The 143,243-nt window shown below is 47.4% G+C and overlaps 2 protein-coding genes across 5 annotated transcripts in view; one reads left to right on the top strand and one right to left on the bottom strand.

The window, feature by feature from the left end:
- Positions 1-25,047, top strand: part of INO80D (INO80 complex subunit D) — a 58,502-nt gene extending 33,455 nt beyond the window's left edge. Inside the window, exons 12-16 of the mRNA XM_041473438.1 lie at positions 1-9,998; positions 10,770-12,213; positions 21,389-21,475; positions 22,992-23,276; positions 24,448-25,047. The exon at positions 1-9,998 is cut by the window's left edge and continues 877 nt beyond it. Of these exons, the coding sequence (XP_041329372.1) occupies positions 1-292 (292 nt within the window). The 3' untranslated portion in view covers positions 293-9,998; positions 10,770-12,213; positions 21,389-21,475; positions 22,992-23,276; positions 24,448-25,047. The remainder of the gene's footprint in view (positions 9,999-10,769; positions 12,214-21,388; positions 21,476-22,991; positions 23,277-24,447) is intronic.
- A 21,931-nt stretch (positions 25,048-46,978) lies between these two features.
- Positions 46,979-136,103, bottom strand: NRP2 (neuropilin 2). Of its 4 annotated transcripts, none has more exons than XM_041472814.1 (17): positions 135,671-136,103; positions 123,896-124,073; positions 107,290-107,471; positions 102,866-103,096; positions 102,176-102,331; positions 100,132-100,301; positions 98,940-99,095; positions 90,394-90,538; positions 89,747-90,096; positions 88,462-88,606; positions 84,579-84,695; positions 81,872-82,024; positions 72,103-72,365; positions 69,863-69,959; positions 67,416-67,436; positions 51,082-51,150; positions 46,979-50,436 (listed from the first exon to the last, which is right to left on the bottom strand). In XM_041472814.1, the coding sequence occupies exons 1-17, from the start codon at positions 135,741-135,743 to the stop codon at positions 50,132-50,134; spliced, it is 2,811 nt and encodes a 936-aa protein (XP_041328748.1). In that variant the 5' UTR covers positions 135,744-136,103; the 3' UTR covers positions 46,979-50,131. The 4 variants fall into 4 exon arrangements, with proteins under 4 accessions (XP_041328748.1, XP_041328749.1, XP_041328750.1 ...); XM_041472815.1 differs by having other exon boundaries at positions 46,979-50,385; XM_041472816.1 differs by lacking the exons at positions 46,979-50,436; positions 51,082-51,150 and adding an exon at positions 59,962-60,616 and having other exon boundaries at positions 67,395-67,436.
- Between the last annotated feature and the right edge of the window lie 7,140 nt (positions 136,104-143,243).

Raw genomic sequence — 143,243 nt, 5'->3', positions numbered from 1 at the left:
TGCCTTCGCCACTGTGACCCCCAACAGCTCCAGTGTGCTTCCGGGGTTACCGCAGACCAGTTTCAGTGGCATGGGTCCTGCCTCCGCTGAACTCATGGGCTCCACCTCCCCCAAACAACAGCTCCCTCAGTTCAGCGCAGCCTTTGGCCACCAGCTGAGCTCCCACAGTGGCATTCCCAAGGACCTGCAGCCCAGCCACAGCTCCATAGCTCCTCCCACGGGCTTCGCAGTGACCGGTGCCACCGCTACCAGTACCAATAACGCATCCGCGCCCTTCACCACCTCCAACTGAGCTTTGTCTGCCTGGCTCCCTGCAGGTAGATGGGGGACCTGTGTTTTCTATCTTTCCTTTTTTCCTTTCTCTTTATTTCGTCTGTCTTCTCTTCCCTTTTTTTAAGAGGGGGTTGAGAAGAAAACCCCTGCTTCAGTACTGACCAGGGTTAGCCCTCTGTGAACCTTGCTGTAGCATTCACATGTGCTCGTTAGGCACCGGTGCTCATTTATTGCAGGCAGGTTCACTGTTCCCCAATAATTCCTTAAGGATACAGCACAGTTACTGGATGTAAATGATCTTAGCAGTAAGACCTAGAAATGGGAAGATACCTCAGATCAGTGATGCATGTTACTGTTCCCTAGGGTTCGGATCAGTGCTTGCCATCCTATTAGCATCTGGTAGAAGGTTTTCCAGTGGGCAGAAATCTCTTGATTTTTTTTTTTTTTTAATTTACTCTTTTTCCAAAGGTAGCATTTGGCACGGAAAACTTGGCTGCACACATTGATTTGAGAGTGGTGCACTGAAGTCCTAAATCAAGATCACAATTCAAGGATGAGTTTGGCAGTTTCTTGAAATAGTCTCTTGACCTCCTCTCTGTGTGTGTGTGTTTGGGGTGCAGGGAGCAGCGATTCCTTTTCTTCTTTTGGTGAAGAAGTAGTTGTCCCCTTCCAGAACTGGTCACTGTTCTTAATGCATGCTGATTTTTGGGTTTTTTTATATCACTATTTGTAATTCATTGAGTAGCTAAGAGATCAGTTGACTGGTTGCCCATAAATTTGAAAGCTGTTATGAAGTTAGCCCAGGAAAACAAGAAGAAACAGAAGGATTGAAATATAGATCATGGATTAGAGAAGATTTCTGTGAGAAATTTCCTTCCTTGCTGAATTACTGTGGCCTTGTAGCATTGATGATTTGCCTTTTCAAGTGTGTGTTTGTCCAGAACTTTTCACCTGACAGGCTGACAGGAATTTCCCAGTTGAAACAGGAAGAATTAGGTTGGTTTTCTGCCCATCCACACAAGTCTAGGTCAGACCCATTGTAAGTTTCAAATGGTTGCATTTCTCACAATATGTCTGACTAGTGAGACTTTCTTGGACAGTTTTTAATCCCCTGATAGCCATATAGTTTTTCCAACACTTGTAGGGTGATGCTCTGTTTGGGAAGCTGAATGTAGGTAAGGAACTAGCAGGTACCTATCAGCAGTCATGGCTAACCAAAAGAGAAATCACTAATGCAACATAGGTAACAATTCCTTCTGCCTGCAGGATGGTTTTGTTTGTGCTGATCACCTGCTAATGACACTATTCACTCTTTGGTAGTAATTGCAAATCCTAAAGAAAGGAGTCAGCTAGCTTTTAGATTCCTTAAAATAATTATTATTTTTTAATTTTGTTCTTTAAACCAGGAGGTAATAGCAGCAGAAATTCTGAGGTGTTTACTTGCATCTCCTTATCAAGAAGGAATTTGCTTATGACTCTCTAGGGCTCAAACTTGCTGCTGTACCCTGACTTTGTAAAAGTAACTCCTGTTTAAGTCTCTACTCTTCTTGTTTATTTCAGAGATGCAGATGAGACAAAATAGAAAATTCTACATTTCAGTCTTGTACTGTAGACGTGAATTCTAGTCTATTTCTGGAAATTAAAAGAACCAAGCACATGTAATAGGAAGGCCTAATAAACTTTCTGAGCAAAGGATCACTGAATGACATTTAGTTGCTATAGAAATTAATTTCATCAACAGTCAGGCACACACCAAAATATCTGACCCAAACCTCTCCTTCCATCTTCCTAAGGAACAGAGTTTAAATGGGATAGGTCTTGTGTCTTCTTACTATTGTAGCAATTGTATTATCCCTCTTTTCTTGAATGATCTGTCCTCTTTAAATATAAAAGAGTATGGATGATGCATATGTCTTTTTCTGAAATTGCAGGTGTATGTGGGTGGAAGAAACAAAAGTTATTTTCATGCTTCTGTTGTTATGAAGTCATTATTTCATACTTGGTAAAATAGATCTTAATAATATAAGCCGAATATTTTAAGTGGTGATTTAAATATGTTTGTAACACTTAAATGTTTTTAAATCACATAAAAAGTTTAATTGAAGCCTATGAAATCCTGCTTGTGCTTGTCCTGCTGATTGAGGAATGCCCAGTGATATTGTGAATGAGGCAAATCTGACAAGGCTTTTATTTATTTTTATATTATGTTACCCATACTTTGTTGAGGAGACAACTGTTTGATTTGCAGATGATTTTTGTTGTGTTCATATACCTTCTTCAATGTACTGGGATGTTTGACTGAAAAAAGTGGAGAACTAGTATACCAAATGGTTAATTCCTTCATCTACTTGTGTATTAATGTAATTTTAGAGGGTGTTAATTTCTATGTATTGGTTTCAGGACTTTGGTCTTTAAATGGTTTTTGTGCCCATCAGACTTCTAATGAAGCTGCAGCTAGTGCAGAGTATATTTGCCCCACACCATATTTCTCTTTCTTAGCAAATGCTGGGGGGAAGAGAGGATAATAGGAACTGAGAGCCGAGTTGTGCTTGGTTGCGTTGGTATAAATTACAGAGGAGCTTTCCAGTCGAAGGTCACGGTGAGTTTGTACTGGTCTAACTCAGAACAGAACCCAGCTCCTAATCTGTGCATTGATTTAGACAGGCAATTTCAGAAGCTTGTCAGAGCTATGGAGGTCCATGATTACCATTTGAAATCAATGGCCTTTACGTACCTGCGTTTCTTTAAAGTAGCTTGGGACATCCAGTCTCTTCCCCCACTTAGATTTCAATTTTTGTATATTGCTTGACGACTCTTCCCTGAAAACTGACTGCGTTACATTTTTCAATGAGCAAACTAAGTTTGCAATAAAGCTGCACTTTCAAAAATAAACTTCAGTTTGTATACAATTGAAATAGGAATCTCCCTGTCCTGTCTGCCACAGTGTTCTGAAACGGGCCACCATTCTTGCCTTTTCCTGGTTCACCTCTCATTTTTTCACTACCACCGATTTCACGGTTACATGGCTGCCAAGCAGTTACGGGTCTGGATCTTAGCTTTACAAGGTGGATCATTCCAGCTGGGTTTCTACACCCACACAACATGTTGACTTCAGTGCATCAGTGTCTTACTGTTGGATGCGAGAGATCTAATTGAGAGGTATGTGTAGTCAGAGATAATTCACACCTCTTCCTCTGGAAATCCTGCTGCTCTGGTTAAGGTTGTCCTCGAGGCTGTTATTTATGTGGTTCCCGAGTGGATTCCATGCTCCCTCACAAAGGTTTTTCAGTATGAGCTCTTAGAGCAATTAGCATTCTTGTCACCCCTTCACCAAAGAGCCAGTGTAGCAATTTCAGATGCTCAATACCTGTCGTGCCCTTTATGTGTTGACAAGTGGAATAAGACTAGTTGAACCTAAAAGTTAATTCCTTCCCATAAGATTGGAGTTTTAAAGAATGAAAAAAATTAGACATAGAATATCATTTACATAATTTTGGCAATAATGGCACCTCAGTTAGTCTCTGTACAAAAGTTCTTAACACAAGATGAATTTTGACAATGTATGGAGGCTTATCAGGAACAGCTTCATGCCCTCCTGGTGCATAAGGCATTCTCTAAGACATGCTTTGACATTTCCTTTCACCTAGGAAGACCTTACACCAGCTTTGAGGGGAACCATATGCACTTAGATACCTCAAAGTTGATTTGTTCTTTGGCTTCAAAATTATAATACAAGAACTTTGTCTCCTCCTGCCTTCCAGTTCCTCTGGGTTCTTGCTTAGATCCCTTCTCATTAGTAGCATGCTTCTATGTATGGCTGAGCATAAAGGCATGAAACTGATAATGCTGAGAGGTAGCACAGTTGCAGGTCTGCCTCAGGCACTGTGGGGAAAATGGCAGCAGCTAGATTTCCAACTGAAAATGGGGACTTGCAGTTCTTGTTTGGAAAGCACTGAAAGCCCTGAGAAGCTTATTGCCTGCTAGGCAAAAATCAAAGAAAAGAAATTGTCAAAGAGGAATTGTACCTAATAGCAAAGAGAAGCCAAGGGAAGTGGCCTTTTATTTATTTTTTAAATTTTTTTATATATGAAAGGAAGATGAGTATTGAAAAATTAGGATATTCTGTTGTGAGCTGTCACTGGCTTTAGGGGCATGGCCAAGGAAAAAGGTCTAGGACTGAACCTGCAAACCAGTAGCCAAATTCAGTTTGAAGCTTCGTCTTGCTGTAACCACATATAAATGCATTCTGGGTTTGAATCTGCTTGCCAAGAGAATCCTGCAAAGGTGTACAATAAAGAGTGGGCAGTTTTCTTCCCTGAGAAGCTGGCCCTGGTGGTTCTGAGCTCCAGCTGCTCCCTGAGCTCCTGCAGCCTCCTTACTGCTGCGTATCCCTGTAGGCATTGTCAGGCCTCCACAGGTATTTCTCCCTGTCTTTGTGCTGCAGCGAGCTAAAGCTGCTCATGAATTCTCCAGCAGTATGAGCCTTTGGGCAGAGAAGAGGGAAACATTTTTAGAAGAACAACTAGCTGCAGTTAACCTTTCAAGAGTTGCAGGACAGTGGCAGGAAGTGCTTTCAGCCAACAAACAATAGAGAAGTTACCTGCAGTGACCTTCGGCAGTGAGACATTTGTGTAGCTGTCCAGGCAGCTTCCCTGGTGGAACTGGGGTATTTTTCCTGTTGTATTTTTATGTGTGGAGGAGTCTCCTGTGCAGACCCCTTGCGAGGCCCAGTGATGGCAGAAATAGTAACTGAAGGAATAGTTTGGGATTAGTGTGCTGGCCAGATCTTTAGGTCTTTCTCACCTTCTGATCACAAGGTCTTTCTGATCTTCTGGGTCACATTTAATGATGGGGATTTGTGGGCTACTTCTCATACCTCCTTTATTTCCTTCCACTCCACATTCTTCATCATTCTTGCTTCTATTTTCCCATTCTCAGACACTTCTCCAATGTAAGTTGTTCCAGCTGGTAAGTTTTCTGTGGTTCTGAGCGAATCTGACTGTAAAATGAAAAGGAGGAGAGATTTCTGCAATTCATATATTTGGATGCTAGAACGACAGTGCAATAGATCAAAGTATTTTTCAGATCAGTGAGTAGGGAGATGTTTCACAGCATGCTAATATGTCATGAACTAGATGCTGAGGGTACAACATTGATCATGGGAGTGCACATGCTAGCAGTGAATATAGAGGCATTTTTTAGCAAGACTTTACCTGCTGAGAAGTTCCTCTTCATTTGAGATGTGTATCAGTAGAAAGTCACGAATTAAAATTTTAATTACTCTTTATTAATATGCTCAAGCCCAATAAAAGTAAGGAGGGTTGGTGACAAAAATCTATATTTGTGTTCACTAAACTTCAGCTTGGACTTCAGGAGAGGTCTGGTCATAAGAGACCTTAGTTCTGATCAGTTAAAATTTCAGTCTTGTCTTTAAAACTAGACAAAAGCACTGTTGTTGGGAAAAAAATTTGGGGAAGGAGAAGGAGTTAGAAAAGATGCATCTTAAAAACAATTTTCTCGCTTGTGTCTTTGGCCTCTTTTTAAAAAACCCAAACAGTAGTGACTATTTTCCCTTTGCTGTCTGATACTTCTTACGGTTGTTGAGTTCTTTGCTTTCCCCTGTTTTACTCTGCTCCTTCTGTAGCTACTCTGGAATTAAGTAATGTAGTGGAAGCATGAAAGGACAAAGTAAGCATGGCTGTAAGTTGACAGCAAGAGTTGGAAAAGGCTTTCTTTATCCGTCTCCTTGAAATAAGTGTTGACACCTTTTCAGTCTACTCTAGGTCGTAGAATTCGGTCTGAAAGTGAATAGGATGAAACTTGGGCTTTTGACCACAAAACTGTACTTGCTGTAGAAAAGTGCATTCTTCCTGCTCTTCCTCTTGCTAGTCCCCCAAACACACACACAGTGAGATGTCCAGAGTTACCCATGTGTCGACCACATAGGCATGTTGAACTTGGTCCAGTGATGCTAATGTTTAACCTGCTTTCTCGTTGTCAGCTGGTGCCCACGGACATGAACTCTGGATAGGTAACGTTCCCAGATATCCTCTGGAAAACTTTAACTTTGGTGCAGATTGCTCTGATGTAGCTAACTGCGGTGGCATTGGCTTCTACCTTGGAGTGAACTGATTTACCCTGAAATTACTCTCTAACCTGCGTCTTAAACAGCGTAGTTGGTTCTGGTGCAAATAGATTCATTCTGAAGTGATGGACATTTTGATTCTCATGCAAAATAGCTACATCCTACCAGAAGGGGTTGAACCAGTTTCTCTGAACAGTGATGACCTTCACTGTACAGTTTTGGGTATGTCTCAGGGATTCCTTGTGGAAATAAGGGCAGTTAAGAAAAAAAGAAAAAAAAAGAAAAAAAAAGAAAAAAAAAGAAAAAAAGAAAAAAGTTAATAGTTTTAAAAGTAAAAAATAATTTAAGTAGAGCGTCACCTAAGTGAGAGCGCAAGAAGGAGAAATCTTTGTTCAGTTTTATAGTCAACAAAGTCTGGCTCACGGACTCTTTTCTCTTCTCGGGGCTCTCATCTCAAGTTCAACATACAGAATCTTTTTCATCACGCTCAGCTTTAAACTTTTTATTTAAAGATACCCTTCCCCAATGAGCTTTCAGAATACTTATTGTAGATTTTAAGAGAAATGGTATATTAATTTATGCTATTAACATCACCTCATAAATTATAAGTTTTATACTAAAGCTGTATTGAGTGTAATGAATTATGTTGCATATGTGTTTTTAATAGCTATAAAATTATATACAAGCTTTTTTGGAAAAACAAACTAGTGAAGCACCTTTTTACACTGGATCTTTGCCGTGTCAAGGTGTACAGCTATTCTTTGCTACCTTGCAGATATCTATATCTATATATAGATATATATATAAATAAAATAAAATGGTATCCTGTATCAACAAGTATAGAACTCTTTTTAACCCTTATATTACTGTTCCTATAACTCTTTTTAAATTTTGAGTGTTACATTCTGCAATAATTTATCCGTGGTTTGTACCTATGATTAGAAATTTAGTTACAGGGTAAATAGATCAAATTTAAAAATCCAACTACTGTAGCTGGGAGTTGTGAACCAAGTTTGTAAGACCTTTTCTTTTTTTTTTTAATGTATTTATTTCCAGTTAGCTCTGTGAGTTGGAATTTGAAAAGTTGGAACATTAGGAATCTACAGTGTCTTATTCAGGAATTTTCCCCTCCTTTCCTCACAAAGGAATTCCCACTGTGACTTATAAATAGAATTAGACTGCTTGTGTGCATGTATGTATTATATATACACACAAAAAATATGCATTGGGGGGGACGTATGTGTGATACGAATGTGTATATTGTATGTAGGTCATAGTTTTGTAAAGAGAAAAGTAGTCAAGAGGTGATGGAATGTATTGTAGAAATGTGATTATTTAGTAGGGGGTTGTTATGTCCTCACTGTTATATAAATAACTGAAACTCTCTACTATATAATCTTCTGTTATAAGGCTAACTCTGATATCATGTCAATTCTACTGTTTTTCAAATGAGTTGCTTTGAGCCCTGTTTAAAATGCCATGAAAATACCAAGCTCCCAAAGACAGCCTTTAAATAAAACGAATGGGGAGGAGAAGTGGTGGAAGAAAGGAGTTTTTGAGGACAAACTGAATGGGAAGGTTTGCATTTAGTGGGATGGAGAGGCATGAGAATTGTTGTGTCTTTGCAAACTAATACCTGAATCTCCTATGGTCTGACTTGGAAAATATTGTCAATCAGTGTTCTTGTGTTTTCCAATTAGATTGTAAGGGGTACTGTTTGTGCAGGTCTCCATTCCATAAAAGGATCTTGTCTTCAAAATGGATTTTTTTTCTCTTCTGAGGATATTTGTGTGTATCAGTTTCGCCCCAAAATTGCTGTTGTGGGATTGCAGAACAAAATACACATTCAATCAAGGGAGTTTCATTTAGGCTGTGAAATTCTGAATTTGATTGTGACCACTTACCTTTTTTTAATAATTGGAGAAGAAAGATTTCTTTATGGGAGCTCTCACTTGAAATTGTGAGTAGTCAGAAATGTTCTTCATATTGGCTTACTCTTCATATTGTTCTATTTAGGCTGGAGAACATAACCTATTTGTTATTTATTCGTACAGTATGACTTTTATGATGATCCTGGTGATTTCAAAAACCTTTTTAGAAAAGCAGAGCTTCTAGTATTGAACAGAAATTTGAAATTTTTTGCAATTTTTTTTTATTCCCCTCCATATCATGATGTTGATGCTCCCCCAGGCATCCCTCTCCCTTTCCTTCTCCCCACAATTTGTTTCTGGCACATATGCATAAAGGCAAAAGGGTAGGGAGGTGGAAGTTGTCAGAGGCCTTTTCTTCTGATTATTTGGTGGTAAAGGGAATTAGGAGCATAAATCTTTATGCCTTTATGGAGAAGAATAGACCCATTTTTGTGTACAGAGAGGTATATCTGTATATGAGATAATGGTAGCATTTTGCTGAATGTGGACTTGCCCTCATGATGTACAATAAATGTGTATGAATGCAATCAATCTAAATCTATATATACATGTATACAGATTGATAGGTGGAATATACCTTGTATCACACACCTGTGCATTAGCTGTAACATGAGTGAGTGTGTGAGCTAGAGAGAGGGACTATCCACATAACATATGTGTAACAGGTAAGCACTTGTGCCAGACAAGTTGTTTTAAATTCTTCTGAGGGGTCTGGATGACTCAGAGACTGATCTGAGCTTGGCCACCATTGGTTTGTGTTATCTCAGCCCTCACAGTGGAGTTTCCTTGCTCTGTCTCTGCTTTTGTTTTACATTTAGTCTTGTTGAGGCCTCTTGCAAAATGCCAACTTCTTCTGCTTCTCTGCTCCATTGCCTCCATTCCAGCTCCTCCTTGTCCCTGCATCTCTGCAGTTTCTCTTGCTAGCAGCAATCAGCTTTAATGGCCCAATCCAGCTCTGCTTATGCATGAGGGAAATTCTCTTGGTGACTGGAGTAGTAGCTGAATTGGGCCCTGACATCTGCTTGAACTTATGCAAACTTCCCCAGCTTCAATTGTGATTCAGTAGGACTGTGATTGGTTTGGAGATGAATACAGACTTTTCATGGAACCTGATGCAGAGCTTCCTAGCATGTTAAAAGGTTAACCCAGCATTATATTTAAATGGTCAAAATGAGAAAACTGCACCCACCAAATACTACCTTCCAATTTTCAATGCTAGGGAGAAAAAAGAAGTTTGATTTGTGTTTCCCATAACACAGGCAGTAAGCGGAAGGCAGCCCTGTGCTCTGTTCTGAGCAATGGGGTTGTCACCAAACATATCAGAAGAAACACAGTTTGTTACATTTTACCATAAAACAGATTTTAAAATGGAGTGCAGAGTTGACCATTAACATGCTAGTACTTTGCATCTAATTGTGTATTGGGTAATATTGTTTATGAAAGTAAATTATGGGCTTAAGTGTTTTATTTTCTGTTTTCTGGCTAAATGGAGCTTCTATATCCTTTTAGCAGAAAGCAGCTGTCAGCAACCTGCTCAGTCACACTGAAGTGCTGTGTAGCTTAGGCTTCAGTTTCAGAGGAGAACGCTGCTCCGGTTCTGTCATCGAGCCATACTGGATTCCATGTTTTCAATATGGCTATGACACAATTTTTCTTGGCCACAATTCAGCTATGGAATTTTGTCTTCCTTGCATTTCTGTTAGAAAAAGGTAACTGGTGTACTGTTCCATCTGAGCTTTCATGCAGTCACACATGACTTCTATGATACATATGTTGGGGCGTGTGTATGGGTACGTGTGTGTACTGCGTGTGGATAATGCAGATCGATACGCACACGCCTATTATGCTATTTCAGTTTATCTGTGTGGAGAATGTACCTGTTGGTTATCTCCTGATATATACTCATGCATACCTATATTAAATATGTATATAGAGTGTAGATGTCCTGCATATACATGTGTATATGTTACGAAACTTGGTTGGCAATTTTTTCCCACAGTTTTTTGGTTTTTTTTTTTTTTCTTGCAAATTGCTGTCCCTTATTACTTATTTTCACTGAAGCTGCATTATATAGAAGAAATGGAGAAATGTGTTATCAAAGTTTTATTTTGAAAAGGAGACTTTTAATTATCTAAAGCCATTTGTAATTGTCTTTTGAATTTTTACTAGAAGGGTTGTTATTTTAAAAAGGAAAAGAAAAAAGAAAGGAAACAAAAAAACAAAAGCAAGCAGACATGCCCTTATTCCCACCCTCATTTAGGTGAAAGAAATGGAAACACAAGTTTCTAAGTATTTATTTCCTTCAGGTGTTTCTGAGGCATACAGTAATTACATTCTTCCCCATCCCCCTTTTGTCCAATTATAATAAATGATTCATGATTTTCTTTTCCCCTCATTACTTTCGTAAATCATTGTTCACCTCCTACATTCAATAGTACTGATATCACTAAGGAGATTTCATGTCCTTCTGTCCTTTTTAGGAGAAATACCAGTGCATCACTATTGTGTTTCATTTTAACATACTTTGTGGAGGATGGATGTTTTTATTGAAGATGTCTGTAACCCGTCTAACTTATTTAATGTGAGAAGCCTTCATTGGAATCTATCGTCTGTTTGTTTCCAACAAGTTCAAGTTTCTGCAACTGTTTTTTCACCAACATGTTAAATAATTCCCTTCTTACTTTTATGCCTGAGGTTTTAAAATTTGGGTTTGTTTTTTGGGATTTTTTCCCTCCAATTCCCAAAAATATTTATCTGCAAGTGGAGCAAAACAGATGTCAGAAGCTTAACCAATATCCTTTTTGCAGTTCAGGGTAAATATATTTATCCTAGACTTAATGAAAGAAGGTGGCAAATGGACAATCTGAAGTGCTTAGAGGGAATGTTCTCTCTTTCTAAGGCTGTCTCCGAGAAGTTTGTGTTTGGTGTCATTTTAAAGGTAGCTTGATCATGCTTTGATATCAGAAACAGCCTTGTAACAAAGAGCCTCATACAGTTGTTCGGTCACTAGAGTTTAAAATGTAAACAAGTTGCAGTGGGAAAGCAAAGGTGAGGCAGTGTATTTTGAACCAGTGAATTGTAGCTTGCAAATGTACCTGATTTTGAAGTAACTGCATGGTAGCAAGGATTAGCAGTCTCTTACACCCCTTCCTTCTTCCCTCTCATATCTGACACATGTGTTCAGCATACCATACATTGGGAAAAATAAGCAACTTCCTCCAGCAACGCTAATCCACTTAATGACTGCTTAAAGGGAACATACAAACGGGCACTGCCGCGTCCCGTCTCATGGTATTAGCTGGAAGCCTGGCTAATACGCACAAACAGCCCAGCCCAGCTTGCTTCTGTGGATGTGTCACTTTGGGGGACAGTGGTGCATGGAGGTGCCCCAGAAGAAGGGTTCCTTCCTTCAGGGTCCCCGGCAGCAATGGCAACTCGCACCACCTCTAGTGCTGGAGGCTCACGGACAGCATTCCAGGGGCGGGGAGGAAAGCTTGTGTTTGTACTTTCCCTTTAAATAGGAAAGGTTGGCTCACATGTTCCTCATACTTCTCAATGAATGTACTGTATTACCATTTAAAAAAAAAATCAATTAAATGATAATAGATTGGTCTCCTTTTGTTATCTGGTCCTTGTTTAATTTGTTTAAGGGTTTTTGTATACAAAAGTTTACATTTTTATGTATATTTTTCTTGTGTAAAAACTGATGTAATATGTGTATAAAACACTGTATGTATTATCTGTATATAGTGTGACAAAATGATTTTCTTTCTTTCTTTTGGATGTATTAATAAATCTTGCTGTGAAGTAGCTGTGTTTACTATGATGAAACCCTCTTCTCCAAGCCATTTTGCCAAGTCCAAGATGTATGGATATTGCCCAGGATGAAATCTACTCCATAAAGTGATTTTCTTTTAAAACATCGTAAGTACAGTTATTAAACTGTCCTTTGCTTAGATTACTGTAGAGTCTGAGTCGGCTCTTGCTTATTCTCTGTTGCTTTCTAATGACATTAGCTAATTAGTTTTGCTAACAACCTGGGGTCTTCAGTCTCAGTCCTGGTTCTAATTATAGTGCTTTCTAGCTCTGGATCTCTGGTCTGGAGACCAGATCCTCTTCATCCTGTTTTCCAGTTTGAGGAAGTATAATTTAAGGGATATAGAATAGAATTTTCTCATGTATGTTGTTGTGTTTTCTGAGACTTAAAAAATATATACTTGCTTCATCAACAAAACTGGTTAAGTTGGAGTTTGGCGTTATTTGGTGATTAGCATGTGGATGAGAAATGAGGTTGCTGTGGGGCTCTGCTCAGCTCTCAGGCAGGCTTGCCAGGCCAAGGCATGGATATGACCTACACACGGAATTGCCACCACCTTGTTCGGACACAGCTGCAGTTTGTGCCACCCTGCTGCAGCTGGTGCCAGCAGGGCTGCCTTGGCTGGCACTGCCCTTCCAGTGCCAGGGTTGGCTTTTCCACAGTAGCTTGAAGGATGTCCTCTCTTTAGACAGAACTACCCCTTCGACACTTCACAGTAAGTAGATGGCTGCTGCATCTCCCTCTCACCACTTGTTTTGTGAAGTCTTTTGCCTCTGCTTTCTGACATGAGGGTTTGTGCTGCCAGTGGTGTTTGCTTTGCTTGTCTCCATCTCCGGTGTGTTTGAGGTTGTGACTTGTGGGGGAGCAGCTGTGTCCTTGGTGAGGCCATCTCCCAGGTTCTGTTTTTCATTAGCAGTCTCAATGCTGACCTGGTCATCAGAATAACAACCAACAGAGATTGATGAGAGAGAGATTCACTAATTTGACTTCTCTTTTAATGAACAGTGGCCCAGCTATTCTAGACTGTAATTAGGGCAGCATTTCACAGTAGCTGGTTGTAATTCAGGCCGAGGGGTAAGTAGTGTCAGTGAATGGTGTAGTCTTTCATGCCAACATGTGCTGCCAAGGTTTCATGGCAAAGATGAAACTGCTCTAATATCTCATGTTCCTGGGAGATGGGAGGACACTGGAAGTGTTGCATCCAGACCTTTATCAAGACAAAGCGATGACAGAAAAGAACAGATGCTTAAAGCCAACTAAAGGAGAGTACAGCAGTGTAAGTTTAACGCAATATGGCTCGAGAAAATCTACCCCAACCTTGTCCTTTCTAGGGAATTCTCAAGGTTCTGGGCCTGAGGCAACTGGACACTCTAGGAGTAAGAGAGATGAGGCTGTTCTGGTCTGTTACTGATGCAATTCTGGCTGTACATGTGGATATACAAAGCTAATCCTTCAAAGTGCTCCATCTCAAGTAGCACTCAGAATGGCAAGAGGAGGAATTGACTCTTATGGAGAAAATACTTGTTTAAAATCTGCTTTTAAGAAAACAGCAACAGTAAGTTGCTGTTTGGTGTATGATTTGAGCCTGTAATGAGGACAATGGGGACTCTTCCCTGGGGATGACTCCCTGGCAGAAGCAGATGTGTCCACTGTGGTGCTGAGCGGGACATTCCCCAGCATGATGAGAGACTTGATGAGAGATGGATTGAGACTCCTCTGCTGACTAAGGCAGAGACTGACTGACCTGTGGCTTTTCCCCCCCACTATTTTCATGAACAACACAGAAATTTTGCTCTTGGAAAATGATTGCATGGCTCTCAGTCTGAAACTTTACAAAAGCAACTGGTCATTGTTCTAGTGCCACATTTCAAAACAAAAAATAGGTTTTGTTTGAAGTATCAATTCAGGAAGAATGTGGTACATTTCTCTTTGTATTTTAATAGTCCTCTCAAGCTCCAACAGTAGCTTTTTAATAGCTGGCAATTATTTTCTCAGGAAAGCTCATTTAGTTTGTACTTGAAAAGCAAGTGACATTTTGTTACGAGAGTAAGTGTTGCTCTGGTATTCGGTGAAGCAATTGGAAGGAGAAACCTTCATTAAATTTGGGAGCTGGCTTCCTGTAGAGGTGAAGACAACCTCTCCCCCACCACAGTTACAGGCAGTTGTCCCATCTGCAGGAAAGAATGGGGGCCATCTTCCAGAGTGTCCCCTGCACCCTGTACCCCAAGCACAGGGCTGGTACTCTGCAGCTTTCAGGTCTGAACTAGAGATACAGGATGCTTGTTTTAAGGGGCTAAGAGATGAGTATCATATTTCCTGGCATGAGGTTCAGCCCAGGAATGTCTGCCTTGTTTTATTGCTAATTTATAAATTGTGGAAGGTGCCAGTGAAGAGTCTTGGTACCACTGCGTTTAGGGGGAAAAAAGTGTTGTGCTAGAAATGTCCCTGAAGGCAAAGTATCTTTGATATTCAGGTGAATTCTTGTATTTCCGTGGGGGAACAGTGGCACAGAAGTTCTGTGTCTACATCCCATACCTCCCTTGACAGAAGTCGTTAGGACCAAGAGACTCAGGTCTTCTGCACTGCCCACATCTCATTTGTGATGGCAAACATCTCCTCCATGGTGTGGAGGAAAGTCCTGCAATGTAAACTCAGTCTGGCTCTGTTTCTGCTCAGCTTGTGCACCAGTTTCATTTTCCTGCCTGTTCAAAGTGTTTTCTTTCATACAGTGCAACTCTGGTGGAAAAACCCCCCTGTAATCAGCCAGCCCCAGGGCACTCCTGCAAATCTGATTTGTGGGGCCCTACTGTGGTGCCTGCCAGGCAGCTGGCGCTGGCTCGGCAGCTGATGCAGCCCTAAATGCTGGCACATTCAGCAGTGCTTTCCTCAGCTCCCGTGTGTTCAGCAAGCCCATGTTTCCTGGGAGGGTGTCGTGGCCTTCAAACACTTGCAGCTTCCCCATTGCAGCTGTGCAGGATGTAGTGATGGCCCTTTGCAGCAGAAGAGAAAGTGCTCTGGTGGCAGGGAATGGAAGGGTCTTCCCAGCTGCAGACCAGTGCCATGAGCCTGTGTTGTGACCCAGGGAGGGCAGAGGCTTGTGTCAGGAGCACAGCTGGCATCTGATAGGGCACCCTCCTGTCTGTCTAGTCCTGTGTCAGAGCATCTACAACATAACAGCATACAGCTCATGCTAAAAAGATCTTCACAGATGAAAAAAGTCCTGTTTTTTTCTAGGGTTTTAAGTGTCTTGAAACCTTTCTTCTCAAGCTGCAGCTTTCTTGCACCAAGACTTTGCACGTGCTGAGAGTGGCAGCACTCAGGAAGGAATGCATTGGGTCCAAACCCAGCTGAAGGGGTAGCAACAACTCTTCCTGAGCCACCTTGTGCCAAAGCATCAGCAAGAACAGGGAGGCTGATTTATGTCAGATCTGGGCCAGTACTCTGCCAAGGTTTGATTTCAAGCTGTGAGTCTCAGTTATAATACTGCCACATTGGCAGAGCTGGCCCACATTTGTGCCAGTGGAATTTGTGCAGAACCAGACCCTGGAATTGTTCACAGAATTTCCCAAAGTGACTGTTGTTGCCATTTCCACATGGGACATGTGGTGCATGGTTACAGCTTCCCTGTATCTCTCCGTGGTGGTGCCAATCCCTTTCAGGGACAGGAGAGCTGCCTGAGTTCCAGGGGCATTAACAGTTCTTTCAACCAGTTTTGGGCAGGACTTAAAGATAACCTTTGCTGGATTTTATTTTCCATTTGCTAGGGGAAAATGTTGTTTGCCATCACCCCATTAGGAAGAACCCAGCTGGATGGCTAGAGAAGTTTAAGGGGTGATTCTTTAAGTGCCCACAAGGATATGGATCTTGGAAATCCAAGACACATGGGGCTCTTCTCTGCAAGTTCCTATTGCCTGTGGCTGCAGACATTTAAACTTTCTGCCTGAATCAAGAGACAAGTACTAGCAGAGGATACCTCCTTCAATGTGCATTCTTCTGTAATGTGTGCTCTCAGCAATTTGCATACATTTGCTATGGTTGCTTTAGTAAAAGAGCTTTTTTAGTCCAGTTGAGTGTTTAAGTCAGTAAAACCACTTGACTTATTTCTGAGAGCATGTGATTATTGGGTTTTTGTTGGGTTTGTGTTTTTTTTTTTTTTTTTTTTTTTTTTTCCCCAACCGGTTTAATGCCTTGTTTAATCCTGCAGAATTTAATTTTTCTGTTTACCAACATTTTCTCAGTGGAGCCAGCCAGTTTCCTCTGTTAATAATCTCATTTTTTTTCTGTTCTCCCTTGGGTCCTACTGTTTAATATAGCTTTTAGGTTGTTTTTTTCTCCTCCTTTTTCTTTTCCCCAGTGTTTTGCTCATTCTGTACAATGTTTCTGTCTTGTACTCTCCATCTCCTTTCCCCTCAGACTGCAACTAAAATTGTTGCTGAAGAGATTCTGGTAAGCAAAATTAGATTCTTAGAACTCAGAATTGTTCCCTGTCAAACCTTATCCTCTTCACTCGTCTCTTTTATCTCTACCAGCTCTGCCCAGGTATGAGACCTTGCTTGGCAGAGCTATTCCTAATATCCCTAATTATGAAGTTAGAATCAGGCAAGGTCTCAGCTGGCCCTTTCAAAGGTGATGGGGATGAAGAGGTTGACAAACAATCTTAGAAAAATTCAGTAAAGCTTCTGTGATATTTTGCTTGTCCTGGGAAGCTGGCTGCCGGTAGCAAATTTTCTGTGATGACATGCCAAAAAGATGATGTCTTTATCAGACACTGTTTCCCATTAAAAATGTTTTAGAGGCTACCAGTCCTGCTCATCCTGGTTTGCTGTGATGTTGGCTACTTTCACACAGCCCTGTGCTATGGGGAGCAAAGTGTTTCACTGAGGTCATGCTGTGTATCTTTGAGTATGTCCCTGGCTTTGGGCACACTTTGCCCACAGGCAGCACTGATGCCATCTGCCTTTGCCAGGTGACAGAGAACAGGGCTACTGGGTGGCATCTTAAATCTCATTTAATTGAACACTTGCAGGCACTCTTTTCCTTTATTTCACCCAGAAACAGATATTTATCCACAAGTTTTCTATCCGTCTCTTCCTGCTTCTTGCTGGATTTTATGCTCTTAACCAATGCCAAAATCCTCATCAGGCTGCTCTGAGTATGAATGAGACAAACAATGCACAGATATTCTAGTGACTCTAAATATAATCTAAAAATGAAAATGATGGTATATAAGCAGAAAAGAGACAGTGACTCAATGTAAGTCAATCTGTTCAGAACCAGTGAGTGACACAAAAAGCCTCTCTTTCAGCTATCTTTCCATTCTGGTGTCTGCATACACTTTGGAAGTCCATCTCAGAGGCTGCCTTTGTCCCATGCACCTCAGCATCCCTGTGACACCTGGCAGCACAACTGGCTTCACCATCACCTTGTGTACTCTCTGTTCCACATCTGCCTCCTTGTCTTTGTTCTGTCTTTGTGCTGCTCAGTGTCTGTCTCTGATGGACACACTGCAGATTTTGCTTAGATCCCAACTTATCCCAGTGGATCCAACTCTTGCTCGCAGATCTCTCTTGTCCAAAGCTCCAGTTTGCAGTCCATGCAGCTGGGACAGACAGTTATTTTTAATTCTCTTCCTGACTTATGAAGCCCCCAGCCCACATTACTTGCCCTGTCCTATATGGACTGGTGTGGGACTTCCTGTCTGGTGGGTTTTAAGCATCATGTCCCATCTGTTGTTACACTCTGGTCCTGTAATTGAAATGTAGCCTGTGGTGCAAAATTCTTAAAATACATCAGAACTGTAAAAGAAACTCCTCTTTTTACTTTGGTCATCTCTAATGCCATGAGAAAAATCATCCATATGCTTCACAATTCAGCCTTGGTTTCCTTTTGCCTCTTGTTTTTCCACCAGTTGTTTGGGACTTGATTTGCAGTGGAAGATGGTGTTCAATAGAAGGGATACACAAATAACAGCAAACAGCTTCAACCTCTTCTACTTGGAATATTAAGTTTTATGGCTTTCCCAAAGCTGTAAAACCAACATAGGCCATTTTACTTTTCATTTTGGACATAATTCTGTTTATTTTTCTTGCAAGGTTTTATACTAAGATAAGCATTCTCAGAGGTTTTTGTTTACTCTGGGAAAATGGCTTGGCAAAGGAAAATATTACTGTGCAAGGCCCACAATGTGAAATTGCTTATTGGCTGCAATTTTAATGTGAAAGATGCCAGACTGTTAACAATCAAGAATTAAGTTTTCTCCATTTGTTTTCAATCAGGTAATTTGCTAATTATTTACCTAGGGATTGTTCCTTGCTAATGGCCTATCCGAGTGCATGGCATCCTTCTAATAATCCTACTGTCACGATCTGTGCAGGAGAGAAATGCTGTTCTTCAGGGTGGAGGTGCAGAATGAAGGCAGTGGCACTCTCCTCTGCAGTCACCCCAACAGCGTGTGATGGAGCAGAGCCCTGGTGTCTCAAAGGATGTAATCTGATGTTAGCAGTGTTATCTGCAGAGGTGTGTTTGCCCAGCTGCAGGGCAGGGCCCAGGGGATCAGTGCCTGCTGAGTTGCTCTCCAGGTGGGAGCAGCCTGCTTGTGCCCACAAAAAACATGCAGTGGTGGAAGAGTGCAGAGTGCTGTGAGCACAGACTCAGTACAGCTAAGGCAGGACTGCAGGATACTCTTGCTTGAGATTCAGGCTCAACGAGCCTTGCTGGCAGGGGCTCTCCTGCTGAGTCCTTCCATGCCCTGAACTACACCCAAATGGAGCTCTGTCCTCCAGACCAGACCTGTGCCAGCCTGACAGGGCTGTTTGAAGGGGGCTTGGAAGCGTGGTCCCAGCACATGTGTGGGTAGTGCTGCACATGGCGCTGAGCCCTGGAAGAAGCAAATAATGAGAAACCAGGTGGATAGCCATGGACTGCAGTCTGCCACAGAGGGGGACTAGACATGCTTGGTCCATCATCTTTAGTTTTGTATTCCTGATTTCATTTAATTGCTTAAACTCTGTAAGGAGCATTGTAAGAAGTTTTTATAAATAAAAATGTGGCCTGAGTTTTTAATACTCAACGCAAGGTAGTTCCTGTCCTTTGCTGAGTTTATTCCAGAGTGGCCACAACAAAGCTGTCAGGGAGCACCTGCTGGCAACGACAGTGACAGTGTGTGTGTGACCTGTAGAGCTGGGGATGCTGACAAGCACGACAGGGCTCTCAGCTCCAATCGTTCTTTTCAAACCAAGAAATTACATCCTGCAGTGTGTGGCATAGTGTGTGCAGAAGCTCACATGTGAGCAGAATCAGTGCTCTCCAAGTGATGTGAAATAAGGGAGAGCATGAAGAAGTGGAATGTCTTTATTACTTTTTTCAGGGGAGATTCTTTTTCACTTTTCATTTCCTCTTGCATTTCCTTTTTGTATTTGAGCTTTAACATTAAATTTGATTCTGTCTTTATAGCATTCAGGTGAAGACTTACATATTTTGTCAGGATTGTCTCTCTTTTTTTCAGGACTGAAAGTCCCAAACAATATGAAGCAGTCACAGCCGTGTACACATCTGGAGTCTTTTCATCTGCTCCAAAGAGGCACTTTCCTTTATTCTTATTCACTCTCATTACTTAATTTCCTAAAGAGGCTGCAGCTCTTCAATGTCTGAGTATGTATGTCAAAATGTCTCACTAGGCTCTTCCACTATGTGAAACAGTATACCCCGTTGCCAGAGCTGAGGAAATACCTTTCCGTCATTTTAGCTCATTACTCTTTAAGAAATTGTTTTTTCTTCAATTATCCTGACAACCTGGATTTTGACAGCTCCAGACTCACAGAGTGAAGCTCCTGCATCTCTGCAAACACCGTTTTTCCTTGAGACTTCTCTATCATCTGTCATGTCCTTCCTAGGGAGGACCTTTTGGGACTTTTCTTATGTCTGCCACTGGAGCTGGGTGTCAGCACACAATTTACAACACTGATTGTGAGGTTTTAAAATACACCTGGTTTACAGGCCCCTTTCTGAAAGGTAATGTGTGGCTTTGCAGGCTCATGACAATCTCCACAGGTGAGCTTGTACTACCTGTCCTAATGTAACTTCTATGGCCAAGTTTTATAAAAGGAGTCATCACTTGCATTGTCTGGAGGAAGATCTTAAAGGAAGCATTAGCAAAGATAAACTACCAAGAGCATTGCTCAGCACATTCTAATCTGAGAGTCACTTTACCTATCCACAGGAAAACCCACAGATTATCTTGCTGTTAGAGCTTTCACTTATGACCAAATACAGGTGAGACCAAACTTCAGTGTCTGAACACTGTTCTCCTTCCTGCTCTGCACTATTATTGAGCAGAGGAGGAAGATGGGCTTCCCCTTTCCCACCCTTCATCCTCCCTGAGCCTCCTCCATGTTAGCAGCTGGAGGAGCCAGTAGAGCCCTTGCTATGCTGGTTTGCTCAGAAACTTTTCCCCAGTGCTTTGTGGTGTCTTATGAGGCTCAGGTCTGGGGGAGAGTGGCCCCATGCTGAGACACTTGGTCATCCCATGGCTAATCCAGAAATGTCCCATGCTCCTGCACATGCTTCTTGATGCTGTAGGCTGCTAATTGCACCTTCCTACCTCTTGGGAATATCTTGAAGAGGAAGCATGTGACTGTGAGGTGTTGCCATGCCATATGCAATTCAAGACCAACACACTTGGTCTTATAAAAACCCTTAATAAAAACCCTGCATTTGAATCCTAGACCTTACTAAACCCATTTTTTTTCCCAAAACTGCTTTACTTCACCTGCACAAAAATCATGACTGCCATCTACCACCTCTCCTAGGGGCTGTCCTGGTGCAGCCAGTCATCTGTCTGCTGCAGAAATCCCACTTGCAAGCTGAGTGATCCTCCTTGTTTTCAGTTTCCATTGGCTCTTAGTGAATGCCAGCACATGACTACCCCCAGGCTCCCTTGGGAAGTAAGAGGATCCTGTCTCTTTCTTTTCACCATATCCCACCAAGAATTGCATGTTTTATGGTAAAGTTTCCACTTCCTTAACCAGCCCTTTGCTGGTGACACTGGGTAAGATGCATTAATTTGCTGGAAACTTGCAGACAATGTTGATGCTACTCCTTTCCCAACCACTGCTCTGAAGAGATATCTCATTTTCAGGTGTAATGAACCTCTCTAAGCTTTTCCTTGTCTCATCTTCCAGTCTGAACATTGGCAGTTACCCATGACAGTCTGATGGGAAAGAAGCTTTACTAGAAGAGTGTATCACTTGCTGATTAATTTTTTCCTCTTTTGTGATGAAAAAGCACCTGTTGGGTGTTTATCACCTCGGCTCTTCCTCAGGAAAGAGAACAGACTGGCTGGCAGCAGCTTCAGCACTAACAGGCTGTCAGGTAAGTGGGTCTCATGGTACTTCTAGGGACACAGCAACTGTGCCTGCCTGGCTCCACAGGTGACAACAGCTGCCCTGTCCTGCTGGGATGGCTCTTCTGCAGGCTTCATCAGCTTGCCTGAGTTTGATTCTGGGTTTTGTAGTTGTTTTGTCACTGATTTTAAAGCAGCTTCAAAACTGCAGGTGTGCTCTCCCGTTGACAACTCTCTTGCCTCCAGTTAACACCAGACACCAAACTGTGGGGAAAATTAATGGCACCTGCAAATTCTGTGCACTTAAATACTGAGACGCTTCATTTGCAAGTACAATGAGGTATTTTGGAGTCTGAGGCCTGTGCCTCATGTATCTGCATATCTTAAGCATGTAAACAGCTGGAATGTGCTCTGCAGACCTGCCAGGCTGGCAGGCAGGCAGGCTGGTGTGGCTGTTCACAGCGTGGTGGGGACGGCTCCTCAGCATGTCCAGTGGCGTGCGTGTGATTTTGGTGATCCCTGCCAAAGCAGCAGCCTCTGCTCTCCCCCTGTCCTCCAGTGGCTTTGGGAACAGCTCTCTATGGTTCTCTTCAGCACACCTGATTATAGCTGAGGACTCAAGATCACCTTGAACCTCGCTCTAGGGTACCCGAGCCCAGTTGAGATGCTGTACCAGAGCCAGAAGGGGAGATTTAGGCCCAGGGGACCTGCCTGGCCCTTGCTGAGCCCAGAACAGCCTTGGTCCCTTACAAAGAGGACCCATGTGCCCTCAGCCAAGGGTGCAATTTTCCAGAGCCCACCAGGGCTACATTGCCTGGGCTTTGCAGAAGGGCAGTGTGTGCGTGGTGTGCAAGCAGTTAAATCAAGCAGGGATGTGCTTTGCACTCCTTCTCTGTTGTTTCCCTCCAGCTAATCTCAAGTCATTTTGAAAGCTCATATTTTGATCTCACTGTATACAGAAAACATAACAGCTCCAAACCCTCATCCCGATAGCACACAGGAAGGCCATTGCTGTGCTCTCTGTCAGCACACACAGCTTTCTGTCACATCCTGGGGCTCGGGTCAGCAGGCAGAGCTCTCCTACAATGCTCCCAGGCTGGCAGGAGCTCAGGCAACTCCAACACCCTCACAGCCCACCCAGTGGGATGTCACACAGGGGAAATATGGGTGGAGTTTGCTCCCTGGACCTTTGTGCCCCTCAGAGACAGGCAGTGACAACAGCTTCAGCACCAGGCTGGGGCAGGGGTGCATGGCTGGCCAAGGCAGCAGATTGTTGAAGCTTTGCCCACGGCAGCCCTGAGATATTGCCCGTGGGGCTGCTGGGGTGAGGAGCCTTCCTGGGGAAATAGAAACATTGTTCTTAGGAAACAAAATTATATTGTAGGAACCTCAGCTGCACGGTGGCTTTGTGGGTGGGTGGCAAGGCTCATGGTACTGGCCTATCTCTTGGGCTCTCTGCTGCCCAGCCAGCAGCCAGAAGCCCCAGGGACACATGGAGTACAACACATGGCAAATCCTAATTTTAATTCTAACATCCCATTGCAGGAGCAGCTGCCTGATCCCCAAGCTCCTCTGCCCTACATCCTGGTACAGCTGAAGAAGTGCCTGCAGTTCCTCCTGCACCGGAGGTGGCTGATCCTGAGCAGACCAGCCCTGTGCCTGGCCAGGGGATGCCAGCTGCCCCCCTTTGCCCACCCTCATCTCACCTCTCACAGAGGGCTGAGGCTGCCACCTCCTCATAGCCCAGCTGTGGGCAGTGCTGTGCAAGGCTGGCATTCACAGCTTCAGCTCATCCCTTGCACTAGATGAGAAGGAAATGTGTTTCCACAGGTGAGTTGCTGAGGAAACACCAGGGTGAGCATGCAGGTGGGACAGGCAGAGCTGTGGGGGGTTGCTCTGCAGGACAGACGGACGATGTGAAGCCATTAGACAGGCAGGTGAGCTGTGTCAAATAGAGCAGAACTGCCTGCAATTGCAAAAAATCAAGGTTGACAGGGAAAGCAGGGATACAGAAGGGATAAAGAACTCAGCATTAACCTCCTTTTGGGAAGAGTGTCAGGGCAATAATAACTTGCCAGGGCTTTGATTTCAGGTGAATACCTATGCTGTAAGTGATTTTTTCACTGCCGGTGGAAGATTTTGTTGGGAGTAAAGAGACCAGAGGAAGCAGCCCACGCTCATTGGCTCTCTCCAGATAAGGAATTGTTTGATAATGTGGCATCTCTGCTTTCTGAGTGAGGAGTGCTCATGGACTGCTCTGCACAGGCAATTCAGTCCAGCTGGCAGCATGCAGGGTTCTTTATTACTGTTTCTTATGATTATTGTAATTTTTGTTATTATGATTACTGTTATTTGTTATTACAGACACCTGCCAAGACACACATGCCATTTTTTCTGCCTTCCTAAACGCCAGTACCTAGTTTGTTAGCTGTGAATCTGTGGGCACATATTTGAGCAAGCCACAGCTTCCCCTGCCAGAGTGCCAAAGTGGGGGCCTTCACAGGAGATTTCTCAGAATGAACTGAGCCAGCTGTGTTGTGGGGTGTGTGTGTGCACATCCATAAAACAGACTGTCATTTTTTACCTGTCTTGCCCTTTCCTCCCTAAGGCAACGTCCAGATCACGTAAAATTAAGCTTCAATACATGGAGAAATGTGTTTCTCCATACACTTCTATATGCCCAAGTCTTGGCGTCTCACTGGGCTGCAGGCTGTGTTGAGTCAAGTTCTTGATACATCCTGGGAAAGCCAGAACAAAAAAACTTTAAATTGGTGATATTTTCAGGTGCAGAAAAGCTGAATAAGACTATTTGGTGTCCTCTGTACGGACTTCTGCCCTGGAGTGCCAAATTCAATTTGGGAATCGGGTGCCCAACACTATTCCTAGAGAGAGTCAGAGCCAACCCTGCTGCAACAGGTGGGCAGCCAGGGCACAGGCAGGAGCATTGCTGGCAAAGCTTTCGCAGACCCTGATTTACAATTTATTCTGTTTTTTCTGGCAGAAGAGGTGGGTGATGTCTGGACTCATTTGCCAGGTGGAAGCAGCCAGCCACGGTGTCGGCAGTGCCTGAGGTCCGTGTGCCAGCACAGCACAGCTCCCTGCTGGCTTGGCCATCGGCCCTCCCTGAACCTTTCCAGGTGCAGGTGGCACCAGCTCTGAAACACAGCAGGCACGATGGCAGGGGCACTGCGAGACCACGGAAAGCCTGGGTCGTTGATGAGGCTGTTAGCACTCTTTCAGTCCTTTAATGTCCAAGTCCTTACCAGAAGACACTGGCTTAATCTCAGCTCAACTGGAAAAATGCCGATGACTGGAAATGTCATCAGCTGCCTGTGGGCCAGGCTGGCCCTGAGCTGATAAGGAGCAACACGAAATAAAAATGTCAGCACAAAACTGGAGAAACACAGAGGGTGGTTGCAGCTCTCCTCCATCCTGTAGGAAGCCGGGCCCCTCTGTTACCAGTCCTAGGAGCTGAACTTTCCCTAAAGCCTCAGTGACCAACTCTGCTCTTCCTTACAAAAGGGAAAGGTGGCTGCTCTCAATGCTGCAGAGAAAAAACTGAACTCTTGCCCCATTGACTTAAATAAAGAGGGTAAGTTAACTTCTGTTGCTTTCTTTAATTTTTTTAGGGCAAATATCATGACGTTCTGTGCTGCAACCTTGTTTTCTTTAAGCACAGGTAAATAGTGGGGGAAAGAGACCCAGCCAGAAGGAGGGCTGATGCACCTCCCTCTCATCTGGAGTATGAGCTTTGAGCACCACCTGGACACCAGGTTTGGGCAGCAGCTCCTCTCACCCCATGCCAAGTGTGCTCTCAGGACTCCACAGGAGTCCTGCACCCTTCTGCAAAAGTAAAGCTAGAAGTGACTATCTAACCTTCTTTCTTTGGTGGGAGGGATGTGTTAATTCTCCATGGAGAATGGGATGCAAAAGCTCAGACCTCGTGACTTCTGGAGGAGAGCAGTGTCTGAAAATGTCACCTAGGCCTTGAATCTGTCTGTATCCCTTCTCCAAGTTTACAGAGAAAATAAAATCTAAAAAGTCTAGGGAACTATACATGAACAAGCCAGCAGATTATAAAAAACCTACTCATAAAAGCAACCTGTGAACTTTTCCATGAGTGTTTTAGTGAGAAATCTTTGAGAGAAAGAGCCAGAGAGAAGAGAGGCAAAGAGCAATTTAGAAAGCCTGCAGTTGGTATCAGTGCTGGCTTTATGTCACTAAAGCACTGGGGTTTAGAAAGGAGGGGAAGATGCAAACATTCCTCACCCCACTGAATTCCTAGGCTGAACTCTGACCCTGGGACGTGCTTGCTCTGCCGCAGGTACAGCAGCCACCTGTGTTGATGGTCTCGTACCTTGCAACACCAGCCCCGGTGCCAGCTCTGCCGGGGAAGGCCCGCGGGATGCAGTGCGGCACCATGAGCGTGTGCCCGGCGTGATATTTGTAGATGGTCCTTGAGAAGCCATTCCTTCTGGGGCCGCCTGTTTGGGGACAGCCCTTGCCACCGCAAACCACTCTGCCCAGCCGGGTTCCCCGCTCCTTTCGGCAGCACGGGCTCTCTCCTGTCATTACGGGCTCATCTTAGAGAGTAACCCCCCGAGCCGTCTGCTGCCTCTGGTCTGCTCTGCACGGACACGGGCCCTGTGGGCAGCCGAGCGGCGGCGGGGGCTCTGGGCGAGGGCTGGCAGCCCGCGGAGGCAGCGGTGTCCCCGGAGGCGGCGGTGTCCCCGGCAGCGCGGGGCTCTACAGCCGGGCCCGGCCTGGCCCCTGCCGGCCCCGCTAGATGGAGCTCGGGGCTCACGCACCGAGCGGGCCCCGCGCCGTGCCCGCCGTGCCCGGCCATGCCGGCCCCAGAGCCCGCGGAGCCCCAGAGCCGGTGCCGGCCCCAGAGCCCGAGGAGCCCCGGAGCCGGTGCCGGCCCCAGAGCCCGAGGAGCCCCAGAGCCGGTGCCGGCCCCAGAGCCCGCCGTGCCCCGCCCGCCCCGCGGCCCGGCCGGCCCCAGGCTGAGCCCTGCTCTCTCCTGCTGAAGCCGGACAGTCCCTGCGCTGGCGAGCTGGAAATGTCGGTGTGGGCCTCGGGGGAGGCAGCCGCGGAGGCGCGGGCAGAAGACGGGTGTTGGGACAGCAGGGGGAACGATGCGGCGGTGAAGGTCAGCGTGACAAATGTCATGCTCGCTGTCAGCCACCGCCACGTGCCTTTGAAGCGCTGTGGCAGTGATGGGCTTTAAGGAGAGATGCGTCGGCGCAGGAAAAGGTGGCCTGGCAGGCACTGAGCTCCTGATGTGCAGGTGCAGGAGAGAAGAAAAAGGCTTTGCTGAAACGCTTGCTTTTTGAATGGATAATTTAATCCGTGACACCACCAAGTCCTTCCAATTATTTCTTTCCATGGGTACTTCCTGTTTATTAATTTACTTCATATAAATCCATCAAGCAGTTGCCACACAGCAAGTAAACAAAAGCACCCCAGAGTTTTGTTGGAAAGGCATAAAAGTAATCGAAGAGGTTAATTATCACTGTTAATTAACTGCTTAACAGATTTGGCTGTGCACAGCATCTCCCGGTGCCCTTGGAGAGCCAGGGCCATGTGGCTGGGTGATGGCAGCAGCAGGGACAGCAGGCAGGGTGCCATTGGCAGGGCACTCATGCAGGGATGATGGTCGGGTATCAGCGTATCCAGTCTGGGACAAGGAAGTTTTGTGGAAGCCTCAGGACACCAAGGGTGTGTCCATCTGCATATTTCCTTACCTTCCAGAGTGATCTGCTTAATCAGCTTTGGCTTCCTGCTCAATTAAGCAGCTCCTTTGGTGGGGCAATGGGGCTGGAGTGGTTGCCAGGGGTTGCCTTGGGAGAAAAAGAAGGTTCAGAGGTTGGAATAACTCTCTCTGAAGGGAGCCATGAAGGAAGTTTAAACTAATTTAGCATAACAAAGGAAAGGTTAAGAGGTGACTGGATCATCATCTCTAAGTACTTATTTAGAAATAAGCCTTCTGGGAGCAGAGTGCCATTTAATTTGGAGGACAAAAGCATAACAATATACAGCCTGAAAGATGAAGACAGGTGAAAACTGGGTGTCTCCCTTGTTAGTGCTTAAGATTCCTTACTAATGTATTTGGAAGGATGGAAGAGTTTCCATCCTTCAGTATGTTCAAATCCAGACTGAAGATCTCTCTAAGAGACAAGCCTGGGGTCAGACAGAAATTATGGGCTTGTGTTTCTATGACCTGTGTCTTGCAGGAGTTCACATGAAATGCTTTTATCTGATCCCTTAGCCTTCAGATGTATACATCTCCCTGCAATAACTAACACTGCCACAAATGTGCTAATTCCATCTGGTTGTATGCAGATGGCCATAACGTGTGTCTGCCTCTCCCCAAAATGTGGTTCTGATGTACATCTGGGGCCTCTGTGCCATTGCAGACTGCAAAGCCCCCTGTGAGCCCCCTTTCCCTCAAATGGATTTCAGTGATGAAGCATTTGTGCTTCTGTGCTGGTTTTCTGTCCGGGGATGGCTGAAAACTTGTTGCTGCACAGTCTGGTTAAAACATGTTTTGTGGTCCAGGCTCTGGTGTCTGCTGAGGACTACTGGGGTATGCAGTATCCCATCATCTGCAGAGGCTGTATGACTTTATTTCTGCTGAGCTCTGGCTACCCTGAAAAGTGACTGTCACTGAAATAGTGGGAACAAATACCTGCTTTTACAGAAAATGTTACAGTTTGGGAGAAGGAGTCCTCTTCCCCCAGAAAAGTTCATGTTTCTGCATGAGTCCCAATTTGCCTGATGAGGACATGAAAAAGCTCTCGGCTTCCAAATCCACCTGATTTAAGACAGCTGCATGGTTTGAATTTCTTCTCCTCAGAGTCCTTGAGTTGCTCAGCTGAGCGTTGTGTTAATGCTGGGCTTTGAGTTTGCTCTTCCTCCCTGAATGGCTATGCTCTGTTGCCCAACCGTGGAGTAGTTCCTCGGCTGATGTAAATCAGTTTAGCTCCGCTGCCTTTGCTCCTCTGTCACACACCCCAGCTCACCGCGTCTCCCACAGCCTGGCCCCTCAAGGCAGCCACCTCAGCAACCTCACTTGTCCCCAGGGGCCGTGCAAAGGAAGGTGAGGTTTAGCTGGAGTTCCAGTTAAAGCCCAGATGGCTGAGGCAGAATTTCGGTGGAGCGGTGCTGTTGTAATCTTGGTCCTGGGGCCAGGGCTGGACGCTCCTGTCTCCCTCTCTTTGGAGCAGGCGGGCGGAGCGTTGCTCTCCGTGAGCCCCCTCGGTGCTGTGGAGCATTCGACCCAGTGAACATCGCTGTGAGCAACACAAAGGAAGGCAGCGTCCCTGCACCAGGACCTTGGCTTCAACAGGCTTCCTGGTGGATTCAAACTTCCAGCGTGACTCAGGGTATTGCAGTGAATCTTTAAGATAACATCTTTTGCTTGCCAACATGTAGGCTGGCTGCCAAAGGTGGGGGAGGAGATCTGTTATGAGTCTTTTGTATGTGCTCATAGTAAATAGATACATGCCAAATTGATTACACTTGCCTTTCTATTTCTCCACTAGGAATTGAAGGAAAGGAAGAAGTAGTCCCCTGTGGTCTGCCCCAAAGAACTGCCTCACACATGTGGTTTCTCAGGTGCCTGTAGCTGCCCACTGCTGCTGCTGCAGCCAGCACACACCCCGGAAACAACAGCATTGGGATCCAGATTTTGCAGCATGCATTGAGATCCTTGACCTGCTGGGCAGGATGCTCTCCCACTCCATGTTGGGATGCTCTCCCACTCCCCAGCGAGCTGCTGGGTGTCCCTGGTGACAGGTGAAGGGAACCAGGATGCAGCAAGGCCGAGTGACATGGGGTGCTGCTGGCTGGGGTCTGAGCTGCCCGTGGCAAGGACACCCTACCTGGCTCAGCCCCATCCTGCAGAGCTGAGCAGCATGCTGGGCCAGCTCAGCCCCACCTCGTGCCCTTGGTCCTTGCATACTTGCAAAACCCCAGGACAGCATCAGTTTTTGATCTAGACTCTCACTGCCAAACCATTAATTTTTCCAGTTTAAATGCTTAATACAATGGCCCTATTTTGAAGTCTGCCAGCTGAGCTGCCTCTGAGCTGCTTAGGACTATAATTTCCAACTGTTCTCTGGCAAGATGATTTCTCAAATGATTTAAAAAAAATAATCAAAGTTCTAACCACATCTGTGGCTGCCTATATCTCTGGGAGCAGGGAAAATTAGCTCAGAGGCCATCAGGTGCTTTCTGAAATGGAAGTCTTCTCCTGCAGATGACACAGCTCCTGGCGGTGGAAAGACCAGCCACTAATGTGGCTCTTGCTGAGATTTCTGGCACCAGTGTTTTGTGGCTGAGTGAAAAGAGCAGCCTAAAACCACCTGATTTAGGTTGGTATCCTAAATCAGCTGTGGGTTCTCTTCACACACACCATCCAGCTGTGCTGATGCATTGGCAGGCTGACCTGGTAAGGAGATCTATAGTGTTAGTGAGTAGTTTTACTTAAATGCTTCTCTATTCCTGTTAGTTCTTCCTAGACTGCAGTATTGGTCCTCCACCCTTCCCTAGCACAGCTGGCAGAGGAGGCAGCAACACAAATTTTTTCTTCCATGGCAGAGACCAGCTAAGACAGAGAGCACATTTGGAGCCTTCTCTGTGACATACCAATGAGGTTCTATTTGTGTACTGCAGCTGAAGCTCTGTTCCCATCATCTCTAGGAGAAGTTGATTAGGTCCAGTGGATTGCTGACTTCTTTTATGAAGAAGCTGTAAAAAGTTTTTTTCTTCTGCTAGTGCTTTTCTCCAGGGAGTTGTTGGCAGAGAGAGAGGGAGGCGAGTGTCTCAGCAATAATACATTTCAAAGTTATTATGCCAGCAGAAAAGAAACACAAGGGTTTGAACTTGGTAATATATATTTTTTTATGACAGGACAGAACTCTAAAGGGGCCCTCCTGCTGTGCAGACCTCCCTGGTTTGCAGGGCTCCTGGCTGGCTGCACTGCGGGGTGACAGCGGCTGCAACTGGAATCCCATTTCAGGCCTAATCCTGGGGGAGGTTTCTGCCACTGAGCTGGCTCCCACGCTGGCTGGGGAAGATGGGGATTTGGATGGAACTTGTCTGTCCCTTGGGCATGTCCCTTCTTCTGACTGTGGACAGACAGGGGCCCTTCCACCTACCAGTCATGGTGGCACATGCAGGTAGCGAGCAGGGCCACCGAGCCCAAACCTTTGTGCTGCTGTGGCAATGGTAGAGCTTTCACATAGGAAATGAGCGTTTTGTCATCTGAAACCTCTTCTTTTTGTAATGATTAACCTTTTGCTAACGATTTGATATACTATTGGGTGACATTGAGTGCTGCGATATTGATGTTTAATGTGTTCCAAAGCAAGGGCTCAGGAAGCAATAAAGATTTACTCCAGCTAATGTGTGAGGGCTGGGTTGTCCCTGGGCCCTGCGCTCACTCATGGCCTGACACATTTGCCGTGGTGTGGCAGCATCATCTAACAGAAGCTGAATTTCTGGCTAATAATTTAATGAAGGCTTTGCTGTATTTCCAATTACTGGAAAAAGCCATGATTCTATTCTGATATGTGTTATAAAATCAGCTCTTCGTACTGGAAGGAGCCAGGGGAGAGCACCTCGTATCTCTCTTTTGGCTCTGATCAGTCCTACAACAAATCCTGCCTGCTCCATAACAACATATTGGGCCATACAGAGGTGCTGCCAAAGACTCTGTGGGGCAGCTCCTAAATGAAGGAGAGTAGCAGAGGCAGAGCACCTAACTGGGGTACCCACCCAGCCCCAGGACCCTCCATGCCCCACATGTGGCTGAGGTAGATGGAGCTGCCACAGGCTGACACCACAAATAAGATGGCGTGGGAGGAAAACTTGGAAGGACAAATTACTGTGAGTATTGATTCCCCTGACTGCTTGCAGAGGGATTTCATTTAGCAACACTGCCAATGACATTATGTGCAGCATCTTGTCCATGGCTGGTTCAGTGGCATTAAGAGAATTACTTTGGCCTAATGAATAGGAATAAGAATATTTCAACCTTCTCCCTGGAAAGTAATGGTGGATCATCAAATGTGCAGCCAAGTTCAGGTCTAGTCACTTGCCAAGTGAATGCAAATGACAGGTTGTTTTATTTAATGGATGCCATGGTGTGTTGGCCAAATCGGTTGTCTCTTTTCTTTGTAGATTGGTTTTCCCCCTCTCTTCTAAATCAGACTTTGTCTCTGCTCCTGATTGGCTTTTTTTTCAAGCAGAAGACATTTTGCTGACTCTTGCACTGAAATCTTTCTGTAGATTGCACCAAAACTCTTCTATCAGCTGTATTTTATGCTGTGCTAAGGGAAGAGGCAGAAGCTGGTGTGCTGGTAGTGGTCACTGCCACAGGCAGTGGGGCCGCAGCTCCCTGTCTCCTTCCAGCTCAGAACCAGTGAGATGCTCCATCGGTGTCACTGCTGCCCCATCACTGGGATCACGGGGACATTGTGGAGTCCCACACTGTGACATTGGGCCATTTGCTGGCATGGTGGCCTGGGAGCAGCTGGGCTGTGCTGGTGAAAGTTCCTGTGAATGGCCAGCTCCTCATCTGCTGCATGCTCACTCAGCCCAAGAGCGAGCTGGGTGCTCTGAGCTGCAGGGTGGTGCTAAAGCACGGCTGCATCCCCAGCACAGGGTCCAGCCAACCAAGGCCAGGGGCTCTGCAGATGGGGAGTCCCATTCCATCAGGGCCTGGAGTTAGTCCTACACATACAGTGACTCTTCAAACACATGATGTGCCTCACCACAGCTCACAAATTAGATCAGCATGAGACAAAATATCATCACAAACTAATATTTTCAGATGGGATGTGGTGTTTTGCTTCATACAACAGTGAGGATTTGCAATGGCCAAGGGAGTACCTACTGTGCAGGTACACGGTTTGTGGTAATGGGGAGTGGGGCTGTGGCTGAGCCCCATCCCCAATGTGCTACAGCTGTGAAAAGCAGGTAAACAGCATTGAAAGCAATGAGACCTGGAGTGCCCAGGGGCACTGACCAACTACCAAAGGGAACAGACGGCACACAGGGGCAGTGCATGAATGATGAGGGTATAAAAGGTTGAGCTAAAGAACAAGAAGGGCAGACACTTGCAGCCTTCTGAAGTGATACGATACTCCGCATGGGCAGATGCTTGAAGCCTTCTGATGTGGTATGGTGTTACTCTGTATGGGCAAATGCTTAAAGCCTTCTAAAATTGTATGGTGATACACTGTGTATTGTGGCAGTCTTGACTGTGACATACGCTGTGACAGGTGGGCTTTTTCTCTCTTCTTTTGTGAAAAAAACAGAAAAGTGTTTGCAGAGTAAACTCTGACATTTGAGCTACAGACTAGTCACCTTTCAAGCGAAATGGCTGTTACTGCTCACTGGCAGTTAATCCTTGCATGGAGACTTTCGCTTAAAGAGCTGGAGGGAGGTGGGGTTTTTACTTATTTGTTCAGATTCAGGGTTCTATCCTAATTAATTTTTTAGTTGACAGGTTTCTGCTTTGTTTCTCCAAGTGTTTTGATGTATGAGCAGAGATGTCGCACGGGATGTGTGTTTGCAAAAGAGGCTGATGGGAAAGATCAAAACTGATTTGTTTTGTTTGCAGAGAAAGAGGCTCCAGATCTGTGAAACAGAGCAGGGAGTTTCTGAAGGCTCTAGACACCAGCATTTTCAAGCTGAAAATGTGGCTGTAAGCTGGTGACCAAAGCCCTGCTGACCTTGCAGAAGCCACTATTTCGTGTCAGATGTCTGTGACATCCTGGTGCCACCCTCCCAACCTGCTCTGAACAAAGTAACTCAGCACAGACTTGGGGATGAGCCCAAGGGCTTCTCCATCTCCAAGAGTGAGCACAGCGGGGGCTGCTGAGCAATTTAGGAATGAGCTGGGCTGGGAGAAATGCAAAACAGGTCTCTGACCGTTTGCAAATAAGCTGCAAAATCATGCTCACAATAGGGCTGCAGAGCTGCCTTTTGACTGGAACCATGCCTGGAAAATGTATTTCCCAAGTGGCGACTTCAGCCATTACAAATCCCTGACTGATGTGGTCGAGGAACATGGCAAACACATGACCCATTACCATGATCCGCCAGGCTGCATCCTGCTAATGTGCTTGTTTAACCCTCTCCAGCACTACCCAGAAGCTTCTGCCTCTGAGTGTCTCCAGTGTCTGTCAGCCCTTCCTGGTGCAAACCCCCATCCCCACAGGCACAGGCAGATGGGAGCTCCCTGGAGGAGAGCTGGCCTGGCTTCTGGGAAAGCGGAGTGGAGAGCATGGGAACAGGCAAGGAGCTGGCTGCACCGCTCCCACGGAGCCTGGGAGTGAGTGCTTGCTGTGAGGGCTCATTAGGGAAGTGGTTTCAATGCTGTGTAGGGTGGGACAGGCGATTGTCACCTCTTTCCTGACACCTGACTTCTTCTGAAAACTGTCAGTCCCCCTGGTTCTCTTTCTTCTGCCTGGTTTGCTTGCAGCCTTTGTCCTTCATGGCAAACTGTTGCCAGGGTGGGTGGCTGTGGTGTGGGGTCTATGAGGGGATGGATGGAGGTAGGATGGTAATCCTATTTGGTCTCCATAGCAAAACTGTAAAGCATAGCTTTGAGGGCATGGTGTCATACTTTTGGGGACCCTTAAGGGCATGGACACCATGTGAGGAGCTCCCTGTCCCACACTGAATTTTGCTAAGCATGTTCACCTACACAGGCAGACAGTGAGCGGCCATTGTCCTTCCTAAGCTGTTCTAACTTGTCTCTAGCAGGGTTCCAAGAGCACAGTTTACCTGGAATGATTGTCATCCACAGCAGCATTGTGGCTGGGCCTGAAGCTGGAGCCAGCTGAGGCACTTGGCTGAGATGCACAGATGTGGATCTGGGTGCTCTCACCTTTCCAAGGAGCTGTCACACTGTGTCCTGATGTTGGCATACGTTGGCATTATGCTTGGTGAATTCAGAGGATGTTTTTACGCAGTGGTGGTTGGGAAGGATTGAAGAGGGTTTCTTCATCTTTTTAAACAATAGGTAACAGCAAAATCCATCCCCTGCCTATTTTAAAGACAGTTCCTGTCTCTGATGGGTAGATAGATATAATGAGATTCTCAAACTCGTAAATCTGCTGCAACTTTATTGCCTGCATCTGTTGGAGATGATGTGAAGAGAACTTCATACAGAGAGGACTCTTGAAAGGTTACAAAAGGAACCAGCAGTCTTCAGAAAATCTTCATCTAGACAAAACAGCCAAGAAAATCCATATAGAAGAAAGCACTTGAGCTGGATGAATAGGTGTCAGGGATGAATGCAAGTGACACTGGCAATGGGGCACCTTGTTGTGAAAGCAAACTGAACTAATCCCCCACGTGGGGTAGCTCTGGTGCAGGAGCCAGCCTGTGGCTGCTGTGCACAGCCCCCAGCCCAGCAAGGGGTTGGCCAGCACCCCTACCCTCACACCTGACACCCCTGTGCTGACAAGGGGGGCACGAATGAGGCAGAGTGGAAATGTGTTGTGGCTTTTTTATTTGTGCTCTGGTGAATGTTGCCCCCATTTTAGCCTCTGCTCTGAGGCACTGATGAGGCATTTGTCACCTAGATCTTCCTCCAGGCTGCTGGGTCAGCCCCAGTGGTGGGGTGATGGCACACCATGGCCTCACCACATCCCAGTGCTGCTCCACCTTCCCTCTGGGCTCTCACAGGGTCACCCATGGGGCCAGGGATGTGGGAAGGGAAAGGGGTGCAGGAAATGGCCACAGAAATTAACTGCATGTTAAGCTGGCCGGTAGATCAGTGGGGATCTGAGCGGCACCCAGCTGAGCTGGGGGTAGCTCTGTGTTGTTGAGGAGCCCTGGTCCAAGGACTGGCAAAACCCTGGAAAGATTCTGATAGCTCCTGTGCAGGGTGGCTGTTTCTCAGCTGGGACAGCTTGCTCAGTGTGGCTGTAGCCAAGAGAGTGGAAGGAAAATGAGATGTCCCAGCCTGTGCCTTGCCCCAGGACTAGTGGTCAGGGAGCTGTGATCACTATTTGCAGGGGACTGCAAATAGTGAAGATGGGCTGGAGATGGTACCAGATGGTGCAGCCTGCTCCTGGAGCACAAGCTGTCGTGCAAGGTCACGTCTGTAGTATGATGTCCTCATGATGTCATAATGCAAGCTGGCAGCTATTTTAGTGGCAGAGAGTTAGACTTAAACCTTCCACTTCCCATTGCAAGGGGCAAGATGTGTTTTGCTGGTTTTCCTGCCCCAGGTAGCCTCTGCTCCTGCACCCTTGCTGAGACTGGAAAGCAATCCCAAAAGCAAAGCTGCAAGTGGGGTGAGAGCAGATGACATCTTTAAGCTGTGATCGTTGAAGAATATTAACTGCTCTTGGGCTTTCTGACTGCCAAAAATTGATGCTTGAGCAATGTGGCGCCAGGAATCCTGAAGTCACTTTTGTAGCCTTGGAAAATGCAGCTGCTTTGGGATTTCAGCCCAAGACGGCTGTTATTATCCACTGTGCAGAATGAAGCTTCTGTTGGGAGCTTTTACAAAGGCCATCAGTCTTCCCAAATAGTGGTTGTTTTTATCACCTGGCAGTAATGATACTCTCTGGTCCCTTTAATATCTGAGTGTGTTCCCAAAGTGAGACCAGGAAACTCATTTAGGGCTCGCCCCCTCCAAGGGAAACAGCTTACAATTTTCTGCCAGGTAGCCCTACCGGTGTGAGAATGGGCACGACTCACCTAATAAAAACCTTGCTGACAGACACGACCTCCTGGAGGTTTATCTGAGTCGTTTGTTGCGAAGCAGAGCAACATATATCAGGGCTGAAATAGGTGCCAAGCAGCAATCCTAATGCACGCCGTGGCTGCTGTAATTGATTCGCAGGCAGGACAAATACCCGGTGGAGAGCGCAAGGGGCCCTGCCTACTCTCCCAGCTAAAATGTTATAACGCTGTGTGAAATCGTATTGCTGAAGCCTGTGGCTAAAATCCATCTTGTGGGCTGGCTGGCTGTGAAGCCGCATCATCCAAAATATCCCCATCCCTGCGCGCACTGGCTGGGGCACTTGGGCTCCAGTTCAGAAGGAAACATATTAAAAAATGGATCAAAAGTTATGACTCTTGCCAATAATGTGTGTACAGCATTGCATGTGCATTGGCTTCCATTTTTTGCCTATGCTGTTTTATTGTTCCTCCAGGTAAATGTTGAATGAGGAAAGGCTTAAAACTTGAGGAAGCCATGTAAAACTACAGGGAGTTGTGAATTTTAGCGATGGCTGAAGTTGATAGGGATGGCTTGGTGTGGCAGTGTGGTGGTGGCTCTAGGAACATCCCAAATTCCTTACACTAGGAAACTGCCTTAAATTTTGTTGATCGTCTGGCATCTACTACATACATGTGAGGCCAGCTGTGGTCATGCCTTCCCATTGCTCAGCTGGGGAGCTTGGTGGGAGGTGTCCCCAGAGGGGTGTGAAATGTCACTGGACACCCCTAAGCAGTCTCCCCAGAAATAATGGCTGGCTGGGGGAGCAGGCAGCACAGACAAGCTGCCATCTCCTGTGACTGCTTGATTTCATCAGCTGCACAGGGCTGCTTCACCACACATCCCCCCCAGCATGGGATCAGGCAGAATTAGAGATTTGATCCTTGGGAAGGGCTGGGGGAATGTCTTACGGTGCGAAACTGGAGGAGCTCAGCTTGTTTAGCTTATTAAAAAGAAGATTAAGAGGTGTCTTAATTGTGCTGTGTGAGGTACCTTCATGGGGAGAGAAAGGCAGGTATTAAAAGGCTGTTTAATCTAGAGGAGAAAGGCATCACAAGAGCCCGCGCCTGGAAGTTGAAGCCAGACAAATTCAAATTGTGAATCAAACAGACCTTTTAAAAAGCGAATGTTAATAAAGATTAAACTTCCCAGGAGAGCTGTGCGTTCTTTTGCCTTTGATATATTTGGTCGCAGACAAGACACGTTTCTGCCCCATACACTCGAGCCAAGCAGGAGTTACTGGGCTTGGTATGGAGTAATTGAATGCCAGCCCCGGCCCTGCATCAGGGAAGGTCAGGTGAGATGATCTAATGGTCTCTGCTGGCCATCGGTGCTCCCATGCCTGGAGGCTGTGATTTGTGTGCTTGTGTCCAGGCAGCTGGCAGGGACATGGCTCTACCAAGAAAAATCGGTGGAGAAACACGAGGAACGTGGCACTGTGTCAGAAGGGACAAGAAGACAAGTGAAGACTGATGTGTGTGTGCAGAGTTAGAATACTAGAAAGGAAAGGCTTTTAGCCAGAAAAAGGCTTTTTATGAAAAAAAACATATTATTTCTGGACATTAGCAGACATGTACATTTGTTGTGCTTAGCTACCCCTAATTTTCCTTACAATTCATTAAAAATAAAACCACCCCTCAAGTTTTATGTTGACCAGGAAATCAAGGCATTGATATGAAAGCCTCATTTGGGGAAAGACAAAGACAAGTCATATCCCAATTTTATGTAAGTACATGAAACTATGTACAGTGAAACAATACCTGAAAACCTCAGCGAGGCCCAGGAGTGGCTCAGGAATCACGGCTCACTTGGCAATGCTGGAGTATGTTGTAAATTAATTTTTCTCTTTATTTTTATGAGCCACTCCTCAGGGCTGCCGGTTGAGTATGGATGCATAGAGGAGCTGCTGTGGGGTATCCCTCATCGTTTTTAATAATACTGGGATTCAGAAGAGCTTATCTCCTCCTCTGTGCCCTGAGTCCCTGTCCTGGCCCTGGGGATGGCCTGCCCAGAACAGGATTCTGAGATGCAGCACAGAAGTGTGGAGGGATGCACTGGGTCTCAGCTGCTCCCAGGCTGAGTGATGGGCTCCTGCAGCAAAGAATGGAGCCCAAGAGAGGATCTTGCTGAGAAGTTGTTGTTCAAGGTGCTTTTCATAATATTTAAAAAATGTGTTTGCTTCCTCTTGCAAATGTTCAAACATCTTTAAAGTGTCTGTGGTGCCAAGCTGCTTCTCGCCCTGTTTTAAGAGAAATAAGCTTTCTTGAAAGAAAAGGAGCCACAAAAAGCGCAGCGAGCCCAAAGTTAACAGCGAGCAGACCGAAACTAAATTAACACCAGCAAGATTTCAGCTGCCCCTCCGAAATATTGTGTCTCACGGCAAAGGGTCTGCGAAAAGATGGGAGAACAGATTGCTTTAGCGCATCTTCATGGTGTCTCTGCGGCACAGATGAAGCTCAGGCTGGGTCCCCTTCCCCTTGCCAAGCCTGCAGTGGGGACTCACAGCCCCCAAAAGTGGACATTTGGAAGCGCAGGCTCCGCAGTGCCATGAACACTCGTGGGTCCAGCACCACAAGGGAATGCGGCTCGGAACACTGTAGCCAGAGAGTTTAGAGAAGCATCACCTGCAAAGCCAGAGTGTGAGCCCAAAAAAGAAGCAGTGAAGAGAAGGCAAGGGATGGGGAAGGAGAGCCTGGCCCTTCTCCACCGCCATAAATTGGAGGCGAGAGAATGGGAGCGTTGGTCGTTGGCCATGGTGTCACCGCTCCATGTGGATTACATTGGCCAGCTTCAGTGATGAAAATAGGCAGCCAGCAGTGAGTTCCTCTTTGTAACAGAAAATAGTCAAAACAGCTTGAAAACTATTCATAATGAGAGCTCTGAGAACAGCCAATGCTACACACACAGAGTGAATACTGTCATTAAGCACTCTTTGGATGACAGTCCCAGCAGTTCATTATCCCCCATCACTGCTTGGGGAGGGTGGTGGAGGAGAGAAGAGAGAGGGGTGAGCTTTTTTTTAAATGATCCTTTTTCTCTTTTTTCTAAATTAATCTCCACTGTAAAGCAGAGTATAAAGGAGCAGTATAAAGGCAGCATCCTGCCTCGCCAGTGACCTCTGAGGCTGGAGTGTGGGGCTCTTACAAAAACCAGTGCCACCAAAACACAATCACAGCCTTGATTTTATTTAATTTGCTAATGGATTGTATTTATACTTTCCTTTCCTTTCCTTTTTTTTTTTTTTTTTTTTTTTTTTTTTTTTTTTTTTTTTTTTTTTTTTTTTTTTGGAGATATGGTTTCTGGTTGTGTCTTCTTCCTCTGAAAGTGCAAACAAAAGTTTACTCTTAAGACCCTAGCTAACATTTCTGCTCAGATATTAGACAGTGTGTCCAGCAGATGTGAGCTCCAGCCTCACCACCCATTCACCGTGAAAGATGCAGCAGCTGCTGGAAGCTTCCTTCTCCATGTCAGGATACTCACCTGCAGGCTGTGACTTCTTTGCATGGATGCAGGTGGGTGTTCTGGGCTGTGTCTGTGAAGCCCCTCCACATGGGGACTGTGGGGCAGGGGGACAGCCAGGAGGAACAGATCTCCCTGCCCTTGTCCTGCAGTGGGCCAGATCCTGTAGTTCCCTGTGCTTAGGGAAGAGGTGTGGGATGCCAGGCTGGGTACAGGCAAAGGACTGGCAGTGCTGTCCATGTTTGCAGGGCAAGTCAAAGTGTATCTTGCCTGGGCTAAATGGGGATGCCAGCTGGAGGTGTTTGATAATTAGTTTATAATTAGCAGCTTGTTTTAAGAAGTGTTTGTTTCTGTCAGGGACAGTATTACAATGCACGCTGGGTCTCCTAACCAGAGGTTTAGCATGTGAATATCCCTGTATGCCCAGAGGAGAACTCTGTGCCCTTGCCTCGTCAGAGGAGCCCAGTACCCTATTACTGCCATCCAAATTCATCAGGGCATCCCTTGGCATCAGGAGGAGCACTTGTTAAAACTTGTGCTAATATTTCCCCAGACTGCAAAGTCACCTGGGCAGTTGTGATTAGTCACTGTGGCTGTGTCTGGCTCCCTACACTTCATCAGCATTATCTTTCCTTCATCTCCAGTATCTGAGGAAAGCATCATAACTTATTCCTGAGTCAGAATGCTGAATCTCTTCAATTCCAGCAACATTGCTGTGTTCACAACCTTGTCATCATCCTGAGGCTGATAACCTCAGGCAAAGGTGTCAGTTTTTTAAGTCATTGAGCAATGTCCTGTTTGTGACAAGGGACATCCAGAAATACAAGATACAGCAGCCCTTCCCATCCTCCCACATCATCCACCAAACCCTCCACCATTCCACCCAGCTTCACTGTCCTCCTCAGCCCTTGAAATAGATCCTGATTTAGAGCTGCTCAGCTGCAGGTCCCATTTCAGCCCTCTGCTCATGTGCTGTGGTCTGGCACGGTTGCATGGCAGGGACTGCAGATCACTATTGGAATGGTTTCATCCCAGAGCAGTGCACTGCTTGTTCCCAAGCGTGGCACTGCTCTGTTTTAATGAGCTTTGGACATGGCACTGTCAGCAGAGCCCTGGCTGTTTGATGAAGGCCACTGGGGATAATTAATCCAGTGTGTGCCCAGAGCCCCGTGCCTGCCTGTGGCCCTGGCTGGGGCAATGCCAACAGCATGGATGGGCTGTGGCTGAGATGTGAAACTGCCTTAAAGGGACCTCTTACCCATCTCTTCCTCTTAAATTGAGGCTAATGTTGTTTCTAAGCTCATAACCTAACTTCTTCCTTTGGAAAAAAAGAAAAAAAAGACTATTTTTGAAAAACAATTTCAAGTGGGACTCTGTGACTCACTCCATAATGCTGCCAGGCCCAGATTAGGATGCTCCTTGCTGATACCTGTGTCTACACCTGGCCTCCACAGTGCTGGTGGGGACAAGGGTGGGGCTCCTCCTCATCCCAGGGAAGGGGGCTAATGTGCTTTGCACCATCCCCTTCCCTGAATCCCCAAGGCACACAGCTCCATGGGGGTGCCTGGGGAAGGGTTAACTGTGCTGCTGCCTTTGCCTTTGGCCACTTCAGCAAGTTTCCTCCATGCTTGTCCCAGCCTTTTGGAATGTGCTGCTGCTGCAGCTGCAAGGAACAGCTTGAATGGCACTGAGTACTTGTGTGGCTGAAGTTCAGCAAAGCAAGGGTTACTGAGATGGCTTTCCCTTTCCAGGAAGAAAGCCAGAACTGGAACTGGCTTTTCTTCCTCCTTCTTTCCTCTAAACCAAAACAAACAGAAGTTTTTAGCTGGTTCAGCAGGTAATCACTGCCTGTGTGTCAGAAAGAGACACGGAAAACTCCCTTTGCTTCATAAAACGGAGGCGGCACATTTATCACTCTCCTGGACACAGCTGGCCGGCCCTGTTGGCAGAGAAGTGGCACTGGGATTTTCTTGCAGTGGCAGTGGTAACAGGACAGCCTGTGGCAGGAAGTGGCACAGCTTCCCTGCCTATCCCCATCCTCATCCCTGCCCAGGCTGGGAGGCCTCAGATGTGCTTTTGGCACGGGGTGTTTAGGCAGGGTCAGCACCCCCTGGGAAAGACCCCCAGAAGGCTCCAGACCAGGCTCCCATCGCCTCCCGTGCGGGTGCAAGGGAGGGATGTGGTGAGCACAGGGATGGGTGCCACAAGCCACATCTGAAACAGCATGTGTCACCCACAGGGAGCGCCAGACCTGCTTTTCTGTATGCTTGCAGAATGTCTCCTCATCCAACAAAATAAATAAATGGATAAATAAGAATTGCTGGGCGAGATGCGGTGGCAGGGTGCCAGTCCCAGCACAGCCAATTCATTTTCATTTCTCATTAATTTGGACTGACCTTTGCTCACATTTCCACCATGAGCACGTTCAAAACAAGGCAGACATTTAACTCTGTTTTGGGCAACGCTACTCTAATGTGGCTTTTTTTTTGCATAGCTCTCTCTTTTATGGTAAGCAAATGTACTGCCAACTTTTCTCTTGCTATGTACACCAGCGAAGGGAACCAGATGCTTTGTGTTTTCCTCCGAAATGTATCTGAATGTTGTTTTTTGTTTAGTGTTTCGGAGGGAGGGCTGGCTTACAGACAGCATTTCATAAATCCAGTCCTCACTGCACACTGTTTCCCAACTTACAGCGGGTCCTGGCAGTGGCTCCTGGCTGGATTTGCGGTCTCTCCTCACACAGCGTGGCAGCAGCAGCCCCTGAGGCGCTGAGGAGCTGATTCCCAGCTGTCCCACTCAGTGGGGCATGGCTGCCTCTGGGGGAGACCCCAGTGGAGGGGTCCCCAGTGAGGTGTGGGGAAGGGTGTGGGGCAGGCTCATCCCGCTGACTTCTTGCACAGCAGACTGTCCACAGCCTGGCCCCGTGCAATGGCCGAGGCTCTTGAGGAGGCTCTGAGATCAGCCTGGAGACACATCCCAGGGGAAAAAATCTCCACTTCAGGAATGGGGTTTGCTGCTTGTGGGGAGCAGGATGTGGGGATGGGCTTGGTGATGGCTGCTCTGCTTCTGGAAATGCAGGGGTTTCACTCCTGAAGACACTGGGGCCATATGGGGCTGCCTGTGCCCACCCCTCTTTGCCGGGGGGCTCAGAGCTGGTGTTCTGCATGGTGGGGCTGCTCCTCTTCCTCTCCATGCAGACCTCAGCCATTGAAGCCATCCCAAGAAATTCTTGCTGTGCACTATTGGCAAGATTGTCAAAAATACCTATGCCACTGGGGCACTTCTGGCCATTTTAAATAATTTCTCTCCTGTACCTCCATCAGTACTTCTGCTGCTGCTATTTTTACAATCACTCTTCTGCTTTCAACTCCTTATCTTCTTTAGCTTTCCTTCTCCTTTTCACACTTCATGCCCTAAAATCTTTTCATCACCTTTTTTTTTTTTTTTTTTTTTTTTTTGTGTCTGATTGGGCTTTATTTCTTCTCTCCACCAGATTTATGTGAGTTGTCAAGTCCGGCAGCCGTTTGTCTCTGCCTGATGACAGACTTGCGTCCCGCCCCCCTCCGAAATCAGATTCATGGCTGTTCTTTAAGGCCCTTTAATATTTTAATGCTTTGACTATAAATTCCATTTTCTCTAAGCTTCAATCCTTCTGCGGGCCTTCCCGCGGAGGGCCGGGGCGGCCCCCCCGCTCCCGGTGTGATTTGCGGTGTGTCACAGGCGGCGTTTGCCGTGGCTTTGCTCCGCGCACGGGAGAGGAGGGCAGGGGAGGGGAGCGTAGCAGGAATTCGCTTTTCCTTAAGCTCAAACGATTCTTCAAACCTTGACAGGAATTGACTTTTTTTTTTTTTTTTTTTTTTTTTTCTTTCAAGACATGATTTGTTGTGGGCTTGTTGTGCTTTTTATTAAAATGCTTTCGTGGAGTGCTTAGAAAGGTTGGCTTTGCACAGCCTCAGCTTCCTTCTTTAATAAATGCAACCTCGGCTTACAGTTTTTCCCTCTGATGTGTCAGCTGGGGGACTCACTCTCCATCTCAAATGCACCCAGACTGCTTAAATCATCCTTATTTCTCTCAGAGGGAAGAGAGACTTTTGCTCTCCAAAACTTTTCACACCCTAAGTTAATAAAACTTCTCTGCTGAAAGGGATGGATGTGACACTGTGCTGAGGATTTCATGGCCGAGTGCAGGATTATTGCTGCAGTGTAAAAGGCTCCCCAGCCTTGGTAAGCACATTGAATGTCTTCTTAAAATATGAGGTTGAAATGCATTTGGCAATGGCTGTGTTGCTCAACGCAGCCCATCACCGAGGTGTCCTGTGCCTCTGCTGAAGCCACTCTGCTCGGGAGTGTGCTTCCAGGGCTGCAAAGAGAGCTGGGCTGGGAGCCAGGGCAGAGCTACTCTGTATGAACCCGAGAGACCAGGAGGGCAAAAACTGCGCTAGAAATTTTGACAGTTTTTGTAGAGAAGTCAAGTCTGTTATTAAGCATGAGATTGGCAGCTGATCCAAAGGGTGACAAAGCAGCCCTGCACTGCGCCAGGAGGGACCTGATAGGAAATTATCAGCAACATCTGGGACAGCTATTTCCTCTAGGTTTGTAAACATTTAACCGAGGAAATGTTAGCAAAATCTATTGCAGCAAACAGTCCTGAGCCACCAGCATGGGCTGGCTCGCCCTGCAGCCCTCCACCCACTGCTGCAGCACAGGGAAGCAGAGCTGTATTTCTTCTGTTGATTTTTGGCACCCGGGCCAAGGCGGGGGTAGAGCTGCTGAGTGTTTAATGCAGTGCTTTCCATTTCAGATATTAGTAGTGCAACTGAGTTATGACACAGGAGCTGAGAGAGGAGTCATTCCCTCTCAACACATTCAGGATTAGTTATTTTCCCATTAAACTGCTTTAGACACGGTGAGTTTGTTGCCTCAGACGGGTCACTGCATGTAACAGCAGTTGATAGGAAAGCCTAGTCCTACCTGATCAGGACCTAGTGAATTCAATGCAAATTTTGCTACAGATGTATACAGACCAAAACTCAGTGTCACCCTCTGTATTTACACCACAGGGCTCTACTGAGCAGCCACAGTAAGGCTGAAAGGACACAGCAGGGACACAGCAGTGGTGGCACTGGCTGTAGTCAGGTCCCCAGTGCTCAGCTCACCGGGAGTCAGCACCTGGGGGTTCACCAACACCTCTCATGGCCAGGTGGCTTTGTCCATTTGGGGTGTAAAGGGGGAAGATGTGAACTATTTCAGTGCAGCTATTGAATAGAGCCATCCAACTTTCGTTGAGGGAAGGGGCCATTGGGAGCTTCCCAACAAAGAGAATGTGCTGGTGTTTGTCACCAAGGTTCAGGGCACCTGGTAATTTTGGAGGCAAAGGACAGGCTCCCTGTGCTGCCTTCAGGGAGGAGGGGGAGCACCAGCCTCCCTGAGTCAGCCTGCTAAAGTCACTGTCCACAGCAAAGCTGGCACCAGGTTTTGCTCAATCCCGTTGGATGGCTGGTGATAGTGCCAGGCTCCAGGAGACAGAGGCGTTCTTCAGAGAGAGAGACAGAAGACAGTGAGGCAACGGGAGGCTCTACTTGCACCTGCCTGCAATTAATTAATTACGAATCCACTCATTAGCTCAGCCCCATGGCTCCCCTTACTGCCAAGCCCCCAGCTGTCCAGAGAGCAAGTCATTATTTGAAAAGATTTCCCATTAAATCCAAAAGAAAAGGAATATTTGAAAGAAGAAGGGGCAAGAGAAACAGCAAGGGTGCACACACGATTGCAATCAGCTCTAGAGGATGTGCAGGAGTGGCTGGATCCCCATCTTGGAGCAGCCCGAGAATGATGAAATCGATTTCATTAGCCTGCTCAGCCCCTGATTACTCTGGTGCCATATGAAACACCCCCCATAGCTCCCCGCAGTCTGGCCTCTGCTTGCAGTGGGTACCCTTGTGTGCCTGGCAAATGCACCAGGGCACTCCAGGTCCCACCCCATCCTGCTGGCTCGGCAGCAGCCCCATCCATGTGCAATCCCAGCTTGTGCGGAAAAAAAACGCCTGAAGATTTAAATTTCCTGAAGTGGGTACCTGCCTCCCCTTGGTGCCCAGGCAGCAGCTTCAGCCCAGCTCACAGGCTTTTAACCTCAGCCAGGGCACACATCTGCTTTGCCCGCCGTGTTTCCATTACCGGCTCTCTGCTCCGTGTGCTAGCGGAGGCTCCCCTCTAACCGCAGTGATTTACAGGCGCTGCTACGGCAGGACAGCTCTGACACTGATTGAGTCGCTTATCTGCCGTCTCCGTCCTGCTCCCTGACAGCCTCTCCCCCAGGTATCAATCTGCACATCAGTTCTTTATTCCTAGGTGAGAGGAGAGCTGTCAAGGTTGCAGCTACACTGTCATCTTCATCTAAGCTGCCAGCCACCCTTCATCGCTTAAAGACCCTCTTTAATGCACAAACGCTTTGGGAGGGGGTCACCGTGTTGGAGATGGCAACAAAATTTCATTTGCTCTCAAGGTGCTCAGAGCTTGATGGATTGGCTCTCATTTGTCAGGGTGCCCATAAATAAACAAGAGTTTCCAAGCTGTAGGCTCAGCCCCACCGCTTCTCCTTTCTGCAGCCCTGCAGTGGCTTGAGGCTCCCCAGGCTTGGGCTGCCACCAGGGCGGTGTGACAGAGCAGAGGGAGGGTGGAGAACACAAGTATGTGGAGGCAGGCTTGGCACTGGGGTTTGCCAGGAGTCCCCACTGTCTTTGTGATGAAGAACAGGGCTGAAGCTGAATGGCAGAACACCACCCCATCCCAGACACTGCCCACTTCGGCAGGTTCCTAGAGTCACGGCAGGGACACGCTGGCATACCAGCACCTGTACGCTTGTGAGGTGGACAAACTGTGACAGGCTGGCCCTCACCAGTGCACTTTAGTTCTAAGTCATTTTCTAAGTGATTTTTAGCCTAAAACTGCACTGGTGAGAGTGATCCTCTCTGGGATCACTGGCAGCACTGGGACACGGCACAGGGTGACAGGAAAGGACCTGCATCCACTTTGGGATTTGCTCTCAGATGCTGCTTTTGGGACAGAGCCCTCCCCAGCTCTGATAGGAGATGCTGTGTGTGTGCACTGGATCTGTGTTAAAACCCCATGTCACCTTGGTGTGCCACACAGCCTGGGGTAATCCAAAGGGACAAGCTGTGCACAGCAAAGGAGAGCAGTGGGCATGGCCCTGTGTGCTTCAAGTTGCACCTCATTTTGCTGGGGCTTCTGCTACCCACAGCCCTCTTCAGTTTGGTTTCCTTGTTGCTGCTCTTTCGTGAATAAAAAAGCCACAGAAACATAATCTCTACCATAATGTTTATTAAATAGTAATTTTAAAAGGTTTTTATACAAATCATATAAACACAGTTTTATTTTTTGTTTTGTTTTGTTTGTTTGTTACACCGAAGAATCACAGTAAAAGCTCTTTAAGTCCGTAAGTCCTGGCTCAGCCAGTAAATGGTCAAATACCTTGAACTGCAAACCTTGGAGAATTTCCATTTCTGCATATAATTTCTTAATGGTTTAATTCCCATGCTCACCTCCGGCACCTTCCCACAAAATGAAGTCACCCAGAACTACAGCCTGCCCATCAGCAACATGTCCTGCCATGGGAAGCATGTGGAGGCAACAGCCCATTTAAGCAAAGGCATTAATGCCGATTTTTTTTTCTTTTCTGAATTTCACAGAGGGAATTGCAATCAGCTAACCGAATCTGTTTGCAGAGGAGGATGCAATGAATTGAATGCACCGATGACCTTTCCCCCATCCCTGTTGAAGTTACAATCAAACACAGTTTTCCGTAGAACAGTAAAGCACCCGGCAGAGGTAAGTGAGGTATTGGCTGTGCAGCATGATCGGCCTTCTCTCGCCTGGCGAGCTCACACGTGGGCCCTGCCCCGCTGCCAGGGGCCAGCGGGACACACGGGCTGGGCGCCTGGGTGGGCCCGTGCCACCTTAGTGCCAAGGTCAGCAGTACTCCCCTGCCCCGGATCAAGAGATACATTAACACGAGTCAGTCCCACGGAATAAGTCACATACACGATACATACAGAGAATTCACGTGCGTGTGCAAACACACTGTTTCTGAATATATCTATATATGAACTCTTCTCTCTGTACGCCTACTAGACACCATAACATCACCTTTTTAATTATATATTTTCACCTATTGTTTGCCTAAGTTGGCTTTTCTACTGTATGGTCCTTTTCCATTCATCCTTCCCCTCTCTGGTGATTTGAAGGGAATGAAATCATTGAGCAGCAGCAATCCAGCTTTGAAATGGTCTGGTACATTTCCTCTCACTGCCTGTTTCTTTTGTGCAGTAAAATAACGCCCCTGTGGAATTTGTCTGTGAAAAACACCAAAAGAAATAAGGTGATTCGAAAGGAGAATCAGAGACACGTTTACTGCTGTTTTTGTCGGGCGCACAGTGTGAATTAAAGAAATGAAGGCCTTTGTGTGTGCATCTCTGCGTGTGTATACGAACCGCGGAGGCGCTGATGACGCAGCTGCTGTATCTGCTCCCCCAGTACATGTGCACCTTTCTCACAACAGAGAAGGGGTTTTTTCCCTAAAATCTTATTGTCTGAGGGAGCTCTTCATGAAACAGTAGATAAATGTTCCTATTCCCGCAGTACCAAGGAGCATCTGTGGCACTGCTCTTGTGTCCATGCTCATCTCCTCTCCTGATGTTGCTTGTGTCCCCAAACACCTGGACTCCTGCACAATGTGTTTGTGGGGCTGGGAAAACTGAGCTTCACAACATATCACATCTTTGTCAATAGCAGTTGGTGAGGAAAATAATACCATCCCCAACCCAAACTACTTGCCAGGTAAAATGCAAAAATCAGGACATGCCAGGTATTACCAAAGAGCCCCTGGAAAAGCAAACCCAGTGTGACAGAAAGGTTTCTTATTTATGTATGTGCAAGCTGATAGAGGTGATCCTGTACTGAACTGGAAATGAAGGCATTGCTTTGGGGTTCAGCATTTCAACTCTTTTTCTCCATTCAGTTATTCTCATAACACTCCTGTCCCACAGCACAGTGGTAAGTGGAGAGGTACCAGCTGCCACACAATGTAGCCAGACCATTTGAAAGTAGAAGGACCAGATTTCTGTTGGGCTCTAACCAGTGGAAAGTGGTGAAGAAGAGCATTTTGTGGGGAAGGATGAAGGCCTCACTTGCTATTTGCTACAGCACTGATCATCAGCTGGAGGAAAAATACTTCTAAGGCACTTGTTCAAAGTAAAAAAAAAAAAAAACAAAAAACAAAAAACCAAAAAAAGTTCACAGATAGAACTTGGGGGTTTTGCTACTGATCAGGAGCAGTGCAGCTTTGCTCCAAAGGGGATGTGGTGGCAGCTGTGTGGTCCAGAGGTGCTGAAGGCACCAGCTCACACCCCCCAGCTCCAGGGAGAAGGAGAGCATTAGGAAGGTGAAGAAGTGCCAGTGGGCACCATGGCCAGGGTCCCCAGGGCTGTGGGCATTGCTCCAGCCTCCTTCCTTGTTCATTTTCCCTTCCTGGAACTTTGGAGAGGCCTCAGCACTGTATCTCAAGTCAAACCCCAAATGAAGCCCCCTTCCCAAAGCCATTGCCTAAGCTCCAGCAACCTGACAGGCTCTATCTTTCGTTTGCTGCAATTTTCTCATTATAGCAAAAAGAAAAAGGGCAGGCTCAAGAGGGGTGGAGATTCAAATAAAGGCCTTCCTGATGAAGGCCTCTGCTGTTGCAATCAAAGATATGGATTTAATAAATGGCTCTTATTCACAAATCACTTTAAGGCTCTTCAGCTTTTCTCAAAGAGGTGCTTCAACACATAGGGTTTCCCTTCTATTTTCTTTCTTAATGATTTCAGAAAGCGCTGTTGTTACTGTTGACAGTAAAGCCAGTATCTCACCCTTCCCCTGCTACCAGGAGAAGGAAAGTCGAAGGTAACAACATGCTTCCATTTTCAGGACTGCAAACTGCAGCTTCCTGTTCTTAGTGTGAAGTGCACAAATCCCTACAATGATATCTGGACGGAGTCTAAAATGGACAGGGGGCTCCGTGTGTGTGTGTTATTTCTAAAGAAATCCCTCAGCCTTCTCAGCAACTTACCAGAGAAAGGAGGTGGGAAATAACAATCAACATTTAGTTTCTCACATCCAAAAGGTAAACCAGGCTCCCTTACCACATCCCAGCCACTCACATCAGCAGAAAATGAAGATGAACCAACAAACAAGGGGCTCAGTCCCCCCTCGCCCGGCACAGTCTGGTTTGCAGGAAAGCCACTTGGTCCTGGTGGAGTGTGACCCGGCGGCAAGACCTGGTGGCAGGAGCAGTGCCTCCCCTCACTCCTGCTCCCCTCATTCCCTGTTATGGCATTCAGTTCCCATAGAAAACAGCAAAAAAGTACCCCCCTGCCAGCCCACCTCACCGGGCACAATGCCAAGGGTGATCCCCAGGCACCCATCAGGCCTCCGAGCAGCACTTCTGGTGGTTCATCTTCACCTTGTGCTTGATGCCGTCGTACAGTTCGAAGTTGTAGTTCTCCAGCGTGGTGGAGCTCCGCGAGGACAGCCCGGCGTACGAGCACGTGCAGTAGAGGAGCAGACCAGTGCAGATGGCCCCAAGGAGGACCCCGAGGGAGCTCATTGCTATAATGGTCACCAGGATGGGATCCAGGGTGTATAGCCAGCTTTTCTCTTTGTCCAGCTTTGGGGTTCCTGGAGAGTTAGTAGAGAACAGTGTGTCGTTCCTATCCGATCCAAAGTAATCTGCAGTGGAACGGGCACTTATTATCCAGGGATCACTTTTTCTTCCCTCCTCACCTTTATACGTTACTTACGTGGAGTTGTGATGGCTTTACAAGAGTTAAAGTACATATATGGGCATATCTCAGAAGGATTCACTAACCCAGGTCTAGAAATCATGTGAAGCACCAAGCTACCAAGAAAGTTAGGCACCCTGATTCACTTTTAGACATCAGATTACTGACAGAGCATACAAGCATTCTACACCCACTGAAACTCTGGCCCTTCCAGTGCCACTAGGTTCAAAACTATGGAATCAATCTGTCACAAGTCTCAGACTTAATTTTCTTCATTTACAAGTCAAAATGCCATGCAAGCAGCAATTAATGCTTAAAAGATCAGTTTCACTTGTCCTAACACAAATACAATACACTGACTTTGCAAGGTTGCTGGCTGTTGGAAAACAAGAAAAGAAAATCAATGCTTTTGATGCCAAGCCATCCCTTCAATGTATGTTCTCAAGTGTGTTCTAGCTCCTAACACCACTAAAGCTGAGGTTTGTGAGTGATCTGAGCATCTGATACTGAAACACAAGCTGCTACAGCTGAATTGTCCATGTGCATATGGACAATGTCCATGTCCATTTGCATACCATGTCCATTTGCATACCTGGATCGTCGTTGTCTTCAAAGTCTTGCTCAGAGCTTGGGAAGTCATCCTCCATTCTCGGGAAGTTCACTAGAACAACAAAATGGGAAGCACTGTTTGTTAAAAGAGGCCTTCTGGCAGCATCATTGTCGCCGGTCACTGGACTGCGAGACCAGCCAGAAGAAAGTAATTGTTAAACTACTACAAGGCTCTTCCTTGTGGAAGGAGGAGGAACTCATGATCTTCTTCCCTTGGCCAAAGTCAATGAAGACTCTTGCACACTTGAGAGAAGAGGATCTTCACACTATGTCACATTTCATAACCACCAGATCACCAGCTTTTAAGAAGAAAAGAGAGTGAGCAAAAAGCAAAGAAATCAGACACCTTGAAGGGCACTAAAATATTGTCATTGCTGCCTCCATAATGGCCATAATTCACTATTAACATGCTCATGGGTATTACCCTTACACCTTTGAGTAGGATCTTGGTGTCTGTCATTACTTGCCACTAATGCTGGATCCATTTAGCACACACTCTACTTTTCATCTTTTCCCATATGTCTGACTGGATATAGGGCTTCAGTGACCCGGTTCATCTTTAGATTTCAGACAAATTCACAGTAATTTGAGGAATTTATGTATCTTCATTATATGTTTTAATACAAAAGCTGGTTGAAATGGAGAGAGAGGCAAATTACCATATCTAGGCCCCTATGTTAACATTTTCCTGATCCAAATTCCTTTTAGTGGTGACATCTCTTGCTATTGTTCAGCACAGACCAAGGACTAGCAACCAAATGCACATATTATAATCTGAGCAGAAGTAAGTTATTTTCCTGTGCAGTCTTCCTATCATTTTCTCTGCGTACAGTTACCATGGCTCTTTTCCACTTTTCCAAAAGAAAATGTCTTTTCATTTCAATCTGTGAAGAGTTTTCAAAGCTGACTGTAACTTGGGGTACTTAACTGAGAAGGTGTCTCGAAATGATCAGGAATGCAAAAAATCAGGGACTAGAAAGCGATAGAAGTCACACCTTGGAAGTAGTTGTGGTTGGAACCAAGATTACTTTATGCCTTGTGCCAAAATGGCAAGAAGAGTTTAAAGAGGTTACTTACAAGCAACCAAAACTAAAGATTGTAACTTGTACCTAAAAAGCCACATGCAAAGAAATTATTCAAAACCTTATAAAAGAATATTTCTGCATATTTGCGTGGATATTTAGGACTTGAAAAGGCCTCCTGAATTGTTAAATACACTTTTTTGCTCTCCCAGACAACTGTGTCAGGCAATCCATGCCAGCGACATTTCAAGGTTCACTTCCAGAGTGAGTCTCTGCTGAAAGCCATGCTGCCCCAACACCACCTGACCCCTGACAGTAGCAATCCTCTGCTGGAATTAATGACACCTTCTCATTCCTCAGGCAGAATTGTATCTGCACCCAAAGAATGAAGGGATTTCTTTGAATTTACAAGTGAACTGGCAACAGGAAGGCTCACAGCCCAACACCTGCCCCTCCTGCCGATGAGTTCTGCACTGAGTGAGTCAGTTAAGCTGACTCAAGGCTGCTGGTACCTTGTCGAAGAAACACAGGTGCACACTGCCTTCTGTAAATCTTCACTTTAGCGGTGAGTTCACATGATTCCTCAACAGTTCCTGAACTGACAGGCCCAGATGGCAACATCTTAGGGCTGGGAGAACTGCCTGAGGGCGTCTTGCAAACATTTAGATCCAAACATGTGGAAAAATAACTTGCAAAGCAGTTCACACGTGGAGACGTCTGAACTGCTAGTCACCCACTGGAAGACAAGCAGTGAGGTTTGCCATCCGTGTCACCCACACAACCCTACAAACCCTAGAAACTGTATGTTGCTCAAAGATGAGCAGAGGTCAAAATTAGATGACAGTCTGCCCAAGGAGTCCATGTGTGGAGAAAGGCTCTTGGAAGTCATTTGACATTCCATATTGTAGCTGCTCTAAATTTTGTGTGAGAACAAGCTAGCAATTTGATCCTTTTGTAATTTCCCAGGGCAGCCTTGAGGGAAAAGCCAGAAATAAAAAAGTATTGGTTAATCAACACTTTCAAAAGAACACCAGTTCTTCCAGCCTGAAAGGAAGGAGCACTGGGAAAACTTGAAAAGAGAGAACATTTATACAAAAATCCCAGCCTAGAATCTGTTTACTCTTCTAGAGATTTGCTCAATTCCCCATGCTAATACAACTCTTAAGTCCTGCTTAAATGATATCTTCCTACTTGCCTATTTTCCTTCCTCCTCAGGCCCTCATTCTTCTGTTCCCCACATGCCATTTCATTGCTATTTGATTGTATGTTATCATGAAGGGCTCTACACCCTCCGGAAAGCTTTAGAAAAATATAATTTGACGTTTCTTTTTCCATACTGGGGCTTCTCGAGTCATTAACTGAATCAGCTCAGGCTGTGTGGGTGTCTGTGGGAATTGAAGCTGGTGGTCTCAGTTCAGTTCCTAGTGGAGATGATTTAGAATCTAGCCTGCCACAGAATCTATCCTGCTGTTTGTCATCAGTTAGGTTCCTCTGGGACAAGTCCCAGCAATTCAGTGACAAGTGGAGCAGGCCACAGAAGGCAACTCCCTTCAAAAGTGGTCCCCAGAAAAGCCCTGCAAGCTGGTGGGCAGAATGGGAGAAACATACATCGCTCTGTGCTGTGGAAAGCTGCTTCCTTAAAGGGCAGATTTCAGGAACAACTTACCTTGCATTTTAAAAGAGAAAAAATATTCCGGAGAAAGGTAGTCAAGAAAGTTAGGGGGAAACTGTAATTAAATATGAGGAATGATTTCTCCTGAGTGAAAGGCCATTTTCAAAGCCTGTGTGCCAAATAATAGCTGTGAGCACCTAGCCAGTCCTGGCCAAAAAAATGATATTAGCAATGATTTTGGAAACAGCCAGATGCCAAGAAAGGCTGTTATCTGTTGGATCTGAGAGCACTGCCAGCTAAAAGGCTAATTTATGGGACCTGGAAAAAGAAAGATAAAATTTTAATCAGACAAGGGCTGATTTAATACCATGTTTGTATGAACTCACATGGAGGGAGAGCAGGAGAAAATTAGTATTTCCAGAGATTAAAGAGTTTCAGCGTACATCTGTTTTAAAATAGTAGCAGGGGTGGGAGGGATTGTGCCAGGGCAGACGAGAGGGGCGGGAGAGCAGACAAGGTTCTCTGGTGTCCCACCACAGACATAGACATGCCTCTTGCAGGAAAGCTCTCCAAACCTGCCCAAGGCAGCTCACCTCTCCAAAGCTGAGCTCAGCATGTCATGTGGCCTGGCACATACTTCCCACCACCACAGGTGCTCGATGCTAGCCCTCCTGCCTGGGCTTACCAGCAGCACCATCACCTCTGGCAGAGACCTCTACACCAAGCCAAGAGCTATTGCTTTGGAGAGAACACCCAGCCCTGATTGCTGGAACCTGGACTCACTCTTCCAAGGCAAGTGACAACTGTCAAGAAAAAAATTGCTGTTTCTTTCCAGCCTGACTTTGTCTGGTTTATGTCCAGGCACCAGGTGCTGCCTCCTGCCAGGTCGCTGAGGGGAGCTCAATCACCCTGGGGCAGAGCTCTATCATCTGGCATTTCTCTCTACACACAGGCATTTGCAGATTATCTGTGGTGTCTCTTGGAGTCTTTCTGGCTGAACAAAATGAGCCTCTCAGCAGGATGTGCCTTTCCCAAACAATATATCAAACTTGCAGTAATTTCCAGATCATATTATTGCCTGCCTACAGCCACTGTGGCACAGGATAGCCTGGGCTGGAGAGCACCCAGGATGAGCTCCCACCATTCCTGTGCTCCTGCTCCCCACTTTCTGCAGGAGTCCATAAGCTCTGGGGCTGAAAGCGACGCACCAGGTGATGGGTGCTTTGTGAGCTCTGCTGCCTACAGTCTTTCATTCCCAGTAATATCTGTGCCTGTGCCTGCTGGGACAAAAAAAGCAGAGTGTGTAGGAGGAAGAAAAACAAATTGCTGGTTTTGGGGAAATAAGCAGCACATGGTTGTTTCCCCACTGTGGAAAGGACTCGAGGGCAGCCAGCTACATGCTCACCTCTCTCTCCTGCTGCTACAACATCCCTTTTGGCCAGTGCAATCCTGCCCAGTGAAGGGGCGTAGGAGGTACACCGCTGCTCTGCTGCCAAACAAGTGCCCATGAGGGTCTGAAACACTAAATGCAGCCAAAGCTAGGAAAACGGGGTCAGAAATTGACATTTCCCAGTCTTGGCATAACGAGACAGAGCCCCAGCTCTGCTCTCATCCTTGCTTTTCTCTCTTTGCTCATTCCCAGTCCTTTTCTCTCCACAGCAATAGTGTGACTCCAACACACATCATTTTGTTTTGACACAGCAGAGCAGCCGCCGTGGCCTCGCCTCGACACCGCTCTGCTTGGCGGCGGCGCAGCGCTGCTCCTCTGGCTGGGAGCCCCGGGGGCTGGGGGTGACACCTCCCACCCTCGGCAAATGGAGAGGCACTTCTCAAAGCAGCAGCACAGGCTCCGAGCAGAAACACTGCCTCTGAATCCCCCATTGCTCTATTTCCAGCTGAAAATCCACCTCACTTCTCTCTTTCCCACTCCTGCAGAAACACAGGACTACTTTAGTTTACAGAAGGGATAAATCCCTGCCAAATTTCAAATTAAAACAGTGCTTTGGCTACAGTTGAGCATTAAGGAAAGCAAACAAGCTGCCACTCCCTGGCCCGGCCTCCCTCTGCAGTGCAGGAACTGCTGGACATTATTCTCAGATTGCCTTGGGGCTGCCCTGGGGGTGGCCAACTGTGCACACCTCAGCCCACCACAGAACCATTGTCAAACTGGGGACACAGATGATCTCTTCCAATCCTTTGGCTTCCCATATGAAGACAAGGTGGGAAAGTACGGCTGGGCAGCTGAAGACCCCCCACCAAAAGCACTTGGAGACATGGAGCCAGGCTCAGCATTTGGTGTGGAGCAGGCAGCTATTTCCAGCCCTGGTGCTGCCCTCCAACATGTGGCACCTGGCCCTGCTGCACAGACGGCAGATGGCCAAGGTGGCTTCCCAAAATCAGTACCCTGCCAAACCCTCCCTGCAGCAGACACATCCCCCGTTGCTGCCTGACCCCTTCTCCAGCCCTGCTTTTTGCACCTCTCCTCAGCAGCACCCCCAGACCAAGGAAACAGTGGTGGTGGCATGTGTGCCTACAGCCTGACTGTGGCATTACACGGCGTAATCCTCTCCCTCTCCCAGCTCTGGACAGCCCGGGTAAGGAGCTGACATGAGGTTCTGTGCTCCGTGCTGAGCTCACCTACCCCAAACCGAGCAGCTCCTCAGCACAAGGGCGGCACTGGGCCCCGCTGCTGCCACGCGAGGGCTCGGAGCTGGGGGAGAAGCTGGCAGCTTTGTGGCATCCTGGTATGTTTATCACCCACCCCGTTGTCGCTGTTTGTTTTTACAGTGCAGTGGCTAACGACACGATTCCTCAAACTGGCAGTCATGCCTGCAGTCTCTGCTAAGAGCCGCCAAAGCCACTGATGGAGGAGCTGTGGCGGAAAGCCAAGCGGCTGTCCAAGCTCGCCTCGGGGCCTCGCCTGCTGTCTGCACGCCTCACTCTGCCACCCTGACACGGGCTAAGTGGGGGCTGGCCCTGGTAAAGTCAGTAGGTTTTCACAGGGTTTCTAGAGGGACAAAAATCCAGGCATACCCCACGCACAGCCTGATTTTTACCTTGTTCCCTTGCACGTGGCGGCAGAGGCGTTTCCATCAGGCCAGGAAAAGCCAACCTCGCCCCCACAGCCCGGGGGCAAGCAGCGCTGGGGACCCTGTGCCAGGTGCCATCCTGCAGGTGCCTGCCCTGGCAGGAGGCTGACCCAACTGTGCGGCCCGTCCCTCGGCTGGTGAATGAGCTGTGCAGCCTGCTCCTGCCCGATCAGCCATCTCAGGCACGCCGACATTGCCAAGGCACAGCACCGCCCTTCCCACGGCGCCTTTGCTTTGCCAGGTCAGTGCTCCCTCTCTCACATCCCTGTTAGGCACTGGCTTTGTCCCAGCGCTTACAGAGAGTGCCCATGGACCTTCAGCACAACACCAACTGCAGAGATAAGATAAAAAGATTGACACCATCACGGCACACACCACCAGGGAGCCACGCCCAAAGCCTCCCCGTGACACACAGGACACAATGTTGTTCCCTGAAAAATAGAGCCCACACTGCTCCCCCAAAAAGTTTTTTTTAAGTAGACACTTAAATGCCTGAAGTTATTGGCAGAAGACTTTGCATCAAAATCACACTAAGCTGTATTTATTTCCTCAAACAAAGCATGCTAATTTTAGCTGCTTTCTTCCCTAGGATGTGCTGCAGCCTGAGCAGCACCCAACTCTCCGGCCAATCTGTCTGTGGCGCACGTACGGAATAATTAATCCTGAACAATTTCTCCCTTTTCGTCTGTTTACTTAACAGAATTTTTTTCTTCCTTGTTGGGAAGCCATCACTCAGTCTCTCCCTCCCTGTTTTTCACATGTGCATATTTGTTTTGAATTTTGCTTGAACAGTCGCTGAAGTGTACAAAATGCAAATTACAAGTGTAATTTGCTTTGCTGTACAATTACAGAAAAAAACCCCCAAAAAACCTCTCCCAAAAAAGCAGCATGGGTCCTCAGCTTTGCTTGTGTTTGAATAGCCAGTGTGAGGGATCACATTTGAATTATTTTTTTGTTGATGGCCTGAATTCCTAGTAAAGTCAGGAAGTTTCATTGCAAAGCTGAGCTTTATGCCAGGGTAAAGAATATGAGAGAAGAAAAATAAAGAGGGAAGGAAAAACCTCTCAAACTTGCAGCAAAATATATTTCACATGAAATGTGATGCTGCTGACTCTGCTGAAGGGGTGAAGGGTACACTTAGGGAAGATGGAAAGCAGAACTGCTGCAGAAGAGGTCCCTGTAACAAGTTGAGAAGACTCAGGCAGAGGGAAAGCAGCGGACATACACGTGTCCAAACACTCATGTACAGGTCCCCTGCACAGTCTGACACGCAGAAACACGGATTGCACAGAAGAGGAAAGGAAATCATTGCTGTTTTCATTATTAATTTTGCTAATGGCTTACCCGGTTTTTGCTGAGCTCAGGGACAGAGCATGTGGCTCAGCTGAGCTGGCAGCCAGGCCAGCCCCAGGGGCCCTGCAAAGTCGGATGTCCTGTCTCCAGGGGCCCCAGCTGGAGAAATTCTGTGTAATCACACTGAGCAATTTAGCACTTAGCAACGCTGGTGAAATCCCCAAACAATCCCAAGAGTCAGTCCAGCCTCCCAAAACTCCCGTAAGGACTGGTACAAATGTAATAGATCTAAAAGCTGCTATTAATGGCCCGATCCTGAGTGCAGTGAGGCAGGGAGCCCACAGCATCTGGGCTGCTGGGAGCTGGGTCTGCACGCAGCAGGAACTGGAGCTTCACTTGGCTAAAAGCAATAGCCCTGATGCTCCAAAGAGTTTTGGAACTCTGCTTTGCTTCAACCAACAGCATTCTCATTAGCAAAGAAAGAAGAAGAAAGAAAAACCCCAGATATTTGTATAAAAATATCATCATTTTATTACATTCCACACAATACATCTTCAAAGAATTTCAAATTTCCACAAGATATTTTTCACACACAGGCAACTGGGTAATGCTGGGGATGTCAGGGCTCAAGGAGCAGGGGAGAACTGGGAGTAAAAATCTCGAAGTGACCTTCTGTTTTGTCTTTGGTGATTTTGGTTTAAAAGACAGGGTGCCACATTCTCCTCTCTGACACACCAATGCACACTTGCTAAGTCTGTGGGGGTGAACCTGGTCAAAGTGAAATCGTCTGAACTAGGGAGACTGAACTGACTTAGGAAATGGGACAATATCATCTGCTGACATGGCTTGGGCTACCCTGAAAGTAAACCCATGCCAGTATTTCACATCTGTTTTAATTTGCAGCTGACTGAGGGGGATAGGAATCCACATCCCAAACCCGATGCACTGCAGCACCAGTGCTGTGTGATGAGGAGGCTCACGGTGAAAGCACCCTTGCCCTGGAAGCCCCTCTCCAGGGACCTTTCAGTGGCACTGCCTTCCAGGTGGCAGGAGCTCCCCGGGTCCATTCTGGCCCCTTGGGACAGGCAGGTCCCTGCTGCTCTCAAAAACCTTGTGGGAGCCAGGCCCAGGTGCAGCAGTGCTACGAGCACCCACCATGCCTAATGTGCTCACATGGCACATCACCCTGGGCTTTTCTGCACTCCTTGCTTGTTTCAGACACTTGCTGCTGCAGCTGAGAGGATTCCACTGAAATCTGCTGTGAAACCAGCATGGGGAACTGAAACTGGCTGCACGAATTAAGGCAAGGAGGGGGATAAAGTGACACCCCCATTGACAGACATCCCCTGGGCATAGGGCTATGCTGCAACAGGGGCCAATACCACTTCAGCACAGTCTGTATTTTTGCTTTTTTTTTCCCAGACCAAAAGGTAGCTCAAGACTGCAGGGAAGTTAACAGAGCTGCTCATCTTGATTAATTTTATGCAATATTAATGGGCAAAGGAGGGATGGGCACTAGCAAGTTTAGAAGGGGTGAGGGAATCTGATCACTCATCACAAATGGATACAAACAAGATGGAGAACCTTGCTCACTGGAGGTACTTTTTTTGCCTGCAAACAGAGTAGGGTTAAAAATTCAAACCACTTTTGCATGTCATCATTAAGTAATTTATATAAGGCATTTCCACTACAATACACTGGGCCATTCAACAGTGGGAGGTGTGTGGAGGCTCCTCCTTGCCTCCCCAGTTAAAGCAGCAGCAATAGCTGGGCCCCCCAGGCGCACTGGCTGGGTTTGGCTTGCTAGATGTTACTGGTGCTCTAAGAAGCAGAACATTAGCAAACGCAAAACTGACAAAAAACCCCAAACAAAAAAAAACCCCAACAAAAAAAACCCAACTCCCCAAACGAACAAAACAAAGCAAAATAAACCTCCACCTGACACCCCAAGTATCCTTGAAAAGTAATAGAAAGGGAGTGTTCACTTTTGAAGTGAAGGGGCGGTGTGTCTCTTCTGGCGATCCAAGATGCAGCATTAGTTTAGAGTTTGTAAAAGATTTGGGGAGGGCTGGGGGACGAAGAAGGGACGGAGATATCTAAGAGTTCACACGTATGCTAGGTAAGGAAAAAAGTGCAAAACTGAGGCAACTTATTTGAAGTCTTAGTTTCTGTCTGTCTGTCTGTTTTGTGTTTTGTTTGCTTTCTCGTTCCTGTTCGGCTCTCAGCAGCGCAAGCTGGGGTCTTGCTCTAGTTTTATGGTTAGGGTGGGCTCCACGGCCACAGGGGCCCCGTTGGCATAGTGGGAGGTTTTGTAGGTGATGGAGTGATCACTCTTCTTGGCCGCATAGCGGAACCGGTGGTAGTGGAGCACAAGGGCCAGCGCGACGGAGACCAGCACCACAACAGCACCTCCGGCGGCAATAACGTAATACCAGTAGGCTGGGATGGGCTGCACTGACACCGTGTCCACTGTGGGCTCGGTCCCTGGCAGGAGGGTTGCCCCTGGGGAGGAGACACAGAACAGGGTTGCTAGGTGGGAGGCATGCAGACGCACATAAAGAAACACACATGCTTTCAAGAGTACAGCACGGAGCAACACGAGGTCCCACAGCCGCCTCCACATACAGGGTGTGCTCCTAGGGGAGGGCACAGCCTGGCACTTGCTGAGCCCACATTTTCAAGGGCCTTTCCCTTCCCTTTTAATTAATCAGGCTGCCTGGAACGCAATACAAATTCCATATGCACTATTATTACTGTTATTTCTGGCATCAATTAATGTTTTTTTCCCTTCTTTATTTTGGCCATCTCCAGATCAGCCACCTGGTTTTGTCTCCACATGGCAGATGTTGTCAAGTAGTGACAAAACACATCACGTTCGTAACTGGCAGAAAAGCATAATCTCAGATGTCCGAGGAAGTTACCGCAGGAGACTGGGAAAGAAATTACAGGGAGAAAGATTTGTCATTTTTACTGAAAAGACAGAGAAGAAATTCTCTGTCTGGAAGTGCTCTGCACACAGGTCTAGTCTCACTAGGTGCCCCATTCACAGAAAAAAACTCAAACCCAGAAAGGGAACTATACTTGTCCCTTGAACATTTCTAGCAGAAAGACAAGGAGGAGCTCTCTCCCCCTTCCCCATGTAAAACAAAACTATCAGCACCCAGAGTGAGGATACTTATTAAATAAATAAACCTTCAATTCTCAAGAAACTACAGTATTTAGCATCCACTAAGACCTGCTGAAGTCTACGTGTTACCCTAAGGCTGGCTTTAACAAACAAAACATTCATTATGAGCTTCTCTGATATAAGGCAACTTTAAATAGATTCACTTGCAGGTGGGGGAAGAGGAGGGCTTCCCCTCCCTCTTCCAAACAATGGCTGTGTTATCATGTTGGCTGCAGAAAGAATAAAATGGAGAGATCTTGCTTTTTGAATGTCTACGGACCTCTCTGGATTCTTCTAGCCATCTGAGGTGGACATTCCTACTGTCCAGCCTGGCCTTTTCTCAATTTGCACCCACGACATTAACACTATCAAACAAGAAACCCAGCCAAAGCTAGATAAGGCAACAAAAAAGCATTGCTCTCTTCCCCAAGTAAACAAATCAGGGCATTCACCATAAACACGTCCCAGACCTTCCAGAGAGGAGGTGGGAAGGAGGGAAAATTAACAACAACAACAAAAACAAAAATAAAAGCATTCCCTGTGCAAGTAGAAGCAACAACAAGCAAATTAAAAAGGGGCTGTTTCTAAATATACATTCAGTCAGTCAGACACACACAGTCCCATGCACACACACACACGTAGGTTTAGCACATGCGCACGAGCCTCACACACAAGCTTCCAGGCTCACCATCAGGTTCCCTTGCAGGTTGCCTACCGGGAGGAGAAAAAACCCCCAAAACCCAACTCACTAGGTGCCCCATTCACAGACCTACACAGATTTCCTTACTATTTCCTTACTATTTCCTTACTATTTCTTGAAACGAGAAGGGATGGTCATAATTATTTACAAGGCATGGGCTGCAAAATCCAACCCAATATTCAGGCAAGGAACTCATGCTCTCTGCAGCTTCAGCAAGCCAGGACTATAAATTCATGCTGATAAAGCAACACACCTCGGGAGGGCTGGCAAAGCACCTGACTCCCCTGAACTCACGGGCCGGCAGTGCCCAGACTCAGCCCAGTGACGGCCAACCCTCCCTACTCTTGCAGCGTGTTGCAGGGCACGGCCAGTGCTGTCCCTGGCCAGGTCACACGGGGACAGCCTGCACACATCTGTGCCCAGGGCGGGACCGCTCTGCGCTACCGCTCCTGCACACGCTGCTCCCACCTTGCCAGCAGCACTCGTGGGGGTGAGCTGCAAATAACTAGGGAGGGATGTATTTTTGCACCACGTTTATTTACTGTTACTTCAAGGGGGCTGGAGTCCCCAGGGTAATTCTCAGGAGGGTTTGCTCTGCTGCTGGACACATTGACCCCCGTCCTGTGCTCACCCTGTGCTCCTGCCCCTGGCTGGATAGTGGGGGGCAGCCCCCTGACTTGAACTTTGGGGGCTCATGGGTTTGGTGTCAGTACATTGTTGAGCTCTGTGCTAACCAAACTCCAGCTTGGTTTCCTGAGCAGGCTTGGAAGACACCAAGGGGAAAATACAAAACAGTGCAGGATGCACTCAGCTTTGCCAGCAGCAAGGGCATCTTGTAGCACAGCCTCTGCCCTCCCCTACAAATACTATCTACAAATACTGTCCAGCAGAGTCACTGGCTGGAAATTTGAGATGGCGACAGCTCTGCTGCTAGTGGCACAGGAGATGAGGCAAAATGATGGTTCCTCTGCCACTCACAAGGCTTTTCTCCTGTCCCTGTTCCTCAAAAACTGGGCACAAGGACTAAAACCAAGAATGAACAGTGCATCCAGATGAATAGCTACAACAACACAAAAAAACACCTCAAAAGCTAGACAAAATCCACACAAGCAAAATAAATCCTGCTTTTATAGAGCAGGAGGCTGGGAACCACCCACATATTTGTCATTGTAGGCAAGAAACTCGGATGTCTCAGGAGAAGCCTAACTGCCAGATATGCTGCTCTTAACCTGTCTCACCCCAGCTGCCCCTCGCCATCAGGATTGGGGGTGGCCCTGTCCCTCCTGCCCCCCAACAGTGCCTGCAGAATGGGCATACAGGCTGGGCTGTGTGTTGAGGATGGCGAAGATAGGGAGCAGGCAGCCCTCTGACCTCCTTCCCTAACTCCACTGGCCATGCTGGTTTGGGGAATGAAAGCAGCACATCCCTGTGCCTCTCACTGTCTGCATGGAGGTGGCAGTGTGGGACATCCCACGGGGGCTGCTGCCAGCTCCCTCTGAGGCTGAGCATGTTCAATGCTGCCTTGAGCCTCACTGATAACCCCCCACTGTCTCCCTCCACAGATCCAGCTGGCTGAGCTGGCCCAGACCCAAATGTGACCCACTGCCATCCCCCATGGATCAGCAACACCTCTCCTGTGCCTGACAGCATGGGGGTGCTGGGCTGACCCCCAGGGAAATCGTGGGGCTGCTTGCTGTATAGAGGCCACTTGTGTTTACACTTGGTGACAGTCTCTGCTTACATAGCACCTTGTTTCAGTGAGAGATTTACAAACAAACAGCCTCTCACACCACTGATGTGCACCGGGTCCCATGGTGGAAGCTGGGATGGGGAGAGGGGCAGGTGTCAGGGGTGACAACAGCTCCTGAGTCTCAAGAGAGCGGGAGGAAGGCTCCTCCTGATGGCTGTACATTGCCCAGTGGAAGGCTGAGTGTACAAAGGGTGGGTCTGGCCAGAGAGGAGCACGTGCCATAGTGCCCAGCCTGCAGCCCTTGCCCCATGCCTGTGCATCTCTGCCCTCTGCTTGCCTGGGGATGAAGGGAAGCAGTATGATGTACTGCAGATGATCCTGCTTGTGGGAAAGATCCCCTGGGAACTCAAGCTGGCTGCAGCTTCAGGACAGCCACTGCTTGGCCCTGACCCACTCCAGATGTCCCAGCCAGGGCTTCAAGCATGAGGGGTGGTGCAGAGCCCTTCCTCAACCCCCGTTTCCGCACCTCATGGTCCTGTGAGGAGATAGCAGAAGTCTGGAGAGTTCATTTAGCAACTGAAGTCATTAAGGAATCACACTCAGTTGTCTCTAAGCCCTAATGAAGCCAATTCCCAACATTAATGATTGTTCTTCCTTACATTGCCAGACACTAAATATAGCTGCCCATCCACTCAGCACACAGAGCTGATGTTATCTGCTCTGTTTTTACCGGCCCTGCTGCTCTCTGGAAGTTTTCTGTTATATCAGTGGAAAAGTTCACTGCTCAGGGAGATGGAAAAAAAATATCCATCTTCTTAACTTAATAATTTTTCCACTCCCCTTTGCCTTCTGCCACACACACACACTTGCCCTTCCTCATTTATTCACTAGTACTCTCGTCTTAATAAACAACTGCCTCCTGCTGTTGCTGTCAAGTTTGTGGCTGCTGTGTTTATGGCCCAGCTTGGAACACCAGTCAGTGGAAGCCTGATTTAATCCCTACAGGATGGATATTTTATGTGGTTGTACTGCTGGTCCTCACACTTCCAACCTGTCCAGGTACTGCCGCATTCTCTTTTCAATAGGGAACACTCTATATATAGGGACTAGTTTTGGAGTTTTGCACTGAGAATCAAAACCCAAAGAAGGAAAAGCAATAGTCCATCTGGGGAAAAAAAAAAAGAGAAAATCCTTTCCAGAAAGCTGCCTGGAGGGCTGCCTGCCTTGCTCTGCCACTGCCGTGTCACAGCTCATATTCCTTCCTGAAATCACTGACATTAACTGCTGTGGACAAGCAACACAGCTGGACTTTTCATAGATGACACAGATGAAAGCAAGTATTACACTCATCTAATCTGAATGCCACAAAACCAGTGTCAGTCTCCACCCCCTAACTGCTACCTGTCATTGCTCCAGGGAGATATCTCTATCTTGATTTCAGGATACCTGCAGGGAGAGAATCCACCAGTCCCAAAGGCAAATTCTCCCCATGGTTTTTCTCCATAGTTTTTCTCCATGCATTATTTGGAATATATCTCTTATTTCTAGCCTGGTATTTATCTAATTCCTTGCTTCCAGACACTTGTTGTACTCTTTCTTTAAAGGTGAAATGCATCAATGCTCAAATGCAGCACAGTTGAAGCACACTTTCCTGGTCCTGTAAGGTCCCGACCCACTAGGTGGAACATATTCCACCTACACAAATTCTCTGCTTATTATTTGCTTTGTGATCCTGTCATCATGTAATTGCAGGAGTGGGGGCTATAGAACATCTCAGTAATTCATGTATAGTTTTTTCTCTCCAGTTCAATTTTTTTCTTCAGCCTGGGACTTTGTTCCCTCATTTTTCCCTCTCCTTCTGTTGGGCATGTCTGTCTCTCCCTCATTTTAATTATCATGTAATTGCCTCCAGTCTTCATCTTCACTTCTCCATCTTTTCCCTCTGCACTTTACTTTTTCCCAGGTCACTCCATCCCTCTGTGCCATCTATTCCTGCCTGTCATCCAGGGGAACCTTTTCAACCTTTTGCTGCAATTGCAATTGCTCCCCTGTTATGACCAATGCTAGGATGTCCTTGAGGGGGCCAGGAATGGGCAGGAGCTGTTGGAACAAGCTGGCAAGTTCCAGGGGGAGGGGGAGGTGTGCCTGTAATAGCATCTGCCCATGGTGCTCAGGGACCTCACTGTTTCTCCCCAGCCAGTGCCCTGGGGAATACGATGGGAAAGTGGAGGCACTCAGGCAGCAGGGCAGGGGCGAAGGGAAAGACAAGCAATACTTATTAGCAGGACTTTAGGATAGACTTTAGAATAGAATGTGAGGACCCAGAGAAAGGTTCAAACTGTAACAAGTCTCAAAAGACAAGGATGGTGTTTGCAAAACAGATGCCAGACCAGGCCTAGGAGAATGTAGAGCAATGGTGGAAGTCATGAATGGTTGTGAGGTTTTAACTGTCACCTGAGAATATCACAGCAGCTTTTCAGTAACACCACAAGCCTGAATATCAGATAAATAAGCCTATAAACAAGCAGAACTGAATTTCTAGTTGTTACATTATGGGTGTGACTGTAAAACATGGTGTTAGACCCTGCACTTGTCCCTCACATTGGTAACACTCCACAGCCTGAATCCCCAGGACAGAGTCGTGCATGTGACTTCACTCTCGGCGCCTCCTTTGCCATTGCTGCCACAGCTCCCAATGCACACACCCAGGAGAGACAGCTCTGCCCACATGGAAATGCAGCTGCTTCGAGGGTAGAGTCCAGCCATATCTTACACTTCACCAGCACAGTACAGACATCATGTCCCAGTGAAAGCAAAGGGCATGTTGATTGAATTGACAAAACAACTCTCAAAATTAAGGGGAGCTACAACTTTGCCCTTCATCACAACACAACCCCCAGACACATTCCTGAAGAGGCAGGTAGGAAAACAAAATCCAAATTAAAAAAAACACGTAAACCCCTCAGACTAAACGGATGTCTGCAAAAGTAGATAGTTTTTCTCACCCCAGAGCAAGACAAACAGCACTCCCCCTGAAAAGAGAGAGGCAGTTCCTTGGAGTTCCTCACCTTTTCTCCTACCCTGCAGGTTTGATCAGAGAAGTGTTGGTTTCTATTCTCCAGGCTAGTATGAAGCTGTTAAATGTACCATTTTCACCTTGTTTTCCTTTTATTCACTGTCACCTTCAGAGCTTCTCACGGCAGTTTGCTCTCTCACTTATACCTCCCAACTCCCCCTTCCAAGCAGACTCACCCCACCCTCCTTTGCCAGCACTGAACACCGCCACTGCAGGAGCATCTACAAACTAGAGAACCACCTTCCCTCACAGCAATGTGAATTACTGCCACCAGATTTCATTTTTAACTGGCTACTCTTTCTTTTTTTTTTTTTTTTTTTCCATTTAAGTCAGTTGAAAACTACTCTTTACTCTTCAGCCTTCCCAGGCTTAGCTGCTCTTCAGGAGCTAAGTGCTTTCTCAGGATGGCAGGTTTCCTAACGCTATCCAGTCCCAAGACGGGGGACTTGCCTGCTTGCCTGTTCCCTGTCTGACCTAGCAGAAGTCAGAGGATGCCATCTCCTGCTGCTGTGGTGGGGGAGGTTTAGTACACACTTGCCATTTCAGTGCTCAGAACATTTGCTGTTTGTACAAGCACACACATTGCTTTCCTTCGATGTAAAAGCCCATGCCAGCAGAACAAAACCACCGAGAGAAGTGCAGTTTTACCTGGAAAGTAGGAGTTCTCACCTGGGAAAGCTGTGATGGGTTCTGCAGAGGAAAAACAAAAGCTCGTATTAGAGAGGGGAGTGTTACACAGCAAGCCCCCAGCTCACGTCCCCCTTGATTTGCAGTGGCCAAGCGAAGCAGGCGGGTGGCTGTGCCTCACAGGAGCCACTCGCTGGGAACAGCACAGGGAGCCAGCCAACCTTAGCAGGACTGTGAGAAACCTGGCCCCAGCTGAGGACCAAACAGACACAAAAAGCTGTGACTCAAACACACTTCAGAGAAAAATATGTCTGAGGTTGAGGGTCATTTGTATTCAGCCTGGCTGACCTGAGTCATCCAGTGACAAAGCCTCACCTGGCCCAGGAATGAAACCCTGAAATCCCCTAAATTTCCAAAAGTGGTTTTGGTTTCTGGCTCAACTCTGGCACTGTTTCTCATGCGGGAACTGTCTTAATTCTGGGCAGTGATGCCCAGCTCCTTTCTATCTCACAGTGACAAGAAACAAAGGCAAGTGATAGTTTTCCTTCTTTCAAGATACTTTGAAGATGTAATCTATTACAAATTACTGGATCTGAAAAGCAATAATCGGTACTTACTACTGATTACTTTCTTGCAGAAGTAATAGACTTCTGATTATTTTTAGATTACTTCTGCATTATGCCTGTGAGTCACAGAAGCAGACTCTGGCTCTACTGAGTGCTATGAAATCATCACTTGGGTTCAAAATGCAAATGACACATTTGTCAAAGGAAAAAAATTATTGTGACTTATTAGCATTCTTTCATGCTAAAAAGGAATCAGATTACTTCCAAGGATTATATTTGAAAAAAACAGTAGCCTGTGCTGGAGTCAGCTATTCTCATGGCTCTGAAAGAAAGAGAGCAGCATAGTATTGCTACTATTTCATTATTATTTTGGTGAAACTGGAAATGACCCCTAAGTTATGTTAAAGTTTGCAGTAGGAACCCTTTGCTGGAAATTATCTGAGACAAACAATCCTTATGGGTTTTATGATCCACATTCAACTTCCTAGACTGGGTAAATTTGTGTAGCAGTTAGGTGTGGTTTTTGGGCTGACAATGCTTGAAACTTCATAATTTATTAATGCTTTTATTTTTGAAATATTAAGCTTTAGATTCATGAGGCCCAAGATACAATAAGACTGGAGCTAGGTGAATTGCTGAGCTCCAAAGAAGTTAGATAGGAAATACTATTAGTGTTAATCATGGGTCTTGCTTCTCTTTAATGCCATAGAAGGCAAGAGATTAAAACACCACTGTCAAGCCTTAAATACCGGGAATTTGACATCTGAAGTATTAGCTCCTTTGACAGATGGGAGACCAGCAGAGTTCAAAGCATCAAAGAAACGGGGACTGACGGTGCTTAAGAGCCTCTCTGGGCCAGTCTTAGTCCTCTGTTTTATTATCAGTGCTGGTTTCTGCACCATCTTTACCCTCACCTGCCCACATAGCGGGGCAAGCAATGTAAGCAGCTCTTCCCAAGCATGGTTTGTCTGGTGCTTCCTCCCCTGAGAAACACCCTTTGGGAAAGAGTGTTCGTCCTGCTTGGGTTAGAAGGCACTGGGATCTTCCCTGGGTGGGGGTGAGGAGAGCAGCTTCACTGAATGGGACCTTTCAAAGCCCAAAAGGGAGAGAGGCTCTTCTCCGCTTTTTCCATTGCTTCAGGATGGGTCAGACACTTCCTAGTGAAACATATGCTTCTCCCAGGTCATGCACAAGAGCAGGACCTCGCTGCTCTGGGCAGCTCTCAGCTCTAATTAAACACTGCTGGTCCCATGCTCAACTGGGATACCTCTAAATACACACCCAAGCAAGATGACAGCCAGAGCCATCAGTGTGACTGCATGGATATGCCAGCTAGAGGAAAAGTGCAGGGCAATGGCTCCACCTGCAAACTGCTGAAACACACTTTTTTGCTCCTTTTTTTTCCCCGAAGTCCTTTCTGTTTTTACCTGGCTTTTGGCCTGGTTTGGGAAATTGTGAATTCTAGGGCAAAATTTTCTTTTGTTATTCTGTTAACATTGCTGTAAAACCTCTCTGCAGTTATTTTTTTTCTTACTAGAGAAGACTCCTTTTGAACTCGTTGGCCCCTCTAAGTGTGTAATACTGACTGACAGCTGGCTTCTTTTGTTCAGCACTTTCCTTTTATATCTGGTGTATGTCCTTATCACATAGAATAGTCCTCAGTAACCCTCAGCTGCTCTTTCAGCTTTGCGTGGCAGAGACATGTGCTTCCTCCTCCTCACACCAACGCAGGCAGAGCCCCTGTCCCCCAGAGGCTGAGTCGCCCTCGTTTCTTTCATGGGCAATCAAAGTCCCAGCTGAGATCCAGAAACTCCTGGTAACTCAGCCAGGGGAGGTGTGGCCCACTGCCAGCCTGCAAGCCAAAGCTCTCCAGCCTGAGCTGCCCCCTCCCTCCCTGCCCCCACGGCGGGACGCAGCACGTACCCATGCAGTTCTCCAGCGGGATGTCAGTGCCTAGCCGGATGTCATCCAGGGCCAGCTCTCCCGAGTGGCCATTGCGGATAAATCCCTCAAACACGATCTGTGGGAAATCGGGACAGAAATGTCAAAGCTAAGTTGGGTGCTTCCCAGCTTAGAGCCACCTACAGAGAGTGGCTGCTGCTCCCAAAGGAAAGGGTGGAAATTGCTCTGGGCTTTCACTGCAGACCTGTGGATCACCTGACACTAGTGCTGCTTCCTTGCCCTGCCTCTGCCAGCCCTTTCCCAGGGAAAGCTGCTGTGCATGGACAGCTTCAACAGAGAGATCTTTGACTGGCCTGGCAGCTCTTGGCTTGCAATTTTTTCAGTTAAATGCCTCTCATAAGGAATAAAGACTCAGTGAACCCCCACTAGCCCTTGCACAGATGGTGCAAGTGGCATAACTCTGAGTTACTGCAGCAGCAGCTTTGGCCGTAGTATTAACTGAGCTATGGCCACAAAAAGGAAGGGAAGGACACAAAATGCACAGCTACATTTAACTGTAAAGTGCTGTTCCCATCAACATTGCACAAGAAGTATTGAAATGTCAGAGGAGAAGGGTCAGCTTATTCCTACTTAATCACAAGCAAAATATATTTACAAAAATAAGTAGAGTCGTTAGCTCTAAGAACTGCTGAGTGGAGACACTTGCAATATTTACATAATGACGCCACTATTCAGCATGCTGGTATATTCACGTTTAGCACACTAAGTAGTCAGCCAGTGCCCATCATTCTTATCTGTAGGCATATTGTGTTTTCTGGTATTTTATTAAAAAGCCAAATCCATACAAACAAACTAGTCAGACAGCTCCAGTGCAAAGGTTTTACTTTGTATCCCCCTGCCTACTCTGAAGGCATTGGAATAGGCTGCCAAATGAAAGGCTGGAATCACCATTCCTGGAAGTATTCAAAAGGCATGTGGATGTGGCACTTGTGGATACAGTTTAGTGCTGCACATGATGATGCTGGGTTAATGGTTGGACTTGATGATCCTGGTGGCCTTTTCCAGCCCTAGTATTCTAGAATTCTAGATACTAGAATTCTAGAATTCTAAGGGTCCAAATAATTTCCTATGGCTATGTTCTTCACAAACCTCCTCTCCCCTTATTAGGCGCCCTCTTTCACCTAAGGTGCCTGGGATCCATGCCTGCCTGCAAGGACACCTCCCTGAAGGGCTGGGCATCTGACTGCACCGGCAATGGAATGTCTGGGCTGTGGGTCTCAAGCTCAGGCCATCAACCCACGTGGGAGGCAGCAGCTTGGAGAGGTCAGTGGCCTGACAGCAGCAGCTCCCTGGGTCAGGGTCAGGGCTGGGAGCTGGCTGGAGCAAGGCTCCCCACCAGGGTGGTCACTAAAGTGCTGCCTCAGTCCTGGGAGTCCATATTTCCTTGTGCCTTGGAGGGTGCTGGATGCTGTGCTGATGCTCATTAACAAGTGACAACAGAAGCACTGTCTCCCTGGCAAATGGCACGCTGCCCGGAAGGGACAACCATGCCAAAGACACTCCTGGAAGCAGCAGCCTCTCCACGGGGTGCTGGTACAGCTGTGCCAGAGGGGCTTAGGTGACTGTGGCAAGGCAGCACAGTTCCCTTCCTCCCTCCAGTTCATCCCTTCTCTTCCACTGATCTCTGAGAGTGGAACAGGGCCATGATCCCACAGCCCTGCACCCAGCCCTCTGATCTAGGCTAAAGTATTAGAGAAGAGGATCCACAAACAAGCCTGCATTTCCTCTTCCTTCTCCTGTGCCAACACTTGCAGCTGAGGCTGGGGAATGGCTATTTGCTGCCCACCCTTAGGAGCTGGCTGTGCTTCCTCCCAGCTTTCCACTTCTCCTGGCTGCTGGGTTTGCCCCCTGGAGCTGCACATCTGCCTCTGGTCAGATTATCTGATGACCTTCACTTGGAGGGGGAAGAAATTCACAAAACAAAATGAAGGAAAAAAAAAAAGAAGAAAAAGGGGAGAATATTTGCAAAATGGGAGATCTGAGGAATATGAAAGGCAACAGGCTGAACAAAGGCTCAAGTCTGGCAGAAGACAGGCACTCTCAGAATAACAAACAGTGTAGCTTAGTTACTATGGTAACTTGAGAAACACAATGAAAACAGCCACATTTCCCAATGATGAATGGGCCTGGGCTCTGAAACACTGAAATCAAGATGCTGGAGAAGTCTACGTGGTCCAGCACACCTTCTGCAAGCATCTTACCCGGTACTCCATGTCGTAGCTTGGCAAAATGATGCGGCCTTCCCTCCACTCCTCGCCTTGGTCCTCCATGATGACCCACAGTGCCTTGTGCTCCTGGCTGGCTTCCCGCCAGACCCGCAGCATCACCCCATTGCTGCCCCATGCCTGGTACTGGAAAACCATGCAGACAGCACTCTGGGGCAAATAGATGGTGGGGCTGATGAGCCGGGCTCGCTGGCCTTCCCGCCTTCCGCTGCTTTGCAGTTGCAGGTAATTCTTGACATCTGTTCAGAGAGAAAAACACCATTCTATTATTTCCGCAGCCACTGGCAACAAGTGTCTCACCTACTGCCAAGTGGCTTTGGCAGTGCTGCATGGCAGTGCAGCCCCATGCCTGCAAAAGTGGGGTCTCACACCAGCACCCTTTGTGCTCATCCAGCTGTGCCACTGCTGTACCCTGTGCAGCCTAGGCAGGGCATCAAGTTGCACACTTCCCTCACCAGCCACCACCCTCTCCCTGGGTAGGAGACCAACACCAGAAAGTGGTTAAGAAAAAGACTGACATAATTAAAAGAAGTTAAAAAGCTGGAGCAAGTTATTGTCAGATGAAGTGATGCCATGATAATTGCATTTGCAGGGGATATGTGTGTTTATTCTACTGGGAGCTTCCTCAGTGAACAAGCCTGAGGTGGGTTTTTCTAAACACCACTGCTGAAAACTCATCTTGTTTTGAGGATACACACAACAAAATGAAAGTCTGGCTCTCAGTTTTTCTGTAATGCAGCAAAACAGCCTCTAAAGCACAGCACCAAGGAAGGACATGGACCCAATGCATGAAGCATGCATAGGTGACAACTGGGTGGCTGCAAACTTGAAGGTAGCTGAAATACATACAACAGAGGATTCACTTGCTCTAATATTACATTTAAATTGTGCCACATTTTTTGTCAGTCCTCAGGGAGGAGAGATTTGATACACTTGATATCCCGGAGAAGTTCAAGGCTGAGGCTGGAACTGGAGATATTCGATCTGAATACCAATAGCAGCAAAAGCACATGGATACAAATCCCGAGGCACACCTGACTTTGTCTGGAATCAGTGGTTTCCAGCCCTCTCTGATGAAAAGGCTCCTCAAGGAGTTTCCCATTTGCAACTTAGATGTCTGAAGTCCCTTAGCACAGACTGAAAGCCAAGTATGTAGCTGAAATGATCTTTACCTGTCCCTCCATCATGACCAATGTCAGGACAGGGTCCCTTGGGTCGCTCCAGCTGCAGAGCAAGGTGACCCAGACAGGCCAGCTACAAATATTGCTAGATTTTGCATTTTACTCAACAGAGGGATGTGCACACTTGCTGTTGCTACACAGTGGGCAAGTGCCACTGGTGCTTCATGCCAGCATGTGCCAGCCCAGGCACAAGAGGATTATCTCTGCCTCAGAACTACACTGAAGGGTTTGTTAGTTCCTTCCCCCACATCTTAGCCTGCTTTGCCTGATGGGCCAAGCTCTGAGCAGCAGCTTGGCCCTGCCTGCCCTGCTCCCCCTGGGCTTCAGTGCCCACAACAGTGGCAAGAGCAGCGCCTGTACTCAGAACGTTTGCAAAGTGCACTCAAAACACCTCCAAAACTTTAACCAGAGAGACTGAACTTGGAATCCATGGAAAGATAGGTCCCAACAGAAAACAGCAGCTGACATCACTGCTGCTCAGCAGTCAGGTGACATTACAGCCCAAGGGAGATCTATCAACAGTGCTGGCCCTGCTGCAAGATTGTCAGTGCCAGCGAGCAGGAACCAACCACTGTGAGCTACGCAGCCTTCTAAAATAAATTTAGGACAAGATAACAGGAATATTTGCCATCATTCTTCTCCTACCATGTGTGATCAAAGTACTTCAAAAGCATATCCACTCCTATGAACTTTCACTGATTTTGCTGTATGAAGACAAATCTGTTCCCAACTGGCCACATAAAGAAACAGCGACATTTTAGCAAAATTTTCAGCACCTATGAAATGTCCCTGGGCCTCTTGGCACTTTATGCCAACAAACAGTAGCAGAAAAAAAGGATGAAAGTGTGTTTGCCCACTCCTGCTTGAGTGAATCACTTGAAAAAGTACCATGCCGTTTTCTAATGGAGGAGTGTTCTTGTGATTTACCTCAGAGTGGTAGTAGTGGAGGAGGAGATGTGGGAGATAAACAAGTGGAGGAATTAAAAAAAAGAACAAGCTGTACTCCATGCCTAAGGAGTGATAAGGCATAATAAGTCATCAAGGTCTCCTGAATTAAAATCCTCTTTTTGTAATTCACTACAAGCCTCTTCAAATAAAAAAGCAGCAACAAGAAAAGAACAGCAGCAACAAACAAGGGAGCAAATCAGACTGCAGTCATACACTTATCTCACAGCTGAAATGGTCTCACAGGCAAATCTTAAATAAAAGCACTAGCCAGGTTCAAGAATGATCAAATCCAGATTTCAGGACCAAATTCAGGACCAGCCTTTGGTGCCAGTATCTAAGCAGCCTAAGTGCAGGGTTTTGAGGCATCCTTCATCTACCCATAGCCCACAGCTGACTCGAGGGGACTGACTATTCTAATTGTGCAGCTGGACACCTCCCATTATCCACACCAGAAGCCAGTGGTATCCAGTGTGGCTGCCTTGCCACTCCAGCAGAAGAGCCTGTGTGCCCCTGAGTCACATCCCTCCTGCCAGGATTGACACTGACCTTCTGTTTGTTCCCGTTCCTATCAAACTGTGAAATCAAAGAAACTCTTTAACTGCAGCCAAAACTAATGCTCCCCTCAGCAACCCAGGATCTTTCAGACACTTGGGAACCCTCCATCTCCTGCCCAATTCTTGCTGGGGCCCGGAGATCTCTCCAGGACCTACTGTCAGTCCCGAGGGCTGCAAGGAGGCTCAGTCTTTGGGTGGTGATTCCAGTTGCTCCCCTGCAAATAGCAGTGGATTTGGGCACCATGCACTCTTGCTCCTGGTACCAGTACCAGTTTCTGGGGTGGAAAGCCAAGTGCAGGCAGGCATGACTTTCTATGTCATTTGAAGATGAAATGGCTGGATCACTCTAATGGCTAGTTGGACCTTTGGAAAAGCCCTACAAATTTGCTGAGACTGACTGAATAAGGGCACTGTGGAGCTAATTGTTGGAACAGCATGTGGAAGCCTGGTGGTTCCAGTAGTCACTGTGTTTGATACAGTAAATGGAAGCCTTTGGCACAGAAAGCATCTGAAAGGCTGATTTCCCCTGTTAAAACACTTGAAGGGAGCTTTGCAATGATGAGCTGATCAATTCTTCCAGGATCAGAAATGCATTTTAATCTCTTTCCCAGAACTTTGGTTTGCAGTCTCTGTTCCTAACACGATAGCTACATCCTCCACAGAACTGGCACTGCTAGTTCAAAGCACCGGCTCAAAAAAGGCAGGAAAACCCACTCAGGCATTTTACTTCTGTTTTGCAACTGATGCTACGGCATAAATCTCATGGACGATTTATGGGATCATCTGGATGTAAGGGAGCCAGTAATGTGAACATGGAACCACCCCAGCCAGATGATGGCAGAGCCCCTTGTGTGTGCATGGCAGTGAGTCCTGGATAAATCACCAGCTGGGCTCTGCAAACCAACCATCTGGGCAACGTGGTTTTCTCTTGGCACACCTGCTCCCTCCTGCTAGGAAGCCATCTGAGAGGACATTAAGGGCAATGGGGGATGAAGCCTCACAGTTTGGGTCAGACTGCAAGCACAAACCACAGCAGCCTCCCCTCTGCAAGGTCAGCCTGCCTTGTGCTTGTGTCCTGCACATCTCACACTGTCCCTCAAGGAAAGCACCTTCCCTCATGGATCTCAGCAGCACATCTGGAGGTGTTCCAGCAAAACCTGTTGGGCAGCATGTACACAAGCAATTATTGACATTTCAGATTCCCTCTGCTTTTCCCCCTCACTGGATATTGTTGAGTTACAGCTGCTGCTGCTCCTGTGGAGGAACCACATGAATTGCCTTCACTTACATCCCTCCAAAGGTCACTGCACTCTCTTTTGTTGCACGGTGTGCTTCAGCTGGCAGCACTGCAGCCCAGTGACAGCCACCTCTTGTCTGTCAAATCCCAGAGGTGACCACACTGCTGTGGGCACTGTCTGCTGCTTGCACAGCCCCAAATGCCACCCCAACCACACTGTGTCATGGCCAAGTGGACATCCCAGTGAGGCAAGATCCTGCTGTTCTTCTGGGGCATGTGAGGTGGAAGCTGCATCAACTCTTGCCATTCCTGGGGAGCAGATCAGCTCAGATGCTGTCTTGACTGCAGGGTGGTCTGGTAGCAAGGGAATGGCAGCTGCATGAATATGCAGATTGAAATTGGATAGTTATCATATTTTTAAATTTTTTGGCAAATCATGCAAATTCACCTCAAAAGGCTGCCACTATCATTTCATGACAGGCCTCTCCTCAATGACAGACTTTCATTTAGGATGGGAAGTCAATCCTCCATAAATCTAATATTTATATTAACTAGATCACTGCATCTGCTGGAAAATCCCCTCAATTTTGATTATGTGTTAATTAGCCTGCCAAGTCCTTGCCATTTCAGTCTCTAAATCAGCCCATCAAAAGGCATAAAACCCCACACATACCCAGAACCAGGCTCTTAGCCTGCTCTCAGGAGCCTTTCTAATGGACCCACCATTACATCCTCTCAATTAAGCCTCACACCCTCAACAGCACAGTGCAACTGGGAGTCCTATTACCTCCCCCAGGGAGGGCACCGTGTCCCTGACAAATCAAATGCCAATTAGAGCCTGATATTTATGCTAGTGAGCTGCCAGCCATCAAAACTTGTCCTTTGGCAGCGTGGTGGGCACCCTGGCTGGCCGTGCATGAAAGGTGTGCACAGCCCCACCAGCGCAGCGTCTGTGCCTGCACGGCTGCAGGCCTGAGCAGGCTGGTGCTGCACTGCACAGGCTGCATGCACTCGCTCTGCCCAGCCCTGCTCTGTGACCCATTGCTGCGAAGCCATGGGGTGGTGCACGTGCTAAGGATTGAGAGACGGTGTCTTGCTTTGCAGAGAGCATTCCAGCCTGCTTTTTAAAGCAGGAATGTAACTGGTGTTTGGGTCTAAAAAGCAACTGAGGCAAGCAGTGAGCCCCAGAGAAATGGTTTCTTCTCCTCTGCCTCCAGCCCAGCCCAAGCAAGCAGGAGCTTTGCTGGAACAGACCATGGCCATACCTCCTTCTCTCATGAAAGACACTGTGGGCACATGGACAGCCAGAGCCTGGCCCTAGCCTGCAGCCAGGCAACTCATGCAGAACAGCTGATGCTCAGCAAAACTCTTGTGATGGGGGTGCTGGGGTGTCCCAGCTCTGCCATGCTGTGGGCAGCCAGGGCATGAAGGACTTTCTAGCATTTGCTGTCCTTACTGTGCAAATGAGAGTCAGGAGAGACACGTACAGCTTTGCTGAGAGGCAATCTGCACCACACATGAGGGGAGCGAAGAGAGACAGAGATGGATATATGGTCTCCTTCCCACAGTGTGCAGCTGCTCACTCATTGCACAGAAATGCTTGACTTCCATACCACCCCACATGTAAAACTCCTTCCTACTTCAAAGGACACAGGATTGACCCTTGAGGTCAAAATGTGTCCCCAAGGCATAAACCCTGAGACTCTCATGAGAGTAAGTGCAGACCCACTTCAGTTCAGCCCTGCCCTGTTAACACCATGAAAACCTTTCTGCTGGTTTGGACACAGTAGAATCAAGGCCTTCAGGCAGCAGTTCTCATGGATTGCAGGAAAAATATGAAACTTTCCCTTTTAAAGACCCCATGGGAAAAACACAGGAATGGTAAGGGGTCACCATCAGCTTAAAAACAGCTTAACATTTGTTTCTCTTAAAAAATAAGCTCTTACGAAACTTCAGAGCTCTATAAACACTCCTCTGCTAAAAACACTTTGAAACAAATAAACCTTTCCCTGCAGTGCCTGCAACCCAAATGAGCAGCATTCCTGACCCTCAAAGCCAGCAAGGCCGTGGCCCACAAGAGAAGCTCTCAGTGGGTTTTTGCAGCCCAGCCCAAGAGCTGTGTGGTCAGGAGAGATGCAGGGTTAAAAGTGGTTCCTTTTCTGTGCACACGTACAGCTGCCAACATCCGAACAACACGGGGTTCACGATGCTGCCAGGGCTCTGACCCTGATGCTGTGTTCACCTGAAGGAGAAGCAGTACATGGAAAAGCTGCAGGTCCCACAGTTCTCTTCTAGAACCACAAGGTATTTGCTTAAGCACTGCAAGAAAAGGGAAGGGGGGAAAATGCGCAAAACACAGAGATTCCAGCTCTTCAGTACTGGCTTATTAGTGTAGCATCACTGAGAGCAATACAATCACATCGACCAGCTAAGGATACAACCCAGGATCTTTAGACCCTTCAGGATCAAGATCCCAGTGAAATTCAAAGATGGTGAAAAGTTGAGGTGCCCAAGTTATTAACCCAGATTTATTTTCAGGTCTTAAGACCTTTATCTTGACACCAACGGCATGCTGCCATTGCGTGCAGCAGGAGGGGGGATGAAATCTCATTGAAACCTGAACTTGTTGCTCCGCAAATCTTGCTAGGTGCAGCTAAGGGGAATCTTCCTACAGATGGGAAGCATCTGAAAGTCCATAGAGGGAAAAATCCTGACAATCTCTTATGGGGGCATGGAAAAGGGAGCCAATGGTATTTTCTAGGCTTGCAAAGGGCAGGTAGCAGTTGGAACCATGCTGGGCTTCTGCTGAGCTGGGCACTTTGGGTCCACTTTCACCAATGAGGTCCCCAGACATGTAATGGGAGCCTGCAGGAGAGGACGTGGAGTTAATCCATGGTGCGAAGAGCCCAAGGAACACAGGGCTAAAAAAAGAAATGCAGAGCTGCCTGAAAGAGTATCTTGGAAATAAAAATAGTGGAATGAGAGCAGTGGGTGTCTTGTCAGTCTTGAGAAGTTCTCCGTGCCAAAGACAAGGAAGAATTGCATGCAGCGCATAAAATGAAATTGGGAGATATCTGAGGAATTCAGGCCTGTCTCTCAGCAGACTTTTCTAATCAAGTGCCTCACAGAGGATATTTCACCATGGTCATTTCCTTTCCTCTCTCTTATGCAGACTGAGCCAGGGCTCTTCCTTTCATTATTATTTTTTCCTTTTTAATTTTAATTTTTGTTTTGTAATTTTCAAAAGAAGTAAAAACACATTCCACATAGCTCTTAAAGGCACAGCACACTTTCGTGCTACTGTGGAGCAGCCATGGCCTCTAGCCTGGGCCAGCACCTTTAAATCAGAGCAAATTGGGTTCCAGAAGCCGTGAGTTCTCCTTAACTTTTGCCCTGCCTCTAACCAAGCACAGCTGCTCTCCTTCACCCAACTGCTCACCCCAGGGTGGGGAATTCACAAGTAAGGACCACCCTGAACAACAGCTTTTCATTCCTTGCTCCCTGGAGTCTGAGCGTGAATTTTCTAACTAGAAACACAGTGCTGGAGGGAGCACGAGGGAAGGGCAGGGGAAGAATGGGGGAGTGTGAACCAAACAATGCTTTGATTCTGTCCCCACCAAGAAGCTGGCATTGCCTCTTTTTCATGTCTCTCCAGTTGCCTTTAAAAGCTCCTTGGGGAGGAAAAAAGCAAATAGTTGCTTCTTTTTGTGTCACATCTTCCTAATTTCTAAGAGCAGGACCAAAGTGAGGCATAGCAGTGATGCCCTTGAATTCCAGCTCCTCTGCAGCCCTGTGCTGTGGGGGCAAGGCAGCAGATGCCCACAGGTTCCAGGATGGCACACCCTTGCCTGAACCAGCCAGGAGGTAGAATCATGGCAGTACCAATGCTGATCCCTCAGCCTGTGCTGGTGTTTGCTGCTGGCTTCCCCCACTGCTATGGGTAAGTCACTCCAGCCCCCTGAAGCACCATCTCCTCCTCCTCCCCTGCCTACACAGCCCGTGACCTGCAGGGCAGTGCTGGAGTTCCTGCCTGCACGCCCTCAGTGCTTCAGTGCCAGACTCTGCACAGCACCCTAGGGGAGAGCTCTCCACACTGGCAAAAAAACAGACCACTGAACTCAGTAGGATGACATTCCCCAGCTGTGAAACTGTGCAATTCATAACTGAGAAAAAGGAGAAAGAGCAGAAGAAGGGTAAAAACCAGGACTGCATGATGCTCTCTAAGGCAGCACCAGCCTCTCCTGTGCTACAACAGGATCTTCTAAGAAACTATGGTCAACTAATTGTAGAGGGACTCAGGGGAAAGGAAATGAAATGAAAAATTGAGTCTGAGTTATAAAAATAAGTAATTTTTATCCTACTTGCAGGAGACTTATATTAATTAAACATTATTACAGTGAATGAGATGGGGAGGGTTATTAAGTCTGGGGCTGGCTGTAAGTGTTCTCTCCTGTTGCCTGAGGCTCCACTGAGCTCCAGATATTAATCTTCTGAAGCACTCAAATGCTGAAGAGATAAACACTTGAAATATGAAAATATTTTTCTCCATAGCAGACACTGTATCCCTATGTCACGCCAAAGAACTTTTCAGATGTCCATATGGGCTGCACTTACAGCATTACCGTGTCTCTTTCTTAGAAAAAAGCTAAGCACCTCAGGAGATGAAGAGAGAAATGATGTGTGCGTTTGTGTGGGGGTGATTTGTGTGTGGAGATGTAGCAGATTCTCCTCTTCCCATATGTTTCTGGAATACATATTTTCCTCTTTAGCACTGCCTACCAGGTGTTGGCTGCACGGCTTTCCAACTGGCTGGCGGCACTGCCAATCTGGCCAGCGACTCTGCCAGGTGGCTAACAGGTTCTCCTGAATGTTTGCATTCTGAGACTCAACCTTACCCAGGGGAGCGCGAGGAGGGGCCCACATCATGCGCAGCTCCCTGGGCACGGGACTCTCAGACACTGGAATCACCAGGCATCAGGGCAGAGCCCAGGACAGGTAAGATCAGCCAGCTCGCCTGCAGGAGCCTTGACTTTCACAAGCAATGACTGAGTGAAGCGGTGCTACGGTGACACAGCCTACTGTTATAAGGAAATTGGCAAATGTTCTGCGTGCCAACCGTGCCACAAAGTCAATGAGGGATAAGGAAAGCACACTAGTCCTGGCGTGAGTTCCAAGATGTGAAGCTGAAGAACTTGATCTATCAACTGCATTGCCAGAGGCAGGCTCCCTTGCAACCCATGCCAGCACATCTCAGTGAGGTCCTCCATAAATTAGGCTCTGTCACAGTCATGCAAATCTTCTGCTTCCAAAGCACGAAGAGAAAAAGAGCAAAAGTCAGACAGCAAGAAGCTGGCATTTCCAGCATTCTTAGGGCTTAGCTCATCCTTCACTTGGAGGAGACTGAAATCCAGCCCCTGCAAACCCAGAGTGCAGAGTAGCTGAAGACTATAGGCAATCTGAGTAACATATGGGAGAGGAAGAAATGCATTCTGGGGAAAAAGCACTGGATCCTACAGAGGACATTTGGATCAGGATGTGGAACAAAGCCTGGGCTAGCCTTCACAGTCCCATGGGATTCAAAGCCCAGCATCTGATTCAAGGCTATCTCAAGAGGACAGTTAATATAATTCAGTGCCAGTGGTCACAGTCCTATAAATAAGTCATGAACCATACAGTAAAGCATCTGAAAGTTTCCATAAAAGAAGTTCAGCTCTGCACAGCCATTGCAACTCATGATAGCTGTGCAATAATCATTCATACTGCTCATGTGGAGAAAGCCCCATCAGCTCTCTCTTCCCTTCTCTGGTTGGTATTAGTCATCTTACCAGGCACAGTGTCAGGGCTTGGTTCAGAGTTGCCAGTCCAGGTGCCTGTAGGCTGAAAAGACCATGTATAGCCAGTTGCCAAGTCGTGTGACCAACCACAAAGGTCTTCAGGAAGATCAAAATTGCAGTTGAAGTTCGCAGGGAGTTGGAAATCTTACAAAAAGGAACAGAAGAAAATAAAGTCAGATTAAAAAATGACCTACCCATGAAGGGTTGCTATTAAAAAACAACCCAAAACTAAAATAGCTGGCAAGCCATCAAAACTGAAGAAAGCATGAAATCTCACTCACACTGATGCTTTTAACCTATCTCACATTTCCTCAGCTCCAAGGATCAGCCTTAAGTTCTGCATCATCAAAATGTTCACACCATGTCCTGTGGCTAAGCCACCAAACTAAGCAAATATAAAAGCAAGAACCAAAAGCTTCCAGACTCTAATCAGCACCTTCTCTTCCTCCCCTAGAGTGGTCAATATTAAATGCCTTTTTAAATGTCAAGGAAGAGTCCTTCCTGAGTGCCCCATGATCAGAAGTTCCTGCCTGGCTCCAAAAGGAGAATCTCAAGTGCTCCAGAAACCCAGCTCCTGAGTGACAGACCTAGCCACTTGCACCAGACGGGAGCTGTCTGTTATCCTGGAGAGCTGTCACTCACTGCTTCCTACCTTCTCGTGGAAATGTTACGAAGGAAAATGTGGGGCCACCATGAGCTCAAGCTTTTGGATTCTGAGTGAAAGAAGCCAGCCTCTATTTCTAGCTCTGCTATGGACTCACCACATGGTCGTTGGGCGAGTCCTTTAACTTTCCATCTTGAAACAGGAGCAGAGTTAATTCCCCTGCGACAACAGCTTTGAAAGCTCTGGAGAGCTCTTCTGCAGGCTGTGGGCAGGCGGGCACATGCCAGGGGCTGCATGTGGCAGTGAGGCAGCTGCTGGCTCCTTTGGTTGAGGGAATCAGTCATGTGACATGGAGGCTGCAGAAATGGGCTGAATCCATACCAAGCACTCAGCGGACATGCACGTCTGAGCCTAATTATAGGCCAGGATTTTCCTGAGCAAAGAGGAAGTTTTAAATCACAGTGCCCACAAAGTGAGCGATAGCCAGAAGGAGGTGAGTGACTCAAGTGATAGGCATCAGGAGAACTTCACTGCAAGGGGCAGCAGGCTTTTTTTACATGCTCCCACTCCAAAATAAAACAATGTGGAACATGGATCCTTTTATTCCAATCTAATCTCATACCCTGGAGAGCAGCATTGTTTCTGTTTGGCTGTCATAAATCTGATTGTCCAGAGAAACACACTCATTGTTTTATGGAGTATGAGAATGAAAATTGTTGCTAAATCTGAGGGAAGCTGACAGGGAGGCTGGTTCCACGCTCCACGGCATACTCTGCTTGCTCTCTTGCCCTGGATTGCACCCAGGAATTGTGTTCTTGCAGAGATTGTTACTTGCCTAAATTTCCTCTCAGCACTTTCCCAAGTGCCTCAATGATTGCAGGGTTGCACAGGCTTACCACTAAGGCAAAGCAATGAGAATCAGGCCCTTTGAGCTCCTTCTGCAACTTACATTTCTAGAGCTAAAGTACAGCAGAATCCCCATGGGAGGTGTGAAAGAGCCAATTAATGTTCTTTTATAAATTTATTTATTTTAAAACCCATTAATTTTTTTATCTGGGACTGAAAGCTGAAGTGACAGAGGTCCTAGGAGATATCTCAGAGGATAGTTTTTCTTTGTGAGATTCTTGTTGAAGTCCTCTTGTACATGTTCCAGTGCAGAGGCCCAGGCTCTGCTGTTGCACCCAGGGTAATGCATTTCCTGAACATTGCACTGTACAACTAACCTTGCACAGCTCTGTCAAGCCCTCTCCTCTTCATCTGGACATTTTACAACCTTTAGAAGCTCACATCCCCCTTGCAAGAAGCAGAAGAATATGAAGTCTGCTTTTACAGATAGGGATTTGAGGCAGAGAAGATTAGCCCTCCCCCAGCACTGGCTCTTAACAAGAACAGCACGGAGTCTAAACTAACATTCAGCTTCTTCCATCCTCAGAAGTAGTCAAGTGCTACAGTTACCAAACCATCTCACATACATCTGACAGCCATCTACGACTGGGTAGATGAAATCCTACGTGGAGTTAGTGTTCCACTCTCTACTGCCCACACAAGGAGCCCAGACTGTCCTCTTAAATTTTAAGTGGCTGATATTAGGGAACATGATCCTTAAGCAGGTAAATGTTCAGGACATCAGTCTTCGATACATATTGTGATTTACTTCCACAGTTGTGACTTCTGCAAAAGGAGCCCTACATACCAGGCAGTCTGAATCACCTTCTGAGTTTATGATTTCCAGCCAAGAGGTGATCTGGAATGGAGATGGTTCCAAACAGGGCACTAAATGAGTTTCTTCAGGTCATGTAAGGAAGCTGGGAGACCAGCTTTTCATCTCTTGTACCCCAGGGACCGAATTAGTTGCTATCTCTTGCTCTTCCATCCTTCCTTGATAGAACTTATCAGATTTTGGCAGATTTGTTTATGGGTTGGTTTCGGGTTTTTTTTTCTTTTTTTTTTTAATCCTGGCCTATCACTAATGATATTACTGTAAGCTTTCCAGGAATCAGCCCCATGTATTGGCGCTAATGGGAAGATAAGAGTATTTTCCTAGCTCTTAACCCATCAGTTATTGAGATAAAGATGTGCTGCTCTGATACATACCCTCCTCTTCTCCACAGCTGTCACCACAGTCGGTTGCTTCTGCATCAGTTGGGTAGGGAGTGGTGGTCTCTTCACTCTTCAAAGTGGGCACCAGTGTCTCTGCAGTGGGCCTGACATCTGAAAAAAATGGAGTAGAGAAGCTGTTTGCAACAGACAGAACAAGAAGCCCAGGTAGTAGAAACAAGGCAAAAATATTTTTCTTAATGTTCTTATAATTGCAGGAAGAGATAGAACAAGTATGCCATGAGATTTCCACATGCTACAAATGTCAGCATGGTTTGAACTTCAACTGAACTGTCTTTCCATATGGGAGTTCTATGCATGTGGAGTTCCCACTGAACAAGCCCCTTCTCTAGACATACACACTACTTTTTCTCTTAATTTTTTAATCTACAATCTACATGGGTAGCTGGAAATCCACTTAGCTGTCAATACTGGCTAAGTGAGATCACAGGCAGAACATCTTTTTCTTTCATAAAGGCATATGACACACTGAAAAAACACACACAACATTCCCACCAATTGTGCCAATTTATAAAACAAGTCACTCAAACCCACAAATGATGTAACCGCAAACGGACCCAGAGGATCCCCTAGTGAGCTCTGGCTCACTGCAGAAAGCATCTGGTTTCACACTCCAGCCTCCTGACTTCGCTTTCAAAGGGTCTCTGTCCAATTTCCCTTTCTCTAACGTGGCCCATGTGTAACAACCTCCAAGCAGGTGTCAGGGGAAATTTAAGCAAGAAAGGGAAGGATATTAACATCAACAGTAAATGACATTAGGTTCCAGCAAACTCTCCTTTTATGGGTGCATTAAGTGGAGTACAGCAGACTTGATTCTTTCCACTTTTAGAAAGAGGCAGCTTTGCTCAGTTATGTGTGATTGCGTTTCTTTGTCGGCACCCTTCAGGATATCTTTTAATAAAGCCAGAAGCAGGAGGAAATGGCTAAATACATTGAATATTTTCCATAGGCTCCTTTATGCCCTTTTATTTTCCTGTTATTAAGCATGTTGTACATAAAATCTCTGGGCTTTTTTACCTTTTTTTGTTTTGTTTTTTTTTTTTTTCCTTCCCAATGGCTGTCTTTTGTTCAGGATAAAATACCAAATAGCCTCAAAGTCTTTTAATTTGTAAGTTCAAATTTGTTACAACCCCATAAAACTCCAAATGCAACCAAGAAGCAAATTGCAAGCAGCCAGGCACAGAAAAATGTCATAAAAAAAAAAGAAAAAGAAAAAAAAAAGCAGCAGGTGAAAGCAACATATCGAAAGCTGGAACTTATTTAGAGCCGGTACATTTTTTTAGGTTGTTGTTCCTGTATATCAAGATTTATAGCTGAAATGTGACAATGTGGAAGGACCTTGAAAGCAAGTCCCATATGGGACACAGATGCTGGGCGGATGTAAATCAACAGTGTTTCATTGCCCTGGACTAGCTGCAGAAATATATCTTGAAAAATCAGTTACCATGGTAGAGCTGCAACACGATGGTTACAAGAGATAATGAAAATAACAGGCAGGACAGCATCATGTGTGAAATGGAAAGTGAAAAAGAGAGGCCTTGCTTGCTCGCTTTCTCACTCCTGCCTGGCCCTGCAAGTGTCTGTTCAACTGGTGGTAACTGCTAATCAAAATGCAAAGTCACTGAGCAATTGAAACCAGATGTTTGGAACTTCAAAGCATAGAAACCCAGCTGCTAGTGAACATTCATCATTCTCCACTCTTCAGAGGAAAAATTTTGGCAGGTCTTTGAAAGAAGCCAATTGCTGACTGCCTGCTTCCCAATTTTTGAGTTAGTAGCCAGCTAGTTTGCGAGCCCAGTTGCGGCTGTTAGCTGTTTAACTCAGTAATTAAGATGCTTGCTGCTGATAAGAAATAGAAACACCTGGGCAGGATGAACACGGGCTTAGACCCTCTCTTGAAAATATTTTAAATCATCTTGTTTTAATCCATTTCTTAATCTTGTTCCCAAGCAAGCGCAATTGCCTGGGTTTTTGCAGCCACTTTTGTAACACGCCTCGGTCTTCCCAGCAAAGGAGGGCCCTTTCTGGGGATTGTCAAGGCCTGCTGCATGTAGCCAGCCTGGATTATGCATGCAGATAATGCCATAGGCTATCTCTGCTCCCCAGGTTGCATCAGGGATATAAGTGCTTTTTTATAACGTGGTGAATCCACAAGATTACAAGCCCTGCTCTGATTACAAAGCTGAATGCCTGTAGATTAATAAAGCTAGGGATATTTATGACCTGGCAGTTGAGTTTTAAACATTACAATGTGCAAATTATTACCCCGACTGGGAAATGACCATAAAGCACCTCGCCTGGAAAAAACATGTGCTGTTGCTACTGATATTGAAAATGAGCATGGACACACATGTAAAAGAAAATTTGGGCCAAAAATAGCACAAGGCGTTGAAGATGACAAACCCCTCATTCTCTAAGCTGGAGGAGTGCAGTGGGAGGGCTGGCATGCACATGGCTGGAGGAGTGCAGTGGAAGGGCTGGCATGCACATGGCTGTGTGACTGCCTCCCTGTATGGCAGTGATGCAGTACTTTGATGCACCATCCAGCAGTCATCTGCAGAGATCAGGAAGCTGGAGACTTCTGGGAGCTGCAGGAAGCAGCAATGTGGGAGCTGACCACTTCTGCACAAAGCCCTCGGCTCCTGCTTCTTGCACCTGCTTCTCCCACAACATCCTAAGATGTCGTAAAATTTAAATTAAGATCTAATCCGATTTAAAGTTTAGATCACTTACAATGGATTGCCAGTCCAGGGGGATATTACCATTCACTTCAGAAGTGAAAAATTATCATTATTAATAGTGTGTACATGTGTTGTGTGATTTGCTGTTAAGTGTTTGCAATGCGTCTTGCAGCATGTCACAGGAGGAAATGCTAGTAAAGGCTGCGCAAGAGGGTAAAAAAAGCACTGTGTCTTTCAAGCTTCCTAGAATGGGAATTCTTACAAGAAAATGCCTTCTACAGATGTGTTTATAAAATGGAAATCATACCTCTTTATCACTGACATCTGGACTCCAGACTCATATGTAAGCAGATTATTAAAAATAAAAGATTAAAAAAGAGGATAACTAGCCGCTGGCACTGTAAAGTTAGCATCAGACCAAATGAGCCTTTGGGTGCATTTTTTGCGTTTGGGGATGAGCCTGTGGAGAAATCAATCACCCCTGAACCTCAGAGAGTCAGAGGCACAACCTCTACTGATCCCAGTAAGTGTGTGAAGTCAGTTTTCAACTCTGTATTAAAATGGTGGCTGAAAGGCATATCACGTGGAAAAACAGGTGGGTAAAAGTGAACAGGTTTCCTGGGATCCTACAAACATTCCTAGGGATGTTTGTAGAGATGTCATAGTGTTAACTTCCTAACCTTGTCTGCAAAAAGTTTTCGACACTGAGTTCACTGAGAGAGGGACTGCTGTTTTTACAACAAAGCCTTGTTGTGGCAGCTCAGGATATGAAGTATTGGTCACTGCAACTTTGCTTCTCCTCCTACTTTTTGTCTTATTATTTGGACTAAAAAGTCCAAATGTCCTGTAACATGAGAGGCTGTGAAAGACTGCACAATGTCCAGGTAAAAGATCTGAAAGGAGAGTGAAGGGAGTTGAGGACAAATTCTGCATGGGGCTCTGTGTGAAAGCTTGGAGTCCCAACATTGCTGCTACATCCTGCATCAAGACCAGTTCTTCTCAAGGTGGAAATAAAAAGGTGGGGCCAAGCCACCATACAGGTGCTGCCTTCATGGCTGCAGTCTCCCTGCCACAGCATGGCCGAGGTAGGACAGCAGGAAATAACCTGAAGTTTGCACCTTGCTGGTTTCGTGCCTGGCCCCAGAGCAGCCGGTGGGCAGAGGTGTAGGGGTTCCTACCTGTCCAGTCACAGCCCAGCACCTCCAGGCGCATTCCTATTCCTGCTGGGGACCACCTCTCTGGGTGCACTCGGACGTACTGGGCAGGAACAGGGTCAAACCTCCGGACTTCAGGGATGTCATAGTGGATGTTGCCTTCAAAAAGCTACAGAGAGAAAGAGAGAGAAAAAGCAAGAGATGTGTGCCTTGTGAGCATTTCACATGCTCTCAACCAGACTTGATATTTTGGCCACAGTATGTAGCCACAGTCTGAAGTAGTTTAGCTGCCAGACCCCAGGTCACTGAGCCCAGCTGAGCAAAAATTGGGCTGTTCCTTCTCGGTTTCAAGAGGACCAGCCAGGCTAGTTCTAAGAAACTTGCACAATCTCTCCTGGCCTCTGCTCAGAATCCAGGGGTTAGATTCTGATCCAAGCCATGCAGGGGAAGCCTAGGGAATATCCACTAACTTCACATATAAACGAGATCAGATTTGTCCTTTGGTAAATAAAGAAGCTACTGCATGTTCTTGGGTGGTGTAAATGGTTGGTTTTCCTCACAGTCCAAGTACTGCTGTTTTTCAGCTTACATGAACAAACTAAAGTCTGTGGGGAATAAAGAGAGGGCTATAGATAGCATCAGCCCTCATTCAAAGGATCAGGAAAAATTAAAACTTACCCAAATTTTAGGCAGAGGAGTATGCATAAAAACACAAACAGGCAGTAACAGATAATTTATTTATTCCTCAAGCCCCCTGCCACTCCCATAGCACTAAGCAGAAAGATTATGGGGAACTCCAATGATAAAGAAAAAATATGGGGAATTTCAGGGTCACACCAGTGTGGCAAAGGGACTTCAGATACAGAAAATTTCCTAAAGAGAAGCTGTGATTCATCTTCCTCTTTCAGAGGTGCACACCACAACAGCCACACCTTTCCCTTTAAAATATGTAATTAGTTCATGTAAAACATAATTGTTTTACACAAAACATAATAAAACACACCATCTTTTGGACTCTGATCTGCAGGAGCTGGGAGAAGCAGAGGTGATGTCCACATCCCCATGCCTGGTTCACAATAGAAAATGAAAAGAAATTGCCATCCCTGGGGAAAGGTGGAACTTATGGCCACTAGTATGTGGCCAGATTTGGAGCAGCGCCAAGGGACACAACCTGGGATTTCATGGTGACAACCCCAAGCTCCTAAGGTCTCTGTGGGAGTGGACAGACAACTTCCCAAGAGCTCCTTAAGGCAGACTGAAGCTAGTCAGAAAAGTATCCTGTTTCGCAGCTGCTCCAGGCAGTGCCTACCTTGGCTTGCATTGTTTTGGGGTCCTGGATGAAGTCCCAGTCCTTTCCATTCATGCTGTAGGCCACCTTAAACTTCTTCACAAAGGAACGGGACTCAGTGGTGGTCACACTGTCCCCTCCACGAGCCCCCTGAATAATGACGCCTTTGATGTTCTTTGGGATGCCAAGGTCCACCTGCAGCCACTCCTCCCCAGGCTGGGCTTGGGGCACACGGGGAAACCAGCCCGAGCGGCTGCTCACCAGGCGGGCCATGCTGGGAGACCAGTCATAGCCTCTGATGGAAGAGGCAGAGATCTGTGAGTCAGGAATGAGGCCAGAAAGCATTCCCAGCAAGTTGGAGCAGGGTGAATCTGCAGGGAAGGAAAGGCCATGAACAGTCAGGGTAACTGAAGGGAAGTGCCCATGGTTCTCCTTACAGCATTAAGCTCTGGACACTAAACCAACACCAAAGGGCATTTCCCGCTCCCTCCAGCAGCTGGAGTCCTGTCCCTCCAAGAATTTCCCTTGCGTTGGATGCCTCCATGCTAGTCACAGTGTCATCATTCCCACCGCAAGCAGCCATGAAGTGGCAAGGGACAGCACCCCAGGACAGGCTGTTGGAGGGACAGAGAGGAGCACTGAAGCCAGGGCAAGGAGAAGACCCTCACCAGTGATGCGGCAGCCATACAGCTCCAGCCTCAGGGCAATGCCATTGTGCCAGGTCTGGGGACGGATGCGCACGAAGCGTGTGAGCACTGGGCTGTGGATCTTGTTGAGAACCACCTCTGTGGCATCCTCATTGGCCTGAAATGTCTGCAAGGGAAGGGAGACACAAATTTACATTTGCATACACTGTTACATCCTCACTAGATAAGCAGTTAAAATAATCTCAGCAGGGAAAACCAAGGAAAGGCTTTCTGGTCAGGGCCAGCCTCCAACCAGGGCAAGCACCAAGAGGCCAGCAGGGACATGTGAGCCACTGTCAGGACAGCATGGTGGACAGACTCACCTACCAGGCAGGAGGGCCAGGAGCTTTCTGCCTGGCTGCCTCTCACAGCGCTTTGAGGCACCTCAGACTATCAGGCCTCAGCTGCTTCAAACTTGCCCCCAGACCTAGATCTGCTCCAGCACAAATGAAAAGATGCCCCCAAACAAGCTGACATCCTGATGCATCCTTACACTGAGCTCCACCGGGAAACATCACGTCCAAGCAGTGTGTGGGCAGGAAGGATGACCTCTGCCTGGGGTGACAAGCTGCTGCCTCAGCCAGCCCCTTGCCTTTGCCTCTCCCATGCACATGCAACCTGCCACATGGAGACAGCTTTTCGGGAGTTTATGATCCCACATGTTATGAAAAGGCTGCTGCCTTACCAGATGGCCATAATCAATAACTACCAGATGGATGTTAGATCCACCTCTTCTGCCCATTTGTTTTTAATAGGCTGGACAAGGACTGGATACATGTGTTTCTATTTTAGGCTGCAAAGCCATAGTGGGAAAGAAAAGGGGGGAAAGAGGAAATACCCAAGGGCAGGATAATTTTCAACCCTTTCTCCGCCTCAGCATAAAGCACTAGAGATCACTGACCAAGGCTGCAGGCATTGCCTGCTTTCACTCCAAGCACTTCAGGATAGGGCTAGACTATCCTCCCATCTCAGTTAGGAACCACATCCACACTGAGATGCTGGCTGGGTTCTTCTGCAAGCTCCCACCATGTGTATGTGTACTAAGCACAAGAGTTCCCAGTAAGTTTATCTCAGGAAAGCAGGAGAGTGTAATCTCTGGCACCAGTCTCCTGTGGGAGGCAAGAGGCAAACAACTGAGGACAGAAGAAGGGGTGAGGCAGTATCTTGGCCCCTTGCCTTGAATAGCAGCATTTTGTGAGCCTCCTGTGGCTCTAGGCTTGCAGATGGCACGTTACTTCTCTTCTCCCAGGATCCAGCACAGCAGGGTGTGCAGAGGGTGTTTACAGGGCTGTTCACAGCACCCCAGCTAGCTCTGGGCTGCCCCTGCACATCGCAATCCACTCCTTCAGGGCAGGGAGCAGCCACCCCACAGAGGGAATCAGTTGCAAATCTGGCTGGTAATTGGGATGAGGGGTTGATGTGAACTTGAGCAGAAATGCTAATCTAGAGAATATATATCATGCTGATACCGTTTAGCAACACAGCATGGTTTATGTGTTTTTAATATCCTATTTTATCCTGTCTGACCTCACTTCCCATCCTTTTCCTTGCTCAGCAGACACCAAATACCCTTTTTTTCCAGCAGGAGGGCTATAAGAAGAGTGGTTACTGTGAAACACTCTCCTGGCATATGTGTGTGTGTGCATGTGTGTGCGTGTCTTGTAAACCTGCGGGCACAGACACACAGACAAACAATTTAAAAGGATATATTTCCACTCCACAGCAGAGCCTTCAGCTTTATGCCAACACAGAAACTGAAACACAACACCTTATCTCTGAACCTAACACCGGAGGACAGGAAATGTTTATCTGAGCCAGTGCAACTATTTTAGCATAAGGAGCAGCATGTCAGGTCAGACCAAAGGTCCCTCTGTCCCAGAGGATGGCTCCTAATGGTGGCCCCAGCAGATGTGCAAGGGCAGCAAGTCCAGTCTTCTCCTGGCAACCTCTATTTGCTTCCCATTATCAGCAGTGTGAAGACTCCATGAGCCAAAGGTTGCATATGGACCAGCATGTTTAACAGTCACTGACAAGGTTTGCTGCTCTTTTTGATTTAACACGTTTCAAGTTTTGTTCTTTTTTAGCTCACTTCACACATACGAGCATCAGGGGCCAGAATCCAAATTTACACCAGCATAATTTGTTGCTGACTTCTGCACAGTCAAGCTTGACAGAAAGCAGAAGCAGGACTGAGCCCAAAAACTTTATCACTACTATAAGCATCACTGAAAACATCTCTTAGACGACCTTGGTCTTAACTACTTGCTTCCAAGAAGAGCAATTTCAATTCTGCTTTAGATTAAGAAATCAGCAACTTACTCAGGCTAGATCACATTCAACAAGCTATGAACTCTGAATCTGGGCCATGACACTCCAGACTGCCAACTTGTGAGGGCAGAATTGGCACCTGACTTCCAGCTCTGCTATCAGCTGCACTGGTAGGGTCTGTTCCCTTGAACCTCGCTTCCGAACAGCCCCAGCTGATCACGGCGAGTCATTGCTTCGCACCCTGTTCAGCATAACACAAAGGGGCCACTTTCAGAGGGCATGTGCTTGGTGCTGTTAGACACCTGAGGTATTCCCACATGCCCGCTCTTTCAGCCTCCTTCCCAAGTGGAAATGCATTGGGAGCCTGCAGGTCCTGATGCTGTTGACCAGGGTCTGACCCTGTCTGGTTTCCCTGTACTGAAAATCCTGACCCTAGAGCCCCAGCACACTGTGGAGAGAGGCCCATTGACTTCAACAGGCTCTACATCCTGCCTCAAATTAGCACTCACAGCATAGGAAGAACTAGCAAGAAAATGTGTGAAATTGGGAGTGCCAAGAAAGCAAAGATTTCTTCCCTCTCTACCAAAATAGAACATTGCTATTCCTCCCGTCCTATCTGCTTCCCATCCCACTCAGCACATATTTTGAGCCAAGTCTTCGAATGGTGTAAATCAACATATCACCATCGAAGTATAAGAAGTCACAGTAATTTACACCAGCAGAAAAAAAATACCTGGCTGTGATCTAGGGAGATAGATAGATAAATAGATATACACTCAGCAGAGAGCACACATGCCTATGCACATGAACACACACTGAAGGGTGATGGAGCCAGAAGACTAATGGGAAAACCATTAACAAATTAAAAGGACCTTCCAAGAAACAGTCAAGGGAACTCTCACTGCTGCATCAAAGAGCTGCCCGTCTTCTCATACACTGTATGTTTACTTCTGTTTTAGTCCAGACAGCAGGTCTGCATGTGAAATTAAATTGATAATCAATGAGAGCTGACCTGCTTAATTAATTTGCTGCAGAAAGCAAGTGGTAAGGGAGAGGCTGTAAAAGTAGGGGACATGATGTCTAGGCTAGAGGAGGACTGCGAAAGTTTTCCGTGTGCACACACATGCAAGCTCCACAGCGGCATTTACAATTTGCATTTCTGACATGTTGGAACCATCATAGGGTGATAGAGGGGATTGCTGAAGCTACATTAGTTCCAGTGGATATTGGAATTGTGCCATTGGCAGTTTGGAGGGAAGGAGATGAAGGACAGGGAGACAAAAAGTGCCATGAAGTTGAAGAGGCAGTGAGTCAGGGAGGGGGTAAGAAGTAACCTCTCTCCTGCTTTATTTATTATGCTGCTTGGCCACTATGCAATTTCTTGGGGTGCTGAAGAAAGTGGCTGAGGGAGGAAGAGCAGAAGGCCAAGGATGGCAGCAGCCCTGCCGTCATCCATACGTATGTGTCTCTTTGGACCCACTAGATTTACTGCAGGATTATGTTACTTCTGTGGAGACAGAGCTCTGGAACAGAGCATGCTAACAGGATTAGGGCTTCAGGATTTAGACAGAGAAGCATGAAGGAGAAAAGTAGGGGAGATTATTTTCCTTGTCAGATAGGGAAGGCATAAAATGGGGCATGTTTGATGGTGGGAGGATTCTGGCTCAAGTGGAGGGTGGATAGTTCTGGATTTATTAAATCCAGGAACAAGGAGTTAAAAGAAAAATGATACTTGGCAACACTTAACAAAGCACTGTGTCTGGGCAAGGCACAGTGTGCTCGGCTGGGCTTGCCAGCTCCGTGTCTTTGAGAGGCTCCACTCAGATTTGGGAGTCATCAGGGATGCGAGGAGTGGTACTGTGTTAGCCTGCAAAGGAGATAGCGGGCCCAGAAATACAAAGCTGCAGCCTTGCTAGGAAATCCAGGGCTGTAATTCTCCCCAGGTACTGCACCAAGGGTGAATGCACAAGTCTGCCTTTGGCAAAGCCTGATGTCTTTGTCCTGCCTGTGAAAGCAGCAGAAGCAGGCTGGGACCTGGATGTTTCTGGGCAAATCCTCTGCACCATGATGTCTCTGCGCAGAAACACTTGTGGCCGTCTGGCTCACGGTGCCAGCTTTTCCTTAGTTTTCCAGATAAAAAAGCCACAGGACTGAAAGCTTTGCTCTCCTTCCTCAGGTGAGTAAATACAGGAGACCTAAGAACTGAAAAGACAGAGGAACACTCCTAAAGGAAGGCACAGGGGTCTCCAAAGAGTCATCCTCAATATTCACTGCCAGAACCAAAAACCTCTGATGTTCCCAGCTCCAATGAACAGCTGAGATACTGCTCCTTGCAGCAATTCAATCTTTGTGCAGCTGCCACCTGAAATGCCACTCAGGAAAGGTAACTAATAACAAGCATAATACCATCAAAATGAGTAAGAAATGAAAAATGCACATCAGCTGGATCTTGCTGCCATTTCTCATCCATTGACTTCTACAGATTCTGAAAACAAATGTTTCAGTTGCATTTTACACACAGAGCAATGGAGGCAGTAAGAGCAGCACTCATCATGGCCCAAACCCACTCCAAATCCTGAAATCCATCCCATCCCCAGTCCCTTGTCACACTAGATGATTCCTGTGAGCTCATCTCCGCAGTTATTAAGATGGAGCGGCTCACACCACACAGGAGCTGGAACCTGAGATGTTACAAAGAAGGAAGCGGATGAGAATGGATGAGAACTTGGTTTTCTGATAAAATCCTCATAGTTGAGCCTTTCCAAAGAAAATTAACAAAAATAAAAGGTCAAATCCTGCCAGGTGAAGAAAATTGCCAAAAACAAAAGGTCAGATCCTGCCAGGTGCTCTTTTCCTTCCTTGGGTTCAAGAAGAGTTGTTTTCTAAAGACATTTCCAAACCATTAGATAAGATCTCGGCACTCACACCAGGAAGATGTGGATGATGATGCCTGGAAGATAACCTCAGGGGCCATCGGCCTGGCCTCAGGTCACAGGAGGTGGACGAAACAGGGAGGGCAAGAGCCAGACCAGCTTTTCTGCAGCCGGGCTGGTTTGGCCCTGTCCCCCGGCAGGGGCACGCTGGCGAGGATGGCACGTGCTGGTGGCCATTCTCCTCCCTGTCTCCTCCCAGGAGCACACAGGAAGACAGCGCAGCACCTCTGGCCAGGTTGCTGGGTTAACCTCCCCCCTGGCCCATGCCTGAGGGAAAGACAGAGCACCACCCCCTGGACAGGGGGATGTCTGGGCCAGGCTTTGTGGGGAGTGGGCTGCCAGGAAGGAGGAAAACCTGGCAGGGATGGGGTGGGAAAGGGAGGGAGTGAGTGTGGAGCTCCACTCCTGCCGGCTGCCCTCCCACTGCCTCCCCATCCCAGAAACACAGCAGTGCTCGGCACGGAAACAGCCCAGCCAGCCCTGTCTGCTGTGAGCACATATTAATCATATTTTCCGCTGCTCCATCCTGCCTTTCCCGTTTCCCTTGCTGCTGAGTGCCAGCAACTGGGGACTCAAAGGTGAGCCATCACATTTGCAGGGAAACACCCTGGCCTCACTGTCATCTGAAACACCGGAGGGAGGGGAAGCAGGGGGCAAAAGAGAGGCGGTGAGAGCTTCCCATCCTCTGCAGGGAGCATCATCCCCTCCCCACCCCTCCGGCACTGGAGGTTTTCTCTTGCATTAACTCCCCGATGAAGATGTGAATGTTAGCTGACCCGTCTACACGTGGCAGAGTGTTGCTTTTGGCCCACAGAGCTGACAGAAATTCTGAGCAGTGTTTGGTACACCCCATATGCCTATGTGTGCATGTGCATATATACATGCATATGTGCAGATATACATATATACACATATGTATGTGTCTCTCTCTCTGTATATATATATATATGTATGTATCTATCTGCATGTATATGCAGAGTCCTGTCTGTCCACACCTTCCCCTCCCTCCCTGCTCCTCATGGCACCAGCTCGAGCTGCGGCAGACTTGACGAATCTCTTTGGCATGGTTTGCTCCAGCGCTGCAGCCCGGGCTGCGCCGAGCTCCACACTGATGCAGGGAGGGAGCTGCACCTTGAGCACAGGCATCTGGGAGCTTGCTTAGCACAGGAACAGCGGGATTAGTGCGGGCACGGGATGTGGGACCAACGCCCCCGGCACCAGGGCTGTGAGCAAGTGGCCTTGCCCTGGTCCCACTGTAGCTCAGCAGCTGGCAGCCAGTTGTTTGGCGGGGCAGGAAAGCAGCCACCCGGATGCAAGGGGTAGGCGAGCCACCAAAAAGCAATTACTTATCCTCCAGCCTTGGGAGGTGGCTGCTACATTAAGGCCAGAATGTGGGAATGAATAGATACTGGAATAGAGGAGTAAAAAGAGAAGAGGTTTGATTTTTTCCACTTTTTAAATGAAAACAGAATAGAAAAAAGCTGACAGAAATCAACGGCCAAGTCCTGAAATGGTGACAATTCAGATGCTTGCAGGATTGTTTTGGATTGACACCAGCCAGGCTTGTGTCTTGCTGGAGCAATGTAAATTGGCTTAGTAGCACTGAAACCAGTCATGCTGTCCTGCTCCACCCTGGCTGAGGATGCAGTGTCCAATGCCCAGGACTGCAAGGATGGGATATTTATTCTCTTCTGCAACTAAAACCACCCTCCAGGCCAGATTTCTGCTCCAGTTAAGACCTGAAAAGGTAAATTTATTGCCAGTGGTTATATAGAACACTGAGCTGTGTATATAGCTCATCTCTCTGTCCAGCGTTATGAGTATATCCTGTCCGACTCAGCTTACAGAAAAGATCTCAATGAGACCCCAAACTCACCTGGGGTGAGGAGAGATGGCCCTGATTCACAGAAATGTCTGCTGTGACCAGTGGGTCCTGGGAGAGCACAGAGGCTCCACACCACTGCATGGGCACTGTGTTAGGACTATACATGAGCTCCACCATGAGCCACTGTCCTGGAGCCAGCCCACCTGAGACCTGGCGGAGCCCATCTGAGGACTTCCCTCTGTGGTGCTGGACTGTCCTGTGCCTCCATTTCCCTACTTCTAAAATAGGACTAACATTCCTTCACTGGCACATGAGGAGCTTAAATACTCCAAATATTGCAGGTATGAGACTCTGATAGGCACCTCTGTACAGTGAGGACTCATTCTGGGAAGCAGAGGGAATTTGAACCCAAGACACACTTGTGGGGAAGGGGAAATCACACAGCCCGGAAGGGAAGGAAATGTCTGGATGAATCCTGGACAAGGCAGGCTACTGCATTTCACGCCAGCAGCGCCTGTGCCAGCAAAGGGAAGGGACAGCTAATTTAATAGAAGTGCTGAGCAATCAAAAATGACTGGGACATGTGTGTGGGGGGAGGTGTGTGGAACCCCAGCCAGAGTTCACACAGACACACTATGGCACATCAGCAGGGAGGACCTGAACACAGCAGCAGTGCTGGAGGGTGCCAAAGAAGAGCAGGGAAGCACTTTCTTGAGGCACCCTTAACCAGGGAATAACTACATGAGCAAAGCAACAGACAGAAAAACCAGCCTGGCACCACGGCTACCTTAACCCTCCTCTCCATACACTTCCCATGCAGACCACTCCAAGTTTATCTTTCCTGGCCACACACCAGCATCCATATGGTGTGAAACAGATGAACACCCATATTTACTCTCCTTCCTCCTTGCTCCCACCTCTGTGGGTGTCCCAGAAACACAGCAAGAGCATGCACAGCTCCCAGGGCTCAATGCACCCATTCTGACCATGCCTGCTTTGCGCAGATCTCACAGCTCTGGCAGACTAAATTGTTTCTCATTATTTATTGCTCATTTTGTTCTCTGGGATGGTGCAATTGCCTCTTAGGATTTGTGCCCTTTCATTTCCAGGCCTCAGTAACTCCTGAACTACAGTTTCATGTGGTTTTGTGATTGTTAACCCAGCATGCAGATGGGTCTACGACCACAAAAGCTCAATGAATCTTATATGGCAAAACACAGGCTGTGAAAACATTTTCTCCTTCATTTGTAGTCAAAGAACATATTCTCACCACCACGAAAGATGTAGCAGCAGCCAGGTTTTCCAAGGAATAGTGTTTCCTCGTTGTGCAGAGGAGAAAGGACTATTTCTGCTCAGAGCATCATCAGTCTTTTAGCCATCATCAGAAAAAGGATCCCTCACAGATTAAACCCTCTGGGCCTGCAAAATCTCTCCATTCTCTTCCCTCATGTTGGCTACAAGATTCACCAAGGTGCAAGCAGAAGAGACAAAAAGGACGTTACCTTGTGGTTTTTCCCATGTCGGTACATCATCCAGTCCTCCCCATTGGTGCTGACCTCCAGCTTGTAGGTACGGACATAGTAGCCCTTCTGGGTTTCTCTCGAGATGGCACCCTGTGTGGCAATGGCTGTGAGCACAGTCAGGAAGTGGAGGTCCACCTTGCCAGGGGAAAAAGGGACAAGAAAGAGAGTGGTGACCACCTGAGAGTCCAGAGTGGCTAATTAGTTCCTCTCTCTGTCTCTGAAAAATTAAAAGGTTCAAATTCAGTCTGTCGCATTTCATCTATGGGTGCACAGTCCAACAGCCATGACCCTTCTCAGGGATGACTTCAGTGGGATAGAACCCTGGGACAAGAGTACCTAAGGATCTTGATGTCTGTTTATATGGGACCATCACAAAGCCTTCTTCCTGCCTCAGACCAAGCAGCAGGGTCTGCACAGAAGCACACGTCTATTAAAGCAGGACAGAGACCGACTTTTCCCATGTAAAATAAAAGCATAATACCCAATTAGCAAGTGCTGCAGCTCTTGGTTTTGCCTTGCTGGGTTTTTTTTCTGTTTGTTTTACAACATGGGTTGAGAAAGGTCAGCAGAGCTGGCTTAGTAGCCCTGCCATGAATGAAGAATGAGATGTCTGCTAGAGGCAATGACATTCACCGGCTCCTGCTCGTAGTGCCCTTTAGCAAGCAGCGTCTCCCGGCGATGTGACACAGCCAGAAGCTGTGTGTGGACACACTGTGGCTCTAACCAGCTCCCAGGGAAAGCCTTTGCTCTGTCAGCCCCCTGCCTGACATCGCCCGCTCACGCTCCCTGCATCACTGATGAGATAAATATTATTCTAGTTGTTTTTCCATGCACCCCCTGGAGACTTTGGTCCTCAGGCCAGCGGCGGAGTCAGTGGCCCTTGTAAGTGGCAGAGGTCTCTCAGTCTCTGTCAGTCTGATGGAAAGTCCATCAAGGCTTGGGCAGAAAGGAGGGGCTGGGAGAGAGACAGCGGATGGAGTCAGTCCTTGTGCAGGCAAGCTAATGGGAGAGCCAGCCTGCCGCATTTCACCTCGGCACTGCAGCTCCCCTGCTGCTTGCTCCCCATGAGCCAGAGGCAATAAAAAATTCAACAACCCTTATGGTCAAGGGTCAGTTTAACAGTGTGACACTCCATTTGGTGGGGGAAGAAGAGAGGGGGCTGGAAAGGTACCTGGAGGTACTCTTTGTTGCTGTCTACATTGGGGGTCCAGCCGTTGTCATCACTGTTGAGCCGGCTCTGCTGAGGGGTCCATCGCCCATCTGAGTAGGTGGAGGAGGCACTGATCTGCATGTTGGAGATCCTGCCAGACTCCATCCCCAGAGGCACATTGCACTGAAAGTCTAGAGCAAACACACACATACACAGAGATTAGTTTATACTCTCAGTACTTCACGCCCAAGTGAAAGGCAGCCCTGAACTAATCTCTCCAGCTAACCCTGAGCAAAGCTGCCTGTCTGGAAAGATGAACAGATCTGCACCATCTTGCAGGTTGTGTGTGTTCACAGATGGCACTGAAAAATTATAGATAGGGCAGCTTTGTGTTTGCATGGCCCTCTGAACACTAATACAATGTGGATCTTTGTCCTTTTCTCTATCTTCTTCACCTTTGCTCAGTTTTGACACAATTCTGTCCCTTCCCTCCCTTCACCTCCACCAAGATGTTCCAAGTATCCTTGCCACAAAGCTCCCATTTTGAAGGCTGTAGGTGAAATCTAAGCACTGACAAGGCAAGGAATACAGACAGACACATGAGGAAGGTGCTTACTGTTGCCAGAAGGAACATCAAGGATTGGAATGGGCAGATCTAAAGGTTTTGTGAGCATGTGAGAGCAGAGATGCATGTGTGTATGTGTCGTGTCTATCTGCTTGCACTGTGTGTGGTATCAGGCCCATAGGGATTAAACAGACAAGATTATGAAAGACACTGCTATGCTTTTCTTTGGATCTCCTCACTTCTAAGGCTTTTGAAGTCACAATTAGCTCAGTTTTATGGCACATCTCATCTATTTTATAACAGTTGTCCTGTAAAAACCATAGCAAAGAAAACAGTGATAGAAAATATTGCATGGGTCCAAGTGTGCTGCTGTTGTAAACCAATGGAGCTCCACCAAACTGCCTGTGTTTTTAAGGTGGTCAAGTCAACTTGGGTGGAAATGATGGGCCAAGTTAGGATGTCAGTGCTATTATTAAAGTTTCAATTTACACCACCATAAATGAAAACAGGCCTGGCACTTTAACAAAGGCTCTGGTGCTTGATTTCTCAAGCTTTGTGTTCAACATCTTATTTGCAAATCCAGTACAGAAAAGGGATTAAAGAACAGATCACCTCAGTGTGGCAATAGCTAATGGTGAAGAGCTCATGCTTGTCTGTAACTCTCACAGCCTCAGCAGAACATCCTTTACTCAATCACAGAGTAAGAGATTGTAACCCTGCTGCCCTGGTGCTGCACAACCCCTACTCTATCCTGCTCTCTGTCACAGGCTTTCAGTGGCAGGTCAGGGACTCCCTCTCTTTCTCTGGGACGGAGGGGTGTCCTGAAGGCTTCTTCTGTTGTATCAGAGGTTCACTGTGAACACAGGTCAAGAACAGTAGCTCTGAGGCAAAAATCCCATGGGAAAACAAATGGAACCTTTCCTTGCCTGCAAGTGTTATCATAAAAAATCAAAATGCTCTTCATTCTCAAAACACACAACTTCCTCACTCCATATCAATTTACCTCCATTATTAAGGGTTATAAAACAAAATTTGGCTTGAAATTCTTAGAGCTTTAAGCAATCTTTAATTAGACAGCCAAGAAATTCCAATTTGTGGTTTGGGACTATGAATTTCTGGAAAACTAGAGAGAGAGCGAGAGAGAGAGTGTGTGCATATTTTTCCCCATGCTTTAATGAATCTGCTGCACATGCTGGGCTGAAGTCTTCCCTTAAATCCTTTGGTCTCAGTACATACATGAAGGATTCTAAGCCAAAAGGTATTGAGAAGACTTCACAAGCAAGTGAAAAGTCAACAAAAGGTCAGAAAGTGAAATTCTTACTTGAAATCTTACTACTATCAAAACAGAGAACAGACCTAAGTGAAACTGCTGTCTGCACTGCTGGTGGAGAACCAGTCCCTGGACACACTTCTGCCTGCTTTACTCTTGCATATGCCAAATGAAAGATGGGAAACACAGGGGACACAACTAAGTCATACACACACACACTTCCAACTTACTTTCTGGGACTTCCTGGTGGATCAAGTAGTACTGAGCAGAGAAACCATCCTTAGCCACTGCCAGGTCCGTGTGGAAGGTGAGAGAGAGGACGCCGGTGGTCGAGCGGATGTCCGATGGCATATTAATGCCACAATACCTGCCTATCAAGGGGCCGACTGCAAGAGAAAGAGCAGCGAAGGTAATGCTGGCTTTTCCACTGACCTCCTGGGTCACCAGCTCATTGCTGATCAGGATAAAAGACAGACTTCAGGGATGGGTTATTTTTTATATTCATTGGCCTGGTGCCATGCAGTGCAGAAATATCCACTGCAGCAGGCATTGCTCTGCAATTGCTGGGAAATGCTCCAAAATGCTCTGTTTCTCGGTTTTGTTATAAGGTGGGGAGGTCCTCCCATCACTGCATGAACCCACTGCCCTTCCCTGAGGGAGAACTGCTGGTGTTTGGAGTGTCCCATGGGGCTTTTCAGATCAGTGGTTACAACAGAGCAGTAGTTTGTGGTTTAATGAATGCAGCCTTCTGCAGGCACACTGTCCCCAGGCTGGCCATGGCATGCCCTAATGGCAGGTTGCAGGCTGCAGCCACCTTTGAGGTTAGGCCCCTTCGTGTTCAGAAAGCGACTGAACAGTTTTGGAGCTTTGTGAGATACCAGGGAGGGCCAAGGAAAGCAGTGCAGCACCCCGTGGCTTACCGTGAGGGATGCCATCCCAGATGTCTAGCCAGTCATACTTGCAGTCTCCTTCCCCTGACTGCAGTGGGTCATGCTCGAGGTCAAAAAGCAGAAAGTGGAGGAGGATTTCTGTCTTTGGCTTGGCTATGATGGTGAAGATGCAGTCCAGGTTGTGTGGATACTTGTCAGGGAAACCCGGAGACTCAATAGTGCCGTTGGAGGCAGTGAAGTTTCTGGAGCAGTCCTCGGAGCCTGTAGCAGCAGGAAAAACCCAGAGCTTTAGCAACAATGAAGCTTAATGCCAACAACCTGGCACTGTGAAAACCCCATTCTGAGTTTAGTAGGGTTGTGTATTCACTTCTGGAAATGTCCTGCAGCTTAAGATCTGTGGGAATTACAGCAAGAAGTGAGAAGGGGATTTTCAAAGCTTTCCACAGGTGGAGACACAAGGTCCATGAGGTACTGTAGTGGACAACATGGCTCAAAATCCCTTAGAGAGGTTTGCAGACATAATCTGCTGATCCTCCTGATAATTACCTCAAAACCAGGACTAGAAGAGCAATCCTATCCAAAGCCATTGCTGTGATTTGGCAGGCCAGCACTGTGCCACGTCCCTCACACTGGTGGTGGTGGAAAGGGAGACCACACCAAGCTGGCCTGTCTTTCCCAGCTGGCACTTTCCGCTCTAACTCATCCCCCAAACTGACCTGGCAAACCTGTGTGCTGCTCCAGAGCCTGCAGAGAGGACAGCCAGCACACAGGGAGCCACCATCCACAGTAGTCATGACACAGCTGCTACCTGCAGCCATGCAGGCAAGGTGTCACAGCGACCCCAGGTCTGGTGGAGGAGCCCCGTTTGGGAAAGGAGCTGCCTGGGATGGGGCAGAAAGGAATATTGGGATGTATTAATTTTGGAAAGGCTGTTCCCATGGACCAGTCTCCTGCAAACTCCAGCCTTCCAGCACAGATATCTGTGCCTCAGTTTCCTCTTGAGAAAATCCGTAAGCACAAATATTTACACAGTGTAAGGGCCTGTGGGAGGGTGCCAATGTCTCCACTGTTTGCTGCAAACCCTTGGGAAGTGCACAGTTAGCCTGCAGCCCCCACCCCCGCTCCCAAGATCCCCACAAGGGACAGGGGCCAGCTCCAGCATACATCTCCACAACACGGCCACATTAAGAGTGGAGATAACAGAGGCCATGGCAGGGGGATCTCTGCTGAGAGCAGGAACAGAGCCCTCTTTTTCACAGAATGAGCCATCCACATCAGAAATGCAAGTTATTTCTATCCTTAAGGAAGACCTTTGCGTGGTGGGGACGACAGACAATGTTGCCTCTTATTTATTGCTGACCTCAGCACTGGCCTCGGCTGCAGCCGGGCCAGCTCGGTGCCCCCTCTCATACAGCCAAGGTGCCTCAGGGTGGTTGGGGAAAGGGGAATTTGTGTCATATTCATACCACGGTGACTTTGAAACCCTTGCCAGGACAATAGGCAACAGAAATCTGGAGCCTGGAGCTATCAGAGGAGAAAGGGAGTGTTAGAGAGGCTGCTGGGCACTGCTGCAACCTGGCACTAGCATTCACAAAGGTTTCTGCTTGACTTTTACTGGGACACTCTCCTTCTCCTCTACAAACCCTCTTGCTCTGGCTCTTCCAGGCAGCACCAGCCTTCCCACGACTAATGGCAAACTTGTTATTCAATTCAGCATTAACCTACGGAGTCAGGCCAGCAGCCTGCAGTAATAGCAGGATCTTGCACTGCATTATGCAGTGCCTGGCTGGAGAGCTACTCAGGAGAGGTTCTTAATTGACTACCTAATGAAGCAGCCAGCTTTTCTGCTGGGAACCTGTGGGGTAAAATGCAAAGGCAAAAAAAAAAAAAAAAAGGCCAAAAACAAATCACAGCATAATGCCATTAGCAGGGGTAAGTTCCAAACAACCTGAAAGATGACCAGATAAATAGTGAAAATAACACAAGCTCCGAGCTAGGGAGAAAATCAAAGGCTAAACCCAGATTCAGGGACTGTCCTCTAGTGACAGGCAAGATGTAACTATGTCACCACATTAGACAACAGTTTCCTCACGTGGGGCTCTTATCGCATTTGGCATCTTTGTCTACATTTTGGCTAATAGCAGCAAACACAATGATCAGCTTTTTATAAGGAAGCTGCAGATAATCAACGGGAGTCATGCTGCTTTGGCAGCACAGGCCAGCCTGAGAGGAGACTTTGATGCCCAGCGCTGGAGAGCTCAGGCCGGCCCTGCGAAACTGACTCACAAAGGGAGCAGCAGGGAGGCTGGACCAGCCAGGGCAGACAGCTCTTGTCAGCCCACAGACTGCTGACTGATACCCATCGGGGATTCAAAGACTGGTATGTGGTTGTTTGTATGCAGATTTCTTCTCTCTCACATTGTGATAAGGGAAATTTAGCACAAGGTGGGGAAATAAATGCTCCATTGAAAAAGTTGTTTTTTTAGGTCACCTTTAAGACAGAAGGAATCTGCAGCCACTGCTGCCTTTACTGATGTGGACAATGACAATCTGATGACCTTTAAAGCTGGTTACCCTGACAGCTCAGATGGAAACTTGGCCCCTGCCTGCCAACAAAAAGCAAGGTTTGCTTGTACTGCAGGAGCCCTGCAGGCAGCACTGCCCACCGCCCTCTCTGGAGCCCTGGCAGGGACTGAGGTCGGGCAGATGTGGGCTGGGAGTGCTCCTGGATCACGGGCTCATCCACAGTCCTGTGCCAGAACCTGCCTCGCCAGGCTTAATTTTGCGGGCTGTGGCTGTAAGAAAGGGTGGCTGTATCTGGAGAGCATGGCTGCCTGCAGGGGTGGGGGTGGCAAAAGAAGCCCCAGCACCACTTCAGCTCCAGCCTCCATCCAATACCTGCTCTCCTCCAGATCAGCCCTTGATTCCTCTCCTTCCCTCCCAGTAACAACTTCTCCTTTCCTCATAGATTTGGTGCCTTACTGGCTCCCAACCAGACCGACAGAGTTCCTGTCTGCCATCCCTTCCCACAGCATGGCCAGGCCACCTCAGCCAGCTGGGCCAGCCCACATTGCCTCGTGCCCTGAGTCAGGGCACGGATGCAGTGTGAGGTCAGGCACAGCCCAGCACAGCCTGCTGGGTCACAGGAGGTGTGAGCAGGGAGAGAGAGGCAAGGGGGGCTGAGGTGGATCATCTCACCTGCATTCTTTGCCATCCTTACTGATGGCAACTGGCCTTAGCAAACCCCAGTATCTGGCTGAATCACTAAACTTTCAGGACTAATTTGCATCCTAACCATAAACTAACAGTGGTGGTGAGGTGGCTGCTTAGCCGCTCAATGGCCAGTTATGCAGTCCAGGCAACCACCAGCAACAGACAGCACTTTCCTCATCCATGTGAACCTTCACACATGTCCTGTCCTTATTGATTCACAATGAATTTAGGGAGTCTCATTCTGTTGCAGCAAAGTCTCCACATTCACATCTACCTACGGCCAGGTTATGGGCTGTCTGTGCACCTCTGCCTGCTGCACAGCTGGCCCAGGGCCCCTGGGCACTGCTGCCTGTGCTCCCCATCTTTTCTTTAGAGATGGTGGATAAGCAACCCTATTGTGCTCCTTTTTGGTTCTTCCCATGGCACAGACATTTTTTTTGGTGCTGGACGCAATGACTAAAAGCCATGTGTGTTGTCTTCCAACACATCACCAAAGGAAGGCGGGCAAAGGGCAGGTGCCCCCGTGCCCACACAAAACACTCTCCTGATCCCTCAGCATGCAGGCACACCTCTCTCACATGCACACAGAGCAGAAACTATTTTTTCAAGCCTTTCTTCCCAAGCATAAAATTCTGGCAAATATTTAGACAGAAACACTACTAAAAGGGCTTTGAGCAGATTTTTCTTTCCTCAATAGTAGTTAAGTATCAAATAGAATTATGAACACTTCCTCTTCTAGGCAGCACTTGCCTGGAAGGGTGCTGCCTCAGACTTTGACAGCATTGCTGACAGCAATCACTTGAAGACTAGAGCTCCCCAGTTACAAACCCCACATCCGTGGAGAGAAAACACACCATCACTGGTCAATCCTGAATCATAACTCCACAGGAGGGGGAGCTCCATGCACTTCTAACAGAGGGACAATCCCCTTTTAGCCCTAACAAGCTCCACACATGCCAGAGAGTAAAGATATATGTTTCTTGTCCTCGAATACAAGAGAGCATTTAAGGAGGAACCCTGCTTTAATTGCCACCCTGTGATCCAAAAATGCACTGTCATGTGCCACTAACATCTTTACCTTCTTGGAAATGTGACGCACAGACTCGCTTCAATTTTAAAAAAAGTCCTTTATCTCTGGAAAATATGCTAGAAATCACATTGAAAAGGTGGTCAAAGGCATCTCCAGATGAAGATAATTTTGTCAAACAGTCTGGGAGACAGGCACTGACTCAGACACTCACCTGTTTTGTAGATCTCATAGCGCAGAGAGAAGCCGGCACCTTGCCGTGCGTAGTCTGAGGTGAACTTGATATAGAGAGAGGGGCCAGAAGAGATGATGGTAGGAGGTGCAATGTTCCCACAGTGCTTGCCCAGCAGGTCTGCCGCTTCACTGTCCCCATCGCGGATCTCGATGTAGTCGTACCTGCGGAGGCAGGTGAAATGGCAGGGAAACCATCTGTCAGGGAGATGCTTCAGACGCCAGGCACAAACAAAAACCACTCTTGGTATCTGCATATTTCACAGAACGTCTTCCAGACAGCTACCTGGGACTCTTATTCACAGCACACCACATCACAGACCCCGAAACACTTTTTCTCTTTTGTCTGACTATGTTTAGGTCCTTTCCTCTGCTGTCATTCACACCATCAATTTGTTGCACATACATCCGCTTCACAGCCAACACGCAAAATTTAGGACACCCTTTACCTCCATTTCCGCAAAACTCCTTTGGCATGGGAGAAGCTCAGACACAACTCTCCTGGGGCTTCTCTCCTCCCTTGAGCTCTCTTCTGAAGTGACATTGTGCTGTTTGGCAGAGCTCACTTTATTCCAGTATCCATGTGGGATTTGGCCAAGTACGTACCAAGTGAGACTGACAGTGTTCAATCCATGTGAGCAGGTAGCTCTTTTGTGCACTGACACCACATTGGTCCTTTAGCAAGCATGGCAAGTACACTCACCTAGCACTTGGACATTAATATTAATCCTCTTCTACTAAGTGCTAATGAAGATTTTTTCTGTGGATAAGAAGTTTTGTGTAAGAGCTGAGTACCCACACTCATTATTGCTGTACACCCTGAAACTGCAACCTGCCTTTACTAAACCCCACTTGAAGGTGTTCCTACTGGCCCTACTGGCCTGTCTATCTGACTGGTCTGGGGGAGGAATGCGTAGGGTTAGAAGAATTGCCTCCTGGTGCAGAGACAAAAGCTCGTTACAAAGCTTGGCTGGAAGGTGAAACTGCCACAGATCCCTTCATGTTTTCTAGGCCATGAGTAGGCAAGGTAGTAGTATCAGGCTCTGTGTACTGTGAAGAAACAAACAGCTTTCATGTGTACATCTTGTTCTTCAGCTGCTTTCTAACACCCACGTTCTCCCCGCCCCTCTCCTCTGAGGCCAGCACGATGCTATTTACAGAAACTGACCATCTCTCTAGGACTGTTTATTTGCTTTGTGTCAACCTGTTTGAATAACATGCTTCAGCTCTTCTTAAGGGGGCAGGGAGGAAAAAAGCATTTCCAGGCTGCCAGGAATCTGCCTTTCTTCTTTGTCACAAGATCTTCTGTTTGAGAATGGAGAGTTGAAAGGAGAAGTAGCTTGCTGGATACAGAATGATCCTCATGTGACTCATTCCCGTTCTGCAAAGCACATATCGGCGAGCAACAGCCTCAAAACAAACTTACAGGGACTTAGTGTACTCCTTCACAAAGAAAGATGGCCCAGACAGTTTTGGTTTCACTCCTTTCTGGGATTAAATCAGGCTGAGAGCCAGAAGCAAAATGCCTGCAGATAAAATCCTGTCTACGCTGGACTGAGCACTCAACTAGCTCCAACTGCCCAGCCTTTAACTTCATTACAGACTCACTTGGCTTGGCCAAGGTGAAATCCAAGCGGTCTTGAGAAGTGGCACTTGAAGAGGAAGAGCATTTGGCTTAGCTGGTGTGTGGACACACAGCAATGCAAATGAAAATCTGCTCCCCCTGCTCTCTCCTCAGCTCTGCCTTGCCCCTATCACCTTGTGACCCCTTATTACCCTGACACCAGTCAGCAGCACCCTGCGTGACCCCACTAATGTCCATCATGTGTAGCTTCATCCTACCATCTCTCCAGGGAGAAGGAACATAGAAGGTAGTATTAGTGCTTCTTCTAAGTAGAATTTTTTCCTCCTTGTTTGTCTATTTGTTTAAAGTAGTACTGAGCAAACAGCGGGGACATTTTGTTCTCTAAATAACTATTTGCTTTCAGCGTGCTTTCAGCCCTTCCACATCTGAAGTGCACATCTGTGCCACAGAACCACCGGCTACTAGTGAAATTGTGAGTATGCGGCAAAAAATTAATTTGGCAAAAACATGAATGTTGGCAAAACACAGTTAATGGAGTGGACTGTAAAAGCTCCCATTTTCATGCACAGGCAGAGGTTAGCTGCATCCCAGGGAATCACATCTGTTTGTGCCCTCGTGGGGTTGTACCTCGCCAACACAGTACATGGCTTCAGCTGCTTGACTACAATGATCACAAATATCCTAGTGCTGTCCACATGGCTCCTCAAGCCACCCAGTTCTGTAGGAGCCCTGGAATTTCAGAAGCAAGTTCTGGACCAATAAATTTTTGCTTATTGAATGGGTGACAGACTTCCAATAATACATACAATTAGAGAATATTGCAATCTGCTCATGGGCAATCTGCAAATGGAAAATTAAAAGAATGAATCTAGTAAGTAAATCATCAGGAAATATTTGCTTCTTTAAATTAAGCCTTATTTGGCTTCATTCAAGCATCTAACTTAGCTTTCTCACACTGGAGCTAATCCTGAATAAATCAAATGTTAAAAACAACTGGAAAAAGGCTTTAAGAGAAGGTCAGGAAATAATATTTGCCAAATGTAAAATTAATAGAAATGTGTAAGAGTTTTCTTCCCTAGTCAAAAAATCTTGGCCCAAGTCCTCTGCTCTGCATGAGGCAAAACCTTTTCTTTGGGTCATATAAACAGAGTGTGAATTGGGGAAGTATTACACTTGGGAGAAAGCACCAGCCCAGATGATCAGGAGCCTCTACTTCCTTTCCACCACAGCAATTAAGCTTTAGGCTTTCAAAATGAAAGACCAAAGACAGCCAATCAAAACTGTTAAACTTCCAAACTTCAGCAAGAATGCCAGCTAATCCCCACCACAGATTCTTTTGGAACCATGATCTTTAGTCATGTCTGTGCCTTGGCCCTCCATCAAACAAACTGGTAAACCCCATTCTCCTCATTCTGGGTCACTGGACAAGTTACAATCCAGTTTGGCCAAATCGCTCCTGTTAAGCTTAAATATGGTTTCTAGACTTTCTTCTTCCCTTGTGAAAAATAAGAAGAAAAATTGGAAGAAAACCCAACCATGCTTTCTACTCTAACCATTTCATATTCCGATAACTAAGGCCTAGGGCACAGCTGGGTGGGACACATTTATGCTGCAATGGTCTTCAAACTGTCTCATACAGTGCCCAGCAATTTCCATTTCACTCATATAACCAAATCTGTTGTTTCAGTCAATACGCACCAACATTCTTGTGGGCTGACCTCTCTGGCATTACCTCCACTGGGAAAGCTGCCATCTCCAAGCACATTTCATGGCCACATCTCCACACCTAGGCATCGCTCCAACAAGCCAAGCATAGACATGTGAGAACAGGGTGCAACCTCTGTAACCCTCAAGTATAATGACTTGATTAACCAACTCTTCTTTTGCAGGGAAGGTGACCACAGTTGGCTGCTCCTCCAATGGCACAATGGCAAGATATTGTGAGAATGCCAGTGAGTTGGTTTGAAACCACCTCAAACTGCTTTTCACCAGAGAGTTTTGAGGCTGGGAGGCAATGCTGAAGTGCTTTTAACTGCCCAGACAATGAAGGCTGAGAAAAGGGAAATACAAGGCTTAGATGGTCTTCTTGAAGTTGTTTAATAGAATTAAACGAAAAATGTACAATGCTTACAAATATTGCTGCATTTTTATTACAGATTTTTTTAGTAGAAAGTGCTTTGCTGATGTTAAGAGAGCTTTTATAAACTAATTATAAAGCACTTCTACAGCCTGTATTATTATTCATGCTTGTTTGCTTGCTTTTTCCTCCAGTCAACCTCTCTGCTTCCCAGGCTCTCCTTTCTCTTTTTCCCAAGTCACTTTGCTGCTGGCTTCCCAGATGAGGTGCAACAAAGGCAAACAAGCTCCAGCTGTAGCAATTATGAGAAGACCTCCAGCTTTTCATCCTTTTCTGCTGCAAAATAGGCAATCTGCTCCCTGACCATTGAGCTGTGCTCCATGATCCCCTAGGGCCAGGAGAGACCTCCCAGGTGCCCACCCAGGAGCTGCTGCACTCCAGAAGTGCTACAACCCATCTGGGGAGCAGCACCAGAAAGCCTGTGACATTCCTCTGGGTGCTCCTTTCCATTGGGACACTCAACACAAACAGTTTAGTGACCCATACTGCTGAACACAAAATCAACAACCTTGCTGACCTTCATCCCCAGATCCCAAGAGATGCTGAGTCCTTCCCTCCTGAAACATGCTTCAAGGGCATTACAGGGACAACAGCTTAGCATAGGGAGAATCTTGAATAAGAAATTATTCATACATTCACAGCCATATCACGACTCCTTTGAATACATAAACTTGTGCAAGCCTTGCTTTAAAGCCTGAGGAGGACTGGCCAAGCTCTGACCTAGCTGGCAGCTTTCTCCATCTCTCTCTAGAGCTACGAGTTGAAGTAGGTGAGGACTTGCACTCAGCAAAGCCTCATTTCTAGTGCTTGCCAGGACTGGAGACAGAGGCAAGGCTTTAACCTGAACTTCCCCAATGTTTAATTTGGAGCTATTATTTATAGGCGTTTCCATGGGGCTCATGACTGCAGCTGGCAAACAGTAATGATGGGGATTCTCACGAGACCCTGGGAGGTGGGAAGGCAAAGAGGAGCAGTGTCTGCCCCAAGGTCACACAGGAAGTTTGCAGCACAGCCAAGAATAGAAGCCAGTCTTGATTGGAGAGATTATATTATATTGGAGAAATCTGGCCTAGATAGACAGGGAGACAAATAGGTACAGACTGCATGCCAGCAACCCTAAATTTGGGAATGCCCAGGGCTGACTTGAGCCTTCAAGACCTCTGATCTGCTTGAACCATATGTCACTGGGTCTTGAATGCATCTGCTGAGGAGAGGAAGAGAAACTGCAATTCTAGTGAAATTCAGCGGGTGCTAATGTTCTGCAGGTAGCTGGGGAAGGCCTGTGCTTAGCCACAAGGGCAGCTAGTAAATGCAATTGTTCCCACTTTGAAAAGGTGGTGGGAGGTTTATTTCTCAGAAATTGTTATAAAAAGCGTAAGGGTTTTTGAACATCCTCTAAGAACAGACAGTTTCTTAGAAACTAAATAGCAGTAGCAGTATAGAGATACTTAAGAAATGGTGAACCAGCATCTCTGAGCTTGTTGTGCAATCAAGAGGTAGCTAGAATTAATGTCCATTACCTGCTAGCTGGCTTAGTAGATTTTTCTGTGTCACCACCCATCTTCATGCTCTTTTGTACACCACCTTCCAACCAAGTCCTTATTTCATGGGTGGTTACATTGCGAAAGACAAAAAAACTTTTCTGTGATGTTTACACAATCTTGAGCAACTGCAGGACATGCCCTTCAAAGGTTAAATTGTTCCAGAAGCTACTGAGCACTTTTAATTTTTTTTTTTTACAGCCATGATAGCAGAGGCAAGCACCACTGTTGTCTGATGAAACAAGAGCAATGAAGTTTGATCTTAGCTGCCAGCCCTTAATCAGAGTAATTAATTATAAATACAGCAGATGAATTGGATTCTCCTTTGACTTGAACTGGTTTTACACATTGTAACTCATCATTTTAAGGGTAATCACTCCTAATTTATCCTGGTGTGAGAAGAGAATCAGTCCTCATAGACACAGGCTCTGATATGGATTTGTGCACAGAACTAAAAAGCCTGTAACATATCTAGGTTTAGCCAACTAAATGTCCTCTACTCTCAGTGGAAGCAGATTTCTCACACCCAGCTTGGAATGGGATTAATTGTTCTTCTGCACTGACAACAGAAGTACTTTAAATCACTCTTAGTGACTAGATCTGGGCTTTGGGTGTCTGAAGAATGCAGAGATGAATCTGATCTCAGTCTGAACCTTTTAGGGCCATTTTTGCCTATGCTGAGGCAAAAGATGCTCACAGAGCTTGCCCTTGTTTTGCCCTTATGGAAATAACTGACTCTGGCAGCAACAGAGAGAAATGGGCTATAATTGCTCTGAATCTGAAGGGATTTCACTGGATTTCAGTGACTAAAATGACAAAAATCCAGTGGCAGCAGGGGAGAGCTAGGCTGTTGTGGGGGGAATGGGGGGTGATGGCACAGGCAAAACTGCTTAGGATTTCTCGGAAGTTTGTTTTGAATTTGTTGTATCCAATTACGTCTTGTGTAATCACAGTATTGTGGGGGTTTGTAATCATTCTATTGTGCTTTGGATTATTTTCTTATCTCCTCAAAAAATCTGACCAGAATTTCTGAGAAATGAAAAAAATCCAGTTATCCAGTTAAAGGGAAAGAAAAAAAAATTAAAGAAAAGGAAAAAGGGAGAGACAAAGAAAAACAGAGGAGAGAAAAGAGCCCTATTAGAATAGAAAAGTTCTTAAAAAATGCCTTGAAGACAAAAAATGGAAACTATAAAGACCCTCTATTTTTTACTCTTTGGGCTGCTGTTTTCACCCCCTTATAAGCACGGCTGATGGAAAGAAGCTTTCAGCAGTTACTGCTAACTTATGCGGGGGGCGAGGGGGGGAAGGTAGCCAAGATACTTCGTGCAAAGGGAGGAATAAAACCTAACTGCAAAGTGCTTCTGCGGCAAGTTCTGATTCAGGAGGGAATTCCAGCTCCTAGCATGCTGCTGCCCTCCCTTGAGACGGGAGAGCAAAGGCTCCCCCGCGCTTTGCCGCTCCTCCCCAGGCTGCCTCCCTCGAGCTGTGCTGCCAGATCGCTGCGGAAAGGCGCCTTGGAGTGGAGAAGTGCTCTCATCTGGGGCATGTCTGCAAAACCGACCGTTATATAAGAAAAGAGATGTGCTAATGTGCACTTAGGGGGTTTTTGCAGGCTGTTGTTCAGGAGTTACACATGGCTGTTTAATTTTATTTCTGTCTCCAAAACCATCTCTATAAATTCCTCGCTCTTCTATTTTTAGCTACAGGGGTCTTTTGTTGCAAGATGTCTTTGGTGTTCATTGGTGAGGGAAGAATCATGGTGAAATCAGGAATAAAATATATAAAGCATGTTCAGAATAAGCCCCCTTTCCATGGCATTCTGCCTTCTGTTGCTGCTCTAAGGGAACTGAAGCAACTCACAAACCTTTCATACCCCAAAACGCAGGACACTTGAGAAAATGCATTTGCACTTTTCTCCTTCTGCTACAATCCATCTGTGGAAAAAATTAGACTTTGGTTTCTATGTCATTTTACTGTCACCACTCACAGGCACTTTGATCACTAACAGAAAGAAAAAAATAAATATAATAAAAGATAACAACCACAAAAGGAAAATTTACTGCCGAAAAGCAGCAGAGCAGGCAGAAGGCAAGGGCAAATGCTCACTCTGCTCACTCTTTGCAGTGGGGGTACAGATTTCCCTTTTCTGGTGGGATCCAGTGCCTGACAGCCCAGGCAATAGGTGGAGACGAGCTTAGGTCAGGCTGTCCAAGTTCTAGGGTGCTGATTAGGGATTAGGGAACACTCACATGGCCTGCTGTACCAGCTCTAGTCTCAGAGGAGCAAGTGATGTCCCATTACACCTTGCTGGTGGTAGTATCATCATGGCCTTAGACACCACATGCCGTGAAAAGCAAAAGGAAAGAGTAAAAAACTGGGATCAGATGGGGATCAGAGCTTGGTAGCTGGGCTTTCCACTATCACTCATTTGCACTGGCTTTTTTTCAGCACAAAACTGAAATAAACACCTCGTTAAGCACCAATTGTATAAAGGAGGTTGTAAGAACAGAGCCCTGACCAGCCCACCCTCACCCTCCTGGCTGTCTACATCCCTCATTAATGATGGATGGTCACCCTGGGACTGGCCCACCATAGCATGACTTTCTGACCCCGCATTTTCTCAGACACAGCCTGTTCACAGCCCAGATGCCGCCTTAGCTGATGCACAAGTGAATAAAGCTTTGCTGCCAAGACTGGCCTGCAGCCTCCACTATTTGGGCATTCCCACAATTTGGCTGTGCCAGCTTGTAGTAAGAGCTGTTTCTGGGGCAAACAGTGCACCAAACCTGCCTGATCCCTCCTTGCTTACTGCACAGCACAGCATCTCCTACCCTCTTCTCTCCTCCCAAGATGGGCATTGCAGCTCAATAGCCATCTGAACCAAACGGTGCCAAGTCTGAGCACGGTCAATGCCTGAGTGAGGGCCGGTGCTGTGCCACGCACGTGCCACACCTCACTGTGCACTGGCAGCAGTGGTGACCTCCCACATGGTTTTCTTTGACAGCAGTGACTATCTGGGGGTATGAGAGGAATTAGCTTCTGGCAGGGGCTGGTTGGTAGCCCCGAGGTGAGCTCAGCCCAGCCCAGAGCAGCAGGTCAGAGAGGCAGCCACATCAAGACAGAAGAGGAAAACAGACACAAGGGAATGGGATGCTGCATGAGGTTGGTAGGTTCCTTTTCCTTTTCTCCTTAATGTGCCTTGGGAGCAGGAGGATGGGACTGCCCCTGTTTCTCCCACAAACAAGGACCCTGACACTGCTTTGTTCAGAAAGATTTTCTTTCAAGAAACCCTTGTGTCACCCTCTTGTTCAGCCGTGGCAGTGTGTCTGCTTTGTCCTGCCAGCTCAGCCATGGAGTGTTTACAAGCCTCCCTCACCCTTCCAGGCTCTGGTTCAGCTCCATTGACACTGAAGGCAACAGACTCCTCTGCTGGCGTGTGATGAATCAATTACGTCCTCTGACACTCTATTACTACAGCCCTTACATCTCCAGATTGCAGATGAAAAGACAGGCTGAGAAGGGGGACAGGGAAGGGGAGAGGTCTCCTGAGGTCTCCTTCAATTGAGTTGTTGGACATCTGAAGAAATCCCCATCTGCCATATTTAAAGACAGAGAGATGTTTTGCTTCAGAATGGCAGAAAAATCAGAGTGTTTTCACAAAAGAAAACCTAAGAAATCAAATGGGTCACAAAACTTCAACGAGATGCAGTGAACACAGATCAATGGTGAGTCAGTCTCCTCTGCTGATGGAGATCCCAGACCTTGTTCCCACCCACGATTAACAGCCAAACATTGGTATTACCAAAGTGACTGTCATTACACCTTCCTTCTCACTGCAAAATAACAATGTAAATGAAACCTCACACCAGCACTCACAGAAGAGGAAGGAAGCTGAGCACATGCCTCAAACTCTCGTGCTGCCGGTGGAGGGGGGGGAAGCACTTCTCCTTGTTGGACATCCATCAACAACCCCAGCTCTGAGGTTTCCCTGGAGGTTTCTTACACGTGGAGCACTTCCCATGCAAACACCCTGCATGCAGCATGGCTTTGGCAGGCACGGGGCTGAGAACAGGGGCTCTCCCATCACCAGTGGATGAGTACTGCCTGTCTCAGAAAAGCAGAGCTCCACCTCAAAAGATTCCTCACACAGTATCTTCTGTACTGCTGCAAGAAGGTGGGGGCAGTCACATAACATGAGCAGAAACCCTGCTAGTTTCTGTGCCATTTGTAACAGAATGAAGTCTTTGGCAGAGGATTTCTACTGTCAGACCCCACTGCTTCAGGCTCTGCTTCTAGGAATTCATTAAACAATAATATCTCCATGTCTGACCCAGTGTTACTTTAAAACTACACCATACTACTGTACTGTGGTTGCTCACTAAGCTGCATGTAGATCTCAAGAATTCCTTGGGATTAGCAGTGGGGTGGGGTGAGAAAGCAACAGAAAAACCCTAGGTTATTCACTCTTTCTAATGATCTACTCATCTACTCACTAAGCCAGCATAAGGAAGGCTTTCTATGGTGTGTTTGAACTAATATATCAAAGACAGTTGCTTAAAACATCCTAGCTGTGATTAGTGGACCATGACTGCTATTAACTTATAGGGAATTCCAGGATCACCAGACTGTGGTTTGCAACGTATTATTACGATGCCATTCAATGGTGGTGTGCAGCCGCTTGATTTAAAGGAAACAGAGAACTTGCCTCAGACTAAAACCTAACCTCCCCCAATTCCTTCAAATATGTTCTATGCCGAGTTCTGGCCAAAAGCAACCACAAATTTCTTCTGTTTTTCAGTCTGCGCTTTGCAGTCTGTTCTTTTTATTTTGCATTCATATTTAATTGCAGAATTCACACCCAGCCAGAAAAGACTGAGAATAAACTGGTCGTCTTCTGCTGCACTCTGACCTCCTCCTGTGTGATGCTGCTGCTCAGCAGCCTTTGGAAGGGAGTGTGCTTTGCACTGTTGCTATCTAGACTGGGTTTTATGCCTGCAGATGCCCAGATCTTCTTTTCTTATAACACAGGGAATTTTAAGTGATTCACCAAGGCAGGAACAGTAAATCAATAGCAGGGAAAGGGAAGAAGCCAAATCTCACAACTCCCAGAACTGATATTTGCTGGGGAGTCTGCCAGTCCCTTGTTATAGCCTGACAATAGGGATTATAACCATTAAAAAGGCTGCGAGTAGCTAAGTCAAACAGTTGCTCATTAAAAGGCTAAACTAGCTCCTGTAAATCAAGGTAAAACCTCACATTTCCTTTACCGAGCTTTGCATTGAGTCCTTAACAAAAAATGGACATTTTTAAAATATCAGTCTAGAGCTCCCCTTACATTCACTAAACCTTCAAACTCCTGCATCCAGACAACAAACCCATCATGTAAAAAGCCACAATCTCATAGACATTTATTTAGGCTTCTGAGACCTGTTTGGGATGAGTCTCTGTGAAGGGTGTCACCTGCTGTCACATCATGGGCTGGAGCACTGTTGCAAAGATAGCCAAGGGCCTCAGGCTCTGCTGAAAGCAGGAGCACCTCAAAACTGTGGTTATCAGGCATTCCAGTGGGATTGCTCTGCTCTTATCCTACTGCCTCTGTGCTGAGCAGGGTCTGCAAAGATGCAAAGGATTTAGAGCTGGAGTGTATAGTGCTTGCTCAAAAAAGGCACATGTTTCTGACACTTTTAGCTGAATTCTGAATCCACTTAATCAGCAGTCACCACAGCCAGCCCTGTGCTGGCTCCCTCTCCAGAAGCTGTGAGGTCCTGTTCCTTCCCTCGCTGGACAGAGAGGCTGACTAAGAAGTGAGTACACCACCACGACTACCAGTTCCTCCTCAACAGCAGGAAGGAGGGGGAGAGGTCTCTGTCTCTAATCCTATTGTTCCCAGTGTCACCAGCTGGCCCTCAATTTGTCATCATGCCAACAGGAAGCAAGGTGCAAAACGAGATTTGACTCCTATGCACCGGATGTTAGTGAGCTGGCGGGTCATAGGAGACCCCAGGAGAGTGTATTTGGGGCCACCACCTCCTGCAGAGCCTGGGCTGGGCCTGCCCCTCCAGGAAAAGGCTCTGGGGCATAGAGGAGCACAGCCACAGAGCAAGCAGAGATGGGAAGCAGAGAAGAGGGATGTGAACAACCTTGAGCTGTTAACTCATGTGGCTGGTCTCACCATCACAGCTAACCCATTCCCTGATGTTCCATTTTGGAAAACGACCTGGGCTTGATGGGAATTATGAACCATACAGCAGATGCTGGATGGAGTTAAAAAACCAGTAGAAGCTCATTTGAAGACAAGTTGAGCTGCAGTGTCATGTTACCCAGACTGAATAATTTCCTGTACGTTAGAAATGTTGCTTCTGGCTACCCATGCCACAAATGTATGAGCAAGCAAATGCCTTCCTTAACATCTTATCTTTGACTTCCCCTCACTGCAAAGTTAAAGCTTGACTCCCCCAGTACTTCAGGAGATGCAGTCACTTCCCCTTGCATCCTAGCAAAGAACCCCTCCAACCCCTGGCATTCTCTAGTGCTCCAAATGTATTTCTCTTTTCTAAGCATTTTGCCAATCACGAGATGAACTGCATTGTTTCTAAAATGTTTGCTAATAAGCTACTTATGCATACTTTTCAAAGCATTTACTAATTAGCTGTCTATGATTGCTGCCTTGTCTACCCTTAACCCTCACTGATGGAAGGATGGCTTCTCCCAATATTACGCTCTTGTTTGAGGGAGATGGCAGAAGGCAGGCTGAATGTTGCAGCCCCCAGCTGCCTGCCTGGCTGTGGGTACTGGGTCTGGATGCAGCTCTGCCTGCCACCTCAGCTCAAAGGAATTTGAGCCAGTGTCTCTGTGGCACTCTAGGAAGAATGCAGAGTTGTTTTGTTCCAGTGCCTAGCTTTTTGGATGCTCAGGAGAAGGCCATGCTGCCTTCACTGGCTGTCCAAGCTGCACATCTCACCCTTTGTGCTGTGGCATGTTGCTGCCAGTGTCCCCTGGCCAGCAGTGCTCTGCGAGATGGGCACTAGGAGCGTGCTGTCTCCCTGGACAAGTCTTGGCTCACTCTGGCCTTCAGGCTGGGAACATATGTGTGTCCTCCCTGTATCCAGCACACATCAGGATGATTCAACTCTCTTGGCACCATTAGGGCACTTATGAGGTCACAGTGACCACTGCATAAATTTCCTCATGATAGTGGCCCCAGTTCCTGTTTCTTGAAACCTTCTGGGCTTGACAGTGGGACCCAAAGTCAGGAAGAAGAGCCTTTCTGCAGCTCAATTTCCAGTTTGCCATCTCCAGCCTATTTTGGGAGTCCCTGGCCCCTATCTCCAGAAACTTTCGCCAGCGTTTGGCATGTGCCACCAGAGGGGGCTGCGAGCCACGGCAGCGGCTCCCTAACTCCTTCCCAGGCAGGGATCCCACCGACCACAACCCATTTGCAGCACGTGTTGGAAATGGCTGCAAAAAATCCACTGGCCGAGGTCTGACTACCAGTCGAGCTTTTTTAAAACACTGTTCCTCTGGAGCAGATGTTATGACTCAGCTGGAAGGTCTTCTGCTGGCAGAGGAAGCCCAAGCATGTCCACTGCAGCCTGGAGGGAGTGTGCCTCTGCTGCATGTGCACAGCCCAGCCTAACTCTCTGGTAGGGCCAGCTCAGTGTGGCTGGGGGTGGCAGAGTCAGTAGTCAAACGCAGGAGGGAGCTTTTAGTGGTCCAAGGAGAAGACCAGCAGCGGGAGGGTGGCACAAACAGAAAAGGTGGTTGGTCATAAACACAATGACTCATGCATAACTGAGGTTTTGGACTTGGATTTTCCAAGCAAGCAGAGCAGAGAGAACAGCAAAATGGCAATTAAGAAGGAGTGAACAGCTTACCTACATGACTGCAAATGCTAGGGTATAGCTGTCCCTGTTGCCCACCTATTGCAAATGGTTCAGGTCACTCCTGGGATCCCAAAAAAACACCAACATGCACAAGACTGCCCAGCAACCCCCATATTACACGGAAGTGGAAACATTTCACCACAGCAGCAGCCTGCTCTTTTCCACTGGATGCCACTTCCCTGTTCATTGAACAGATACCTATGAGGTGGGGTGCAGTACCTGAGCTACAGCTGCACTTGCAGCACAGATGGGAACAAACAGCCATGCACTAGGATGATCATTTCCAAATAGCTCGACAGATCTTTTATCAGAGCATCAAACTTCCCTTTTGGCTCTGGCATTACTGCTGTGGCCCCACAGCTGCAGGACAGCACAAACAATGGCCCTGGCCCCTACTCCCTGTCATAGCATGCCCACCCTCCCTGCCGCAGGAATCCCTGCTGGTGCACAACAGCCACAACAGCAGGAGGAGGCCAATTTTCTTAACCTAGCTCGCTCCCAAAGCAAGACACTTCCTCAGAGCACAGATACAGCACTCAGAGAGAGGTGTTCTGGTGCTTCAATTACACCAAATTACTCCTTTCATGATGGTGGTGATAGAGTGCAGTTACTTAATGCAGCTGGACACAGCTGAAAAACAAAAGCCCAGATGTGCCTCCAGAAAACAATAGCAACAAGCAGCACTGAGCAGCCACCTCTGTCTGCCACCTTTGGCATCCATCCCTGGCTAATGCTTCCACCCTCCGGGCTGCCAAAGCTGTTCTCTGCAGCCAGCTCTTGCTCTGGCATCTAGGCAGCACCACCTTCATAGGCCCCTTCCAGCCAGCTGCTGGCCAAAGGGAAATCACTGACCTTTCCTCAGAGGTCCCCAGGGTGCCAGGCACAGTACAAAACACAGGAGGAAATGCCTCCTGTCCCAAAGGGAAATCCAAAGCAGATACAAGGAAGGCCAGAAGAGACACAGCAAAACTAAAAAGACTTTTGGAGACATTTTTGTAGGCTTTCAAATGGGTTTTAGGAATGTAAATGTTATGCTTTATGAGGGAGAAACTTTAGCCTAATAAGGTAAAAAGAAATGTTGAAAGAAGAAGCAACAGAGGAAGGGGTTATGGTGTTTACCTCTGGCAGCTGGAAGCACAGACCAGCCCCACTGTTGCTCCAATAGCTGCCAGGTAGCAACACCAGATCAGGGGACCTTGTCTGCCCAGAGAGTGAGTGCCTCAGTGGAGTCCATCTGCCTGTCACCTTGATGTGAATGTGCTCTATATTAATGATGAGATGTCAAAAGGAGGGCTCTGCCCTGAGACTATGTCTTTGATGCTGATCTCCTGTTCCTGTTAAGGTTCACACCTGCAGCTGCAATGAGGTCTTTGCTTCTTCATAAAAAACCCTCTGGCACTCAGACGAGATTTATCACTAGATGGTGACCTATTATTAATGTATTGTAATGTAATGTATTAATGCCCAAGCTTTACACAGTGTCCATATTTGACTCCTCCTGATTGGTCACTTAAAATAATCTCACTCGTATCCATTTCTTTCAGGCCATGTTTATCATGCACTGTTTTCATTGTTTTATTATGCCTCCTATCAAGCACTGTCCATGAAGCTCTTTCAAACCCACTCCTGTTCAGTGCTGGCTTGAGAGAGCAGGCACCCTAGGTCAGCTTGGCTCTCAGCTCACAGCTGTGGCCAGCAGAAGCTCAAGTGCAAGTGGATAAATCATATTTCCCTTTAAGAAAAGCTCCCTTGTGCACGTACACGCAAAAAGGGAAAGAGTGAGACCGCACAGCAGCCGCTCAGAAGATTGCCACAGTAAAGCAAAAAGCAGCAAAGGGATAACCAACACCCCCAGAGCTCAGGCAGTCCTACTGAACACACCACCTGCAGCTTGGGACCAGACAATGCTCTCCCACAGGCAGCAAAACATGGCAAAAATTGCACAAGATGCTCAGAGCTAAAACTGGCACCTTCCTACAGGTGGAGGAAAAGCCCATGGGGATTTCCAGCTCTCTGACCAATCTGTTTTTGCTTGCCTGAGACCTTGAAGAGGCAGAAGCTGGAGTCCCTCCTGCCCAGTACACAAGACTGTCCTGGCCAGTACATATGGCACACTCTTCAGACTGCAAATATGGGCCTATACAGCTTTTATTACTGTGAATTTGGGGCAACTGCATGAGCTATGAGGAGGCTGTGCAGTTCAGCCTATGCAAGCAACAATAAAATCTGATAGCAACTATCATTCTCACATCCATTGCAAGGCCTTGTTGTGTTCATCTATGCCCACTTTAAGCCTTTCTGTACCTTCTCCCTTCTTTATACGCAGGCCCAATCCTGCAAAGTGCTAAACACCTTGCACACACAGTGACTTCAGGGAGAGTTCATGGTGTTCAAAGCCTTATTAGCCCCGGCTTTATCTGTAGGGGGTGACAAGATCCCAAATGACATCAATCAGCACACCTTCATTAGAGTTAGAGGAGCTATGCTGATTTATGATAGCTGAGGATCCAGCTCTGCACTTCATAACCTTCAGTACATCATCAAACCCATGCTGAATTCTTTGTTCTCCGCAGGACTGATTCTGCAGCCCCACAAATGCTTCCCCTGTTCCTTTGTCCTTTTTTACAAACAGCATTTCCCTCTCCATATGCAACCCCCTTTTAATCAACAGGACCAGTATATTGAGCAGGACTGCTATGTCAGGCTTGTTTTAGGAGACCCCAAGCTCCTTCACACTCAGGCATCCCTGTAGCTGGCTGTGGATTCCAGATGAAACCCACAGGTTTCTATGTCTGCTGAGACCATGTTATTAACTCAGCCTTTTATGGTGCCCTTTGATGCCTTTAATTATTCTTTACTAGTTGTTAATTGTTTTTCCCAGACATCTAGTTTCTGTGTCCTTTCTTAGAAGAAAAAGGGAATAAAATACAAAAAAACCACGTCCCCAGTTTACCAAACATAGCAGAAAAAGTTCTATGGGAAGTCAGATCCAGCCCAAACAGCCCAGACCACCATGCCTCCTGCCTCACATGGCCCAAATCTGTGTCTCCAGCCACAGGGCACTCTGCCATACCTCTGCCTAGTTACACACCAGGAAATTTCTCTGCTCTCCCAGCATGGTTTAAAAGAAGAGTGAGGCTACTTTAATACAGAAAAACCAGTGGCCTTTTAATCTTTTAACCAGCTGGATTTTGCTTCCAGGTGGTATCAGGCCAAGTTAAGAACTACAGGTTCATTGCAGAGTAGGCTTATCTTATGTGCCCAAAGCAGCATCTTACAATCTAACAGGCAACCCTTGCTCTGGAAAGGCAAGGAGATGCAGCACTGTGGGGGCTCAGGGTGATGCTTGATTTCAAGTGGAAGGAAGTACAAGACCCATATCACTAGGCAAAAGCAGGAAGAGGAGGTAACTATGTACTAGAGAGGAAGAGGAAGGCTCTTACTTGCAGTCATGTTTTTCAATTTCGAAGTGAGGGTTGAAGTTGAGGATAATCTTCTGGTTGGATTCAGGGGTGTAGATGACCCATTCACAGTTCTGGTGGGAGGGGTAGTCATTGGGGTACCCTGGCGAGGTGATGTACCCAGCATCCTTCGAGTTCAGGCGACCCCCGCACGGCTGAGCTGCAGAGACACAGAAGGGAACAAGGCATTGAAAAATGTTCTGGGCATCAGGTGTGCACAGCAGGTCTCCCTGGGCCACTGATAGGAGTGGTCTGATAAAGACTATTCTCCAGGCCATTGACATCCCTTTGGTACTCTAATATTGATATTAATCTCTGGGCAAGGAGAATTATTCTGCAGAACAAACATACTCCTTTCCCCTCCACCTCCTGCCACACTTACATACCACATTTCACACAGACCAGAAAAGAGAAATGAATGCTCTTGCCAAGGCAATTACAGAGCCATAAAGTAAGAGACAGATTGATATCAGATCATCTGTAGCTGCCTCATTTTATCCCTTCTTTTGCCTCCTTTGCAAGCTGTTCTGTGTCAGTCTCCCACAGCTGCCTCAGGAGACACCAGAATTTAGACACTACAAATTCAATCCAGCTGCAGGAGGGCAGAAAGCTGTGCTGTTTCCAGGGAAGGAAACTGAGGCATATCAGGGATGCTGGTGAGCCCAGACTCACCCACACTGTGTGGCAGAGCTAAGGACAGTACCCATCCTTCCTGGCCCCAGCCTGCAGCCCCATGAAAGCCCCTCTCTGTTTGCTGCACTCTCCCTCCCCAGCCCTCCTGCCCCAGCAAACATGTCTCAGCAGCCTTGCAAGCTAACCCATCCACTGGAGCTGCAGACACAGATAATCAGCAGCGGTGGTTTTGTGGGACTAGCCCACAAATGGCTGGCAATGGCTGCGTGGTAAGCAGAGGAAGCTCTCTGAGATTTGGGCTAGAACAGGCCCTAGAGGGTGATTTTGTAATCAAAAAAACATTTAATCTCATGAATGCTGCAAATCAAAGTTATTATTGCATTACTTGCTGGGAGGAAAATCTGCATCATGGGGTCACTTGATAATGCACTACAAATCCCAAAGTCCCCTTCTCCATGGGGCCCCCATTGTGTGTCCTGCTTTCCCTACTCCCCTGCCACCCCCTTATGTCACCACCCAGGCCCACAGGCTGCAACAGCTGGCCCAGAAGACAGCATTGCTTCTTCCTACACAAAACCCACCAAAATGGGCAGAACCCAACAAAACCCTAAGCCCCTCCATAGGGCAGGCTGGCAAGCATACAAGGTTTCCCTGGTCCCACATTGTGGAAAGTTGGAAAGTTCTCCTCCCTGACAATAAGCAGTGGGGTACAATGTGAGATGCAAACCCTCATGGGATGTTCCCACCATCCAGATAGCCCCACAGCCCCAGAGGACCCTGGACATGCAGGAGGGTGCAAATGGGTTTTCCCAAGGCCCACGTTTGCATGCCCTGAGATGGAGGCTGCAGCACAACCCACACCCCCAAGGGAGCCAAGGCACCCTTGATACAGGAGGGTAACCACACATCCCAGCAGCTCCATGAGCGAAGGGTGTGTTCCACGGTGTTCCCCACTGCCTTGGTCCTGAGGGATGTTCCTCTCCCTCCACAGCAGCACTCACTACAAAGCCCCAGGACCACCCAGGAGAAGCAAAGCAGTGCAGATTGTATGGCCTCAGCCCCTTGCTGTGGGTTTGGCTCTGTTCCTCTGCCATAGGGTTTACCAGGTCCCAAGGGTGTCCCCTGCCAAGCTGTCACAAGTCCACCAGCTCTCGGTAGGGACATCCCAGCCTGCGTTCAAACTGCCCTCTTGCCAGAGCCAAGGCGAGCAGCAGGAGTCAGGCAGGACCCTCAGCAGTAATGCTTCCTGGAAAAAAGCACTTTGAATAAACAACCTGATGCCTGCATGCTGCCTGCAGAAAATGCACGTGTCCTGTGCAAAACCAAGGGCAACAGGAGGGCCCTTCATGGGCCAGCGAGGCTTACTTTGCTGTGAAAAAACACTCAGTTTCCCCCACGTTTTTTGTGCCCTCTAACACATTCATTCTTCAAAATAACTTTCTTCGCACACACCCAAAGGCAGATCTGCAGCCTTCCTTTTTTCTTAAAATAATCCTGTAAGTATCCTGAAAAATACGAGGGGAAAAAATGCAGCACTGCCATGAAGAGCTGAGAATACCAAAAAACATCTGGTTTTGTTCCACAGGAGAGATTGCTCAACACACAAACATTTACAAACCTACATTCTTGCACAAATATCTTCTCTCAGGAAGGCATGTTTGCCCACACATGTGTTTATGTGGGTTTGGAGGGAGGGAGAGAAAGACATTCACGTGGAAAGAAGAAATTCATGGACTTGTTGACATCAATGTACAAATAGACGTGTAATTCACACTTCACTCATGTACGCACTTTCACACCTTCTCATAAAAATTCACACCTCGTTTGCACACATGTCCACCCCCTCCAGCAAAGAAAAATATTCAAGCTGCAGATTATTTTTCTTGGAAAGGGCAAAGTCTCCAAACAATGAAAATACAGTCAATCCTTCCACACCTCGTGATTCCCTTCCCGTCTCTCCAGCTTTCACACACATGCTACCCGCTAGGCTGATACCACCAACATCACCCACCACTCAGAAGCTGCTAGCCCCTTACTCATGCCAGATACCGTGAACACCCTGTGAGTCCTTGCAACTCAACCACTTGGAGGGGAACTGTCACGTGAACAGAGATGTCAGCTCTTCCCCAGCAAATGAACTCACGAGCAGAAACACAGTTCTACCCTGACCTTGAAACTTCTCCTTTGCCCTGCAAGGCCATCGCAGTTCAGTGGGACTGAGATAAAGAAAATCCTAGTCTTGATCCTAATTCCAGGTCAGCTTGGTGCTCAAATTAGACTGTTGGTGCCAGTGAGGACAGCCTGAGAAGGGCTGAAGCCCAGCTCCTTGCAGCTGAGACCTCTCCAGCAAAACAGGACAAGCATGTGAACCTCCCAAGTAAACACGAGAACCAGCCACATCCCTCAGGTGTTCAGATAGCATCAGGAAAATGTCACCATCTTCCTGGAATAGTGAAAGTCTCCCACCTGCAGGAAAGCTTATGTGTGTCTCTCAGAGAAACATATTTGTCCTCTTATTCATTCCTACCCAAGAAGTCCACAGAAATGAAAGGGGCTACTTCAATACAGCACTGCCTTGCCCACATGGTGGGCAATAGCATACCAGGAACTCAAGGCTTCTTAGAGTTATCTGAAGAGGCAAAGTTACTTTAAAATCTATGTAATTGTTCTGTTGGGCTTTTTCTCTTTTGATTCACAGGTATCTAGCACGTGCCTGCAATGAGAACAAAGAAATCTGTCACCATGCCCACTGATGGGCATAGGGTTTGACTCAGCAGTCATGCCAGCCACTGTCTTTCTGTATAAAACATGGCCTGCTTTGTATACAGTGGAGGCTCAAACTTCTATGTAAATGGATTCTTACAAACCGATGCATTGCATCCATGCAAAAGAAAAAGAAAAGTTAGTGGTATGGCTACTGCTCAGTCTGTATGCGTTGGAAGCAAGACGTGTTCCATAGCTAATGGGCTTCAGCAGCTTTTGCCAGCCCTGAATTCACTTAATAAAATTAAAATTAAATTCTGAAGTACAAGCCAAGTCTGCCAGGTGCATGGGACATCCCATTGCTCAGTAAGCAAAATGCAGGCATTGAAAGCAAACTGCTGGGGCCCCTGCCAGTCCACATGGTAGAGGGGGCCAGTGGAGCACTGTGCCAACAACAAGGCCACAGGAGAGCAGCAGGGCTCCTCAAGGGAGGGTAGGTAGGTCAATACTCCTTGGCAGTGTTGGAGTAGACTATGGTCAGGCTGGGAAATCTGCAGACCCCTCTTTTCATCAAGGTTCACCATAAGATAAATTATCCCTGCAACCTCCTCCATGCAGGGCCACCACAAAAGGGGAACTACACCAGAGGATAACAACCAAGGCACAGGGATGGGAAAAGGAGACCTGGAGAAGGTCACAAGCTGCAAAATCCTGCAAATGCTGCATTGTACAGTGCACAACTCCAAAGTTCCCCATGGAGATGGGTATCAGTGGCTGAGCTCCTCACCCTTTACAAGGTAGACACCTCTTTCTCTGCCCTGACCTGCTGGAGACACCCAAGCTGAGGAAGTCTCCTCCTGCCTCCACCAGGCCACAACAAGCAATCATCACTCAGAGGACCCAAAAATAACAGCCAGGCCCCAGGAACCTTCACTCATACTTGGGGTTTTTCAGCTCTGCAGCTCATCAGGCACATGCTGAAACCTTAGGCCAGGAGCAGGGCTTTCTCCTACTTGAATTTCCTGCCGATTAAACCCCTCTGGATTTCCCTCACCCCAGGAGGGCAGGGCTCACTGTTATTGTTGGACCTTCCACACAGAAACTAAAGCCAACTCTGCCTGTAACAAAAATAATCATCACCAGAGAGGCCTGTTTCACAACAAACATACATACTACAGCCTCTCAGAGCTTGTAGTGTCCAGCACAAAACTACCACGTGTTTTGATCTGTTGAGCTCAGTTTACTTTTGGGATATCTTTCAGGGCTGCACTCAAAAATGAGGGTGTTCTGGATGCCTTACAAGCAGCAGCAGCATCACTGTCTGTGCTGCTTGAAAAGAGCAGCCTTTGAGGACAGCAAAGGAACAAGGGAGAGAGACGTGGGCGTTCCACAGCAGGCAGATGCACTGCCTAGCCTTGTCATTTCTCTTCCTGGCATGAGGCCCTCCAGCCCAACTTCACACTCTCGTTCAACCACTGCAGAAGATTTTCATGTCCCAGGATTCAGCACTATCCCAGGATTCAGCACTGGGCAGAGGAGATTTGCCCTGTTAACCCTCTGACAGCACAGCAAAATACAGGTGCTGGCATACCTGACCCACTTCTCTCAGAGCTGCTGAACTTGGCTCGAGCCCTCGCGCAGGAAGCCCACGTTTCGGCTCTGTTTGTCACACAGCTCTTCAGAGTTTTTCAAGGTCCGTGCGTGTTCAGGCACAGATCTCTTCTGCCAAGGATTCATTACCATTAATGCTCATCCTGCCTCATTTCCCGAGCTCTGACCCTGGCTGGGCACAGCTAACGTGGCAGGAGATCTCACCCCAAACCACAGAGCACAACTTTCGCAGGAGGCAGGAACACAAAATATGGGCTCTCACACTTAAATCATACAGTTTAACCATTGGCCAAGCAGAGAGACGTAGTGCAGAGGAAGCTAATAAGATTAGATGTTTTATCCCCAGTCGCATAGATCATTTTAGCAGAAGCATGTTTGCTTTGGATTGCAAGATAAAGCTTCAAAGGCTTCCTGAACAAATTAATGGACAAACACACCCAAACAACACAAGGCTCTTACATGCACATTTCATTCCAGAGCACTACCCACATCCACATCTTGAGATTTCACACAATCAGGGAGAGTCCCTATAACATTTAATTAAGGAATTTTACCAGTTTAAGTAAAATTTCACTTAAAAGTAGAGACACAGCAACGTAGAATTTAAAGACTGCTTTTGTGATGTGAACTAGGATTGTGTTCAATTCAAAGTGTCTCAAGCCTGTCATGAGACAAGCTCATAAAACACTGTCTGGGCTTAAGCAAGAAAGGAACACGCCAATCCATCAGTTGAGGAATGCAGCCATTTGACTGCTTCCTAAGGCAACTGGGAAGGGATGCAATATATTCATTTTATAGCACTGGACAGCAGTGAAAGGGAAACACCAGAAAGCTCAGCAAATGGAAGATTTTAGCTCTGAGCCTTTGGAAAAAAAAAGAGATAATTTCAAATTATTTTTAAATAAGAAGGGAATGTTGGAGGGAGGAAGAGAGAGAAGAAGATTTGGAGACTTCTGATAACTGCACTTTTTTTCCCCATGTTAATCCACAAAAGAATTAAGTAGAAACCTTTAAATAGAGACCAACTCAAGCTTCACCATGGAAAATGAGGGCCAAATCCTGCATGCAAATCCAGGTAATTTGCTTTGAAATGACTGGAGTTCAGCTGATTTCTAGCCCTGGCGTTCTGGATAGCCACCTTCCAGGGGCTGACATCGCTCTGTACAACTTAGCCAGTGACAACCATGACCTTTAAATGTCCATCCTGTCCAACCCCTCTCTTATCTCTTTGGTGAGATTTTACATCTTGTTTGTCCACCTTCACTAACTTTATTATTTGTCATCTTATATCAGAGGCAAATGTAATTCCAATAGGGTAACCAACTTAATAGTAATAGTCTTCCTATAGAGACATGTACACACAATTCTCCCAGCTCGCCTGCAAATGTAATCTGTGGGTCTGGAATTACAACTCCTTGCTGCCCCAGTAATCATCCTGGAGAGCATGCCAGTGTGTGTGTACACATGCAAGGGAGGCAGATAACTACATTTTGAACTTGGAGAAACCATGCCTGCCTCTCTGTTAGGCTCCCAGGGTCTTGAAATCTCATGGAAACACACTGCCACCTCCAAGGAATAGGTGGCAGGCAGCTTTAGGAGACCCTCAAGCTGCAGGTCAGGCAGTTTCTGAGTAAAACTCCCCAGTACTGCAGGCGGGAAACAGAAGCTTGAACCTTCCTGCATGGCAGCCCGCCACCCTACCTATAGGCTACATGAGGAAAAAATATGATGGTGAAAATTTGCTGAGCCACCCCCATTAATGCTGTCAATAACAAACTCGTTCAAGGGCCATGGAGACAAGAGACATTTCTAGTTGTACACATGGAAAAAAGATTCCCCTAGGATTCCTCTCTAAAGAGCTTCAGACTTGATGAAAGGTGTTCAATGCCTCTGAAATACTAATTAGTATTATTATTACAAAAATTCCAACAAGAAAAAAAAGCTTATCTCATCTCTCATCTCCCCCACACCCTCCCAGCTTCCTCACACCTTTTGAACTCATCTGTCAGGGTCCATTCTGAAACTGAATCCTTTTTTCCCCATCAGACAGTGGCAGTTTACCCCTGACTCTTTCCCACAGCAGCTGGCAGAGCCTCTCAATCTCACAACACCCCTGGCTTGGCCCTCCCTCCCAGAGGCCCTGCTGGAGCCTCAGAACACAATGCAGTGCCTTGGCTGTAAAGAGCCCCACAGAAGGGAGCGGAGGGAAGCAGCCCCTCCTGAGCCACCCAGAGAGCTCCACCATGGGTCCCCCCCATGCACGCTGCCGAGCACTGTGGCTTCAGCCCAGTGGCTTCAGCCTGTGGTGCTGGTGGTGAGGCTCAGCAGCAGCTGGATTTGAGTATGCTGTCGAAGTTATTGTACATTCTGGTGAGTGTCTTAAACACATTGTTACCTGCTGAGCACATAGTCAGCAGTCAAACAGAAAGGGAGGAAAGCTGCGACGAGCTTGGGGTGTGCATGAGGGTGAAAGGGGCTCTGGGTTTGTGAGGGATGGCGCAGAGAAGGGATGGATGCAGAAGTGTCGTGTGCGGCAGCAGCAAGGCTGTGTGTAAGAGGGAAAGTAGAGATCTGTGTGCCTGTGAAGAGAGAGGAGGAATCAGGGAGATTAAAAGTGTACGTGTGTGTGTCTACAGGCAGAAGGGGTTTTCCTCCTTCCTCTTTCTGCATGCATATCTTTAAAGAAAGGGGGTTCAAAGAAGCCTTTCAATAAAACAAGCAGAAAAGGACAGCATCCTTTTGGCTTCACCATCTTCCTCGAAGGGACACAGAAAAGGGCAAGCATTCAAGCCCTACACAGACAGCATTTCACAGCAATGGGTGACCCACCAGAACAGCTGGGCAGATGTCTTGCCTTTGTCTCAAATGCACAGGGAGAAATGAGGGCAGGTTTCAAAGACCCGAAGCCCAGTACTTTATCTCTGGAGCCCATTTTCTTTGACTCATCAAGTACTAAGACAGGGGAAGATGCAGTCAGACAGAAAGTCCCTACATCTATCCACTCCTGAAAGTTATACTTCAGGCTATTTTGCATGCCAACCTGTTGCTTGTACCCCCTTCTCCCAAACTGCTTGGGAAGAGGTCACCTCACCAAGGCTGGAGCCCCAGCCTCCCAGCATTACTCTGTCCTCCCTGATTCATGGGCACCGCTTGCACATGGAAAGGGTTACAGATCCAAGTTGAGATTTCGAGTGTTTGGCCCCGTGCCTGCTGACCTCGTGCTGACAAACCTCTCCTCCGTGTCTGTGGTTGTGTCTTTTCACTGCACAGGCATCAAGCCTGGCTCAGAATCTGGCCTTCCGAGATTGCGCTTTGGCTCAGGCAGGGAGCAGGCTGACCCTTTGATTCTGAGTGTGATTAAACCCATGCTACTGTAGTGCTAAGCCGTGTGCAACACTGTTAGCAACAGCCCTGATTTATGTTGTTGCTAGTATTGCGGTTTCCACCAGGGTGTAGACAGGGATTTCGAAAATAGCCCAGCTACCTCTTTGTCTCTGTGTGTGTATTATAATTAGAATTGTGTCAAAGGGCTGTTACAGAGTGAGGATGGAGCTGGAAACGTTCACGCCCCACTTCTGCCCCCACCCCGGTGCTGACACCATCAGCCCCAGCTTGGGTGTGTGCAGGCACATCAACTCTCCGCACTTCCCGGATTAGACAACTGTATTCCCAAGGCTCCATGGGGGCACAGTGGTGGTGACTTCACTACACAATGGAGAACAAGTTTAACAGCTTCCAGTTTGCTCTCAGGTTGCTGCAATCTGCCCCCACCACTGTGGCTAAATGACAACTTTTTTCTATTTCGATTTCAGATAGGATCACGGTCTCAGATGTAGACAATTTATTTTCCTAGCACAGCTGGTCTGTCAGAGGTCATATAATTTGGCAGCAATCCCAGTGCTTAAAAATTAATTTTTCCTTATTAATACAACTGGGGGTCCCACAGGATAGGATCCCAGCCTTATCTGAACCTGACAGCTTCCTAAACCCCATGAAGGATGCTTTCTCCTCTCAAGCTATCTGCAGTACAAGGCCACCATGTCCTGGTGCCTGGCAGCACTGGAGGTTTCTGCTAGGAAACTGACCCACCCGCCTGCCGGGACGGGAAGTGCTGCCTTCTCCAGCCCAGCAAAGTGGGGTGCCTTCTCTTTTTAACCTTCTAAAGCCACACACAAGGTACCAAACACAGAGAAGATACTGGGAAGGAGGACGGGATGGGGGGCAGAAGGAGCAAGGCAGGGAGATGGGAAGCACCTCCATAGAGCCTTCTGGGACCAATATACATGCCTGTGACTCCAGACACACATTCCTACACAATGATTTTCTGTAGCAGTAAAACTAGGAAAACAAAATACAGCATCCTAACCTGGGTCAGAGCCCCCCACCCAGCTGGTATCAGTGGTTTTCAGTGATGCTCTGACAACTACCTGATTTCTAGTCTAAAAAAGCTTTTATTTCCAGTAAGATCTGAATTAACAGCACACAGGCATAAGGCACTACACTCAGAGCTTGTGTGGGTGTGTGTGTGCGTATTTGTATGTGTGGCCGTGCACTTGCTTGGCAGCAATTTGTTTTGGTCCCCCTCCCCACCTTGCTACATCTCCTAAGTCACTACTAAAAATAATAGCTTTTAAGTAAACTATTTGGAAGGCTTCAGAGTGAGCTTTGCTCAGAGCTGCATAAACATCATCTGAACGGCTCAGTACTTGGGTCACTCAAATCTGTTACTTTCTTACTTCATTGCTTTTTACGGGAAAATGAAAAACACACAGCCATCGAACCTTCAGATTTATCTTCACGGGTCTCCCACCCACTCTCCTCCATGGTTATCTCAGGGTTTGCTTGGCTACATACAAATTGGCAGCTGCACTGTTTATCTCTTACTGTAGAAATATTGCATGAGGTTTTTTTCCATGTGGATTATCATATTATTGTCTATTAAAAACATCTCCCCTCTCTACTAACCTCCCTTAGGGAACCTAAAGAGGGACTTCCATAATGGGGGAAGGCTTTCAGATACACCAGACCGAAACATAAATCCATCTACCTCTGGCATGTTTCCCTTACTAGGCTGGCTAATTTACTGGAGCTGAGTGTAGCCTGATCGAGGTTTGCATCCCATTACCCCGTACCTTTGCTCGCTGTGCTGGCCATAAAGTCATTTGACCGGATTTGCAGCCACACATCATCTCGGGAAACCACTGCTGGTGTTGGCCACAGAGAGACAACTTCCTTGCTGGTTCCAACACCATGTGATGCTCTGCTTAGCCGGGAAAACCCGCATTCAAATAAACACTGCTTACAGCGCCCGAATGGCCTGAGAGACACGATTTGCTCAAATCTCTTCCTAGTTAACAGTCCTGGTGCCGAACTCACTCCAGGATAGAAGGAGGTGAACGCATGGACACAGGCACTCGGGCTCAGCGGCCACAGGGATCACAACCAGACTGGCCAGTACACCCTCAGGAGCCAGCCTCAGATTACAGCCCGATCTGCCACGGCACAAAACCTACTCCAGGAGATCAGACACTGCTTCCGCAGCAGGGATCATCAGAAAAGACTGTTGCACTCAGCAAGGGCCTCCCAGGACACTGCCCTTTCTCTTCATCCCATCAAGTGCCTATTCCTTTCCCTGCTTGAACAAAAGATGGGATTTTTTTTTTTTCCTTTATAACCATAAGGAAGGAGGTGATGCCAACCGGCAGCTGAATGTTTATCGGCAATGTCTGTGCTTCGCACTGCAAAAGAGAAGGATTTTCTCAGGCAACAGAGACTCTCACACTTCCCCTTTTCAAGGGGAAGCTGGGTGGCCACACAGCTCTGGGGCAGGAGAAGGCAGAATGCACTCTACCATCATCTAACGCTGCTCGGGTCAGACCGCAGCTCAGGGCCCTGAGCCATGTCCCGAAGCCCCGACTAACGGGAAGGCAAACCCACAGCTCAGCAGCTGCTGGCTTGGCACTATCGTCCTGCCAGGCAGCTCCTGAGCACAGAAGGAGTCCCGAGAGAGCACTGGACGGCAAATCCTTTTCCTCCAGAGACTGTTCCAGATAGGGACCCTGTTGCCCCCATTAACGGGATTCAAACCCAGTGGCCGGGGAGCATAGGGCCCAGCGTCAGCCTGCCCCACTCCTGTCCCCATGCCGAAGCGACGCAAAGACGGGTTTCATTCCTGCACCTCCTGACAGTCCAGCCTAGCCCGTCAGCGAGGGACAGAAAAACACACTCGCGTCCCAATACGTGCCATGAACCAGCCTTGTCCCGGGACAGCCCAGCGTCTGCAAAGTGCGTACAGATCCCGCACGTACTGCGGACAGCCTTTCCTGAGGGTGCCGCCGCCGCCGCTAAGCTTCGCCCGCTCCCAGCTCGGCACGGCCCCGGCTGCCTGCTCCCGCCAGACGATTTTAATTTCTCACCTAAAGTTTCCCGAGGCTGCAACCGGCGCGGGGCCGCGGACATTCGGATGCGGGTGTTCGACATGTGGCTGGTTCCTCCCTTCCCCGCAGCTCCCCATGAAACCAGCAAGCAACTTTCCAGTGCGGTTCCATCCCCTCGCCCCTTCACGCCGGGCGCTGGGAGCCGCGCGGCTGCAACCGCTGCGCTCCTTGCCGGGGGTGCGCCATCCCCGCCCCGCCACACGCATGAGCCCCTCCAAAACCCGTGCTGCGAAAGCTGCGTGGCGTGGCCGATCGCTCATGCTTCCCCTAAATTTATTCCCACGCAAAGCACCTATGCGTGAGACCGGGACCGCGCCCGGGAACCCGAAAGTTGGGCGGACGGGGACATCCCCCATTCCTGAGGGCGCCTTACCTGTCTCCGCCGTGCCTCCAGAGCCGGGCAAGCACAGCCCTAGAAATCCCCAGGCAAGAAGAAACGTATCCATCCTCCGGAACAAATTACAAGAAAACCCGAAACCCACAACGCAAGACCCGAGGCTGCGGGGCCGGGCTTCGCCTCCCTACCCCGGGCGCGCCGCGCCCCGTGTGGGCGCCCCACTCGCGACCAGCTCCGGCGGGGCTCAGCGAGGGGCGGCGGCGTTCCCCGCACCGGGGCTGCGGGGCGGGCGGTGCCGGCGGAGCGCCTCTCCCCTAGGGCGACCCGCGGGGCCGGCGCCTCGGCATCCCCCGGGGCGCGGCGGCGGTGGTGCGGGCTGGGGCGCCGTCTGCGCCTCCTCTCCCTCCCCGCCGGCGCCTCGCAGCCTTTTCAGGCAGGGCGGCATGTGGCTGTCAGCGCCGAGCGCCGGCGCCGCCCCCCGCGCCCCCCCGCCCGCCCGCGGAGTGGCCCCGCGGAGCCGGGCGCGTCTCAGCCGCGCTGCCGTGCCGCCGGTGCCGGCCGGCCCCCGCCCAGGCGCTGACGGCCCCGCGGCGCGGGCAGGAACCAAACCCGATGGCAATAACGGCAAAAGAGTCGGCTGTGCGAAGGGAGACACCCAGAAATTGTCGGATGGGGGAGCATCAGGACAAGGATTGTCCCTGCTCGTGGGCTTCCGCCGCTGCCGGCCGAGACCCAGAAGCGCCGAGCCTCGATCAGAGCCGCCTTCGAGAGCGGAGAGCGGCAGCGGGAAGCACACGCTGCCTCGCTCCTGGTACCCACGGCGCGGTGCAAAGGCTTCTACAAGGGACAAATGCACCCCCCTCCGTGACTGCACCACAGTTGACTTCGGCGCTCCAAACCCGTTTTCTCCGAGATGTTCTTTAAAAACACAAACCGAGAGTAGCGTTCACATAGTCATCCTAGTAGTGCTCCTAAAGTTTGTTTGCCTCTGCCTTGTGAGGGTGGGGAGTCTCTGCCCGAGCTGGAACTGCTGGGACCATGCGTTTACTTGTTGCTTATATTCACAGACCACAACAGGCTTAAAAGCTGGTATCTCGCAAACTGGGGTTAACTCACACCTCCATCCTCTTTGAGAGGTGAAATGTCGAAGCAAGTAAAATGAGCCCTAAAACTCTGCACCAAAAAGCTATTTAAAAACAATTCCTTTATGTTGTTGATGGGTCCCTAAATTTTAGATTCCAACTTCCAAATAAACAGTAGACAAAACGATTAAAGCTATGTTATCTCAGTTTTTTTAAGTTGGTAATTAGTGAAAAGATACTGGCATGTGGCAGAAGTGAGATACATCACTGTGTGGGTGAGAGGGAAAGTAAGAACATTTCACTGGTATTCATTTAGGGTGATGAGACTAATTATTTTGTACTCTGCTGTCTATCAGTTACGAGTAGCATTACCAGCTCACGTCAATGAAATCACGATGCCAACCTGTTTAAGCACATTCACACAACACAAACGCTTAGAGTTCCTCTGAGGCCAGTGGAAGTTCATTGACAGCAACAGATTTGGCCTGACAGATAGATCTGATATTTCAGCCGTTACCCCGAGGGCTGTAGCATCCTTCTTCCTTCTGTGTGTTTTGATACCTGATTTTGAATCTTCTGTGGCTCAAATGTGCTCCAAAACCTGCTGAAGTCAATGCAAATCCAGTGGCAACAGAGTCTACTGTCTTATTTATTGTATTTTGATGTGGAATTATGCAACTATTATTTACTACTCGCTTATAGTTAGACTACTATCAAGCTAGTGAAGTGTGATTTTTTGCGTGTATAAATAGCCCTTGCAAAACATAACACAGATAACAGAGTGTAATATAAACCCACAGCATGATTCATTCCTTTCTTAAGACATGCATGGAAAAGGAAGAGGTTACCAAGCCCTAATCAGAGACAGCCACATCTCACGTACCATATGGCACAGGGGCAATTTTTCTTCCATTATGTTCTGTTTTCCCTGGTTAAGGTCAATAGAAGAGGGCAAACAAAACCTTGAACGGATAACAGCTCTGATCTGTTACCGAGTGAAGAGAAGATAACCCTAGGAAAGAAAATGGTGATGGGAAATGAAGTTACCTGCTGCTCCACAGAGGTTTCTCTCAGCTGCTCTTCAATTGCTCTCTACAAATCCAACCCTGTGTTTAGTGTCGGATCTCAAGTCTCCTCTCCCCAGCATGCCACTGTCAGGAAAAGAAAGGCACAACTAAAGAACCAGGCAGCACTATTGCAGTTTCTACCACTGCAAGTGTTCAGGACAGGATGATAGAGCTGGTGATACTCATTACTCCAGTTCAGGTAGAAGAATGTTAAAAATACTTCTTTTGGGAGCATTTAATACTCTGACCCTCTCTCAGGTTTGAAGGCACTGAGCACAAGGTGATGCTATGTACCATGAGCTTACCTCTGTCTGTTTCCAGGGGCAGCTGCTGCTGCGGGCATTGCTCTGTGTCCCAAGGGAGGCTGGACCTCATCAACTCTCCATGCCGGGAAGTCCTGCTTCTGCCAAAGGGCTCAGGGCTCTGCTCAGTCCTCCTGCGGGTTTTTAAAACCCACAAGTAAGCACTCACCAAACCCATCGGGAACTGCAGCGTTTTTCCATGTCTGTATGTCAGAAACATCCACAAAACCTCACTGAAAATGAGACAATATGTAATTTAATGGTACTGTAATATTTAACGTACCATCTGCATTAAATTTGGTTGAAGGAATTTTGCAGCCGAAGCATTAGTCAGAGCTGTGATGCAGTGAAATTTCCCCCATCTCTCCTCCCCTCCAGCAGAAAGCCTTCTCAGACACTGCCTAGTTCCCTGCTGCTGACCCGAGGGCCTGTGTACCTAGGGTTTTCCCTGGCACTCTGCAGCTCTGCTCTTCTCCTCCCTCTAATTGCAGCTCCTTTTAAACATTGATCATGAAGCCTCATTTATTTTCAATCACAGCTTCCTCTTTCTAAATGAGTCCTTCTCTCCCCATGAACTGACCATCAGGAGGTGTCTGTATAGCAGGAAATCCCCAAGTTTTTCCTTAGAGCCTTTTTCAATCCTGCTTTAAAAGAAAATAAAATTCAAACCAAGGCATCATGTATTCCTGTAACCTTCTCTGGGCTCCAGAGTAGTTGGACAAACAGGGTGTCTCCCCCAGTTTTATGTCAAAACATACTATTTCCAACACAGATCTTGACAGCCTTCCAGAGAAAACAACACGGCAGGACTGAAACAGGGCTAGGAATGAGAGAGGGGAAAAATGATACCCAGCCTAGATAAAACCATAAGTATTGTCAGTCAGCAGGAGAGCAGGGACTCAAACATTTTTGGCAGGGTATCCAAGGAGCAGGAGCGCAGGGCATGGGGGCAGACGGCGTGGGTTGTCTCCCAATTCCTCACAGAAATGCAGACTTCTTGTTGCACTTTTCCTCCTCCAGACAGTGCTTTGGGATCCTCAGCTAAAAAGCTCTAAGTGCATAATATAAAATGTTTTTATTAGTCTATCAGGTGCATGATTATGAGATCTCATTTTATAGCCACAAATAGCCAATAATTACCTTAGCATCCCATTAGCCGTAGCCTTCAACCAGACTGTTTGCTGGGGAATTTGTCCATACTCAAAAAAGCAGGCCACTACCACAACTTGGACGAAGCAGTTTGGCACATTGCATTCAAGTCCATAAACTTTCAGTCTAGAGGTGGCTTAATTAGCAAGTTGGCCTGTTAATTTTTCATGGGGAGTACCATGTCTGCTAATCTGCTAAACAGCGGCTGCAGAGCAAGCCCAGAGGCTGCCCCTTCAGCTCTTGGATGCTGTAGCAGGCAAGTGCTTGCTCATCCCATACTGCCCTCCCACCCCACTCCTGCCCTGTTATTGCCCACTCACCCTGTTATTGCTCACCTCATTCTAACATGTCCCCCCCATTTTTCCAGCTGCCAGCCTATCTTCCAGGCGGCAGGGAGCTTTCTCCCCCTGCCTCTCCTGCACACAGATATTTGATACAGGGGGAGCACTGCTGGCACGCAGTTCTGCCACTGCCCGGCCGTGGTGTGGCCTGAAGCTCAGGCAGCCGCACGGGTCCTGGGCCAGCACTGCCCTGCTGCGGTGCCAGGAGCTAGCGACTGGCTCTGGGGAGAGTACGGGAGCAGCACTGAGTGCTGCAGGGGAAATGAGGGGAGGAAGTGCCGAGGCAGCCTGGAAAGGAGAAATGAGAAGAAGAGGGGAAAAAATGAGAAGAAGAGGGAAAAAGCAGAGGTAAAAGAAGAGTGGAGAAGGGGGGTGGTGAAAGAAACAAAGATACAGAACAAGTGGATGGGGGGAAAATGCATAAAAACAGGAAACAGGGAGGAAGAAAAACAGTGGAGTTAAAATCCATCATGGGATTAGTGGAGAGAGGGAGGGCGATTCCTGCCGGCTCAGGAGGTGCTAAGCCACGGGAGAGGTGCAGAGGTGCTGCTGGGGGCCTGCTCCATGCAGCAGACTGTGCGGGGGGGCAGTGGTACCGACACGGGGGAGGAAAGACCCTGCATCTTCAGAGTTAATAAAGAAAGCTTTCAGACCTCAGCAAGCTGACTAAATTAGGCAGAATATAAAGGTGTTGTATTATTTCTCAATACAGCAGTGGTATGAAAGGAGGCAGTGGGTTCTTTTGAAGCAGCTGCTGTGTAATCCTGGGCTTTCAGGTATACTTCAACCAAATGCTCTCCCGGTTTCAGCAGGTTAACTTCATTAAAGGCTCCATCTACCACTTTAATGTGCACTGAAATCCCACTGGGTGGGTATATTAGGCAGAAATAACCCCCACAAGATGATTGCATGCTGTTGTTTGGCACAGTGAATGGACCTGGAGGAGAAAATGAAGGAGGGGAGGGGGACATACAGTGGCCCCGGCTGGAAGGACAGATCCTGAATTGCTGTAGTGTAGCAGCAGGCATGTCGCTTTGCTAAGGGCATCAGAAGCCACTGCAGCAAAACCCCAAGCCTGCAGGGAGCCATCCCTCCTGACCCCATCTCCACACATAACCTGCTTGGTCCCTCTCTGCTGTGGCTCCTTCTTCACACACCCACTGGTCCCCCAGCTTGTGAGGAGGGTGGTGATTTCCACAGCAAAGAAGAGACCATGGAGCTGTAAAGGGCATCTATTCCTCCAACAGACCCTGGAAATTCTGTCGGCTTTGCTACTGTGAGCTTTGACTGTGGGCCTGAGTATCTTACCCCACTGTAACTATTGGGTGCAGTTAAAACTCTTGAAAAATCAAAAAGCTTCTGGTGTGAGGTGACTCTATATGTTCACCTGCTAAAAGCACCCAAAAGCGCTCACTGACTATGGTTCCTACCCATAGAGAAGCACATTGGAAGCTTCATTCTGGAGAAGCTCCACGTGGACTACACTCCAGTTAGGGTCAACAACAAATTTTCCATAGACAGCATTAGAGGGGTACATTTGTGGACCTCTACTCAGTTAGAGTCACAAACCAAGGGCCTCATTTAAAGTCTGTTGAAGCTGGTGCAAGTTCATCCATCAACTTCACTGATGGCTGGATGTGACCCAAGTGGCTGAGCCCTGCAAAGCCAGCATGATGTCTTTTACTGTAAGTGCTGACGTTGCCTTCGCTGGGCTGGCTTCCATGGTGTGTCATGGTCTGTAGTAAGCACTCACAGGGCTGCGTGCTCAGTGTTAGAAAGGGCCAGTCTTACTAAAACACCTCCTTAAAAATACACAAATTCTTAAACCAGCAAGTAACTTAGACTCCCCCCCGCCCCACCCTTTGCCTGAAACTTGGCAAAAAAAAAAAATTCTTAGCACAGAAGCTATTTTTCTTTTCATATAAACAAAATGCCATTACCATGCTTTGGCTGTTGGCTTGATAGATTCTGGCAAGAAAACGCATGTGTGTATTTTAAAGGGATTTCTCTTTTTCTTATCATGGTTTAGCTTTTGACCTCACCCTTCTTCCCCCTCCCTCCCTCCCTCCTCCCCTTCCCCATCCCAGGCACATTCCGGCGTGACTTCCGTGGTGGTACGTCACACAGCCCTCCCAGCAACTGGGGTTAGCAGTTAGCTCCCTCCAGCAGATAGCACATTCTTCTGGAGCATGGTCATGGGGGAAAGCCTTGAGCTGTGAAAGGTTTTCTTTCCCTTTTAATCTTTTATTTTCTTTGATGTTCATTTTAAAATAAATTATTGTGCCTTGTATTTATTATAGTACCTGGCTGTGCAAGGACCAGGACCTCTCTTCTGTCCAAACACAGACTCAGAGACAGTTCTTGCCTCAAACAGTTTACAATCTGAAGAGACAAAGCAGACAAAAACCAAGAGCCAGATACAACATGGATGACAAGCCTGTGGATTACTTTAGCATTTGGTTAAGTTGTAAACTGTTGAGGGAGAGATTGCCATTTGACTATGCCTGTGCAATATCAGAAGTAGGAACTTCTGATGATGCTGAATTGTTGTTTGGAGATGGTTTTTAACACAGAACACTTAGGTGAGGATGTCAAGGGAATCATTGCTTTTCACTTTACTTCACCTAGCATGTCAGTGACCTCAAAAAGCAGTCTCATAACAGAAAAGTCATGCATAATCTGCTAATAAAAGACAGCTCAGAACAGATCTAGAGGATCCCAGCTAATAGCTGTAAGCCATGCTGAGCTATGTTTTCACCACAGCCAAACACTCCTGTGTTTTGAGAACATTTCAAAGCATGTCTGGTACAGGATTTATGTACATGCTTCCCTTCCTCCAAAGTTCTTAGTGGCACTATGGTCTTGCTGGAGACAGCTCTGCTGGATGTATCAGGCTGAAGATCATCTTCTTAATCCTCCCTTTGACATAAGTGCACATCTCAAGTCAGACCTTGCATTTATGCCATTTCCCAGACAAGAAATCCGTAATCTTGGGGGAGCCCTACTCTGCTTGCCTTACCTTTCTGTGAGTGTTTGGAATCACAGTTTGGAATCACCCTTTCCTTCTGGGGATGGGGTTGCTTCCTTATCATTGCAGAGTAGATCTTTTTTCCCAAGGATCCCCTCTCTCCTCAGGATCCTTCACACAGACCCTATTGATTTTTTTAGTGCAACTTCTTCTGGAAATCAATGGTGCTAAGGCTGCTTCACAGTCAATAGGGTGGCCATGAAGCCCGTACCTCAAATAACTGCACCAGATGGTCCTCCAGGGAATTGGGACTGCAGAACAAGTCACGAATCAGATAATTTTCTGGCCAGCATCTACAGCAGAGCAGAGAAAACACTCTTGTGCTCAGCTGCCTTCACAGGACATTAGGAGCACGTGGCTCCTCTGCAAATTCAGCGTGTGCTTCTCAGAAGTTTAAACCTAGGGCCCAGCAGCAAGAAACTGCTGAAGTGAAAAGGTGCACTAGAATAACTGTTATCAGGCACCCTGAAATGAGGGGTGGTTTTGTGGCCATGCAGCTTCAGATTTGGAGAATCAGTAGGGTCTTTTGTCATTCTGAGCCAGACAAGTGACCCAAGAGCTACCCCAGTGTAACCCTGTGGGTAGTACCAGACTTTTACCATACTTTGTTTCCTTTCCATGTCAGCAGAATGGGACAGCT

Source organism: Pyrgilauda ruficollis, unplaced genomic scaffold (assembly GCF_017590135.1).
Source record: "Pyrgilauda ruficollis isolate IOZ18807 unplaced genomic scaffold, ASM1759013v1 scaffold3, whole genome shotgun sequence".
NCBI classification, from domain to species: Eukaryota; Metazoa; Chordata; class Aves; order Passeriformes; family Passeridae; genus Pyrgilauda; species Pyrgilauda ruficollis.
Note: the sequence above shows the minus strand (reverse complement) of the source record. Positions and strands in the feature narration are given on the sequence as shown.

Coding starts and splice junctions, on each gene's coding strand:
- NRP2 (XM_041472814.1), bottom strand. CDS start 135,743: ATGGATACGTTTCTTCTTGCCTGGGGATTTCTAGGGCTGTGCTTGCCC. Junction 99,096..100,131: donor GCAACAAAGAGTACCTCCAG/GTACCTTTCCAG, acceptor TCCCCTGGCAAG/GTGGACCTCCACTTCCTGAC. Junction 72,366..81,871: donor AAGCCCTGACACTGTGCCTG/GTAAGATGACTA, acceptor CTCTCTGAACAG/ATGTCAAGAATTACCTGCAA.